A 144,179-nucleotide genomic window follows, 5' to 3' on the forward strand; every position below is an offset into this window, starting at 1 on the left:
GTCCCTGAATAATCCTGGTACAGTGGATGAATGGAATTAGCCTCGGTGGCAGTGACCTCGGTCACCGATGCCACCGTCGTGTGCGAGGGCCCGGCGGATGAGCTCCACTGATCTCCCTCCGACTTAACAGGAGGGTTGCCTCGGTAGGCCGGACTAGCGGGATTAGAGAAGCAGCGGTTTTCACCGTGCCCCACGCGTTTGCAGAAATCGCACCAGGGCCCTGCCCTGGTCTGCGGCTCGCGACCGCCACCAGTGGAGGGCATCGGAGAACCCCTCCCCTCGATCCAGCCGCCGGGCAGACGGGGGGCGGTCTTGATCGCAGACTCCTCCGTCTTACGACGCGACTGCGTGACTTGCAGCATTTTGCACGCCAAAACATGTTTATCAATAAGGTTGACGCAGTCTGCCAAGGAAGCAGTGTCTTTGTCGACAAGAAACAATGCTAAGTCAGGCGGAAGCTGTTGATCGATACGGTAACGCACCAGGAGTTCCGCCACCGCTTGAGGTAACTCAACCTTGCTCCCCTTGAACCATCTCTGCAGCTGTTCCAACAAGGCCCGCGAATGTTCCTCATAGGTTTGACTGGACTCACGAGTCCAGCTGAAAAAATTTCTCCTATAAATACATGCGGACACCGCATAGGCGTTCAAAATCTCGGCCTTCAATGCCCTGTATCTGTTTGCGTCCTCGGTTGCCATCCTCGCATATACCTCCCTCGCCTTCTCAGATAGATGGCTCACAAGATGGCCGACCCACAAGCTCTCATCAATGCCACCGGCAGCCAACAACTTCTCCGCCATCTCCAGATACGCTTCTGGCTTCGTGTCTCCCGTCCAGTCCGGCAAACGAACATGAACAGTTTCCGGGACTCTTGCAGCAGACCCCTCTGCCCGCAGTCGTTCAGTCAACATTCGCAACTCATGCTCTCTGACGCGTTCAGCTTCTGCTGCCGCATGCTCTCTCTCTGCTGCCGCCGCACGCTCTCTCTCTGCTGCCGCATGCTCTCTCGCTGCTGCCGCACGCTCTCCCTCTGCTGCTGCCGCACGCTCTCTCTCTGCTGCCGCATGCTCTCTCTCTGCTGCCGCACGCTCTCCCTCTGCTGCTGCACGCTCTCTCTCTGCTGCTGCACGCTCTCTCTCTGCTGCTGCCGCACGCTCTCTCTCTGCTGCTGTCTCTGCTGCCGCATGCTCTCTCTCTGCTGCTGCACGCTCTCTCTCTGCTGCTGCCGCACACTCTGCCTCTGCCCTGTCATTCTCCCTGTTATACATGTCAAGTTGTTGAACCGGAGTCAGCCCGGTCCAGAAGGGCGAACGCATGCATTTAGTCATGATGGGATCGCTTCCTAACATCTCGGGTTGAGTGACCGGGTCAAGGCTGCTTGCGTCGCTCACCTCGCCACCCACGTGACTGTCAACATGATCAGGTTGAACTCTCACTTCCCTGGTCGACATAGCTTGGCTACGAGTTATCATACGACCAGGCACAAAACACAACCTCAAACACAACGCTCAAACACAACGCTCTGTTGGGGAAATACGACACAACTACGCAATATCACCCGCACATCAAATTGCCAATGAGAAAAATACCACGTACAAATACTCACGTTTTTTTTTTTTTTTTTTTCGGTTGTTTGGAGGGATCCGAGGCTATTCGCTTATCCTTTGTCGGTTGTTTGGAGGGATCCGAGGCTATTCACTTCTCTGCCCAAGACAGCGTCCTACGGCGAGAAAGTTCCTCCGAGACGGCGTCCGCTGGTGAGAAGGCGATGAACAGATGCCAGAAGATGTCGTCCACTGCAGAATTCCCGTCTCAATCGAATGGCTCTTACTTGAATGATCCTAGGACGAGCAACCCATTTGTCGCGATCCCGTCTGTGGAATGTATCCCAGCACGGAATACGGACGTGAATGTCCGGGCTTCAAGTAATCCACGTAGTGAACCAAAAGAGACGCAATAAACACAATTGTGTTTTAATCGGCCTTCTAGGGGTAAGGCACGATTATTTATTGGCTCGATCACAAAACCCATGAAAGGTAACAAAAGGGAATATGCTGCACAAGCCTGCAGGAACTGTCGGCAACAGACGCTCCAACAGGACGCAGGTAAGATCACTCGCGGCTCCAATCGACGGGCTCCGGGACTCGGAGGGTACCAGGATGGAATACCGCACAAGGCCGCCAGGAACGGTCGGCCAGTAGCTCCAACACGAAGCCGGGAATCACTCGTTCTCTTCTGGAGTTCCTCGCTCGTAAAATACAGAACGGTATTCGACCAGCCCAACTCGGCTGTCCGGAGGCTTCAAGGAAAACCCTTATGATATTTCCCACTCGGAGCCTTCGAGCCGTGTGCGTCGCATAAGATGGCGACCGCGCTCTCTGACCCCTCCACCAATCACGTGCCGAATTCCCCCCCGATCGCGTGAGGCTCCAAGGATGCCACGTCACGCGGTGGGCGGGGCACCAAATCGGTCGTGAGAACAGGTGGTTTCACCGGTGGTTTCTCACAATATATATATAAATATATATATATATATATAAAGCGCGGCGTTACGCGCGCTGCTTGCGAGCAAGGAGGAAGCGGACAAGCGGTAACTTATAAGCGTCTTTATTTCAGGAGCTCACTGTAACACTGGCGCGCTCCGGGCTGCGCGCCCGGTGTATATCATGAGGCCACGCCTACCCCTCGGGCGTGGCCACCGCCCACTTGGTGCGCGGAATGATGTCACCACGCCAGTGGGCTTTTGTGTCCGCCACATATATATATATATACATATATATATATATATATATATATATAACTGTGAGAAATAGTAGAAACTCCACAGTACGAGCAGGGCGTCTCATTTGCATTGAATAAATAATCGGGAGATTGAATAAGACGCGGACGTAGCTTCAGGGCTTCGATCTTTAATTCGACAAGCTTTCGACCAACAAAGGTCTTTCGGGTGAGTCTACAAAAACAGCAGGCATGTATATCAGTCAAGTATGTGCCGTGATATGTGTGTAAGATGTGTGATATGTGTAGAAAATGCATACAGAAGGAAGAGCCACGCCAAAGCTCACTCACCGGCCCCAAGTTCAACGGAAGTGAAGCGCAGCTTATAGTTACGGTTTGCGTTACATTTCCGGTGCACGTGCATATACAAATATAGGGATACATACATACATAAACATAAAAGCATATATTCATATGCCATTTATATTCATATAATATATTTATATATTTATATAAATGACATACAAAGGTAGAATGAATGAATGAATGAATGAATGAATGAATGAATGAATGAATGGGTTACGGTTAACAATTTGATTGGGTTGATGTAGGAACATGCTTTAATCATCAAAATTTATGCCATGAGGGATTTTTGTCCGAAGTTTATGTATCCAAAAGGACTCACGTTTCAGAATCGTGGTGTGTGATCGATTTGTGATTGATTCAATGGCAGAGATCTGAATGTCATTTATAGAGTGATCCGGTTGATTGAAGTGTATCGTGTAAGGTAGAGATTTGCCCTGACTGGTGTGGAAGTTATTGATTTCTGACCGGGTGTTATTAAATCGTGTGTAGAGTGTATTCTCAGTTTTTCCAACATATTGTTTGTTGCACTTTTGGCAAGTGATTAGGTATATGACCCATGTAGATTTGCAGTTCATATAGGAGGTGTTGTGTTGGGCTAGCGGTTAGGGTGCCGGCTTAGGATCCTAGGATCCTGGGTTCGAATCCCGGTCAATCGCTGAATTAACGCCAGGGGGGTTGACTCAGCCTGTCATCCTTCCGAGGTCGGCAAATTTGAGTACCAGTTCACTGGTAATTCCCTGTTTGTCGTTAAAGGCGGCAAAAAGGGTTGGCGTCAGGAAGGGCATCCGGCCGTAAAACATTGCTTCAAAAAGGGGACCGAAAAACAACAACAACCACAGTTCCCGAAAAAGGCCAAACCCCGCTTGCGGGGAAAAATGGCCTCTAAAGGTGGTTTTTTTTATTTTTATAGGAGGTGATGGGGAATTTTTGTCCAGTGCTAGAACTACAAAATTTGTTTCCTTCTAGTAAATGCTTGTGAATAATGCATTTGTTTGCTGTGCATTTATAGAAGCCAGGGATCCTAGTTTGTTGTGGGGCTGTGGGTGCTTTGCTTTTACCAAGAGGTCCCTGAGTGTCCGACCACGTCGAAATGATGTCAGTGGAGGTTGAGGAAATGTGGTGCCGAGTGTTTCTGATTAATGGAGGAGAGGAAGGGCCTTATTCAGAATACTTGGCAATTGGGATGAGGTAGCAGCGTAGGTGGTTACCAGTGGGACACGGTTAGTTGCAGGTTTGGGTTTGTAAGTAGATTAGATATCGTATATGTCCCAGGGTTACGTCATGATAGGCTATGCTTTATTTATTTGAGGAGTAGATTCTGTGAGAGCTTTATATTCAAGAACACTAGGTTATAATGATATGCAAGCTAAAAGACAAACTAAAAATGATGCATATTTAAAATTAACCTAATCGCATTATGACCAAAATTGACTAGTCATGCCATTCAAAATGCAATATTGTACAGTATAAGTACCTGTGCTATCGAAGGTGACAGAGGTTATGTGTTTCACCCTTGCATGTCTGTTTGTCTGTCTGTCTGTTTGTCTGTCTGTGAACAGGACATCCAAAAAGGTTGTGGACGGATTCGGATGAAATTTGGTGGACTGGTTTTGGTGTGTGACACAGACAAATGAATTAGATTTTGGTGAAGATCCGGATATGGACAAGATATTTTTTAATTTTTTTAAGTGATTCTTCACCATTGAGAGATGGGACCAAAAACGGGAATAAGCCAGAATTTTCAGCCAAGATGGCTATAATTGAGACCCAGAAGGCTGAAGTGAAGGCTGACAGAGCTATAAAGTAATGTGGGCCAAGCAGGGCTGAAGGCTCGTGCTGACAGGCTGGAGTGCAAAATGGATGCGGTCCATACGGAGCTAACGGCAAGAATGGAAACCATGACGGTCAGTCAGGGTAGGGTGATAGCAGGGATAAGGGCCACTCGCAGGATAGCGAGGGGAGTAATAAAAGAGTGGTTCATTAGGAGAGAAGGCATAAGAAGGACAGCGCCAATACAGGAGTCTGGTGAAGATAAAACAAAATGGTCACTGATATATTTTTGTGTACATCGTCAAGACTCATGGAAGAGCTATTACACTGAATGGAACAGGACGTAACAGGGCAAAAAGGAACCTTAGGAAGGGGGAAACCAACAGCAGAGTTGAAGGTTAAGATAGAGGGAGACTTGGGCAAACAATTCGTGTGGGGACAAATGGATAGGGGTCAGGAGAAGATATATTGGGTGGTCAAGATGGAAACATAGGGAAACTCCAAGTAAGGAACACCTGTACTTGCTTGAGTCTTGAAAAGTCAGGTGAAAAACAAAATGTTTTTAGCCGCGTCGCAGACGCTGCTCATAGAGTGCCCTCTGCTGTTGTTGTTGTTGTTCTTCTTGTTCTTCTTCTTCTTCTTGTTCTTGCAGAGAAGACAAAACCTCAAAGCTCCACCCATTCTGGGAACCATAGCTCCACCCATTCTGGGCGAGCCTTCATATAAACAAATATCCACCATTTTATTAACTCGCATAGCTTTGAGGCCTGTTTTGTAGGCCCGTGGTGTCTTCCTCTCTCACACAGTTTTATTTCAAATCAAATTCGATATATCATTTCATTTTTCACAGTCGCTAACATAGTTTTAGACTCGGTTGAAAAAAAACGGGAAGAAAATCCGATGAAAGTTGCCCTTTATAGAACTAAATGAATTCTCAAAGGCCTGTAACTTCAAGTCCATTGAGATATATTTTTTAAAAATCGCGGCATGGTCATACACCGCCCGAAATAATAGACGGGAAAATGCCGAGATATATATATTTTGTTTAAATCATGGCATGGTCAGTCATACACCGCCCAAAATAACAGACGGGAAAATGCCGAGATATATTGAAAATTCGTCCATTTGATGACAATCGTCACGATGAAATATTTAATTTATACGTCGTCACAATAATGTGGAGAGAGGAGCATAGCTTCGTTCACGTGTCGCCACACACGGGAAATTGCCGAGATATATTTTTTTTAAATCGCAGCATGGTCAGTCATACACCGCCTGAAATAACAGACGGGAAAATGCCGAGATATATTAAAAATTCGTCGCCACACACAGGAAATTGCCGAGATATATTTTCACTTTGCACAAAAATAACATCAAGTAATCGAATCAATAGGAATGTCCTGTGCCTATAACATCGACGTTATAGGCACAGCTGCATCTAGGCATTGTGTAACATCGACGCGGCTTTTGTTTTAATTAAAACTTTTTAGCCGCGTCGCAGACGCTGCTCATAGAGTGCCCTCTGCTGTTGTTGTTGTTCTTCTTCTGCTTCTTGTTCTTCTTCTTCTTGTTGTTCTTGCAGAGAAGACAAAACCTCGAAGCTCCACCCATTCTGGGAACCATAGCTCCACCCATTTTGGGAGAGGCTTCATATAAACAAATATCCACCATTTTATTAACTCGCATAGCTTTGAGGCCTGTTTTGTAGGCCCGTGGTGTCTTCCTCTCTCACACAGTTTTATTTCAAATCAAATTCGATATATCGTTTCATTCTTCACAGTCGCTAACATAGTTTTAGACTCGGTTGAAAAAAAACGGGAAGAAAATCCGATGAAAGTTGCCCTTTATAGAACGAAATGAATTCTCAAAGGCCTGTAACTTCAAGTCCATTGAGATTTTTTTTTTTTAAATCGCGGCATGGTCTGTCATACACCGCCCGAAATAAGAGACGGGAAAATGCCGAGATATATATATTTTGTTTAAATCGCGGCATGGTCAGTCATACACCGCCCGAAATAACAGACGGGAAAATGCCGAGATATATTAAAAATTCGTCCATTTGATGACAATCGTCACGATGAAATATTTAATTTATACGTCGTCACAATAATGTGCAGAGAGGAGCATAGCTTCGTTCACGTGTCGCCACACACGGGAAATTGCCGAGATATATATATTTTAAATCGCGGCATGGTCAGTCATACACCGCCTGAAATAACAGATGGGAAAATGCCGAGATATATTAAAAATTCGTCGCCACACATGGGAAATTGCCGAGATATATTTTCACTTTGCAGAAAAATAACATCAAGTAATCGAATCAATAGGAATGTCCTGTGCCTATAACATCGACGTTATAGGCACAGCTGCATCTAGGCATTGTGTAACATCGACGCGGCTTTTGTTTTAATTAAAACTTTTTGTACTTGTTGTACTTGTTTTTATATTAAAGACCACTATTTTCTTTCCTCTGCATTATGAGACTGTACCTTCATTGGGCAGTGTATGTTAGACCGCTGCCGTGATTGCTGCGAACAAAACATCCATTGAATCATTTCCTCTGCATGAGCTGTAATAAAAATGTACCTTTGTTTCCTCAAAACGTTACCTTAATTTAATGATAGAAGACGCATTGTTCAGTCTACAAATGTACAGCAGGGCCTGTGCGGCCTCTTCCAAGTCAAGGCATAAACAAAATGGCGGCTTCTGCGATGTGAAAGTGGGCAGACCAAGATGGTGAGCCACCATCTTGGTAAGATTCGTTTTTGTTTTTTGTTGTAATGAGCACCCCCATAGTTATCTTCAAAAGGGGTGCGTAAATGTACCCAAATACCCAGATTTCATTCATGCACCCCCTTGGAGTTGCTTCGTATGCATGCAACGTTTCAGGCCGCTAGGTTTCATCATTTTGGAGTTATGGAGGAGCCACATACACATACATACACTGACATTGTTATAAACAGGGGTAGTCTTACCTATGGGGCAGCTTGGGCAATTGTCCAGTGCCCCCACGCTGGAGAGGCCCCAACGGCCAGTGGGAGTGATATACTATATGACCGACTGAAGAATCCATCAATTACATAACCTAGGGTGAACCACCTTTAGAGGCCGTTTTTTGCCGCAGAACAGGGGTTGGCCTTTTTCGGGCACCGTGGTCCCCTTTTTTGAAGCAATGTTTTATGGCCGGATGCCCTTCCTGCCGCCAAACCAGGTTAGTCACCTCTTGCGACACACAGGAAATTACCAGTGAACTGGTACTCATTTTGCCGACCTCGGAAGGATGACAGGCTCAGTCAACCCACCTGGTATTAATTCAGCGATTGACCGAGATTCAAACCCAGGATCCCAAGCCAGTACCCTAACCGCTAGGCCAACACCAGGCCTATTGAATGAAAAATATGACAGTGGTTTAATCTACTGTATTTCCAACACCAACTAGTTCCAGATGTTTACCTTCCCTTCTCAAATGAACTATTCCACTCGCATTTGTAGGTTGTATTTTTTTATTGACGCCCACACATCGACACGTGATCGATCTAGTTCGTGCTATTCTTCGGTCGTAAAAAAAAAAATCAAAAATAATGCACACATGTCGTCAATCGAGCTGACATAATTTTATGGCCTACCTCGGTAAAGTTAACCAAAAGCAATGAAACTAAATTATTGAAGAGGGGCAGAAAAACGAAAAAAAAATAAAGCAGAGAAGAAATTGCAGAAAAGTTTACAAAAAGTTTACTAATTTCTTCAAAAGCAAAACCGAGAATGAAGCAGCAGCACCAGCAGCAGCAGCGGTAACGTTAGAGCTAACAGGTAAAACATTTCAACCTTACTAACCTCATTTCTCCTAGTTATAGCGAGAGTATGTTGTTTTTTTGAGCCCAATACAATGCACTCACACTGAGATGTCAAATGAAGTCATTACAGTCCTTTAACAAGAAAAAGAACAATCAGAGATTGCAAACCCTCGCCAGGATGTATTTTCAGTTGTTTTTAAGGCTTTAGTGTTAAAACAAATATGGCGGCCGAACCACGTGACCGATGACGTTGTAGCGGTTACCGCTGGATGCACACAATCGCCTTGCACCGGCCAGAACACGGCCAGACGCGCCTCTCCCGGGCATGCCCGGACTCACTGTTCCCGGGCACGCCCGAACCTCCCGGGCACGCCCGGTCTCGTCTTTCCCGGGCATGCCCGCTCTCGCCTTTCCAGGGCTCGCCCAGAGCGTCCGGGCATGCCCGCTATCGCCTTTCCAGGGCTCGCCCAGAGCGTCCGGGCATGCCCGCTATCGCCTTTCCAGGGCTCGCCCAGAGCGTCCGGGCATGCCCGCTATCGCCTTTCCAGGGCTCGCCCAGAGCGTCCGGGCATGCCCGCTATCGCCTTTCCAGGGCTCGCCCAGAGCGTCCGGGCATGCCCGCTCTCGCCTTTCCAGTGCTCGTCCAGAGCGCCCGGGCACGCCCAGCCTCGACTTGCCAGGCCGCAGCCAAACACGCCCGGGCAGGTCCAGACTCGCCTTTCCAAGGCTCGCCCTTGACACCCGGGCATGCCCGGTATAGCTTTTGCCGGGCAAACTTCCCGACATAAATGTGTATATATATTGCTGCTCGATAAACGGGCTGGTGTCAGAATACCTGAGCTGTTTTGTTTCAATAAAGCAACTCGGACGAATTCCGTCTTTGGTCGCGTCAATTCTTTCGACTAGCGTTGGAGCGCAGCTCCTTCAACGTCATCATTAATTTTTTTCTAAAGTTATTTATTCCTAGATTATGCTCAAGAAATTTCATCTTGATCGGATAAAGTTTTGTACTTGTCAAATTATGACGTCATAATGGAGGCACCTATGACATCATCATTAACATATTTTATTCCCCATGGAGAGTTCTCTACAATGAGCCATGTCTCAATTTTTTCTATGCAGCGCTTTCGGATATATCGAGGTGCAACGTTTTTCGGTTTTTCCAAGATGGCAGCCGAACCACGTGACCTATGACGTCATCAATAATTTTTTCCTCCGCCAATTTATGCCTACAGGATGCTCAATTAGTTTCATCTTGATCGGATGAAGTTTTGTACTTGTCGAATTATGACGTCATAATGGAGGTACCTATTAAAACATTCTACATGTGGAGTTGACCGATGGTGAAAATTTCCTGTCGATCGGACCAACGGTTGCAGAGAAAATCATATTTATTCTGTGCGGACAAACAGACAAACAGCCAAATAGACAAACAAACAAACAGACTCACATGCAATACCCTCTCCTCTGGCGAGGGTAATAATATAAATTTTATTTTTTATGGCAATAGCTCTACGTTTTCTATATTGTTTTTATGAATATTGGAGAAAAGAGTGAAGTCAAATCACAAACTGTGGTACATTATTGAAGGGACATGCATCTACTATAAATAGACAGTTGTGTGTGTGTGTGTGTGTGTGTGTGTGTGTGTGTGTGTGTGTGTGATGCATGTTTTTTGTGGAGTTCTACTTGGGTTTTCTGATGTGGAATGTGATACATAGAGGATGATGAAGATTACCTCAAAAAGGTCATGTTCACAGACGAAGCTTGATTTCATGTAACGGGGAAGGTCAACCGGCAAAATGTGAGGATCTGGGGCTCTGAAAACCCCCACGTGGTCATTGAACACATATACGACAGTGCAAAGGTCAATGTGTAGTGTGGCCCTCTCCATGACCACTTGATGAGCCCGTTTTTTGTGGAGGACACAGCAGTGACCTCAACAATTAACATGAACATGTTGGAAGGATTCAGCTATCCACAGATTGAAGACCTGCAACCCGATATCATTTTTCAACAGGATCGCGCTCCCCCTCATTGGACCATATTCGTTCGAGCCATCCAGAATGAAACAATTCCAAGTTGCTGGTTTGGCTAAAACGGATTAACCGACTGGCCCTTGATTTTTTTGTAGGGGTTTGTCAAAGATTTTCTCCATAACACCAAGGTGGCAAACCAGCAGAATCTTCATTCTCGGATCACAGATGCATGTGCATTACGGATCACAGATGCATGTGCATTACGGATCACAGATGCATGTGCATTATAGACGCAAACATACTGAGCAGAACATGGCAAAAAATTGTGCACTGCCTTGATTGCCTGTGCGCGACAAACAGAGCTCACATTGAAGTGAATTATTGGTATGCACAAAACTTTTGTCCGGATCTTTTTGGAACACCCTGAATGTATATATATATATATATATAGTTTTTCTAGTTTTTCTGTCTTTGTGGGTTTCTGGCAGGATAGCCTAGAGGTTTGTGCACTTGCTCTGGAACTGTCTAGACTGGGTTAAAATCTTGGCCCAGCTATAAACCGTCACCCTGGTGAGGCATCGATGTGTGTGCTATCCATCAGAAGGATATTAAAGCGGAGGACCTGTCCGCAGGCACGTTGTTGGACTTGAAAGATCCCAAAATCTTCCAAATGCAAGGATTCTGGAATTTTTCCAGAGAACATCTGGGGGCCTGGAGAGAGTGGTTGGGGTTGGTTTGGTAATGTTGCAATTTCATCAAAAGTGTGGGAAGGTGTAGTTTTGTAGTTTTAATTTTAAAAGTGCATAGTACATGCTTATTGAGCCAGAGTGTGTGCACTAATGTATTATACATTCAGTTAAGGCCCATCCATCTTTAATCATCAATTTGATGATGATGCAGATGGCGAATGGGGCTCTTGTACTTTCCCTCCGTTTCACAGGGAATGATAGTTTCCATGAACTTATGGTAATCGTCATGAAAAAAATGTATCTGATTAATGAAGTTGCACTGGGCAGCAGTGCAAAAGGCCTTTCCTTTTAGAGGAATTACCTCTTAGGAGACAACTGATAAGTATGTTAAGGCTTAAATAAATTACTGTTGTATAATGTTTGCAGTGGAAGAACCAATCACAGCTGCATCGTTAAGGGAAAATCTAATGGAGTGCAATGCCTGATCCCAAAAGTATTGCTCTTTTCGATTTCAACCACAGAATCCTTTGATAAATTTGGTAATCAGAATGGCATTTCATTAATTGGTTCACAATGTGCAAGGTAAGTACACCGCTCAACATAATCCATAATATCAAAAAGGCTTAACAAATAAACTATTCATGGAGTGATGCGCATGGATCATTTTTGGATGTGGTTTCTAACCCTAGTAAGTCCAAATCGATGGAAGTCTGGCACAGGCACTCAAGCAGCTGCTCGAGATACATAGTTAATCCAAACCACAATTAGCTTTTCATGAATATGGATCGAGCTAATACTGACAGAATTCTGATGGGAAATGAAATTTTTGTATTTTTGGGGGGGGGGGGGGGGGGGGGGGGGGGAATTTAGGAAGATTGAGAAGATTGAAGAGAATTAGGGGAATTGTAAAGTATCTGAGGCTGAGTTCATGTTCATCTATTGATTAGGAGCTAACATGTCCTTAGTGTAATCAAAATACCCATTAGATTCTGGATTAGTAAGAAAGAGCACAATTATTCGGACAAATAAAAGTTGTATTAATTAAAACCTGATTTTTTTATGGATCCCTTTGAAGCTGAATCCCTCCAACTTTTTCTTTTTATGGTGTAGCCCATATGGCAATGGTCTGGAACAGCGTTTATCTGTCCGTTTGTATGTCCCCACAAACGTACACCAATCAGAGTTGAGGATGTGGTCACATCTTACATGACAGGGGGGGAGAGCATTTAGTAACCAATACAGTTGCATATTTTACTAAAAGGAAATATAATACTTCTGTGGAATAACCTTCTGTGGAATGTTCTGGGGTCCCAGTGGGTGTTGTAAGGTAGGTAGGAGGTTTCGGAAATTCCTCAATACAATTATTATTTTGAAATGCGATCGACACGGATCTTGCTCCTGAATCCGGAAGTGAACAGATGGCGTCGGTTCGCTGGTTTGATAATATCTCAATACAACCATGATTTAACATTATATTTTGATATATTAATACTATTATATTAATTTGTGATTGAAATGATGAATGGTGCTGTTTGGAATGAAAATATAAAGATATTGAGTTTAAAGTAGAATGAGGAAATGACGTAAGGGTTTCCATCCGTGATGTTCGCAGATTCCTTATTTGCAATTTCGCCATTGACTGGATATAGCAACATTCAGACTGTGTACGTTTTTTGTCCAAGTCCTTCACGAACCTGCTGTCAATGCCTGATGTTCGACTGATGGTGGCACAGGAATGTGGAATTTATTGGTTCATCGTTTGCCATTCGCCATTTCTTTACCCAAGTCATTCACGAACCGGCTGTCCATACCTGAAGTCAAAAAAATTCAATAACTATGTTATTTGCTGCCAGGTAACTGGTATCCCCACCAAGGTCATACTATCCTCTTCAACTGAAGTATCAAACAAGGCCAGCTACATTAGACTATTGGTCTTGTTTAATTGAGATCATTATCCATTTTGAAGTTTGTTTCAGGTTGAAAAGTTATTTACATCCTCCAAAATTTATTGGGAACAGAATTGGAGCTTCGAGGTTATAAATAAAGACTTTTCATATAATACTGCTCGTATCATAGGCTTTCAAATAGAGGTGATTGAGGTTTTGTAATATCACTTAGAGAATAATCATAAAAAACTACAGAGAGATGTATTGAAGGTGATGGCTGAAATGAAGGGTGGCGAGAGGTTGCTAAGCAGGAGGAAGACATTAATGTGATAGGGAGGAAGGGCGAGACATCGTTGTAAAGGTAATACGTGTTCTCAAAAGTAAAATGAAATTTCTTAACGTGAAGTGTGACTGACATTTCAATTCACTGCTGCAATACTGCATTTCCTTACCATCCTGCAGAAAGGATGAGTCTGTTAGCCGTTCTAGGGGTTCCCTCTCGTGGAAGAACAAGGATAATAAAAGCATCTATAACACAGCAAATAAAGAATGATCTTTCTCTTGTCTCAAATCTTGCGGCTTGCTTTTTCTTGCTGAGGCTGCAAGCTCGACAAAATAATGAAGATAGTTGTACAAAATCATAATTGGAACAAACATGGTAGAAGGAGGCAATCACATATTGCATACGCACATTGAAGAGGATGGAAAGGACAAAACTATAGATGTAAAGATATTGCAAATGCTGTGCGTTCACGGAACGAACAGGGCAAATATTATGCAATTTTTTGTATAGCACCTAAATCCACTCCTGCCACTAGTTGTTTGTCTGTCCAAAAGACTTCTCACATAGATCCACAGGATGTAACAGAAGAGTGAAGTTTAAGGAAAACAAACATGAACCACTGGAAATTCAATGTCACAGTTCATTATCTGAATTATTCCACAGGAACTGCTCTCTCTCATGCACAGATTAATCACATCTGGTCTTCAATGATCCTCCCCTTCTTCCCGCCCATGGTACGCTGATGAATCCTGTGGTGAGGCAGTTGCTCTGAAACAACTTTCCTTCTCTTCCTGGAAGGCTAATCTGACCGAAGGCAATTCCAGTGCATTCCAAAAAGTCTGCAACAAGTGTGTGTCCATTCTTAGTGGAAACAGCATCTGTCCAACCTCAAGAATGAACTTTCAAACTTGTCGCCCAACTCTAAAACCTGGTGGTGCTTTGTTGAGTCTGTCTCTGGTGTATGCTCCCTTTCAATTGTTTCCCTCTCTTAAAATGGCACCACAGCCGACTCCGACAAATCAACAAATCTTGTGTCCCCAACCACTCTCTCTCTCGGCAACCATCCTTCCCTGTCGTGCTCAACTGCTTCTGGGATCTGTGTCTTTTGCACCTGAGAAGGTAGATAAGGTTTGACTTTCAAGCGTTGACTCTGACTCTGCAACTAGACAGGACGGCATCAGCTCACGTGTCCTAAACATCTGCCCTGCTGCTCTTGCACATCCTTTCTTTGCCTTTTTCACACTATCATTTACCCTAGGCCATCTTCCATCTGCTTGGAAATCCACCAATATCACTGTGTTACATAAAAATGTGTGCAAAAACTGATCCCGTATGGCATTTGAGGTCAGCTGTCATTTGGCATGTTTTTCAGAAAGTTTCAGAAAACCTGTCGCTATCGTGAAATTCTGTGAAATATTTTTTTATGAGAAAACTTCAATATGATAATTCAAACATTATTCCAATTGAAAAATGATTTGTGATGTGAAAGAAATCAACACTCTAAGGGGTTATATTCCATAACATGCATTTTATGAACAAAACCAATGATGACAACCATTATGGTAAAGTGCATTAATTTAAAAAAGGCTGAAATGCATTAATCAAGCCTCTTAATCAAAACTAAATAATATCAGTCACCTTCCTATGCAGGGAAGAACATTACAGATGGGCAACAATAATTTGCTTTTGCCATTGTGTTATGTAATGTGTTATTAAAATCGGTTGTATAAGATAACAAGTTGGTGATGTTGCTGCAGGTCAGGTATTGTTCCCTAGGATGCAATGTGTATATACGGGTAATATACTAGCTGAAGTATCAGGTGTTGCCCTGGGAATTGCAATGAAATATGTATTTAAATTAAATATTTCCTGCAAATTGGGGAATGTTGACATAATGGTTTTGTATGAATTACTGATATTGGGCGTTGCAAAATGCGCTTGGACTTGTATCGAAATGCTTCACCTTCTAAGGGTGCCCAACATACTGCCCTGGAGGCTGCTTACTCGAGCCGGTGTGTGCTCTGTAGTCTCAGCTGACCTGGAGGCTGCTTGTCTTGCACGGTGATCCTCAATCCGAGCTCGTGTCTGCTCTGTAGTCTCAGCTGACCTGGAGGCTGCTTGTCTTGCACGGTGATCCTCAATCCGAGCCCGTGTCTGCTCTGTAGTCTCAGCTGACCTGGAGGCTGCTTGTCTTGCATGTTCTCAGCCCGAGCCAGTGTCTGCTCTGTAGTCTCAGCTGACCTGGAGGCTGCTTGTCTTGCATGGTGATTGCCTTTCACTTACTCACCAGAGGCAGGTTGGTGGTCTTTCCGTCTTCTACCGACTCCTCTCCGGCCTTGCTCCCCCAGCTCTCTCTAGGCTCTGTCCCCCAAATATTCCTACAGGTCGCACAAGATCTGCCTGCAACCCTCTTATGGTTAAACTGCCAAAATCAAGACTCTCTGCTCACCTTCACTCCTTCATTCCTCTTTTCTCCCGCCTCTGGAACAAACTCCCTCACTCTCTTCAATCCCACTCCTCCCTCCAGGTCTTTAAAATGGCTGTTCACCACCATCTCTTATCTTCCCCAATCCAAAACCTTGATCTTTTCTACCCCCGCTAATTTCACCCCAAATCCACTTTTTAAGGTGTCGACTTCTTTCCTGGAAGTCCTTGGTGTCCTTGCGTTTTATACCTATCCTGCCCCCCCCCCCCCAGGCCCTCTCCCTCCCACACATCTCCCGATGTCCCTGCTCTCAAATGTTGTGTTTGTGTGCTTCCTCCCCTTTTCTCCCCATCTTGTCGACCACTCCCCTTTTTATATACTTTGTTTGCTTGTTTGTTTGATTTGTTTGTTTGATAAATGTTAGCTCTTTCACGAGCCTCGACTCTGTATACAAAAAAAAAAAAAAAAAAATCCTCAGCCCGAGCCAGTGTCTGCTCTGTAGTCTTAGCTGACGTGGAGGCTGCTTGTCTTGCACGGTGATCCTCAGCCCGAGCCAGTGTCTGCTCTGTAGTCTTAGCTGGCGTGGAGGCTGCTTGTCTTGCACGGTGATCCTCAGCCCGAGCCAGTGTCTTCTCTGTAGTCTCAGCTGACCTGGAGGCTGCTTGTCTTGCACGGTGATCCTCAGCCCGAGCCAGTGTCTGCTCTGTAGTCTTAGCTGACGTGGAGGCTGCTTGTTTTGCACGGTGATTCTCACCCGGGCCTGTGTGTGCTCTGTAGTCTCAGCTGACCTAGAGGCTGCTTGTCTTGCACGGTGATCCTCAGCCCAAGCCAGTGACTGCTATGTACTCTCAGCTGACCTGGAGGCTGCTTGTCTTGCACGCTGATCCTCAGACCGAGCCAGTGTCTGCTCTGTAGTCTTAGCTGACGTGGAGGCTGCTTGTCTTGCACGGTGATCCTCAGCCCGAGCCAGTGTCTGCTCTGTAGTCTTAGCTGACATAGAGGCTGCTTGTCTTGCACAGTGATCCTCAGCCCGAGCCAGTGTCTTCTCAGTAGCCTCAGCTGACCTGGAGGCTGCTTGTCTTGCATGGTGATGCTCAGCCCGAGCCCGTGTCTGCTCTGTAGTCTCAGCTGATGTGGAGGCTGCTTGTCTTGCACGGTGATCCTCACCTGAGCCAGTGACTGCTCTGTAGTCTCAGCTGACGTGGAGGCTGCTTGTCTTGCACGGTGATTCTCACCCGAGCCAGTGACTGCTCTATAGTCTCAGCTGACCTGGAGGCTGCTTGTCTTGCACGGTGATCCTCAACCCGAGCCAGTGTCTGCTCTGTAGTCTCAGCTAACCTGGAGGCTGCTTGTCTTGCACAGTGATCCTCAACCCGGGCCTGTGTCTGCTCTGTTGTCTCCGCTGATCTGGAGGCTGCTTGTCTTGCACGGTGATCCTCAACCCGGGCCTGTGTCTGCTCTTGCGTCTGAGGTGACCTGTAGTCTTGATTTGTATTTACCGATAGTCTTTGCATCTGATTTGGTTCTTCCCATCAGGGATATTTTTCTGGTGGCATTTGGAAGCATTTGTAATGCAACTATAGTAGGTTAAGATATTTCTTAACAGAGTGGTCCCTTGAGAGTTCCCTTAAAAGTTGACTCTAAGTTAGAATAATATTGGTAGCTCAAAGGCAGATCACTTGCACGCAAAGTTCGTTTTCATGACCTGGGAATGCAAAATAAAATAATAGAAATAAATAAAAATCGAGTAATTAACACCAGTGACTGAGCCGGTGTAATTTATACACAACAGACAGGGAGGATTGCAGGTAGAGGAGCATGTACACGGTGGTGGTGGTGTTATGATAAATCTGGAGACGCAATGCACCCAAATTGATCCTAGTCCATATCTATCTCTATTAGAGTGAGTGAAGCCACCAGTGCTCCGGCAGGCATCTTACCATGCTGAACTTCATGATGCGGAAGATTAAAGTTAAAAGAACAACAGGCAGATCGTACCGAGATGGGGAGAATTAGAGGTAGGGGAGAAACGTACCAAGGAACTACACAGTTTCCGTTATTAGGTTGCATACATATGACGTCAACATCTGATCTTCACAATACCGTACATATTACTCAATCACTCCTGGAAAAAATCCTGGTGGTGTGTAAGCAACATTCTCCTTCATGGCCTGAACATGGAAGTGTTACAATAAACATGTGTAAAGCAATCTTTTTAATAACAGGTGCACGTGTAAGCACAATAATAATATTAAACTTGAGTTGATGACAACAAATCGCTACAACCTCAACATCCGATCTTCACAATACATATTACTCGATCGCTCCTGGGGAAAAACCCAGCCAGTGTAGAAGCACAAGACCTGATCAAGGCCTGAAGTCCAATTGTGTGCTTTTATCTGGGGTAAATTTTTTATCCAAATATAGCCCTCGACCTTCCTCTGGATGAACGGTGGAGGCAATGCAAGGTTTGGTTGCATTGGTACCGACAGGGTTCGAATGTATAATCAAACAAACAAACAAACGTTCCTCTTTATATATTAGATAGGATTCTCACTTTTTCTTGGCCTTTGGATAAGGAGCTAAATGATAAAGTGCAGCAGGGGTGCAGGCTACCAAAAGTAGAGGTGTGGAGGTGGACATACAGAAGGATACAAGGATGAAAGGAGGAATAACATAAAAACAAGTAACAGGGTTTCTTGAGGAACGTGTGTGATCTGTGGTTGCTTGGCAAGGGTTGAGGTAGGAAAGGGCAAGGGTTGAGGAGGAGCGAGACCACATGTAATCATTATCATCATCATGTACCATGCTCTATATGGAGGTCAATTATGCAGAAGCCATTTCTATGGCTAGGGTTACAATCCCCTCTGACACAAGAAGTCAGGGCAGGCATTTGAAATTTGGCCAGTGTGCCGGCCAGTTTTGCCATCGCAAATAGTAGGCGGCAGCTCGCCTACTATTTGCGAAGGAAACTGTGGGATGTTGAACGTTCAACTAATGCTAGCAGAAAGGACACCCAGTTTAATGTCCATCCGAAAGATGGCACACACATTGATGAATCACCACCAAATGTAAGCTTGTATAAAATAGAGAACCCACCAATATAACACATGTGGGACAGCGACAGTTCCTGGGAATTGACCACCTCGAGATCAAGAACAAGATGGGAAGTGGAAGCACTAGGCCAGAGTGGGGAGCCAAACTCCATGGAGTTCCATATGAAAGCCTTGTACACCATCATAAGATTGGTACAACTTGGAATACCTCAGCTAGAGAGGACCATGACATTGGTTGACTGAACTAAAATTTTATTTTCCTCTCAAAAAGAGCAAGACTCTTGGAATAGGAAGATTAAATTGACAGTAGGGTACCGGGGCAACAATTGGGCACAACCAGCAAGAAAAATAAGGAGAGGACACACTGAAATTGGCAAGTAAGGTGATTGGACTCGGAAAGGTCAATGGGGGTAATAAAGATAATGGGTTAGGATTGGGATGACACAAGGTGGGAGTGCTCTGCCTGCTTGAAGCCCTGAAGGGAAGAGAGCGCAAGAATTGCCTCTGGCAGGCAGTTCCATAAACAATGGAAGTGAGGAACAAAGGAGTTGTGTGCAGTCAGAGGAAGCAATATCGGAGAAGAGGAGGTAGAAAACAAAGAGACTACCGAACTGTTTGCGATGTGAAAGCAACAAACCTTGTGCTTCTGCCTTGTCACGGGAGATTCCAATTACGTTAAGAGCTTTAGATTCCACGGAATTCGGGAGAAACAGATGGTATTCTGGGAAGCCAGCTCTTAGGGGAGAGCAGTACTCTAATGAGATATGGAGAAAGCTCTTTTAGACTGTGAGTAGCTCTGATTCACCAACAAAAGACATGAACGGATGGAGGATGCCTAGTCTGTGACTACTTTTGAAGGTGAGCTTTGCTAAGTGGTTGATCCAGGAGAGGTCATGGCTGATGGTGAGGCCTAGAAGATATCTTCCAGTGGCTGAAGATGGGAATTCACAGGTGGGTTAATTTGAAGATCCTTCCTGAACAACAAGGTGACACAGTTAGTTTTTCCAGGATTGAAGGACAATTTCCATTTATTAGCCCAGCATTTAATCAAACACAGATCAGCAGAAAGCGATACAGCTACAGTTTAATGATATGATCCTCCCACAAAAGGTTATGGCAGATAGTGAGATCCAGGAGTTCCATGGACTGCGCCTTTTCCACTGGAAGTGGATTGGATAGTTTCATTGCTGTTTCTTGTGGAGAGATGGTGTGAGAGTTTGTGACTTGCAGGTGTTGAACGTCGTGTTCCAGGTAGCTGACCAGCGGCTTATATCTTGTGAAGATGAAAAAAACAGATTTAGCAGTGTCTGACCTTTCACAAAAGTGATGTATCGTTCTAACACGGGGAGAAATCGTCGGCAAAATGGTAATATTGGTTTTCAAGAGAATCAATAGTGTTTTCCTCAGTAACATAATTTGAAACATTTGAAAGTTGGTCCAATTTTGAATCCAAAACTGGGACAAAATGATCCAGAAAAAGCCATTTGTGATAAATGATGGTCATTTCCATGATAGATGAAGTAGTTTAAGGGCCGTGGTACAAATTAATCACATGGACAACATTCTTCAGATTCTGATGCACCATATTCTGTCACAGAGTATCGGTGCTGCAGAATGAAGTTTCTTTGTAAGGTTTATACTGGGTGGTTTGCCATTGTCCTCCCAGCAGTAGTTGGGCAGGAATTTGGAATTTGGCCTTTCGCGAAGGATACCATGGGCATCTCGCCTACTCTTCGCGAAAGATACAATGGGCATCTCGCCTACTCTCCCTGAAGGATCCCATGGGCATCTCGCCTACTCTCTGTGAAGGATACCATGGGCATCTCGCCTACTAGCCATGAAGGATACCATGGGCATCTCGCCTGCTCTCCGCAAAGGATACCATGGGCATCTCGCCTACTAGCCATGAAGGATACCATGGGCATCTCGCATACTCTCCGTGAAGGGTACCATGGGCATCTAGCCTACTCTCCGTGAAGGATACCATGGGCATCTCGCCTACTCTCCGTGAAGGATACCATGGGCATCTCGCCTACTCTCCGCGAAGGATACCATGGGCATCTTGCCCACTCTCCGCGAAGGATACCATGGGCATCTTGCCTACTCCCCCTGAAGGATACCAGAGGCATCTCGCCTACTCTCCGTGAAGGATACCATGGGCATCTTGCCTACTCTCCACGACAGATACCATGGGCATCTCGCCTACTCTCCACGAAGGATACCATGGGCATTTCGCCTACTTTCCGCAAAGGATACCATGGGCATCTCGCCTACTCTCCGTGAAAGATACCATGGGCATCTCGCCTACTCTCCGCGAAGGATACCATGGGCATCTCGCCTACTCTCCGCGAAGGATACCATGGGCATCTCGCCTACTCTCCGCAAAGGATACCATGGGCATCTCACCTACTCTCCGCGAAGGATACCATGGGCATCTCGCCTGCTCTCCGCAAAGGATACCATGGGCATCTCGCCTACTCTCCGCAAAGGATACCGTGGACCACATTATACAACCAGTCAACCACTATTTACTTTGAACAACCAATTTTCTTTGAATGATTTCTGCTTTGAATAAGCAATGCCACCACAAGTCTAAAACTAGAATGGCACTCGGTAGAGCGCATACCCCCACCAGGCTGAACAGTTTATGTTTTGTATCACACTGATAGGCCGGATCTGGATTTGGACCTGAACCAACATCTGATCAGCTTGTTCTTGTCACCGAACGAACTCGTTCACCACCTGAAGGTGGAGGTACACCATCCTGGATGTGGGGGGTCGCTCCTGCGAGATTGACCGGCTGTCTCCGATACACAAAGAGCCACAGTCTGAGCATAAAGAAGTGGAGGGTTAGGTCTAAAGCATAAAGAAGTGGAGGGTTAGGCCTAAAGCATAAATAAGAGGAGGGTTAGGCCTAAAGCATAGAGACGTGGAGGGTTAGGTCTAAAGCATAAAGAAGTGGAGGGTTAGGCCTAAAGCATAAAGAAGAGAAGGGTTAGGCCGAAAGCATAAATAAGAGGAGGGTTAGGCCTAAAGCATAAAGAAGAGGAGGGTTAGGCCGAAAGCATAAATAAGAGGAGGGTTAGGCCTAAAGCATAAAGACGTGGAGGGATAGGCCAAAAGCATAAATAAGAGGAGGGTTAGGCCTAAAGCATAAATAAGAGAAGGGTTAGGCCTAAAGCATAAATAAGAGAAGGGTTAGGCCGAAAGCATAAATAAGAGGAGGGTTAGGCCTAAAGCATAAATAAGAAGAGGGTTAGGCCGAAAGCATAAATAAGAGGAGGGTTAGGTCTAAAGCATAAATAAGAGGAGGGTTAGGCCGAAAGCATAAATAAGAGGAGGGTTAGGCCTAAAGCATAAAGAAGAGGAGGGTTAGGCCTAAAGCATAAATAAGAAGAGGGTTAGGCCGAAAGCATAAATAAGAGGAGGGTTAGGTCTAAAGCATAAATAAGAGGAGGGTTAGGCCGAAAGCATAAATAAGAGGAGGGTTAGGCCTAAAGCATAAATAAGAGAAGGGTTAGGCCGAAAGCATAAATAAGAGGAGGGTTAGGCCTAAAGCATAAATAAGAAGAGGGTTAGGCCGAAAGCATAAATAAGAGGAGGGTTAGGTCTAAAGCATAAAGACGTGGAGGGATAGGCCAAAAGCATAAAGACGTGGAGGGTTAGGCCTAAAGCATAAAGACGTGGAGGGTTAGGTCTAAAGCATAAAGACGTGGAGGGTTAGGCCTAAAGCATAAATAAGAGGATGCTTAGGCCTAAAGCATAAAGACGAGGAGGGTTAGGCCTAAAGCATAAATAAGAGGAGGGTTAGCCCTAAAGCATAAATAAGAGGAGGGTTAGGCTGAAAGCATAAATAAGAGGAGGGTTAGGCCTAAAGCATAAAGACGTGGAGGGTTAGGTCTAAAGCATAAAGACGTGGAGGGTTAGGTCTAAAGCATAAAGACGTGGAGGGTTAGGCCAAAAGCATAAAGACGTGGAGGGTTAGGTCTAAAGCATAAAGACGTGGAGGGTTAGGCCTAATAAAAGCATAAAGACGTGGAGGGTTAGGTCTAAAGCATAAAGACGTGGAGGGTTAGGCCTAATAAAAGCATAAAGACGTGGAGGGTTAGGTCTAAAGCATAAAGACGTGGAGGGTTAGGCCTAATAAAAGCATAAAGACGTGGACGGTTAGGTCTAAAGCATAAAGACGTGGAGGGTTAGGCCAAAATCATAAAGAAGTGGAGGGATTCCTGCCCTAACCTTAGTCGAACGTCAGGCCTGGGAATTCGGTTGGTGAAAGATTTGGGCCAAGTTTCCCCCAACAAACCCCACAAGAAGAAGAAGACCACTCCTTTTTGCATCTTCAGACGTTTAGGACTGCCGAAGCAGTTTCCAAGGCTAGTGGGCATAATCCTGGACAGGTGGCCACTCCGACGCAGGATACGCGAATGACTCATTCATCCCAGTAAGCTGGTGTCGTCATTTTGCCAACCTGGAAAGGATGACAGACCGAGTCAACCCACCTGGTGTTAATTCAACGTCATGACAGGGGCTTGAACTCAGCCAAGCAGTGTGAGGGGTTTTTGGGGGACCTGGAGGGAAACCGCCAAACACCAAACACCAGGCTTCAAATTCAATCCACAAGAACGTGGGAATAATTGTGACTGTTGAAGAAGAATGAACCGCTGCTGCTGGTTGCATCATTTCCTGGAAGCGCGGCTGTGCCGCTGATGCAGTGCCTCCTGTTACCAGAAAAAACCTTACCTTTAGTCGAGTACTCTAGTCACTAGTGGGTAGAAGGGGGGTCTGTGCACCCCCCTGAAATCAACTTCTAATCAATGTCTCTATATCAGAAAAAATGCGTATAAAACGATTAGCTTTGTTAAAAATTCAAAAAGTGTCCCACGTATCATTTTTATGCAAATTTATGCAAATTAGTGTCGCCATTACAGAAAAATACAATTTTCACTATATCTCAACCAATACTGCAGATAACTGCACAAATAAGATATCTAGACCCATTTTGAGGGTCAAGGATAATTACAAAAAGCACTCAAAGATAAAGTAAATGTATACATGGTAACATGTTAACCTGCAAATTCTTAAGTGCCTGCAATACCAAGAATTTGAATTGTCACTATATCTAGGTCAACGTCACACATTAAGAGGGACTTTTGATGGCAATTTTACCATATTGGTGCTATATTTGTGACCAAATGACTTTTACCACATCCATCATTCATCATCCTCGCTTTCAATGAAATCATCAAAGGCAAACTCGTCCTCTTCTTTTTCCTCATCTTCGCTGTCCACCTCTTCATGATCTCCACAGTCCAGTAGATCAACCAGAGAAGCTGGTTGGACTCATTGAAAGCCTGTAGAATATTGCAACGAAGAAGGAGAGCGACGTCTTGGTACTTGTCCGTGCTTCCGAGAGTGTAAGCTCGTGCAATAGCGTCAGAAACAGTTATTTCCGAACTAGTGGTGTGGGGGGGGGGGGGGGGGGGCTATGTACTCAATTTCAAGTTCGTATGCAGTTCATGTTAATTTTGGGCAACCACTATAAATGTATTCTACTGGGTCCTACTAATCAGAAAAATGATGTCGCCATTTTTTTCTGTTGACCTTTAGTGACCTTGACTCAAGGTCAAAGTTCAAACGTCATTACAGTGACCATACTTCATCCAAAGTATACCGACCTTGGCACCAAAATGTGGCAAATTTCACAAGGAACATTGATTATGACACTTGTTTTGTCATTTGCCCTCTCAGATGTTTGCAATATGCAAATTAATAAGCAAATGACCTAATTAGAGAAAAAATATGCATAATTAACATATAGCCTTCACCACACACGTAAATCCCATCACTTCGCATTATTGGCGCTGAGGAAGCGCCTCTAGCGAATGACTTCCAGCCAGTGTAACGCTAATTCCTGTCACAGGAATTCTGAGATCATATAAGTGGGCGTGGCAGTTCCTGATTGGTTCGTGTTGGGGAACGCCTTCTCGCTGCCGACGTGACGTAAATTCGCGCACGCGCACTGGTGAAGCTTACTCGATCTTACTCGATCCCATATTACATGTACTTTCATTGCATACAAATTATACTTCCTCCTAGAAATTCCATGCCCGAACCTCAGCGCAATCCAAGAGGATTCACTTGTTATTGAATGCCAATCATTAGTTACCATCTCAAATGTGTTCTGCTGGATCCCAAACTGGAAAAATATGTTGCTTATTGTTTTCTGTTGACATGTTCTTGATATTAACTGACCTTTGATATGTACTTGACTAAATGAAATATTATTTTCAAATTGATGAATTAAAATATCATTTACATAGTACGTTCGATCCAAGTTATCATTTGAAAGTATTAAATAATTTGACTTACCAATGGGCACTAATAAAAATCAAGGTATGAATGAGGTTGGCTGAAGACCTACAGTCACGTGAAAAAGTAAGTACACCCCATGTAAAGCTTTGACTTTTTCAAAATATTTCAACATACAGCTATTTGATCTTCATTTCAACAATATTGACAGATAAAGGTGATATAATATAACAAATATCATGAAACATTTACATTTTGTAGTGGGTGTAAACCCATGGGTTTGGGACTTTATTTGTGCGTTATGTGGAATATTGGCCAAGATTTGGCAAAAAAATGATTTTCCGCTAATGGCGGCCCTAATTTGCATATTATGACGTCATGGAGATATCTGGTCACTTCAAGAATTGTTTAATCATGATCCTTGACCCTCAAAATTGGTCTAGATATCTTATTTGTGCAGTTATCTGCAGTATTGGTTGAGATATAGTGAAAATTGTATTTTTCTGTAATGGTGACACTAATTTGCATAAATTTGCATTAAATGATACGTGGGACACTTTTGAATTTTTTAACATAGCTAATCGTTTTCTACGCATTTAACATAGCTCTGATATAGAGACATTGATTAGAAGTTGATTTTAGGGGGGTGCACAGACCCCCCTTATACCCACTGAACTGAAAATATATAGAATGACCATTGCCATTCACACCAAACAGGTGGAGATGCAGCTACCGGGCGCCATCTTGGTTGGCACTCGATGCTGGGCGATGGTTTTTTTTTTGTTTGTTTTTTTTTTTTTGTATACTGAATCGAGGCTCGTGAAAGAGCTAACATTTACTTCACAAACAAATCAACCAGACAAACAAAATATATAAAAAGAGGGAGCGGAAGACAAGATGGGGAGAGAAGAAGAAGCACACAAACACAACATTTGAGAGCAGGGAGATGTGTGGAAGGGAGAGGGCTTGGGGGGAGGAGGCGTGGGAAGGGGGGGGGGGGAATTATAAAACACAAGGACACCAAGGACTTCCAGGACAGAAGTTGGTATTTCAAAAAAGTGGAATTGGGGTGAAATTAGCGGGGGTAGAAAAGATCAAGGTTTTGGATGGGGGAAGATAAGAGATGGTGGTGAACAGCTGTTTTAAAGCCCTGGAGGGTGGAGTGGGATTGAAGAGAGTGAGGGAGTTTGTTCCAGAGGCAGGAGAAAAGAGGAATGAAGGCGTGAAGGTGAGCAGAGCGTCTTGATTTTGGCAGTTTGACCATAAGAGGGTTGCAGGCAGATCTTGTGCGACCTGTAGGAATATTTGCGGGACAGAGCCCAGAGAGAGCTGGGGGGGCAAGGCCAGAGAGGAGTCGGTAGAAGACGGAAAGACCACCAACCTGCCTGCGGTGAGTGAGTGAGAGGCCCTTGGAGTTAGCTTCATCGCGGGAGATTCCAATGATTCTGAATGCTTTGGTTTCAACAGCGTGAAGACGAGCTAGGTGTGAGGCAGGAGCACCAGCCCAGAGGGGAGAGCAGTATTCCATAGAGCTGCGGATGAAAGCCTTGTATGTGGTGAGGAGCTCAGGTGTGCCAAGGAAGGACTTCGCACGACGGAGGATGCCCAGTCGGCGACTGGCTTTGGAGGCCAGCTTGGAAATGTGGTTTTCCCAAGAAAGATCATGGCAGATAGTGAGACCCAAAAGCTTGAGCGACAGAACTTCTTGGAGAGGATTGTTGAGAAAGTAGATGGGAGGGTTGTCCAGTCGGTCCTTTCGGAGAGACATTGTAAGAGTGTGAGATTTGTCAGGATTGAAAGACATGTTCCACTTGTTTGCCCAGTCTGTGATTTTGTCCTGGTCTGCAGAGAGTGAGGAGGCTGCAGACTGCCGATCTGAGGGATGAAGAATGGAGCGACAGAGAGTAGAGTCATCAGCAAAGAGATACAGAGGATTTTCAAGAGAGTCAGAGAGATCATTGATGAAGACCAGAAAAAGCACAGGGCCCAGAACACTGCATTGTGGAACTCCAGCCTGAACAGGAAGAGGAGATGAGAGAAACCCATTCAGGGCCACACGTTGACTACGACTAGAGAGGAAGTCCGCCAGCCATGCGTGGAGATTTCCATGGATACCAAAAGAGGAGAGTTTGGTGAGCAGAGCAGGGTGCCAGACCGTATCGAAGGCACGTGATATGTCAAGGGAGACTGCTCTAATTTCCTGTTTGGCATTGAGGACCTCCATCCATTGTTGAGAAAGCAGAAGCAGCATGTCCAGACTAGAGTGTCCAGGTCTGAAACCAAATTAATGATCAGAGATCAAGCCATTGGAGAAGAGGAAAGATTTCATATCTGAAGCAATGATGGATTCCATGACTTTGCTGATAATTGGGAGAAGGCTGATTGGTCTGTAGTTGCTGGGATCTGTTTTTGCACCTTTTTTGTGCAGAGCGGTGATGTTGGCAGATTTCCAAGCAGATGGAAGATGACCTTGAGCAAAAGAGAGGGTGAAGAGAACAGAAAGAGGGAGTGAAAGAGCGGAAGAACAGGATTTTAGGACCCGTGGGCTGATGCCGTCAGGTCCAGTTGCAGAATCCGAGTCGAGGGTTGACAGAAACTTTTCCACCTTGTCAGGAGGAAAGGACACAGAGTCCAGGAGCAGCTGGGTACGACTGGGTACGGTGGGTACAGAGAGGGATGGGTTTGGGACACAAGATTTAGAGGCAAACACAGAGTTGAGGCATTCAGCTTTTTCACGTGCGGAGTCAGCCGTGTTGCCATTTGAGGTGAGGGAGGGGATGGAGGGGGAACAAACACCAGAAACAGATTTGACCAGACGCCACCAGGATTTGGAAGAGGGAGACAGATAAGAGAGTTCGGTCCTGAGAACGGAGAGATATTGTTTCCTGGCTCTCCTGAGGGTGGACACACACTTGTTTCGGGCTTTGTGAAAGGAAATGAGATTTCCTTCCGTTGGATTTGCTTTCCAGGAGATGAAAGCAAGTTGTTTCTGGGCAATAGCCTCACCACAAGATTCCGTGTACCATGGACGGGAGGAAGGGTATGACAACTGAAGACGAGATGGGATAAATCTGTGCATGAGAGAGAGCAATTTACTTTGGAAGAATTCCCAGGATGAGTTGATGTCAGAGGCGGTAGAGATGGGAGACCAGTCCAGATGATTGATGGCTGCTTGAAGACCGTGCCAGTTGGCCTGAGTGAAATGCCAGACTCGTCGACGCTGAGGAGGCTTTCTGAGAATGGTCAGAGAGATGTCCACTTTAACAAGCACATGATCAGAAGAGCCGATTGGAGCAGAAGAAGAGCAGCAGACATTTTCAGGGAAGTTAGTCATAACCAACATGGTGATTTCCGTCATGTGTTTGCACGTAATTCAGAGCGAAAAGCGATTGCGTTTTTTCACCTTTTGTGCGATCGTTTTTCAATAGGAAACCTGTCACAGTTACTGCAACACTTTCCTTTATCCTTCCTTTTCACAAAAAAAAATTCGAGAACAAATATTGTTAATTTGGGAGCGTGAAGAACTCGGGACATTTTCATGAAACTTGCGAAGAGTCTGTCCGAATTATTTCACAATGATTTGTTTTTGGTCAAAATTGAAAACATGAATTTAGCTGTCATTTTATTACGTATCAAAATAATGCCATGATGGAACGACTTTATGTACTTCCATAGCTTAGCACTATGGACGATGAATTAAACGTCTTTGGAACAGCTGTGAAACGTCTTTCCACAACCCTTCCGTAACCGATTGGAGCAGTTTAATATTGCCGCACAAAATGGCATTTTAACAGTTGTCTGGCTTTTAAAATCTGGGACACGTTCAAAACAAACGAGATCCGCGAAGCGAATCGGTCGAGTCGTGCTGACCAAGATGGCGACACGGCGGCTACACTTTTCACGGAGAATGAGCGTTCTATATTTTATTTTCAATTCAGTGGTTCTACCCACTGGACTCCCGTGTCCCCCTAGTGGGGAAAACCCGAACCCCTTCCATCATCACTTCCTCCCTCCCTCCCCGGCCCCCACCCCGCCATTTCCGCGATCTGCAGTGTGTTTATTCCTTCTCCTCACTGAAGCGAAGACTCCCACTCGATCACGTTGTCATTTATCATCTTCGTTTCCCGCTTCTTCCTCTTCCCTCTCCCAACCGGTTCCCTCACCCTCGACCTGACATGGCTTCTTCCTCCTATAACCGCCATGAGAAGAGCCTCGGCCTACTCACCACACGGTTCGTGTCTCTCCTACAAAGCGCCAAGGACGGCGTCCTCAACCTCAAGCAGGTGCCGTACCTCACGTGCTCTGCCGCTGGCGACACGTTGTTTTGTTGTTGTTTCACGATTTGCGTCCAGCAGCGCCATGACGTTTTGTTTGTTTGGGCTCAGTTACCATGCGGTGGTCGCCCGGGACCTTTTCTTTTTGTCTTTTTAATTTTTATCGCCGCTTGTCGTATATCGTAAGATTTTTATTTACCGAACTATAAATATAATTTAATTTTAAATCTAATACTTTATAGCAATAATCGCGTGGTATTGACAACACAAAAGAATTATCCTGGTTTTAAAAATTAAGGATCATTAAACCGGTTTCCGTAACATTTACCTAAACAGTAAACGCTCGTTGCCTGTAAATTTCATGCAGAACGTTTCCACTTTCAGTGAGAGCAGAATAATGAAAACAACCTCGGTTTATGTAGCCCACGTGGGTTAGAGTTAAAGGGCTCGTGTTGTGCCGGTGATGGCGTTTAAATACGTTCGCTTCTACCGGTAGTGACGTCACTGCATTCAACAGGCAACAGACTCATCCATGCTGTAACTACTCACCCATGCTGTAACTACTCACCCATGCTGTAACTACTCACCCATGCTGTAACTACTCACCCATGCTGTAACTACTCACCCATGCTGTAACTACTCACCCATGCTGTAACTACTCACCCATGCTGTAACTACTCACCCATGCTGTAACTACTCACCCATGCTGTAACTACTCACCCATGCTGTAACTACTCACCCATGCTGTAACTACTCACCCATGCTGTAACTACTCACCCATGCTGTAACTACTCATCCATGCTGTAACTACTCATCCATGCTGTAACTACTCATCCATGCTGTAACTACTCATCCATGCTGTAACTACTCATCCATGCTGTAACTACTCACCCATGCTGTAACTACTCACCCATGCTGTAACTACTCATCCGACATCTATGCTGTAACTACTCATCCATGCTGTAACTACTCATCCATGCTGTAACTACTCATCCATGCTGTAACTACTCATCCATGCTGTAACTACTCACCCATGCTGTAACTACTCACCCATGCTGTAACTACTCACCCATGCTGTAACTACTCACCCATGCTGTAACTACTCATCCATGCTGTAACTACTCATCCATGCTGTAACTACTCATCCATGCTGTAACTACTCATCCATGCTGTAACTACTCATCCATGCTGTAACTACTCATCCATGCTGTAACTACTCATCCATGCTGTAACTACTCATCCATGCTGTAACTACTCATCCATGCTGTAACTACTCATCCATGCTGTAACTACTCACCCATGCTGTAACTACTCACCCATGCTGTAACTACTCACCCATGCTGTAACTACTCACCCATGCTGTAACTACTCACCCATGCTGTAACTACTCACCCATGCTGTAACTACTCACCCATGCTGTAACTACTCATCCATGCTGTAACTACTCATCCATGCTGTAACTACTCATCCATGCTGTAACTACTCACCCATGCTGTAACTACTCATCCATGCTGTAACTACTCATCCATGCTGTAACTACTCACCCATGCTGTAACTACTCACCCATGCTGTAACTACTCACCCATGCTGTAACTACTCATCCATGCTGTAACTACTCATCCATGCTGTAACTACTCATCCATGCTGTAACTACTCATCCATGCTGTAACTACTCATCCATGCTGTAACTACTCATCCATGCTGTAACTACTCATCCATGCTGTAACTACTCATCCATGCTGTAACTACTCACCCATGCTGTAACTACTCACCCATGCTGTAACTACTCACCCATGCTGTAACTACTCACCCATGCTGTAACTACTCACCCATGCTGTAACTACTCACCCATGCTGTAACTACTCACCCATGCTGTAACTACTCACCCATGCTGTAACTACTCACCCATGCTGTAACTACTCATCCATGCTGTAACTACTCATCCATGCTGTAACTACTCATCCATGCTGTAACTACTCATCCATGCTGTAACTACTCATCCATGCTGTAACTACTCATCCATGCTGTAACTACTCACCCATGCTGTAACTACTCACCCATGCTGTAACTACTCACCCATGCTGTAACTACTCACCCATGCTGTAACTACTCACCCATGCTGTAACTACTCACCCATGCTGTAACTACTCATCCATGCTGTAACTACTCATCCATGCTGTAACTACTCATCCATGCTGTAACTACTCATCCATGCTGTAACTACTCATCCATGCTGTAACTACTCATCTGACATCCATGCTGTAACTACTCATCCATGCTGTAACTACTCATCCATGCTGTAACTACTCATCCATGCTGTAACTACTCATCCATGCTGTAACTACTCATCCATGCTGTAACTACTCATCCATGCTGTAACTACTCATCCATGCTGTAACTACTCATCCATGCTAGTTTAAATAGTATTCTTAATATCCGAAATCTCAACCAATTATTCCAACATTTCAGAGTGCAAAAATAAATAAATATAGTACAATATTATTTTGTACACATATGGTAAATTGGTTGGTATGTTACAATTGTTGTTTTTTTTAATCTAGCACTGGTACTAAAAAGGCTTTTTGTATCCCATAATTTGAAACTAGTGAAAAGAGCATAATATGCCACAGATGCAATCTACCTGAACAAGAATAACACACACAAACACGCACACACACACCGTTCCACCTTCTGAAAACCCACATATGCACATAACAACCAACGACACGCGTGCACACACATACACTCACACTCACACCGTTCCACCTTCTGAAAACCCACATATGCACATAACAACCAACAACGACACGCACATGCATACAGACACAAGACACACACCAATGTGCCAGTACATTATCACCAGCACTTTTTAAACTTGTGTTTGCAAGTTCATTTTTTATTTGAGACGTGGTATGACTTCGTGGTATGTCTTCGTGGTATGTCTTCGTGGTATGTCTTCGTGGTATGTCTTCGTGGTATGTCTTCGTTCCATCTGAAACTCAGCCACGTGTGGGGATAGCATCCAACAACAGAAGCTTTCACACACACACGTATGTACAGTGCCTTTAGAAAGTATTCACACCCCTTGACGGTTTTCATGTTTTGTTGTGTTACAGCCTGAATTAAAAATGGATTAAATTGAGATTTTTGTTTTGAAAGAAATTTTTTGAAAATAATTAATGAAAAACTGAAATGTCTTGTGTCAATAAACATTCAACACCTTAGCTATGACATTCCAAATTGAGCTCAAGTACATACAATTTCCTTTGATCATCCTTGATATGTCTCTACAACTTGATTGGAGTCCACCTGTGGCCAATTCAATTGATTGGACATGATTTAAAAGAAACACACCTTTCCATATAAGGTCCCGCAGTTGAGTGCATGTCAGAGCAGAAGCTTTACCATGAATCCCAAGGAACTGGCCGTAGAACTCCGAGATAGAATTGTGAGGAAGTATAGAATTGGCGAAATATATAAAACGATTTCTGGAGTGTTGCAAGTTCACAAGAGCACAATGAGCTCCATCATTAGGAAATGGAAAGAATATGGAATTACCCAGACTCTTCCTAGAGGTGGCCGTCCCACCAAATTGAGCAATCGGGCAAGATGGACTTTGGTCACAGAGGTGATCAAGAACCCAATGACCACTCTGACAGAGTTATAGAGAGTTCTTTGGCTGAGATGGGAGAACCTACCCCCCCCCCCCCCCCCCCCCCACTCCTCCAGGAATTTGGAATTTGGCGAGAGTGCCAGAGATAGCCCATGCTACTCTTCGCGATTGACACTGTAGGGTCTTTGACGTCCATCATATAATGCTGGCCGATGGGACACAGTTGAAGTTCCATCGGAGGGATGGCAAACCTAGTGATGACTCACACTTGTCCAACCAAGATATTCTATTTTTGTATTTACAATTCGTTTTCTGAAATTTGTAGAATTTCTTTTTCACTTGGAAGTTGTGGGTTACGATGTGTAAATCAAGGTGGAAAAAGTCTGATTTCATGCAATTTAATTCCAGGCCATAAGGCAACAAAAGGTGAATTTTTTAAAAACGGTTGTAGACTTTCTATAGGCACTGCATATCTGGGTTATGGTGTTGAACTGCCATCAGGAAAATGACAGGACGGGTTGAGTGCTGCATGCTGGGATGACGTGATGACCATAGCGGCCTAGTCTGACACTAGATGTAACTCCCTGATGACGCGTCCCAGCGAAAAGAGTGTGATTGGCAGAGGAATGGACGGACAAAGAAATGCTGTTACTTAAAAAAAAAAAAAAAAAAAAAAAAAAATATATATATATATATTGTCGCGATCCCGCCTGGTAAATGTTCCCAGCACGGAATACGGACGTGAATGTCCGGGCTTCAAGTAATCCACGGAGTGGACAAAAGAGACGTAATCAACACAATTGTGTTTTAATCGGCCTTCTAGGGGTAAGGCACGATGCTTTATTGGCTCGATCACAAAAACCATGAAAGGTAACAAATGGAATAGGCTGCACAAGCCTGCAGGAACGGTCGGCCACAGACGCTCCAACCAGACGCAGGTAAGATCCTCGCGGCTCCAATCGACGAGCTCCGGGACTCGAAGGATACCAGGATGGAATACCACACAAGGCCGCCAGGAACGGTCGGCCAGGAGCTCCAACACGAAGCAGGCAATATAGGACTCACAGTTCCAATCTACGATCTCCGGGAATCACTCGTTCTCTTCCGGAATCACTCACTCGTACAATCCATAACTATAAACGATCAGCAAAACTCGCTGTCGTGAGGCGTAACGAAAGTTCCCTCGCCTCGAGGCCTCGAACCTCCGAGCTGCGTCCGTATCATGAGATGGCGGCCGCGCTCTCTGACCCTCCACCAATCACGTCCCGACTCGCCTCCCAATCGCGTGAGGCTCCAAGGAGGTTACGTCAGTGGTGGGCGGGGCACTCATTTGGGTGAGAACAAAGGTGGTTTCACCGGGGGTTTCTCACAGTCCTCCCCCCCTAAGTAAAAACCCCGTCGAATAGACGGCGTTTTTAAAACCAGTATTTGTAGTAGGTGCAAATCACATGGCAAGATGATGGCGGGAATTGCTAACAGGCAATTAACGCAATTAACAATTACTAACACTTGTTAACAACAATAACGAAACAACGCAACAATACAACGCAACGCAATGGCGCAACACAATAACGCAACAATAACGCACTTATTAACGCAACAGGCAATTAACAGGCGTTAACAGGGTAAACAATGAACCAGTTTTTTTTTTTTTTTCACACACAATATTAAACACCCTACACCCCATTAACATCTACCCCACAAGAGTTACACTTCACCCAAAGCACAATAGAGAAACAAGGGAGCCAAACTCAAGGTGGGGAAACATTTACAGGAGGGAAACGGACCGAGACCTAGAGCGGCGGGTTCTCCTCCGGTGTCGAGAACGACAGTCATATGCGTAATGACCCCTTTCACCGCACTGGTAACATCGATCTTTCGGGTCGAACGGCCTGCGGACCAAAGAGCGTCTGAAACGAGGCCGCCGCGACATGCCATTCGACATCTCGACGCACACACGCGATCCGCAAATTAACCTTCCATCAAGGGCTCTGACCGAATCTTCAGCATCTCGTGGCTCTTCAAACTCAACAACTGCAAATCCAGGTGGGTTTCGAGCAACCCATACGTTGCGGAGTGGTCCGTAATGTTCGAAGACCCTCCCTAGCTCGGCTTTCGCTGCTCCATTGCCCAGGTTTCCCACATATACCTTAGCATTAGCGTTCCTGCTGAATCGCGACATGGCGGGAGCAGTCCCTGAGGAGCACGGCACCTGAGGTTGGCTTGACGGGAGGCTCGGGTGGACTTCAGCTGACGCAACGTCACCGTCGGAAACTGGAGTCGAGGCGCTAGGCTCCTCGGGCCAGAGTGAAGATATGTCTGACTCCGCCACTCTCTCCGCCTGTTTACTCTGGGCTCTAGGGACCCCCCCACAGGTCAGAGTCAATGACTCCTCCCTGGCTATGGCATCATTGCCAATCAGCAAGGAGACCCCGGGTATAGGGTAGTAGGGTACTACCACACAGGTCACTGGACCCTTAAAAATGTCACTCCGGACCTCGAGGAGGGCAAGGGGGTACCGGCCAAGAACCCGGTCAATGCCCCGAAGGAGGGTATACTCGCCGGTATAACGCATCTGAGAGGCCGGAACTACCCCCACCCGGAGAACACACCGTGTCGCCCCAGTATCCCGAAGGTATTTGGTCTCAAACTTCAGCATCGAATCGGGGCCACCCACTAAGGCTGTCCCTGAATACTCCTGATGCAGTGGATGAATGGAATTAGCCCCGGTGGCAGTGACCTCGGTCACCGATGCCACCGTCGTGTGCGAGGGCCCGGCGGATGAGTTCCACTGATCTCCCTCCGACTTAACAGGAGGGTTGCCTCGGTAGGCCGGACTGGCGGGATTAGAGAAACAGCGGTTTTCACCGTGCCCCACGCGTTTGCAGAAATCGCACCAGGGCCCTGCCCTGGTCTGCGGCTCGCGAGCGCCCCCAGTGGAGGTCATCGGAGAACCCTTCCCCTCGATCCAGCCGCCGGGCAGACGGGGGGCGGTCTTGATCGCAGACTCCTCCGTCTTACGAAGCGACTGCGTGACTTGCAGCATTTTGCACGCCAAAACATGTTTATCAATAAGGTTGACGCAGTCTGCCAAGGAAACAGTGTCCTTGTCGACAAGAAACAATGCTAAGTCAGGCGGAAGCTGTTGATCGATACGGTAACGCACCAGGAGTTCCGCAACCGCTTGAGGTAACTCCACCTTGCTCCCCTTGAACCATCTCTGCAGCTGTTCCAACAAGGCCCGCGAATGTTCCTCATAGGTTTGACTGGACTCACGAGTCCAGCTGAAAAAATTTCTCCTATAAATACATGCGGACACCGCATAGGCATTCAAAATCTCGGCCTTCAATGCCCTGTATTTGTTTGCGTCCTCGGTTGCCATCCTCGCATATACCTCCCTCGCCTTCTCAGATAGATGGCTCACAAGATGGCCGACCCACAAGCTCTCATCAATGCCACCGGCAGCCAACAACTTCTCCGCCATCTCCAGATACGCTTCTGGCTTCGTGTCTCCCGTCCAGTCCGGCAAACGAACATGAACAGTTTCCGGGACTCTTGCAGCAGACCCCTCTGCCCGCAGTCGTTCAGTCAACATTCGCAACTCATGCTCTCTGACGCGTTCAGCTTCTGCTGCCGCATGCTCTCTCTCTGCTGCCGCCGCACGCTCTCTCTCTGCTGCCGCATGCTCTCTCTCTGCTGCCGCACGCTCTCTCTCTGCTGCTGTCTCTGCTGCCGCATGCTCTCTCTCTGCTGCTGCACGCTCTCTCTCTGCTGCTGCCGCACGCTCTGCCTCTGCCCTGTCATTCTCCCTGTTATACATGTCAAGTTGTTGAACCGGAGTCAGCCCGGTCCAGAAGGGCGAACGCATGCATTTAGTCATGATGGGATCGCTTCCTAACATCTCGGGTTGAGTGACCGGGTCAAGGCTGCTTGCGTCGCTCACCTCGCCACCCACGTGACTGTCAACATGATCAGGTTGAACTCTCACTTCCCTGGTCGACATAGCTTGGCTACGAGTTATCATACGACCAGGCACAAAACACAACCTCAAACACACGCTCAAACACAACGCTCTGTTGGGGAAATACGACACAACTACGCAATATCACCCGCACATCAAATTGCCAATGAGAAAAATACCACGTACAAATACTCACGTTTTTTTTTTTTTTTTTTTTCGGTTGTTTGGAGGGATCCGAGGCTATTCGCTTATTCTTTGTCGGTTGTTTGGAGGGATCCGAGGCTATTCACTTCTCTGCCCAAGACAGCGTCCTACGGCGAGAAAGTTCCTCCAAGACGGCGTCCGCTGGTGAGAAGGCGATGAACAGATGCCAGAAGATGTCGTCCACTGCAGAATTCCCGTCTCAATCGAATGGCTCTTACTTGAATGATCCCGGACGGGCCCCCATTTGTCGCGATCCCGCCTGGTAAATGTTCCCAGCACGGAATACGGACGTGAATGTCCGGGCTTCAAGTAATCCACGGAGTGGACAAAAGAGACGTAATCAACACAATTGTGTTTTAATCGGCCTTCTAGGGGTAAGGCACGATGCTTTATTGGCTCGATCACAAAAACCATGAAAGGTAACAAATGGAATAGGCTGCACAAGCCTGCAGGAACGGTCGGCCACAGACGCTCCAACCAGACGCAGGTAAGATCCTCGCGGCTCCAATCGACGAGCTCCGGGACTCGAAGGATACCAGGATGGAATACCACACAAGGCCGCCAGGAACGGTCGGCCAGGAGCTCCAACACGAAGCAGGCAATATAGGACTCACAGTTCCAATCTACGATCTCCGGGAATCACTCGTTCTCTTCCGGAATCACTCACTCGTACAATCCATAACTATAAACGATCAGCAAAACTCGCTGTCGTGAGGCGTAACGAAAGTTCCCTCGCCTCGAGGCCTCGAACCTCCGAGCTGCGTCCGTATCATGAGATGGCGGCCGCGCTCTCTGACCCTCCACCAATCACGTCCCGACTCGCCTCCCAATCGCGTGAGGCTCCAAGGAGGTTACGTCAGTGGTGGGCGGGGCACTCATTTGGGTGAGAACAAAGGTGGTTTCACCGGGGGTTTCTCACAATATATATATGAGTATTATCTATTTGTACATTTTTTATTTATTTCCTCACCATTCAAACCTCTTTTGGGGGAAGACCTATGTGGTTGTGATTTTTCTTCTAGTTATAGGTTCTAACAGCTGGTTGTTCTTTAATGAACTTTACTAAAAATAAAAATGATTTCACATACCAGGATGTTTAGTCCTGGTTTGTTTAGTCCCTGGTGTTGGGCTAACGGCTAGGGTGCCAGCTTAGGATAACCAAGGATCCTGGGTTCGAATCCCGGTCGATCGCCGAATTATACGCCAGGGGGGCTGACTCAGCCTGTCATCCTTCCGAGGTCGGCTAATTGAGTACCAGTTCATTGGTAATTCCCTGTGTGTCGTAAAAAGGCGACAAACAGGGTTGGCGGCAGGAAGGGCATCCGGCCGTAAAACATTGCTTCAAAAAGGGGACCAAAAAACAACAACAACCACGGTCCCCGAAAAGGCCAACCCCCGCTTTGTGGGGGAAAATGGCCTCTAAACGGTGGTTTTATACCAGGATGTTTACTCACCTGTGATGTATTTGAGAATTCAGTTACCTGTGGGGCTTTGAAAAGGGTTTAACATTTGCAATATGCAGAGAATAAATAATACATGGCTGGCTCGGTGTTTTAGTCTAAAAACAATCTTTTTACACTGTACACCATATTTATCATCACGGTGCTGCATATTTAATTTATTTGTGAATAACCGCAAAACCCATCATGTGCTTCATCTATTTGCAGGCGGCAGATACCCTTGCTGTGAGACAGAAGCGTAGGATATATGACATTACCAATGTTTTGGAGGGCATCGGCCTAATTGAGAAGAAATCCAAGAACAGCATTCAGTGGAAGTAGGTCCACAGACACAAAGTTGGCAAGTAATGTTAAAATAAGTTGTATTTGTCAACTTTGCTTATTAGCCTTGACTTCTTATCTACATATGCGGGTTTCAGAAGGTGGGAATGGAGTCCTCTTAGGGCTCGAAATATCCACCTCCGTCCTTTTTTTTTTTTTGTATACTTAGTCAAGGCTCATGGAAGAACTAGAAGGGATCACAATTTGGGTAAGGGATCACGATTCATGGGCAAAGCTGTGAAGTTTATTTTGTTTTTTTTTGTTACCTCTGCCACCGAAGGTGGGCGGAAGTTATGTTTTCACCCCTGTCTGTCTGTCTGTTTGTTACTTGGCCAAAAAAATATTTTTTGGACAAGTATGTTGATCCACTCCGGTGGATCCGGAGTGGATCAACATACTTTCCTCACCAACGACACGCGCGTACATGTGTGTTTGTCTGTCCACTCACGTATTCTTGCCTACAGGTCACAATTTTAAACCGATCTTCACGAAACTTCACCAAATGGTAGAGTTGGTGGTCCAACAAAATTTTATTTACTTTTGAAGTCAATCGACCACTTTTTTCAAATTTCTCAAGTTTCTCAATTTTCATCTAATTGACTTGAAATTTGAATATCATTTACATATCAGCTAACTGAATTCAACAACCAACTATTTTGGAGATCAGCATAGGCCACAGATCAACAACCTTTTCAAATTTCTAAAATCCTTAATTTTCATCTGATTGACTTGAAATTTGAATAGGATTTTCATATCGGCTTACTGAAATCAACCACCAACTATTTTTGAGGTCAACATAGGCCAAAAGGTCAACATAGGCCAAATTTCTAAAATTGTCAATTTTCATCTGATTAACTTAAAAATTGGAGACAATTTGCATATCAGGTCACTGAATTCAACCACCAATTATTTTTGAGGTTAAAAGGATGCTCTACTGAGTGCCATTCTACTTTGTTCTCTTTTACCAGTTGATTTCTACATTGTTTAGGCTAAAATTGCTGGGTACTGACACCTTAATTAGCAATGCGGTCTCTTCTTTTTTTGTACCGAATATTCCTGGTCGGTCGCATTGCTTTGTTTACTATGTTCACGATCGATGGGATCATCAGGTCTTTCATGGGCATTACTTCCTTGTTTTCAATGATCGCTTTTGGTTCTTGTTTCCATTAGTTTTCTGAAACTGAGATATTGAAATTTTTGCAGGTGTGCCAGTGGATTATTCTACCGTCTGCATACTTTGATGTGTGTGTGTGTATGTATGTGTGTCAGTTTTATCTCCATACTAGCGAGGTACGCATGCTATTCGCGGGTTGGGGTTGGGAGGCCAGAAGCAAACAGACATGTGGAAACGGATAATGAATGCTAAACCATGAACCAATAAATTCCACATTCCTGTGCCACCTTCAGTCAAATGTCAGGCATTGACAGCAGGTTCATGAAGGACTTGGCAAAAAATGTACCAAGTCTGACTGTTTCAATACCCAGTCAATGGCAAATCTGCATATGGCGAATCCATGAATGGTAGAAAGTAGAAACTATCACATCATTTCCTCATTCATTTAAACTCAATATCTCTATTTTCATTCCAAACAGCATCATTCCATTCAGAAGTTAATACTATAGAACCACCTTTAGAGGCAATTTTTCCCCGCACAGCGGGGGTTGGCCTTTTTTGGGGCACCGTGGTACCCTTTTCGAAGCAATGTTTTACGGCCGGATGCCCTTCCTGCCGCCAACCCTGTTGGTCACCTCTTGCGACACACAGGGAATTACCAGTAAACTGGTACTCAATTTGCCGACCTCAGAAGGATGACAGGCTGAGTCAACCCCCCTGGCGTTAATTCGGCGATCAACCGGGATTTTAACCCAGGATCCTAGGATCCCAAGCCGGCACCCTAACCGCTAAGCCAACACCACGCTTAGAAGTTAATACTATAGCAATTAACATATCAAAATGTAATGTTAAATCACGATTGTATTGAGATACTGCATTATCAAACCAACGAACCTTCTCATCTGTTCACTTCCGGATTTGGGAGCAAGATCCGTGTAATTGCATTTCAAAATCCTAATTTTATTGAGGAATTTCTGAAACCTCCTACCTACCTTACGACATCCACTGGGACCCCAAAACGTTCCACAGAAGGTTTGGTGGGGCAAGCCCCAAAACTGAGAGAGTAGTTTCGTGACGGACAGACGGATGGGCATCCTGTTTTATGATGTGAATAAAACCGAAAAACACTGAAGCCGCAAGGCGGTGAAGCCGTGTGACTATATATTTATTAATTATGTACTGTTTGAACGTTGTTGCTTCCTGTCTATTAATTACATGTGTCTATTAATTACGTACTGTTGAAATATACCTTTCGACCCTTTATACTGCTGAAACTCCTTAGAACTTTGAAGACTCTTTAAGTCCCCCAAGACCCTTAAGACCAAAAAGACCCCTAAATACCCTGAAGACCCCAAAGACCCAAAATAACCAAAAGAGCCTTAAAGAGCCAAAAGACCCTGAATACCCTAAAATATCCCGAAGACCCAAAATACTCCTAAGACCCAAAAGATTCAAAAGACCTTGAAGATCCCAAAGACCCTGAAGACTCTTAAAGACCCTGAATACCCAAAATATCTCGAGGACCCAAAATACCCCAAAGACACCAAATACTCAAAAGACACTTAAAGACCCAAAATATCCAAAAGACCCCAAATATCCCAAAGACCTTTAAGACCCCAAAGACCCAATAGACCAGCTAGGACCCTTGACCATTTAAAGCTTTAGACCACTTGGGCCTTCATAGATTACAAGTAAATCTATATAAGAGAGATGTCTGTCTGTCTGTCTGTTGCCATTTTTCTCAGAGATGGCTGAACGGATCTTTGTCAAACTTTCAGAGGTTCATCAGTGAGTGCCTGGGAGTGTTTTAGGCCAAAAAAAAAAAGAATTATGAAAAAGGAAGATCGTTTTTTTTGTTTGTTTTTTTTTAATCGCTCCATAGTGCCTAAGCCTTTTTAAATTAATGACAGTTGTATACAAGCACACATTCACAAAAATAAATACAAAACGATCACCAGACATTTGAATACAAATAAATCAAACAATTCTGGAAGTGCACAAAGTTGGTAGTACGGCTTCTTCTTCTTCCTGATCGCATCACCCACCATCATATATATGAACCCCCTTCCTCTCCTGCTTCCCCCCCCCCCATCCCCTCCTCTTCCCCCCACTCCCCCCCCAACCCTTCCCCCCACGCCCCCCTACCCCTTCCCCCCACACCCCCCTAGCCCTTCCCCCCCTTCCCCCCTTCCCCCCCCTATCCCCCCTCCACCCCCTCCCCCGCCCGGCAACGCCGGGTACTTATGCTAGTTACAAATAAATAATATCACCAATATTACAAATAAATTTGAACAAAAAATGTTTGTATTATGATTGGTGTAAATCATGTCAGCGGAGCAACTTAAGTTCAAGCAGGTCATTACCCTCAGTTAAAACAAGCCCGTGCCTCTGTAGCAGCGACATGTGGTGAGGTGAGTGTAGCGAGCTGATACACGCTAATATGACAATAAATATAACTTTTTTTAAACATCATGTTAAGAGCCAAACTTAATTTTTACATCCTTGCACCTTATACTCTTCGTTTGTTTTCTGATATTCATACCATTATTGATTTTCCTGGGCATTATTTCTTTTTTTTAATTGCTCACTAAGTTTTTAACTAGAGTGGTGTGTGTGTGTGTTGAGCAGGGGTTTGGGTCCTGGCTCAAACAGCCATGAGGTGTCAGAGCGGCTTGCAGCTTTGCAGGCTGAAATTCAGGATCTGGAGAGACAAGAGGGGAAGTTGGAGCAACAGCGTGGCTGGTTGCAGCAGAGCTTGAAAAATGTGAGCGAAGATCAAGACAACGTAGAATATCCTTTATGTTTTGTATATAATGACAAAGAGAAAGTAGGAGAGGGAAAGTGGCATGTCTGAATTGATGATAATGATCTGACCACTCGGGATCTCTTGTTTAATACTCACCATTGGTGGAGCTGCTGCTTTTATCCTTACTCTCACATCTTTTACCTACAGTGCATTCAGAAAGTATTCAGACCCCTTCACTTTTTCACATTTTGTTATGTTGCAGCTTTATGCTGAAATCGTTTAAATTCATTTTTCCCCTCATCAATCTATACCCAATACCCCATAATGACAAAGAGAAAACAGGATTTTAGAAAGTTTTGCAAATTTATTAAAAATATAAAACTGAAATATCACATTTACATAAGTATTCAAATCCAAAAGTGACATATAGCATGATATTTCCAAAAGTTTTTTTTTTTTTTTTTTTGTATACAAGATCGAGGCTCGTGAAGGAGCTAACATTAATCACACAAAAAGTCAAACCGACACAGAAAACACAAAATAAGGGGAGCGGTAGACAAGATGGGGAGAGAGGGGGAAGGACACAAACACAACATTTGAGAGCAGGGACATCGAGAGAACTGTGGGAGGGAGAGGGCTTGGGGGGAGGTGGGAGAGGTATAAAACATATCGACACTGCACAGACTTCCAGGAAAGAAGTTGGAATTTCCAAAAAGTGGATCTGGGGTGAATTAGCGGGGGTAGAAAAGATCAAGGTTTTGGATGGGGGAAGATAAGAGATGGTGGTGATCAGCTGTTTTAAAGACCTGGAGGGAGGAGTGGGATTGAAGGGAGTGGGGGAGTTTGTTCCAGAGGCGGGAGAAAAGGGGAATGAAAGAGTGAAGGTGAGCAGAGAGCCTAGATTTTGGCAGTTTAACCATAAAAGGGTTGCTGGCAGATCTTGTGCGACCTGTAGGAATATTTGGGGGACAGAGCACAGAGAGAGCTGGGGGTGCAAGGCCGGAGAGGAGTCGGTAGAAGACAGAAAGACCACCAACCAGCCTGCAGTGAGTGAGCAAAAGGCCCTCGGAGTTAGCTTCATCGCAGGAGATTTCAATGATTCTGAAAGCTTTGGTTTCAACAGCGTGAAGAGGAGCCAGGTGTGAGGCAGGAGCACCAGCCCAGAGGGGAGAACAGTATTCCATTGAGCTGCGATGAAAGCCTTGTATGTGGTGAGGAGCTCAGGTGTGCCAAGGAAGGACTTCGCATGACGGAGGATGCCCAGTTGGCGACTGGCTTTGGAGGGCAGCTTGGAAATGTGGTTTTCCCAAAAAAGATCATGGCAGATAGTGAGACCCAAAAGCTTGAGCGACAGAACTTCTTGGAGAGGATTGTTGAGAAAGTAGATGGGAGGGTTTTCCAGTCGGTCTTTTCGGAGAGACATAGTAAGAGTGTGAGATTTGTCATGATTGAAAGACATGTTCCACTTGTTTGCCCAGTCTGTGATTTTGTCCAGGTGTGCAGAGAGTGAGGAGGCTGCAGACTGCCGATCTGAGGGATGGGAAATGTGGCGGTAGAGAGTGGAGTCATCAGCAAAGATATAAAGAGGATTTTCCAGAGAGTCGGAGAGATCACTGATGAAGATCAGAAAAAGCACAGGGCCCAGAACACTGCCTTGGGAACTCCAGCCTGAACAGGAAGGGGAGATGAGAGAAATCCATTCAGGGCCACATGTTGGTGGTTGAGTTAGGTAGGTGACAACTTGGTGGTTGAGTTAGGTAGGTGACAACTTGGTGGTTGAGTTAGGTAGGTGACAAGAACAAGCCGACTACATTTTGGTTCAGAGCCTGATCAAAGTCTGACCTATCAATTGGATACAACACGTAAACTATTCAGCCTGGCGGAGGTGTGCTCCCTCCCGAGTGCCTTTTTAGTTAAGTATGTGCTCAGATGAAAATGCCAAACATCCAAACCCATAATGTTTGTTGAACTACAGTGTCAACAATAATTTAAAAATTTAAATACAAAAGGATGTAGGGATGGCAATGCCAAATAGTATGCAATCAAGGTAGAGATGGTCACATGAGAAAATGCAAGGACCATCCTTACATGTTTGTTTTTTAAATGTTGTGTCTTAAACAATCTCATTAATTTACAGGAGTCATAAGTACTTGTTATACACATGATAAAACCGATCAGGTTCATCCTAAAGTCCACAATCATGGAAACTCATTGATACAAACGATCATTAGCAGAGAAAGAGGTTAGCAATAGCAGGAAGATAGCAGCAATTATTTCGATTGTGTCTATAAAGACAATATTTATGAATAGAAGATGTATATGCAGCCTATTCTCCTTAACATTTTTTTCAACGCTTGCGTATGTCACATATGAAGACCTTTGTAGTTCATTTCGAGGTAAGTACCATTTTTCCTCCTGAGCCATCATTCATCTAATAATTTCAATTCAGTCTCTTGTGGTCCGTCATTTGATATCCTCATGCTCTAAAGTGTGTTTTGTGTATCAAGTGCCTTTTGAATGTCTGACACTTGCAGGTAACACTCTACTGGCTGTTTGTGGACCAGAGGGTACGCAGCTTGAGGTGCCATACCCAGAAATGGTGAGGACAGTATTAGACAGTATCTTTTGTGCTTTAAATTTACAAGTGTTCAGACTGAAACTAACAACATATTAGCATCCATCTTCGCTTCTGAGTTTGACATCAGTAAGCATATATAATACGGGACTTTCAAAATGACGTATGAATGCTGACGAGGTCCTTGTGCATGCATTGTGTGTGCATTTTTAGTGTCTCGGTTCTGCTCGATGGGCACTTTTAATCCGCCATTGCTAGCATGAAATGTGTTATTCAAATTGTCTTTTAACCATAATTTTCAGCATTTAGACGACAGAGTGGAAATTTGAAAATGGTTAACCATAATTGCTCTATTCTTGAATGCAAATCGGACTCACAGAAATATAGGAAATACGGGAATTATCCATGGATGAGAGGTGTCGTGTACTACTTCCTGTTAGTACAAGTGAATAGCGGAAGTGGATAACACACACATACACACAAACCGCACACAAACCACACACAAACACACACACACACACACACACTGATGGATGCTTTGCCTTTTACCAATAGATGCAAAAATCTCGTCCAATTTATATTGTGGCCCCATAACCAAACAACAAATACCTATACACCTATATACAGTAAAACCCCGACATTCACAGGGGATACATTCCTGGAAAATGCCACAAACGTTGAATCTGCAAATGTCGGGGCATTGATTCAATGGAAAAAAGGGGGATCGGTTCCCAGCGGTTCGTGATTCATAGGGGAAAATTTAATAAAAAGTTTAAGAACATGAATGCACATAATTATAGTTTTATTAAAAACTAGCAGAAGTACCCGGCATTGCCAGGCGGGGGAGGGGAGGGGGAAGGGAAGGGGAGGGGAGGGGAACGGGGGGGGAGGGGAGGAGAGGGGGGGAGGGGAGAAGAGGGGGGAGGGGAGGGGGGAAGAGGGTGAGGGGAGGGGGGAAGGGGGAGGGTAAGGGTGGAAGGGGGAGGGTAAGGGTGGAAGGGGGAGGGTAAGGGGGGAAGGGGAGGGGGTAGGGTGTAGGGGGAGGGGGAAGGGGAGGATGGAGGGGGGAGGGGAGGGATAGGGGGGAGGGGAAGTGGAGGATGGAGGGGGGAGGGGAGGACGGAGGCAGGAGAGGGGGGTGGGGAAGGAAGAGGGGAGGGGGGTGGGGAGGGAAGAGGGGAGAGGGGAGGGAGAGGGGTGGGGGGGAAGGGGAGGGGGGGAGGGGGGAGGAGGAGAGAGAGGGGATGGGAGAGGAGGGGGAGGGGAGTAAGGGGGAGGAGAGGGAGGTGGGGGAGGGAGGAGGGGAAAGGGGGGGTAGGGTGGAGGGGGAAGGGAGGGGGTAGGGTGGAGGGGGAAGGGGAAGGGGAGGATGAAGGGGGGAGGGGAAGGGGAGGATGGAGGGGAGAGGGGAGGTAACATTACATTACACACACACAAACTGTGTTTTATGTTCAATGGTCTGGCGGCGGGGATGGAACATCACGTGATCGCTCTGAGCGAATCAGCGCGCTGCTCTGCCACTGGCTCAGATTCCGTGTATAATATTCCTCGCTGAAAAAAAATCTATGTGAAATCATGCTAAATCATGCTAAATGCTAATCATGCTAAAATCTATGCTACTTGCTGTGAGTTTATGGCGGCAAGGAACATCACGTGATCGCTCTGAGCGAATCAGCGCGCTGCTCTGCCACCGCCTCAGATTCCGTGTATAATATTCCTCGCTGAAAAAAAATATGGATCTAAAGATGAAAGAAAAAAAAACCTATGTGGTGTGAATGGCAATGTTCCTCGCTGAAATGTGAAAAAACGCAATCGCTTTTCGCTCTGAATTACGTGCGAACGCGTAACTGTGAGTTTATGGCGGCAAGGAACATCACGTGATCGCTCTGAGTGAATCAGCGCGCTGCTCTGCCACCGCCTCAGATTCCGTGCATAAATTCCTCGCTGAAATGCGCTGAGGTAAAAATATGGTAAAAAAATATTATGAAATAATTTTTTTTAGGTCGGCCATGTTCTTCCCAGGCTCAATGGCCATGTCTGTGCCAAATATCAAGCACGTGAGCCTCTCCGTTTAGGAGTCTATCTGTAACATTACACACACACACACACACACACACACACACACACACACACACACACATCTCGTTTTTTCATTTCTGTTCCTTACAATTCTATCCCTCTTACACACACACACACACACACACACTCACTCAATTAATTGTACAGTATCGGTTGTTCCTAAACTTAAACAATTTAAAGGATTGTTGTCAATGTTGTTAATTTTACAACATCCCATTCCAACTTTATTTAAATTGTAAACCTCAAACATAGTTTCTCCACCTAAAGCAAGAACTTTAACCCGTAAGCAACTGACTAGTTTCCCGACTGCATGGATCATCAGCTGGGCACCGTTCTTCCTCGAGGTTTCAATCCTTTCAGCCCAGGACCTCTCCAAACGGCGGATCCACAACCTCGATCATGGATCCACATCATTTGATGGTAAATCAGTGGATCCACAACCTCAGTTGCGTCCAGGCAGTCAGTCAACCCATCAATGCAACATCACTTATCCCAACTTTACTTGCAATAGGATTTAATGTGTTATCATATATTTATAACTTTCCTTACACACTCTATAATATGATAATATCATTAAATCATTCACATCTTACCCTTGAACACATCAATCGACCAAACAGCATGACCACACCACCTACCTCTCGATCAAACTCTATTTCGAATGTTCAAACTGTCAATTATAACGATTTTTGGCATGCTGCCGTATCCTAGCAACCACTGATTCCTAGCAACATTAATTTGTAGTATATTTAATTCTTATATTGTGCTGTATTTACATAAAGATCTCATGAATAATATTATATTGTACTGTACTTGTATTATATTGTACTGTAATATAATATTATATTGTACACTTAGAATGTTCAAATTGTCATTTATAACGGTTTTTGGCATGCTGCCGTATCCTAGCAACCACTGATTCCTAGCAACATTGATTTGTAGTATATTATTATTATATTGCACTGTATTTACATAAAGATCTCATGAATAATATTTTTACTATTCGTATTGTATTTCACTAATTCGATTTGGTGTCGTTTTGTGATTTTAAAGAAAACTTGTTTTAATCGACCGACTGTAGCTCCCTGCGCTAACATACGTCTGACTAGTTGTTGTAATTTATTGACCAGTTCAGAGCTGTGTGTGGTTGCTCTCACAGTCCTAATTATTTCACCTGCAACCGTACCATAAAATAGCTTTTTGGGAATGTTGCTGTCTAAGAAAGGCATTCGGACAATGTGGAATGGAAATGCATCTCGTTTATCAAATAATTTGGTGTGAAATTTATTATTATGGATATCAATTTGTAATTCTAAAAAGGAAACTGAAGTGGAAGTTTGGTTTTCCTTTTAAAATTCAAGTTCTTTTGGATATATATCATCATGAAGCTGTTCAAATATAAATCCATCATTAATTGCCAACAAATCATCAATTAATCTGAAGATGTTTCCGCATCTTCGTGCAGTTGTTAATTTATTCCTGCACATGTTCTGGACCCAATCAAACTCGTACATGTGCAGAAACAAATTTGCAAAGAAAGGGGCTGGATCTGAACCCATGGGTATGCCCACTGTCTGCTGGAGTATCTTGTTGCCAAATGTAAAGAAACTGTTGTTTAGCAGAAATCGAATACTTTCTTTGAGTTTACTTTTTGAAAAACTACATGAATATTGATTATCCTTTACAGACCAGTGTGCTCTGTTTTGATATACATTAATGTATACTCTACTACCTCCTGCAAATGCTTTATCTATTGCTCTGTCCAATGCAGTTACCAGCTTGTCATGTGGAATGTTTGTGTACAATGTGGAAAAATCAAAGGTTGAAAGACATTTTGCTTTACCCTTGTTATTAATGTTGTGGACACTGTCGATTACCGGTTTGGAATTGTCAATGATCCAGAATTTCTTAATATCAGAATAAAACTTCACTTTTTCATGGTAGTTTTTTAAGCATTTATAGATTAGTTTCATTGCCGCTGTAATACTGCCCGACAAAGGTTTCAAACTGCATTCTCTACTTGCGATGATGAACCTAATCTTACAAGGGTGTTTGTGCATTTTTGGGATCCAGTAAATGAATGGTAATTTATGGTGTTTATCCGGAACTAGCAGTCTTCTCACCGTTGAGTGATTTGTACGGTGTTGTATCGAGTCTGTTTTGTTCTCGTTACTTATTTTGTAGGTCTTTGAAATTCCCGTGTCTAAGCCCAATTCTTCCAAAAGTGTTTGAATGTAGAATGTTTTACATACAAATACAATATTATTATTTGCTTTGTCAATTGGAACAATAACATATTGTGTTTGAAGCTGCCTTAAGCAATCACGTGTCTCTGGATTGTTGAAAATTGCCTTCGGATTATTGATTCGAACTTTTCTTTTCAAATCAACAACTCTCCTTTTCACATGTTTCTCTACCTCCTCCAACCATAAAGCCATTTGTGTGTTTGGTACTTTATGTTTAATAATTTGTTCTTTCATCCATTCGCCCAGTCCCATCATTGTAAGTTCCATTGCTTTATTCCAGTTTATTCTTTTATTTTCTCTATAATTTGGTCCCTTTGTAAGTAATGCATGTAATCTTTTATCTTTCACTATTCTGAGATCACCTGTGATGACGTGTTTATGATGTGGATCTTTGAATGTGGAATATTCACAATTACAATGATGTGTGTTATTTAACCATTCCTCTACATCTATAGATTGTACAGTGTCCTTGTAGTTTAAGATCTTTCCCCGAATTGAATTTCCCAAAGTGTACACAACTCTTGGTCGCTCTCTCTGTTGTATTGTTTCTGGAAGTTCACTCCACACTTCCTTATGTTGAAGTATTTTCTCGATATTTATCATTTCCACCCCTTTGTTATCAAACATAATTTTGATGATATCATTGTCTTTTCTACGATTCACTTTTTTAGGTTTCTCTTTGTACATTTTATGATCAATCATGTCCAGAATTGCTTCCATATGTTGGATTGGGAGTTCCTCTTGATCGTCCTCTTCCATTAATCTGTTCACGATTTGCCAAACTTCTTTCAGTTGTTTTTTTTTTTAAGGTATTGATCTTAATTCTGCTGCCGTTAAGTAATGTGCAGATATTGGATTTGTTAAGATCGAACCATTCATTTACAATTTGTGGTGGTGTGTCTATAATTGGACATTTACGTCCATAGTTATGTACTCTGTGTCTCTGAGAGTCTCGTGGTAAGGTGTTAAAAACAGAAGCGATGATGTTTTGTCCATTTTGCTGTGTATATGTGTCATTCATTCTTTCATTTAATCCATAAGGGGAAGCAGTTCTTAATTCTTTAATCCAGAAAAGTTCTCTACGCTTACGTAATTGTGTGATTGTTTTATCTTCCATCCCATTCTTTTTACGGCCATTTCCGCTTATCTTTTCTCTAACCTGAACACTGAAGCTCGCATTTTCACAATATCCAGAAGTAAAATGATGGGTAAGTAGTGGACAACCAGTAGTCTTATCTGGGTTTTTCATGCTGCTCCTATGTGCATTCATTCTCACATTACATCTCTGCATTGTTTCACCAACATATTGCATCGCACATTTGCTACAGGTCAATAGGTAAACTATATTTGAGGTTTTACATGTAATTAATTCTTTAGTTTCTTTTAACTTGTAACATCTAGCCGTTACTGTACAATTAATTATATTGTTTGTGGTAAATATAAGACAAGTTTTGCAATTGCAAATCCCACATTTACGCACTTTGACTTCGGACAAGTGTTCCCCATTGGCTAACCCAGAATGGCCACCTCCTACAGCCTGGATATCTGAGTTAACTACAGCATTACCTTGTCGAGGAACACAAATTCTCTGAGGAGGGTTAGTCCCCAGGGAGGCTAGTTCAGCTGGGGGCTGCCCTGCTTTACCTTTCATTTTGTATAATTTCATCATTTTCATGTTTTGAAATGTCGTTGAACAAACATAAAATATCATATAAATGTAGTTTAACAAACACATTAAAATCACATCAACATAGAAGAAACATATAAACATATGAGAAACAGTATAGTGGATTTTCCACCAAAAGATAATGACAAATCAGCGGGAGAAGCCTCACCAAAAGAAATGTCAATCATCACACACATCTCGTTTTTTCATTTCTGTTCCCCTACAATTCTATCCCTCTCTTTCACTCACACACACACACACACACACACACACACACACACACACACACACACACACACACACACACACACACACACACACACACACACACACACACACACACACACTTAATTAATTGTACAGTATCGGTTGTTCCTAAACTTAAATAATTTAAAGGATTGTTGTCAATTTGTTTTTTTTGTCAATTTGTCAATTTGTTGTCAAACGGTTTTTTGTCAATGATGTTAATTTTACAACATCCCATATTCAACTTTATTTAAATTGTAAACCTCAAACATAGTTTCTCCACCTAAAGCAAGAACTTTAACCCGTAAGCAACTGACTAGTTTCCCGACTGCATGGATCATCAGCTGGGCACCGTTCTTCCTCGAGGTTTCAATCCTTTCAGCCCAGGACCTCTACACACACACACACACACACACACACACACACACACACACACACACACACACACACACACACACACACACACACACACACAAACTGTGTTTTATATATATAGATGCTTGCACATAAAAACAGTAATGCATGCAATTCCAAAAGGTTAGCTCACTCCTTTGTTGCAATTGTCATGTCACTTTATTGAAAACGAACCATTTGTTTTGCTTCGATCTTGCATGATCCCCAAAGTGCATCTGAAAACCGAAAATAGTTGCCATTTTAAAACTTTAAGTTTAAGCTTGAAGGAAGATATGGCATTCTATATTATCGACATTGAGTTTAAATTGCATAATTTTAAGCGTTCTGGCATCACAGTCCTTCTGTGCAAATTATGTTTTATATTAGATCCAAAATAAACCTTCATTTTTACTTAATGTACCATGAACCTGCCTCGCTGATCAGCGCAAGATTTACACCCAAAATGTAATTTTCACCTCATGGTGAATATTGGCTGCTTGGGTTTTTATGACCATAGACCCAGCTTCATTGTGGACCCTCTAGCGATGAAGCTGAGTCGATGGGCCTATCACTTCCCATTGTAGACAAGTCGGTGGTTTATATCTCCTACCACCTCCTTTCTGGTCTTGCACCCTCTGCTCTTTTCGTATGCTCCCCCTCTCCCCTTTCACAGGTTTCTGCAGGGCGCACGCAGTCCACCATCGACCCCCTTCTGGTGAAACTACCAAAATCCAGGATCACTGCTCACCTCCACTCATTTGTTCCTCTTTTTTTCCCACTTGTGGAACTAACTTTCACATTCTCTTCAATCTCATTCTTCCATCCAGGTCTTCGAGACAGCTGTTCACCAACATCTCAAATCATCCCCAATCCAAAGCATGACTTTTTCTACCCTCGTTAACCCTCCACCCTCAAGGCCTCTCCTTTCAAAATTTCCAGTTTTTCCTTCCAGAGAATTTTGGTGTGTATCCATCTTGTCCAACCCATGCGTCCTCCTCTACCCCTCATTCCTCCTCACACCAATCATTTGTCCAAGTCTCCCTCTATTTTGTCCTTCAACCCTGCTGATGGTCTTTCCCCACTCTCTCTGTTGCTTTTGTTCTGTTGCATCCTGATCCAGTCAGTGTTCTAGCTCTTCTAAAAGCCTTGACTCTCTATGCAAATAAATATTTTAAAAAATAAAAGTTTGGGGAGGAGGGGTCCGATTTATCAACTATCTCTGTTTTTTCCGAAGGGTATGTTCTTAATCACTCATCATCGGTGTATTTTGCACACTGCTAGGGTGACTGGATTTATAATGCTAGACAGTGTTTTTTCTTTTCCCAGTTCATCCTCTTCCTCTTCTTAAACATGTAAAGTTGAAACTATGTGGAAAATGCTCACTGCACAGCTTATGCTGGAGTTCTGGCCTTGTACTTAATATCCCTGCTGCCTTTGTTGTCCCAGGGAAACATGAAGAAAAAGATCTACCAGATGCATCTCGTCAGTGTGTCTGGTCCCATCTCTGTCTTTTTGGTGAACAAGGACACTGGGGAGTCGAGTCCTGTCATAGTTCCAGTGCCACTTACGTCAGATGCTGCACCACAGGCAGAGTCCAATCGGCCTTCACCACTCACTGATAGCGTTAAGTGTGAAGGCAACCTTCGCCTCTCTCCAGTGCGGGCAAAGGATGGTACCAGTGAAAATGAGACAGCGGCAGAATGCAAACTCGAAGAATATTCTGAAGGAGGTACCTCTTGGCGAAGGGTTTCCCCTCGGACATCATCATCAACAAGATCACAACAGCAGCTGCCTTCAGCTGGATTTAGGCCATCAGAAATTGGAAAGGAAACGACAGAGGAGCTGTGCAAACGGTTGGAAAAAGGTGGGTTTCTCTCAGACATGAGAAATTTCTGTGAATTCCTCATTTCCGGAATGTATGAAACATTTCTCAGATCATCATCAATGACTTTTTTTTCTTTTCTTTTTTTGTATACAAGATCGAGGCTCATGTAAGAGATAACATCAATCACAAAAAAAAAAACCGACACACAAAACATACAATAAAGGGAGCGGGAGACAATATGGGGAGAGAGAGAGAGAGGCACACAAGTACAACAGCAGAGAACAGGGACATCGGAAGATCTGTGGGAGGGAGAGGGCTTGGGGGGAGGAGGCATGGGAAGGCAGGGGGAGGGGGTGGGTGGGAGAGGTGTAAAACACATGGACTCTGCCAGAACTTCCAGGAAAGAAGTTGGTATTTCAAAAAATTGGATCTGGGGGTTAATTAACGGGAGTAGAAAAGATCAAGGTTTTGGATGGGGGAAGATAAGAGATGGTGGTGAACAGCTGTTTTAAAGACCTGGAGGGAGGAGTGGGATTGAAGAGAGTGAGGGAGTTTGTTCCAGAGGTGGGAGAAAAGAGAAATGAAGGAGTGAAGGTGAGCCAGAGAGTCTTGATTTTGGCAACTGATAATACAATACAAATTGTGATACGCCCTTTTGTATATAACATTGATTACCTTTGATTTGTGAAACTTCAATTTGGCGACATGAAAGTTGAGTTTTATACAATCACACATATGTATGCTGGCGAACATTTTCTTTCCCCAACCCCCTCCCCTCATCTTATGAGTGGCAACTGCAAGATGTGATTGTAATTGGCATGTTTGGCACGTTGTCTGCATGAGTGTTGACATGCATCAGCAAGGTCTAAACGGCCTTCAATTACATAGTTGAGCAACTTGCCAATCGATGTTGCACTGAGCAGGGGCTGAAGTGTTCTTTTATTGCCATTGCCACAGTTAGCAAAAAAAATTAAATAATCTTTCGTTGTCGCACATCATAATAATACTTTGCTTTCATTTACAGCCCCTTGATAATGACAAATGAAATTGAGGTGGATCCAGAGTTAATGGATGTCTAAGATTTTTGTATGGATAGCATTATGCAACTATGTAAACTATTGTTTGACATTTCAGGCTTAACATCACAATACCTATTATGTCATCAAGATATGGATCATTTCACTACACAGGTGTCTCAGCTGACAATGGAAATATTGACAGGTCACTGTTCATTACCTCGCACACGCGAAGTGGAAAGCGAGGTTAAGCAATTGGTTCATGTACTTCCGTCCATCTGTCTTATCAATTTAGGATCATCAGTTTATAACCGAAGAACAATTTATTTATATTGAAAATTTTGAACACAAATTGGATCATGGATAGAAAGACAAGTTTGCCATTTTACAGTACTTTGGCTCTGAATTTGGCCTGATTGCACATGCACAGAGAGGAGTGAGATAATTTTTACCTGCAACAAGAGCTTTGTATTGCAGTTGTTTGTGTTGGGGTTGATTTTTGAAATGTGCACCCATTGGTTGGACAGCTGTCCACAACCACATGTGTCGCTTGACTCCACCCACCATACCACCGAGACAAAATGATATGGCCACCATCTTGGTTTTGTGGTGGGCCAAACACATTAGGCCTATAGGCCTCTGCTGATTATGCACTGCCTGTGTTTATTCCATTGGCTTTGTTTGCGTCAAGTGTTATTCATGATGAGGCACCCAAAAAATCGAATCGTATGTTGAATAATAGTAAGGTTTAATCAAGCCCCTCAGAGCACACGATAATCAAGCGTTACGTGATGAAAATTACTAAAACCATTGGCTTTCTTTGGGTCGAGTCTTCACGATGAGGGACACCGAAAAATCTAATCATATGTCAAATAATAGTAAGGTTTAATCAATCTGGTCAGAACGCATGGTACATCAGAACTACATCAGAACGCATGGTAATCAAGTGTTACATTATCCAAATTACTAAGAAAAATAGCATATGTAATTTTTGAACAGCCCCATGTTGGGGTTAAGCAATCTGTGTCTGTGTGACAAATCAGCTTGCTCTGATATAACCGTGGGATAAGGAGTGGATAAGTGTGGATAAGGACTAAGGAGTGTCAAATTAATTTATTAAATAGTGCATTAAATGTGTGTTTCGCAATCACGCTGTTCATCTTTTTTGAGTGATTTAAATGCGCGTTTCCAAATCAGCCCGTTACTGGATTTAGTTGCAGTTTGTGACCACAGTGTGGTCATTCTTGTTTTAATCTATCTGCCTGCCTGACAGTGAAACAAAATTGAAAATCATTCAAAACAGGACATTTACTGTTTTTAATGACATCATAATGGACACATACAATAGACACAAATAACTAATGTAAGGTGTTAGATCGGGTGATGTAGTAGATACTCCGTAAAACTGTGGTAAAATCCGAAATTAATAAATTTATACGACTTTTACGATCTTTAGTTTAATTAAATTGAATTATAAACATGAACACTGTATAACACAAATCGCCTTCATCATGCTTCCTAGAACCTCGAGTTTAGCAGTACTTGGACATGTTCTATAGGGTGGTGTATAATGTGGTGTATAACTCATTGACACTGCTTCAATCGCGCTAAACTTCCAGATCATCAGATCCAATCTGCCCCTTTAAATGATCTTTTAAAATCATTTTATTAAAATTGAAGTGTATACTTGAACACTGCACGGGGTATCGTGTTCTAGGAGCTCTCTAGTTTATGATGAGCTTCCCTTAGAAAAAATTTAACCTGCACACGCTCGTCCATTTAGATTCGATCCGTATGGTTTCATGGTTGGTCACTGATAAAATCGTAGTGGGGGAGTTCTCCTAGTTCTTGAAATGAATTTTTACGTACAGCATGTTTTCGGTAAGAAAGTTTGCAGTCACCGCATGTTCGGCGTGTAAGATTAAACCGAAGGAACACTAAGATGATGGATTTTCTCCTGATCAATCCCATAATTTACCTTGTAAGCACCACATAATGTCATTGAAGGTTAAGGCTGTTACAACTCCACTGCTATTTGGTGACATTCAAGTTGAGGAGCAATAGAGTACATAATCTAGTATTGGCTCACTTTAAAGGCCAAGCTTCAGGCGATTGTTGCGTACTCTGCACAAGAGTTGTAATTGTCCAATTGCATTAAAGTTGTAATATTGTGAATTTGTGATTGTTTAGTAGCATAGCATTTAATTGTTTAATACCAGAAATGTGTAGAGTAAACATTTTATGCTGTACCGAAGGCTTTAAATATAATGTAAATGGTGTGATTTTGACTTTGTAGGAATGTTATGTGCACATTATTTGTTGCCAAACTTAGAAATGGTGAGAGTGATGCATAGAGACACATACTGTGTTCTACATGCAGACCATCTCATTCCATACAGAAACAGCAAAGAACAGGCAAGGGAAAGATGCTGACCCTGAACCTTCAGAGCAAACAACCAAAAGCAGCATCATCTCTCCCATGAACGCCAGCACCACTTTCCAGCCTATCAGTAACAACAATACTGAAGGTATCTCAATCCGCTTTCTCATTACTCTTCTTCCTCCTGTCCTCTGCTTTCAATAATAAATGGGTCCATCAAACATTGTCCTTTTGATGCTCTGTGACACTTTTGCTCTCTCGCTCATTCATTCACTCCTGTTTGCTCTCTGTCATGCTCATGATGTCTGTCATGTATGAAGCTGCAAATATTCACCGTTGTATCCCTACTAAAACCATTGTAGGGATACCGCGGGTTTATTTCGGTTTTTCCGGAAGTTACGGCCCAGCTCGGATGGCGCTGCAGTGAATTGGGCCTGTATCGGGAGAGTCGATAAACGTGTGCTACAATCGATCGTAGTCAGTTTTCGACCCTCATGAGGGAGATTTTGACACGTATTCTGAGCGGTTGTCTTTTTACTTCGAGGTGAACGGCATCGCGACCGAAGCCTGGATGAAGGCCGTCTTCCTGTCCGTTTGCGGGGGTGAGACGTTCACACTCGTTAAAAACCTGATTCGGCCTCAGACAATCCAGGAGCTCACGTATGCACAGCTCAAGGCCGCTTTGAAGGAACATTGTAATCCATCTCCTTCGGTCATCCTGAGTCGGTTTAATTTTTACATGTGCAGACAGCATCAAGGTCAGTCGATGGCAGACTTAATTGCACACCTCAAAAAACTGTCACATCTGTGTGAGTTTGGGGACACGATTGATGACATGCTCCGTGATTTGCTGGTGGTTGGCATGTCCGATGACCGCACTCGTAGACGCCTGCTTGCTGAGAGAAGACTGACGTTCCAAAATGCCAGAGACACCACCATTTCCATGGAAAGTGCTGAACGCAATGCGACAAGCATTGGTGCCACTCGCTCGTCTGGTACCAGCCCTGCTGTGAATCGGTTGGATCATGATCAGCCAAAACGTTGGAACAAGTCTCCTCGTCAGAAGACAGTGCGGTCTCAAACACACAACAAATGTTTTTGGTGCAATGGAAAGCACCCTCCGGAGACGTGTCGGTTCAAAGATGCAACCTGCCATTTCTGTTTGAAAACTGGCCATATTGCTCCAGCTTGCATCACTCGCAAATCGGGAAAAGAGAAAGCTGCTGACAAGAAGATTCATCAGTTTACCGGTTCGGAGGAACCTGAGCTTGACCAGGTGAGCTCTGTTTCCGACAACTCAGAATCGTGTGACCTGTTTCATATTGATTCTCACCATAAGCGGGACCCTCTTCTTGCCACTGTTGTCGTCAACAATCGACCATTGCAAATGGAGGTCGACACTGGTGCGGCCGTCTCGCTCATCAGCCATGCTGTTTTCACAAACCTGTGGAGTGATGCTGACCGACCCCATCTGAAACCTACTACCTATGGACTCTCCACCTATACAGGTGAGAAGATTGTTCCCTGCGGTACATGTGACATCATGGTGGGCTACGATAACCATGAGTTTCACCTACCCCATATCGTCATTCCTGGAAAGGGCCCTTCCTTACTCGGCAGGAACTGGTTGAGCATAATTCAATTTAAGTGTAAAAGCATTCATCAACTACGGGCAGCCAACGTTTCTCCTACCGCAGCATACACACTCAAAAATGTGCTGGATACGTACCCGGATGTCTTCAAGGATGAGCTTGGAACCTTGAAAGGACATACGGCTAAACTCAGTGTTGACCGGGATGCCAATCCTATATTTTGCAGAGCTCGCCCAGTCCCTTTCGCCCTGCGGGAGCGGATTGACAAGGAACTGGATCATCTTAAAAATCTGGGCATCATCGAGCAAATCCAGTATGCCGAATGGGCGGCGCCCATCATTCCGGTCATAAAATCGGACCAGTCCATCCGCATATGTGGAGATTATAAAATGACCGTGAACAAGTGTTCTTCATTGGATAAATATCCAATCCCGAGGATTGAAGACCTCTAAGCTCGTCTCACCGGAGGCAAGACTTTTACGAAACTCGATCTCAAATCCGCCTATCTACAGCTCCGCTTGGACGAGAATTCGAAACAGTATCTTACCATCAACACACACCATGGGTTGTACAGGTACCACCGACTCAGTTTTGGAGTGAAATCTGCACCTGGAATTTATCAGCGTGTCATGGACAGTTTGTTTGCCGCCGAACGCAACGTCGTTTGTTACCAGGATGATATTCTGGTTACTGGTCGTACGGACGCGGAAGATCTCCAAAACCTGGATAGAGTTCTAAAGAAGATTTCGGACTCCGGCCTACGTTTGCGTCGAGACAAGTGCAAGTTTATGGTGCCATCAGTCACGTACCTGGGTCATACGATTGATGCCGAGGGTCTACACCCGACAGATGAGAAAGTCCGAGCTATCAAGGATGCTCCTGCTCCACGAGACGTGACCGAATTGAAGTCATACCTCGGTTTGCTTCAGTTCTATGGTCATTACATCCCGAATGTGACCGACGTTTTGGGCCCCCTTTATCGGCTTTTGGCGGAAAGGAGTCTCCTGGAGCTGGGGATCCACTGAACAATCAGCATTCCAGACCTCGAAGGATCTGCTCAAATCGTCCAATGTTCTCGTTCATTTTGATCCAGAGAAGGATCTTGTGCTGACATGCATGCCTGTCGGTATGGAGTCGGGAGTGTATTATCACACGTGATGCCTGATGGTACGGAAAGACCTGTTGCATTTGCATCCAGAACATTGTCCCCGGCAGAGAAGAACTATTCCCAACTTGACAAGGAAGGATTGGGAATCGTTTTTGGCATCAGCAAATTTCGCCAGTACCTTCTTGGACATCATTTCACGATTCGAACTGATCACAAGCCGCTGATCAGTCTGTTTGGTCCAACTAAGGCGACATCTGACACACTACCGCCCAGGATCATCCGCTGGTCCCTGTTTCTCGCTGCTTATGACTACACCATATGTTATAAACCCGGTTCGTCTATCACAAATGCAGATGCCATGAGTCGGTTACCCCTTCCAGAATCCGTTGATGATTCGCCTACACCAGGATCCATTTTATCGCACTGATGGATCATCTGGAAGATTGTGCTGTCGATTCCGGCCAGATCCGCACTCATACTCGACCAGACCCCGTTCTGTCCAGAACTGTCCAGGCTGTACAGCTTGGATGGCATTTGCTACCTGAGGGTGACCCAGCTTTTGCGGCTTTTAAAGCACGTAAAAACGAACTCAGCGTGGAAAATGGTTGCCTACTCTGGGGATGTCGTGTCATGATCCCGGAAAATCTGCGTTCCAGGGTCATGGATGAAATCCATGACTGTCACCCTGGGATTGTGAAGATGAAGTCACTCGCCAGAAACTATGTGTGGTGGCCGAATCTTGATGCTGATATCGAACATCATGTTCGACATTGTTACCCCTGCCAGAGCACCCGGAATACACCTGCGAAAGCGCCACTGTATCCCTGAGAATGGCCCAGCGAACCGTGGCATCACCTCCATCTCGATTATGCCGGGCCTGTTAACAGCAGCATGATTCTAATCATTACGGACGTGCACACAAAATGGATTGATGCCTATGTGACGCGTGGTACTACGTCAGCCATTGTCATCGAAAGACTCAGATGCTGTTTCACCACTCATGGTCTGCCCAGGATGACCGTGAGTGATAACGGTTCGTGGTTTTCCAGTTCTGAGTTTTTCCGAGTTTGCCGAGCTCACACGTCGGAACGGCATCAAACATAAGTTTGTCAGCCCACATCACCGGGCTTCAAATGGCTTGGCCGAACGATCCGTGGAAATCATCAAATCCGGATTGCAGAAACTTCAGGAGGGAACCCTGGAAACAAAGCTTTCTCGTCTCCTGTTCAAATACCGCATCACGCCACAATCAACAACCGGTGCAGCTCCGTCTGAGTTATTGATGAAACGACACTTGAGATCGACACTTGACAATCTCAAACCAGACATATCATCAAATGTTTATCAGAGCCAGCTTAATCAAAAGTTGGTGCACGATAAGTCGTCCAACAGTCGCTGTATCAACATTGGAGATCCAGTGTTTGCCCGAAATTTTGGTGCAGGTGCGACGTGGCTACCGGGGGACATCATCGAGAAGCCAGGTCCACTGTCCTGCGTCATTCGCCTGCAGGACGGCCGTGAAATTCGTCGACATCAGGACCACATAACCTACCGTCACTGTCAGTTGATAGATCCTGCAGCATCATCACAGTCGGAACAACAGTTCGACCCGCCACTGCCGGAGATCGTCGTGGCCGCTCCAGCCGGCTCGGATGCCCCGAAAACCTCTGCGAACGCTACACCCTTCGTGGAGACCAAAGGAATCACCTCGGACTCTGTATCCACTGGTACACCGCGACGCTCAATGTGTGAGAGAAAAGCACCCGACCGGTTGAATCTTTGAACATGTTCTATTTTCACGTTGACATATGTTCTATTTTCACGTTGACACATGTTCTATTTTCACGTTGACACATGTTCTATTTTCACGTTGACACATGTTCTATTTTCACGTTGACACATGTTCTATTTTCACGATGACACATGTTCTATTTTCACGTTTTTTCATTATTCTCATAATCGTTTGCACACATATTTTCACATGTTTTGGAAATGTTGCTTTTCAAATGTCAATTTTGGAAGTCTAGCACGTATTGCTCTTGGTAATTTTGGACTTAAAGGGGAGGATGGCATGTATGAAGCTGCAAAAATTCACCGTTGTATCCCTACACCGTGACCGCGGGTTTATTTCGGTTTTTCCGGAAGTTACGGCCCAGCTCGGATGGCGGTGCAGTGAATCGGGCCTGTATCGGGAGAGTCAATAAACGTGTGCTACAATCGATCGTAGTCTGTCGAGATACTTTACAATGTCTAATTTGGCCTTCCACACAAGTACTTGATATACTCAATCATTAACGATGTTCCATTTTACTTACTGGTGATAGTTCTTCTTATTCGTACATTTTAACCTTTTCTGTTATACTTTAATTGTGTTTTTTCTTTACTTTCATTCTAATTTCCTGTTTATGGTTTTGTTTCTACTTATTGAATAAAACCTACATATTATACAGTCACATGAAAAAGTAAGTACACCCCATGTAAAGTTTTGACTTTTTCAACATATTTCAACATACAGCTATTTGATCTTCATTTCAACAATATTGGTAGATAAAGGTGATATAATATAACAAATATCATGAAACATTTACATTTTGTAGTCCATTGTATAATTTAAATAAACATAAATGCAAATTTCACATGTGGAAAAAGTAAGTACACCCCTACATTTTTCACTACTTCAAATACCTAAAATTAGAATCAGGTGCGCCAGCTCAGGTGCAAATGATTAGAACATCGTTAGAGAGGATCTTGGAGGAACCTGTCTTATTTAAACCTCAGACATTTAGTTTGGTTTGCTCTTTGTTGTTCAAGTGTGCGGCGTCACCATGCCTATATCAAAAGAGCTCTCTGAAGCCTTCAAAAAGAAGGTTATAGATGCCTACGTGTCTGGGAAGGGATTTAAAAAGATCTCCAAACAATTTGAAATCAATCATTCGACTGTCCGGAAGATCATCTACATGTGGAGAAGATTCCAAACAACTGCCAACTTGTTCAGGCCAGGCCGCCCCAGCAAGTTCAGCCCGAGAGCAGACCGCAAGATGCTGAAAGAAGTCTCGAAGAACCCCAGAATGTCATCATGGGACCTACAGGTAGCTCTTGCCACTGTTGATGTCAAAGTGCACGAGTCTACCATTACAAAGAGGCTGCACAAATTTGATCTACATGGGAGGTGTGCCAGGAGGAAACCTTTGCTGTCCAGAAAGAACATCATGGCAAGACTAAAGTTTGCCTATGAATACCTAGGCAAAGACCAGCACTTCTGGAACTATGTGCTCTGGACAGATGAGTCAAAGGTAGAGCTATTTGGCCACAGTACCAAAAGACATGTTTGGTGAAAACCAAAGACAGCATTTGACCACAAGAACCGGTTAACCAACTGTAAAGCATGGTGGTGGAAATATTATGGTTTGGAGCAGCTTTGCTGCATCAGGGCCTGGGCAGCTCACCATCATGGAATCCACTATGAATTCTTGATTGTACCAGAGGATGCTTGAGGATAATGTGAGGCCATCTGTCGGAAAGTTGAAGCTCAACCAAAGGTGGACCTTGCAACATGACAATGACCCTAAACATACCAGAAAATCCACCAAGGAATGGCTGAAAATAAAGAAATGGAGGGTCCTGGAATGGCCAAGTCAAAGCCCGGATCTAAATCCCATCGAGATGTTGTGGGGGATTTGAAACGAGCTGTGGATGCAAGAAACCCCTCAAACATCGCACAGCTGAAAGAATTCTGCATGGAGGAGTGGGCAAAAATTTCTCCCCGTCGTTGTCAGAGACTGGTAGACAGTTATAAGAAACGCCTACGTGAGGTTGTTTCTGCCACAGGGGGCAATACCACCGATTAGAGCCAAGGGTGTACTTACTTTTTCCACATGCGAAATTTGCATTTATGTTTATTTAAATGATACAATGGACTACAAAATGTAAATGTTTCATGATATTTGTTATATTATATCACCTTTATCTATCAATATTGTTGAAATGAAGATCAAATAGCTGTATGTTGAAATATGTTGAAAAAGTGAAAACTTTACATGGGGTGTAATTACCCTTTTCACCTGACTGTACGTATCCTGATAATGTGTTCATATACAGCTTTAAATTCATGGCCTCCTTGATCTATCAACTCAGTAAATCTATAATAATGTTTTATATTATTTTGTTTTGTGGAATAACATTGTAGAACTCGACGGCCACTTATAACGGGCCACTTAATAACTGTGGGCAGTTATGATCGGGATCCAATCTGCCCCTCTTTGATACAAACCCGCTTTGATACAACCACACTTTCATCGGACACATGACCCATGACGTCCCCTTGACTCTACACAAAGAAATATTAAAAAGATAAAAGAGAGATAAAGAAAAAAAGAAAAAAAGATAAAAAGATAAAAGAAGAAGATAAAAGAGAGAGGGGTCAAATAATATACAGGGTGTTTCAAAAAGAGTGATACAACTTGAAACGTTTATTTAAAAAGAAACAGAAACCTCTGGAATGTGAACCAAACATTTATTGAAAGCTTCTGGCATGGTATTTTCTATCACTGATTGCTGTTGCAGTAAGTCAATGCTAGAGTTAGTGAGAGGCGAAGGTCTGAAATTGGCATTTACGCAAAATCCTTGTAATTGACGTTCTCTATGTGTGCCCCTCCGCGTTTCAGACAGGCATTGATCCTGACTCCAAAGTTCTGTCCAACTTCCCTGTAGGTCTCATGTTGCACTGCCTGGAGGTAGTCTGACACCTCCTGCTTCAGATCATCCAGTGTGGCAGGATGGTTGACGTAGACAGAACCCTTGGCAGCTCCCCAGAACCAGTAGTCCAGAGGGTTCAAGTCTGGGCTATTGGGTGCCCAGTTATGAGCGGGACTCAGGGCAACGAGGTGGTTTCTGCAGAGCTTCTGCAGGAAAGTGATGGTGTCACCAGCTGTATCCAGGGGGGGGGGGGGGGGTGCACCATCTTGCATAAACCAGGCCATGCTGAGCTGGTTTGGGGTGACCTTTGGGCTAGATCATTATGGAACTTCTGGAGCACGACCCGATAGCGCTCACCGTTGATCGTCACCGTCCTGCTGTTGTCATTCTCAAACCAGTAAGACCCTAGCATTCCACCATCTGTCATTGAAGGCGCAGAGGCATGTGACCTTAGGCCCTTTCAGGTACCTCTCAGTGATCTCCTCAGGCGGTTCTGCCCCCCAGAAAATGTTGTTGTGGTTGTTGATAGCACCGTTCAAGTGGAAATGGGCTTCATCACTGAACCACATCAGGTTGATCCAGTTTGGATACCGCTCCATCCTGTCACTGAGCCAATTCCACATACCAAGTCTCCTCCTCGTCATCTTGACTCAGTTTATGCCTAATAGAGATGATGTATGGGAAAAGCTTCAGTTCCTTAGTGAGAATACGCCAGACTGATGTTGGTTTGATGCCCAGCTCCTGGGTGCGCCAGCGGTAGGACTTCTTGGGACTCCACTGCAGAATTCCGCATGGCGTCGATGTTGGCTTGGCTCTTGGTTACTGATGCTGGCCACTGCTGCCCTTGCTCTCGTTGTGCACTCTACCTTTGTGCTCAAAATGTTTCACAATACGTTGAATGGTACAATTTGTGGGTCCATCACGTGTTTTGAGGTCGTATTCCCGTTAGAACCTCAGGCGGGTGTCTAAATATGATTTGGTCTCATACCACAGAGCCACCACTTTTGTCTTCTGCTCCACTGTCAATTGCACAGTTGAGCTATGGATCGAGAAATCCCAGGGAACAAATATCACGATAACACCACCAAACCCTGAAAAGGAAAACGGTATCGGTCAAAAAAACAAAAGAAATGGCAGGAAGTCAAAGTTGTATCAATCTTTTTGTATGTACATGTGGAGGCAGCACCCAGCACGCCTCCCCCCCCCCCCCCCCCCCCACCCCGTTTCCCCCATTTCCCCAGGAAGAAATCCAGGAGGAACTGGAACTGTTGTACAAGAGGTTTATTATAGAATTACTAATAACGTGCATGGAATATTTCAGTCGATGGGCCAAGTAGACAGTCCCCCTCTCACAAGAGACTGCCTCGATGCCATACCCCGAAATCTTAAAGTTCTCACCGTCAAGCCGGTCATATACATAGTCCACTCAATTCCCCCTACCCCCCCTCCCCTCATCCCATACTGAGAAATCAAAGAGGTGGTCTAAACGGTAAGGAGGGAGGGACAAGGACATTGGGAGGAAGGGAAGAATGAACAACTCATTCCAGGGAGAAATGCTTACAATATACTGACCTTGACAGCGATAGTGGTTGGCTGGGAAGTGGAATGACAACATACAAACACGTCTGCTTCCCGCCCCGCCCGGACCTCCCAAGGGGAGATCGTCTGGCAGGGAATGGAAATGTCATTTATGGTCTTAAACTGCCCTCCAGAGGATTGGGAGGGTAAAGCGGGGGGAAATACTCATTATTCTGGTATACTTGTGATGGGAGTATTTGAGTACCCCCAATCACTGCCACCACATATACATATATACAGTCACGTGAAAAAGTAAGTACACCCCGTGTAAAGTTTTGACTTTTTCAACATATTTCAACATACAGATATTTGATCTTCATTTCAACAATATTGATAGATAAAGGTGATATAATATAACAAATATCATGAAACATTTACATTTTGTAGTCCTAATTTACATTTTGGCTAACATTTAATAATACATTTAATTTACATTTACATTTTGGCTAACCCCCGCTCTAGCGGGGAAAATGGCCTTAAAACTATCATTCATTCATTCATTCATTCATTCAGTCCATTGTATAATTTAAATAAACAAACGCAAATTTCGCATGTGGAAAAAGTAAGTACACCCCTACATTTATCACGACTTCAAATACCTAAAATTAGAATCAGGTGCACCAGCTCAGGTGCAAATGATAAGAACATCGTTAGAGAGGATCTTGGAGGAACCTGTCTTATTTAAACCTCAGACGTTTAGTTTGGTTTGCTCTTTGTTGTTGAAGTGTGCGGCGTCACCATGCCTAGATCAAAAGAGCTCTCTGAGGCCTTCACAAAGAAGGTTATAGATGCCTACGAGTCTGGGAAGGGATTTAAAAAGATCTCCAAACAATTTGAAATCAATCATTCGACTGTCCGGAAGATCATCTCCAAGTGGAGAAGATTCCAAACAACTGCCAACTTGTTCAGGCCAGGCCGCCCCAGCAAGTTCAGCCCGAGAGCAGACCGCAAGATGCTAAAAGAAGTCTGTAAGAACCCCAGAATGTCATCACCGGACCTACAGGTAGCTCTTGCCACTGTTGATGTCAAAGTGCACGAGTCTACCATTAGAAAGAGGCTGCACAAATTCCGATCTACGTGGGAGGTGTGCCAGGAGGAAACCTTTGCTGTCCAGAAAGGACATCTGGGCAAGACTAAAGTTTGCCAATGAACACCTACAGGCAAAGACCAGCACTCCTGGAACAATGTGCTCTGCACAGATGAGTCAAAGGTAGAGCTATTTGGCCACAGTACCAGAAGACATGTTTGGCAAAAACCAAAGAGAGCATTTGACCAGAAGAACCTGATACCAACTGTAAAGCATGGTGGTGGAAATATTATGGTTTGGGGCAGGTTTGCTGCATCAGGGCCTGGGCAGCTCACCATCATAGAATCCACGATTAATTCTTCATTGTACCAGAGGGTGCTTGAGGATAATGTGAGGCCATCTGTCAGAAAGTTGAAGCTCAACCGAAGGTGGACCTTGCAACATGACAATGACCCTAAACATACCAGTAAATCCACCAAGGAATGGCTGAAAAGAAAAATGGAGGGTTGTGGAATGGCCAAGTCAAAGCCCGGATCTAAATCCCATCGAGATGTTGTGGGGGGATTTGAAACGACCTGTGCATGCAAGAAACCCCTCAAACATCGCACAGCTGAAAGAATTCTGCATGGAGGAGTGGGCAAAAATTTCTCCCAGTCGATGTCAGAGACTGGTAGACAGTTATAAGAAACGCCTACTTGAGGTTGTTTCTGCCAAAGGGGGCAATACCACCTATAAGAGCCAAGGGTGTACTTACTTTTTCCACATGCGAAATTTGCATTTATGTTTTTAAAATTATACAATGGACGACAAAATGTAAATGTTTTATGATATTTGTTCTATTATATCACCTTTATCTTTCAATATTGTTAAAATGAAGATCAAATAGCTGTATGTTGAAATATGTTGAAAAAGTCAAAACTTTACATGGGGTGTACTTACTTTTTCACGTGACTGTATATATATATACAGACTTGGCATTTAATATGGAATTTTTTTTCTTTCTTGACTTGGGTTTACTTTCTTAACTCAGTACGTAGTGTGTTCAAAAAGTATCCGACCTTTATTTTTCGTGCGTAAAAAAAAAGAAGCTAGGGAGGCGTTGATTGGTGCACATATGTAGGCGATCCTAATGCATACGCGTGAATTTTTTCCCACCTGCAGAAGCTGTCATTCGACGGCAGACCGCCGATGAGTGAGGACATGTAAGTGAGCGCCGTCGGATTTTCGTTTTTGACAAAATGACGGAAAAACTTGAACAACGCCACTGCATCAAATTTTGTGTTTTTTGGCCTCGGGGATGTTGGATGCTTCCATTGTGATGACTGCAACTTGGTTTCTGGGTCGTACCCATAAACCCAGGACTCATCGCCAGTGATCACTGTGTTGAGGAAGCTGGGATCGCTGTTCACAGTCTCCAGCATGTCCTGTGCGATCTCCCAACGGAGTTGCTTCTGCTCAATCGTTAGCAGCTTTGGTACGAACTTCGCTGAGATTCTCCTGAAGCCCAAATCCTCCTTCATAATGGAATGAACGGTGTTGAATCTTGCGGATCGTTTCCACTTGGGAATCGCCAAGCTTTACACAAAATTTGATGCAGTAGCGTTGTTCAAGTTTTTCCGTCATTTTGTCAAAAACGAAAATCCGACGGCGCTCACTTACATGTCCTCAATCATCGGCGGTCTGCCGTCGAATGACAGCTTCTGCAGGTGGGAAAAAATTCACGCGTGTGCATTAGGATCGCCTACATACGTGCACCAATCAACGCCTCCCTAGCTTCTTTTTTTTGACGCACGAAAAATAAAGGTCGGATACTTTTTGAACACAGTAGTATATCAATCTGGTGAGTTTCTTTTGCACTTTGGTGATTTATTTGTTAAAAGAACCATGTCACTGATTGTCTGTCGCAGCAAGAAGTCAACAGCAGGATTATATCTCAGGTGGCTTGGCAAAATGTACGGACAGGTGCATTTGATGATTGGCTTCACAGTCGGGTATACAAGGGTTGTTGCGTTCTGTATTAGTGGAAAACAACTGCTGCACGTCTCCCAAAGTTATTGCCGCTTCCTCTGGAGATGGTCCGTCAACTCGACAATGCTGTTTGTCATGGAGTGGTGGCTTTACGAAATTACGGCATGAAACGGCGTGCTATTGCTCGGCAGTATGGCATCACTCAAGGTCAGGTGTCAAAGATCCTGAAACGAAATGCTCAGAGGGGTGTCCCTACTCAAATACCGAGGCCAGGACGTCCCCGCAGAACCACAAGGAGGGATGATCGCCAGCTGCACCGGTTAGTCCGCAATGGCCGTACCAAGTCAGCTAATCGGCTTAGGGCTGAGTGGCAGCAACTGACAAATGTGCCTGTATCCAGAAGGCTAGTCAACCAACGACTGGTTCAAGCAGGCTATCGTGCCAGGCGTCCCCTGAGAAAGCCACGCCTGACCAGACAACACCGCCAGCGCCGATTTCAGTAGGCCAGAGAGCACCGTCAATGGCAGCCAGGACACTGGAATCACGTGATCTTCAGTGACGAGTCTAGATTTCTGGTCTATCGTTAAGACGGCCACGTCCGAGTGCGCATACAAGTGCATGAAGCCTACAACAAAGATTGTATAGTGCCAAGAGTCCAAGCTGGAGGTGGTGGGGTGACCGTTTGGGCCGCTTTTCATGCAGAGGGCAAAACTGACCTGGTTGTTCTGAATGGAAACCTGAACCAGTTCAAGTACAGGGCCATTCTGGAAGAAACATTGCTTCAATTTGCTGGTGCAGCCTTTCGATGAAACTTTGTCTTCCAAGATGGCAATGCACGGCCTCATCGTGCTCGCATGATCCAACACTTTCTTGCTGACCGTGGTGTAGAGCATATGGAGTGGCCTGCCATGTCCCCGGATATGAATCCGATAGAGAACTTGTGGGCAGAATTAATGCGTCAAATCGACCACTTGGACCACAGCCAACCTCTGTGTGTGAATTGCAGCAGGCTATTGTCACTGCATGGCAAGCGATTCCTGTCCAAACCTTGGCAAATCTCGTGAACAGCATGCCTCAACGTGTATGTGCTCTCCAGAATGCTCGTGGGGGTTACACGAAGTACTGAACTGTCATTTTACTGTCCGTAATCCCAGTCATAATTTAGCTTTTGTTTTTGTTGAAAAAAAATTTGGCTGATGTGCAAAATAAAGAGATACTTCTGGAAAACGTACCTAAGCTTAGCACAGTATTGTCCATGAATTGAGTTCGATATCGGTTTACATCACTTTCAAGGATCAATTTATTTGTTTAAAAATGTCAAATGTGGTTTTTGTTTCTTTTAAAGGTCACATTAACAAAATCTAGAATCATTTCAACATAATTCCAATGAACTTTTGGTTCTAAGACATCTTGAAAAGTAAGTTCACCCCCACAAAAAAAAATATTCCATATTGAAGGCCAAGTCTGTATATATGTATATTTGTATATATATATATATCTATATTATAATAGCCGTAGATGATTCTGTCTGTCTGTCTGTCTATCTGTTGGGTGTCTGTCCGGGGTGTGGCTTACTCGGTTTGCAGAGTAGCTCCACCCATAGCTCCACCCATTCTGGGAGTGGCTATAAACAAATATCCACCATTTTATTAACTCGCATAGCTTTGAGTCCTGTTTTGTAGGCCCGTGGTGTCTTGCTCTCCCCCAGTTTTATTTCAAATCAAATTCGATAAATCATTTCATTTTTCACAGTCGCTAACATAGTTTTAGACTCGGTTGAAAAAAAACGGGAAGAAAATCCGATGAAAGTTGCCGTTTATAGAACGAAATGAATTCTCAAAGGCCTGTAACTTCAAGGCCATTGAGTCTCTCTCACGCCTTTATCTCCAATCTAACTCACCATATGATTTCATTTTTATCGATGGTTTTACTTTTAGACTCGGTGTCAGCAATAATTGAGAACAATCCACACACGCGGGAAAATGCAGAGATATATTTTTTAAAATCGCGTCATGGTGTATCATACACCGCCCAACATGACACCGCCGGCAATGTGTCGATATATATTAAAAATTCGCTTTTGCTTTTCCGTTATGATATATTACTATTTCGTTTGATGATAGTCGTCACAAAAACGTCAACAATGATGCCGACATATATTTCTTCGTTTTTATTTCATTCAACATATTAGCCGGAAGTAAAATATGTTTCAGGAAATTACCGAGAGATATTTCTTCGTTTTTTTTATTAGTTATGTGCGCATACACTTTAAATAGGTTTATTTGAAATCTTTAATTTTCCACAAACATTCCACACACGCGGGAAAATGCAGAGATATATTTTTTAAAATCGCGTCATGGTGTATCATACACCGCCCAACATGACACCGACGGCAATGTGTCGATATCTATTTTAAATTCGATATATCATTTCATTTTTCACAGTCGCTAACATAGTTTTAGACTCGGTTGAAAAAAAACGAGAAGAAAATCCGATGAAAGTTGCCGTTTATAGAACGAAATGAATTCTCAAATGCCTGTAACTTCAAGGCCATTGAGTCTCTCTCACGCCTTTATCTCCAATCTAACTCACCATATGATTTCATTTTTATCGATGGTTTTAGAGTCGGTGTCAGCAATAATTGAGAACATTCCACACACGCGGGAAAATGCAGAGATATATTTTTAAAAATCGCGTCATGGTGTATCATACACCGCCCAACATGACACCGACGGCAACGTGTCGATATATATTAAAAATTCGCTTTTGCTTTTCCGTTAAGATATATTACTTTTTCGTTTGATGACAGTCGTCACAAAAACGTCAACAATGATGCCGACATATATTTCTTCGTTTTTATTTAATTCAACATTATTAGCCGGAAGTAAAATATGTTTCAGGAAATTACCGAGAGATATTTCTTCGTTTTTTAAAATTAGTTATGTGCGAATACACTTTAAATAGGTTTATTTGAAATCTTTAATTTTCCACAATATAATTTACTTGCCATTTATCATTTGATGATTACGAGACAAATTCCTCTTGAGGATCGTGACAATTCATGCGCTGCGTGGAAACTTCTATTTCCAAAATGAATGAGACGATCGATGAAGAACGCAGACTTGAACAGGATGCAGCAAGAAAACGAATGAGACGGGCGAACGAGTCCATCGACGAACGTCAATGCAAACTTGCGGGGTCACCCGTGGGAATCCCACGGGCATGGATGTGTGTGACATTTCGACATATTGAGTTAGATGCTGCACATTCATTTTTACAAAATGGTTACTGGCAAGTCATCAGATCCAGAAATGGTGTAAAAACCACCGTTTAGAGGCCATTTTCCCCCGCAAAGCGGGGGTTGGCCTTTTCGGGGACCGTGGTAGTTGTTGTTTGTTTGTCCCCTTTTTGAAGCAATGTTTTACGGCCGGATGCCCTTCCTGACGCCAACCCTTTTTGCCGCCTTCAACGACAAACAGGGAATTACCAGTGAACTGGTACTCAATTAGCCGACCTCGGAAGGTATGACAGGCTGAGTCAACCCCCCTGGCATTAATTCGGCGATCGACCGAGATTCGAACCCAGGATCCTAAGCCGGCACCCTAGCCGCTAGCCCAACACCAGAAATGGTGTCATGAACACAATTTATTTAGCTAACATAGTTTTAGACTCGGTTGAAAAAAAACGGGAAGAAAATCCGATGAAAGTTGCCGTTTATAGAACGAAATGAATTCTCAAAGGCCTGTAACTTCAAGGCCATTGAGTCTCTCTCACGCCTTTATCTCCAATCTAACTCACCATATGATTTCATTTTTATCGATGGTTTTACTTTTAGACTCGGTGTCAGCAATAATTGAGAACAATCCACACACGCGGGAAAATGCAGAGATATATTTTTTAAAATCGCGTCATGGTGTATCATACACCGCCCAACATGACACCGCCGGCAATGTGTCGATATATATTAAAAATTCGCTTTTGCTTTTCCGTTATGATATATTACTATTTCGTTTGATGATAGTCGTCACAAAAACGTCAACAATGATGCCGACATATATTTCTTCGTTTTTATTTCATTCAACATATTAGCCGGAAGTAAAATATGTTTCAGGAAATTACCGAGAGATATTTCTTCGTTTTTTTTATTAGTTATGTGCGCATACACTTTAAATAGGTTTATTTGAAATCTTTAATTTTCCACAAACATTCCACACACGCGGGAAAATGCAGAGATATATTTTTTAAAATCGCGTCATGGTGTATCATACACCGCCCAACATGACACCGACGGCAATGTGTCGATATCTATTTTAAATTCGATATATCATTTCATTTTTCACAGTCGCTAACATATTTTTAGACTCGGTTGAAAAAAAACGAGAAGAAAATCCGATGAAAGTTGCCGTTTATAGAACGAAATGAATTCTCAAATGCCTGTAACTTCAAGGCCATTGAGTCTCTCTCACGCCTTTATCTCCAATCTAACTCACCATATGATTTCATTTTTATCGATGGTTTTAGAGTCGGTGTCAGCAATAATTGTGAACATTCCACACACGCGGGAAAATGCAGATATATTTTTTAAAATCGCGTCATGGTGTATCATACACCGCCTAACATGACACCGACGGCAACGTGTCGATACATATTAAAAATTCGATATATCATTTCATTTTTCACAGTCGCTAACATAGTTTTCGACTCGGTTGAAAAAAAACGGGAAGGAAATCCAATGAAAGTTGCCGTTTATAGAACGAAATGAATTCTCAAAGGCCTGTAACTTCAAGGCCATTGAGTCTCTCTCACGCCTTTATCTCCAATCTAACTCACCATATGATTTCATTTTTATCGATGGTTTTGGACTCGGTGTCAGCAATAATTGAGAACATTCCACACACGCGGGAAAATGCAGAGATATATTTTTAAAAATCGCGACATGGTGTATCATACACCGCCCAACATGACACCGACGGCAACGTGTCGATATATATTAAAAATTCGCTTTTGCTTTTCCGTTAAGATATATTACTTTTTCGTTTGATGACAGTCGTCACAAAAACGTCAACAATGATGCCGACATATATTTCTTCGTTTTTATTTAATTCAACATTATTAGCCGGAAGTAAAATATGTTTCAGGAAATTACCGAGAGATATTTCTTCGTTTTTTAAAATTAGTTATGTGCGAATACACTTTAAATAGGTTTATTTGAAATCTTTAATTTTCCACAATATAATTTACTTGCCATTTATCATTTGATGATTACGAGACAAATTCCTCTTGAGGATCGTGACAATTCATGCGCTGCGTGGAAACTTCTATTTCCAAAATGAATGAGACGATCGATGAAGAACGCAGACTTGAACAGGATGCAGCAAGAAAACGAATGAGACGGGCGAACGAGTCCATCGACGAACGTCAATGCAAACTTGCGGGGTCACCCGTGGGAATCCCACGGGCATGGATGTGTGTGACATTTCGACATATTGAGTTAGATGCTGCACATTCATTTTTACAAAATGGTTACTGGCAAGTCATCAGATCCAGAAATGGTGTAAAAACCACCGTTTAGAGGCCATTTTTCCCCGCAAAGCGGGGGTTGGCCTTTTCGGGGACCTTGGTAGTTGTTGTTTTTTTGTCCCCTTTTTGAAGCAATGTTTTACGGCCGGATGCCCTTCCTGACGCCAACCCTTTTTGCCGCCTTCAACGACAAACTGGGAATTACCAGTGAACTGGTACTCAATTAGCCGACCTCGGAAGGATGACAGGCTGAGTCAACCCCCCTGGCATTAATTCGGCGATCGACCGAGATTCGAACCCAGGATCCTAAGCCGGCACCCTAGCCGCTAGCCCAACACCAGAAATGGTGTCATGAACACAATTTATTTACGCACAAGCACAAAAGCAAGACGGGCCGATTTCCGATTCCGACGGGCCGACGGGCGAGACGGGCCGATTTCCGATTCCGACGGGCCGATTTGGAGCAAGAAAAAGAACGAGACGGGAGAAAAAGGAGAGAAACGAGACGGGGAAAGCCGATTGGAGAGGCGAGTGAGGCGCGATTGGAGAGGAGTGTGAGGCGCGATTGGAGAGGAGTGTGAGGCACGATTGGAGAGGAGTGTGAGGCGTGATTGGAGAGGAGTGTGAGGCACGATTGGAGAGGAGTGATTGGAGGGGAGTGTGAGGCACGATTGGAGAGGAGTGTGAGGCACGATTGGAGAGGAGTGTGAGGCGCGATTGGAGAGGAGTGTGAGGCGCGATTGGAGAGGAGTGTGAGGCGCGATTGGAGAGGTGTGTGAAGGATTGGAGAGGAGAGGAGTGTGAGGGATTGGAGAGGTGAGGGATTGGAAAGGAGAGGGATGTGAGGGTTTGGAGAGGAGAGGAGTGCTAGGTGGAGAGAGGAGAGTGTCAGGTGGAGACAGGAGAGTGTCAGGTGGAGACAGGAGAGTGTCAGGTGGAGAGGAGTGAGGGGTCACATATTATGTGAAATAACTAAATTCACACCATTTCTGGATCTGATGACTTGCCAGTAACCATTTTGTAAAAATGAATGTGCAGCATATAACTCAATATGTCGAAATGTCACACACATCCATGCCCGTGGGATTCCCACGGGTGACCCCGCTAGTATATATATATTGTTACGGAAACGGGGGACGGCTCTCCCGTTAGCAAGGGGTGATTAGCCCCTTGTCCTGTTAAGCTGGCCGTCTCCCCGGTCCTGGAACTATCCCGCTTCTTCGTGGGGTGAGATCGGCCGAGGTGATTGGTCAAGGGAGTCCCGTACACCTCCGCCGACCTCTCCAGGAAGCCGGTGGATAGCCCCGTTCGAAACCGCGGACAAGATGTTATTTGCCGAGCGGGTTAGCAGCCCGCGGCTCGAACCATTAGCAAGTACTAAACCCCATTCCAATGTGTTGGCCAAAATCGCACCACAGGTACTCAATGATGGAAACCTCTAAAACGAAACAGATGAGAAGGAGGAACAGGTATTTATTATGAATTATGTACAAAACCAAAGAAACCAAGGAAGAAGGAAAGATACGAAAATAATTACAGAAGAAGAAGAAGACAGTGCAATACTAGCTTATACAAGCTTAACTTATTCCCAGGGACAACACAGACAAACAGATGACAGTCAGACTTACACGAATGGGAATGAAGCAGGAATGGCAGGGGTGGATGGCTGGACGGATGAGAAGGTGGGACCACGGGGCTGGAAGGATGCGGGTCCGGTTCGTGTAAACGGCAAGGCTCGAGGTGAGCGGCCGCCGACCCTCCTCAATCCGGTTCGCACGGCGGCGTTTCTTCGTAGCAGCGGGTCGAAACTGCCGTCAAAGCTCAACTCCTTCTCAAACTCAACTCAACTGCGGTGGACTCAGCTGCGGTGGACTCAGCTGCGGTGGACTCCTCACTCATCTGCCTAAGCAGTCCCTCCCAACCTCCTTTTATGAGGCGCGTGGCGATCAAGCCGCCGGCCTTTTGGAAACGCCCATCGGTGAGCTCGCCTCGGCCTTGATTGGTCGCGAGGGCTCACCGATCCCGCCCCTTGATGAGGCGTTGGCAAAGCCACGCCTTGTTCCTGGCGCTTGGCTGACTCCTCCCACCTTCTTCTCCAAGATGACCTCGCCGTAATGGCGGCAAATGCAGTTGGCAATGAAAGGGGATCTATCTTATTCGATTCGGTGCAATGCAGTGTCAATTAATGGGCAACAGAGCCTTAAACTGGAACACATAATAAAGAAATAACTATTTAGAAGGGTATATGATTTTCTACGTGCATGCGTGGGACTAACTCAGGGGACGACCTTTGACCTTTACAATTAACGGAGGTATTTACAAGGAATCGTTACATTTACACAGGGTGATATTTACAAACACAGGATTCTCAAATCCACAACAATATATATATATATTATATATATATATATATATATATATATATATATATATATATATATATATATATATTTTTTTTGTCTTCGGCGTCCTCGGGGTATTTTAGGTCCTCTGGGTCTTTTGGGTCCTCGGCATCCTTTGGGTCGTAAGGTGTGTTCGTGGTTTGGCGTAGTGTAAAGGTTCTTCAAAAGTCTAAGGGGCCGACATTCAAGCAGTATGTATTTAATAGACAAACAGTCACATGTCTAAATGGACGGACAGTTTCACGGACGGCTTCACGGACAGATGGATTCCTTCACCAACTGTATTTTTCAGTTTTATATTGTTACGGTTTTTAGAACCTTCACTAGTAAATTTTAGTAAATGTTTCCCTTATAATGTTCCCCTGTAAATATCCCCGTCAATTGGTTTGTTAAAGATCGCACCCTAGTTAGTCCATGTACAACACGTAGCGAACCATAGGACCTCTCCGTAGTTATCTCATTATTATATGTTTCAGTTAAGGATCTGTTCCCAGTCGTTGAATCTACGTTGCATTAATGAAATATGAGTAGGCCCCAAAGTTCCCTTCAAAAGCGGTGCGAGTGGTTTTCTATCTCCCCACAAGACGCCATTGCCCATGTGCTTCATCTCGGAGAAGAAGGGGGAGTAGTCCTCAGAGCTCCAGGAATAAGGCGTGGCCCCATCAACGCACCATCAAGGGGCGGAGCCGGTGAGCCCTCGCGACCAATCAGGGCCGAGGCGAGCTCACCGTTGGGTGTATCCTAAAAGCCGCACCTTGATACGCAAAAACCCAAAATAAGCGCTGCGCGCAGACTACTTGAAGAGGAGTGGTTGGGGAAGCAAAGAGAGTGGTGAGGAGAGAGTCGTGCGTGGGTCGTGAGTGAAGAAGGCAGAGAGAGACGTGATCCGGCAGTTGGATGAGAAGGTACGAGTTGAGTGAGAGGGTTCAAGAGAAGGCGGAGAGAGACACGTGAGAAGACGGAGCATCCCAATCCCATCGCTATATGCAACGTCCGCTCGCGGTGAACGATACGCGCTCGCTACCTGCCAGGGTTTTCCCGCCACGACGCGAGTTGACTCCTGGAGCCGGACCTCGACGCCTACCGTCTGCCTGGGCCTTCTCATCCCTTCTTCCAGTCATTCCTGCCTGCTATTCCCCTTTCGTGTAAGTCTGTTTGTCTGTCCTGTTTGTTGGCCTGGGGAATAATATAAGATTGTTTTAAGGTTTGCCCTGTGTCTTCTTCTTCTTCTGTATATTGCTTTCGTTTCTTCTTTGGTTTCTTTGGTTTTGTACATAATTAATAAATGTCTGGTATTCCTTACTTTGGTTTCTTCTTTTTCCCCGATCGCTTTAGTCCCTTCTTTCGATTGAGTACCTGTGGCACGATTCGGCCAACCGCAATAGTCGGGTTTAGTCCTTTGTTAATGGCTCGGGCTGCGGATTGCAAAACCGCTCGGCAAATACCATCTTGTCCGTGGTTCGAGCGGTACTTGTCTCCCTGTTTTGCGGAGGGATTGGTAAAGGTATTCGGGAGAACACCTTGACCAATAACCCTGACCAATTTCACCCTGCAGAAGAGCGTTACAAGTACTAGGACCAGAGACGGCCAGCTTAACAGGCCAAGGGGATTAACCCGCCCCCCCCCCCCCCCCTTGCTAAGGGGAGTGCTGTCTCTGAGATCCGTAACAATATATTTAGATGGATAGATAGCACAGATTAACTGAATTTCTTTTTGACTTCCTGTATATGTGCAAACCAACAACTGAGCATATACACCACGTCCGCAAGAAAAATGAATATAACTCGAGATTGCATAAATAACAATATAATTTTAAACCTCGCATGCACTGTCTGAATCCAAGAGGTCTTAACCTTAACTGCACTGGAGTAGAGGGCCTAGGAGCACTGGGTATTTCATTTTTCTTGACATTTTTCTGAACTGCTGAGGATTTTGAATTATCCTCTCATGACTTTTTTACCGAGCGTCTTGCACACATTTTGATACCACATTCATTCAAATCGGACTCGCCGTTCAGGTGTCACATGACAATTAGTCGTCACATATCCAAAGAAAACTGCAATTGTTGCATATGCTTATGTACAACAAACACATGTGAATAAGGGTTACATGCATTAAGATACAGATGGTGTAAATTTATTAGTCTCTAATTTCTTCTGAGTGTTTTAGCACATTGTCTAAGATATCATCATCATCATCATCGGGTCGATGTCGATCGGACAAAGATTACTATGGTCGTCTGAGATATACTGAGTAATTATAGAACAATATAATACATAAGATACGAGAACAGCACTCGGTTCAAATTGTTCACGCTTTTTAATCTGCCGAATTATATGGTAACTACACTCTTCAATGAGCTTATATACCGTACACAAAAAACAACACATTTTAAAATGTCTTGACTTATTCATTGTATTCACATTGTATCCAAAATTTGTTGTTCAGTTACAACCCACCATGTGTTTATGTTGGCTCCTTTTGGTGTTGACACATTGTGAAAGTAAGATATGTTGTTCAATACATGCCAATGAAGGTGATTACTACGAACCAAGTTACAGCAAATATTAGCAAACACTGTAACAGCAAATACTGCAACAAGGTTACAGCAAATACTGTAACCCAGTAAAAGATTGAAAGTCTGGTGTTACTCATTTTTCTTCTTTCCTATTTTTCAGACATCATTGACTCAGACTTTTTTGAAGACCTTATGTCATCAACAGGTGAGCTTAATTAATATCATGCATCTCGAACAATGATTGTTATGCAAATTATTTATACAGGGTGACCCAAAAAAACCTCCTACATTTCGAAAGGCTGTAGCACTGGCAGTAGTGAGGCGGGAGGGGTGGGGCTAGGGTCTGTTGGTAGCCCAACCCCAACTGTCCTCAGTCACCAACATGGCGTGGTCGGGAGCACACCGTGCGTTCGCTGTCGAAGCGTTCTTCACAAACAACCGTTCCGTGATCGCCGTGCACAGGGCCTTTCAAAGACGTTTCAGTATACCACGGAACCAAAACGTTCCAGATCGGAAAACCATCTTGCAGTGGGTTGAGAATTTCAGGGCAACAGGCTCAGCTTTAAAAAGAAAATCACCTGGTCGACCTAGGAGCACTCGTACGCCTGAGAATATTGAAGCATTGAGGCGATCTGTTGTGCAGTCTCCGAGACGTTCTACATGGAAGCATGCTTTAGCTGAAGGGATATCCCGGGAAACTGCAAGGAGAATCTTACACAAAGACCTCCACTTCCATCCATACAAAATGACGGTTGTGCAAGAACTCAATGCGAGAGACTGGATAAGCCGCAGGGAGTTATGCGAGAACATTCTGCAACGTGTTCCGGAAGATGCTGTTCTCTTGTGCAGTGACGAAGCTCATTTTCATTTGAGTGGCTCTGTAAACAAACAAAATTTTCGCTATTGGTCTGAAGACAACCCTCGCATGCTACACGAAAGACCATTGCACTCCGATCGAGTGACTGTGTGGTGCGCTGTTGCCGATGTTGGCATCGTGGGTCCTTATTTCTTTGAAGAGGGTGGTGTAACTGTTACCGTAACTTCTGACCGTTACATTGATATGCTCGAAAACTTTAAGGCCACAACTCGAACACCTTGAGCTTGAAGAACTCGATGTGTGGTTTCAGCAAGATGGAGCTACGGCACACACAGCTCGAAGATCATTTCAAGTGCTGAGGGAAATGTTTCCGGATCGGGTGATCTCGTTGCGTGGCGATGTCGGGTGGCCGGCCCGTTCCCCTGACCTTGCCCCTTGTGATTTTTTTCTGTGGGGCTACCTTAAATCACGAGTGTATACTCATCGACCCCAAACTCTTGAAGCCCTTAAGGTTGCTATTCAGCAGGAGATAGCCGCTGTTCCACCCGACATGACCCGTCGAGCCATGGCAGCCTTCAGAAATCGCCTCCAAGCGTGTATAGACAATGACGGCCACCATTTGGAGGATGTCATCTTTAAAACATGATGAATAAAAACTGTATTGAATGAAGTTTCATGTGTGCAAATAATATCTTGATTATCTTTAACCATTTTTTTTCATTTACCTTTGAAATGTGGGAGGTTTTTTTGGGGTCACCCTGTATATCTAATAGGCTAATGCCATCAGTCTGTCCCACCCTGAAACATGGAAATGCTCCTCGGAGAGAAACTATGATTTAAGTAAAAGTTGCTTCAAATTTATCCACAGCTACGGAAAAAATAATATTCAAAACCATGTTGTGCACAAGAGATTGCATCTTTACGCATATAGAATGCAGATAGTGCAACATTTCGAACCAAGATTTAAATCAAATGTTATGAATAAATCAATAAGTTGTTAAAACCCCTTTTACTCTCTTCTTTTCTTTAAGTGCCTGGTGCATACAATTATAACTTAAGACATTCCTTATTGAAGCGACCATATTTGAGCTCTTTCAACCAGCACAAGACTAACAGGATTCCTTTTTTTTTTTCCTATCATGTTATCCTTGGCACGAGCTTCCACTTGTATTGCAATAAATATCCAACTTTGGCATACCATTCAAGTTTGTCAAGCTCCAAAAACCTTCAGTGACTTTTGAGTCGAGCAATCCCATCCCATACCTCCCGCATGTTCATAGCATCTCTACTCACCAGTCTTGTAGGAAGTGGGTAGGGGCTATAATAGTCAATTCACGAGCCTCGATCTTGTATACAAAAAAACAAAAAAACAAAAAAAAGCCGAAAACCTATCAGTTGAGAAGATTAAAGTTTGAGCTCCATAATAAACGGCACCATGACAATTCAACATTTTCGTATTGCATTTGTTTCATATCATCTACCTATTTGCCAAAACAGATCAACACGAAGTTCTTTACTGAAACCTTAAAATAAGACTTCCCCCCCCCCCCCCGCCCACCCCCCGAGCCCTCCTCCTAGGTGAGGTATGAGCATTGCACAGTGTTCGTCAGTCAACAGAATTCAAAATAAGCGGGGGGCCGGTTGCCAAATGCCACCAAAAACTCTGTCGGGTCACCGAAACCTTGGTTCCAGGTGGCCCGTGTGGCCATTTGTGTCAAAATCTTCTATATATGTCTTCTTTGTTGATGTATTCAGTCGTTACTTATCATTATGCAATGTCAACCAACTAAACTTGCCAAGGGGACTACGGGTCATACGGCAAAGGTTGTAGCGACTTCATTTGGCACCCTCACCTGGAGTCGGAAGGTGGGATGACGCAAAATATCTTCATACATATGTACCGTGTAGCAACGCTGCTGGTTGTGGTGGGAGAGGGTATTATGAATGATGCTTCAGAACCCTCAATTGTATCATGAGTAAGAGGACTCCATATTATATTCACACACGCTTAGCCTATGTTGCTTTACACTTCACTTGTCTGCAAAAATATCTGGAGCAATTTTCATGTTTTATTGCCTTTTTTCACCTTGGGAAGGTGTATGATATATAGCAGCTTGAGCACCGTTCCACCTTATCGTGGCATTTTTCCCAGGCCGCTTCAAATGGAAAAAATAATAACAAGAATAATTATAACAGCATAATCATAATATTAACATTACAGTACCGTATTGCAAAATAATTATATTAACAATAATAATAGTACAATAATTGGCAGTAATAAATAGAAGAACGCAAATAATGTATGGTTGAGCCACCAAAAATTCTGGTGGGCGACAAAAAAAATCTGTTTAGGTGGCCCAGCAGACCAACAAACAACAACATGCATTTTAAGGCCATTTCCCTGCTAGAGCGGGGGTTAGCCATGACAATCTTCTCCATTTTGCCCTATTTTCTGCATCTCTCCTTGTTAACCCCCTTGCCCGCATTTCTTCTTCCACCATCTTTAGCCAAGTCTTTCTCGGTCTTCCCTGTCCTCTACTTCCTTCTACATTCATTTCCATCACTCTTCTCAACCAGTCACTTTCATCCTTCCTCAACACATGACCAAACCATCTCAACCTGTTCCTCTTCACAGCATCAATCACAGGCTCTATTCCCATCATCTTTCGCAATTCATCATTTGTCTTCCTCTCTCTTAACGATACTCCGCACATCCACTGAACCATTCGCATTTCCACCCTTTCCAGCCTTCGTTGCTGCTCTATATTCATTAATCATTACCCATGTCTCGCTCCCATAAATCATAACACTTCTCACACATGCAGCATACACCTTTCCCTTCAGCTTCAACGACACTCCCCTCCTCATCAGCACGCCACTCAGTTCCCGAAACTTCTTCCATGCACATCTCACTCCAGCAACCGTTGCCGAGTCTGATCCACCTTCTCCATTCAGCACGTCTCCGAGGTAACAAAATGTTTTCACACCTTCCAGCTTCACGCCTTCTCCAAGATCCAACTCAACATTTCCTCCATCTGCAGCTCCCTCTGCGCACACCTTACATTTGAATGTGGCTGCCACACTGGTTAATGACCCTCTCAGACCACTGCATTTTTGATGAACCCACTCAGCGCACATTGTACATTGAATGGAGTTCACTCCGACACCCTTCCTGCACACAGCACATGGCCACTTCCCAGTTCTTTCCACCTCACCACATGCTTTACCACTTGCCATCACCTTCGTCTTTCCGATATTCACCTTCAGACCTTTTGTCTCCATACATTCCTTCCACTTGTTCATCTTTTCCTTCAGTCCATCCATACTTTCCGCAATCAACACCAGATCATCTGCATACAACAACTCCCACGGTAAATCCTCCTTTACGTTCTGAGCCAGCACCTCCATCACAGCTACAAATAGTAGTGGACTTAGTACCGACCCCTGATGCACTCCCACCTTCACCTCAAACTCACCACTGTTCCCGTCCTTCGTCCTTACAGCTGTGCGCGCTCTTTTGTACATTGCCAACACTACTCTGATCAACCATTCCTCCACTCCTAACTTCCTCAATGCCCATGTCAATACTTTGCGTGGAACCCGATCGAATGCTTTCTCCAGATCAAGAAACCCAAGAAACAACTTCTTCCTCTTCTCCATGTACTTCTCCTGCAACTGCCTCACAATAAAGAGCGCGTCTGTCGTTCCTCTTCCTGGCATAAATCCAAACTGCATTTCGTCGATCTTCACCTTCTTCCTTATCCTCCTCTCCAACACCCTTTCCAATACCTTCATTCCATGCTCCAATAACTTTATCGCTCGGTACGAGCCACACTCCAGAGGGTCACCTTTCCCCTTGTATAGAGGGACGAGGGTACTCAGTTCCCAATCCACTGGAATGCGTCCTTCTTTCACCACCGGAAGAGGGTCAGAAAGCAGTATTCAGGATTGCAAAGCAGATAGCGAAAGAGAGGTGTGATGTGATGGGGGTGAGTTGCTTGAAGGATGAAGTGGGACAAATCGTTGTCGACCCAGATGGAATTAAAGGAAGATGGAAAAGATATATGGAAATGCTGTTGAATACAGAGAATGAATGGGATGGCAACATCGAGAGTAACCCAGTTTTAGGACCGGCAGAGAAGATGACTGAGAAGGAAGTTGAGGAAGCGATAAAAGCAATGAAGGGTAGAAAAGCGGGAGGGCCGACTGGAGTTGTGGAAGATATGTTGAAGGCAGCAGGAAGTTGGGGTGTGAAGAGAATGACAGAGATCTGTAATCTGGTGGTGAAAGAAGGCCGCATTCCAGTGGATTGGGAACTGAGTACCCTCGTCCCTCTATACAAGGGGAAAGGTGACCCTCTGGAGTGTGGCTCGTACCGAGCGATAAAGTTATTGGAGCATGGAATGAAGGTATTGGAAAGGGTGTTGGAGAGGAGGATAAGGAAGAAAGTGAAGATCGATGAAATGCAGTTTGGATTCATGCCAGGAAGAGGAACGACAGACGCGCTTTTCATTGTGAGGCAGTTGCAGGAGAAGTACATGGAGAAGAGGAAGAAGTTGTTTCTTGGGTTTGTTGATCTGGAGAAAGCATTCGATCGGGTTCCACGCAAAGTATTGACATGGGCATTGAGGAAGTTAGGAGTGGAGGAATGGTTGATCAGAGTAGTGATGGCAATGTACAAAAGAGCGCGCACAGCTGTAAGGACGAAGGACGGGAACAGTGGTGAGTTTGAGGTGAAGGTGGGAGTGCATCAGGGGTCGGTACTAAGTCCACTACTATTTGTAGCTGTGATGGAGGTGCTGGCTCAGAACGTAAAGGAGGGTTTACCGTGGGAGTTGTTGTATGCAGATGATCTGGTGTTGATTGCGGAAAGTATGGATGGACTGAAGGAAAAGATGAACGCGTGGAAGGAATGTATGGAGACAAAAGGTCTGAAGGTGAATATCGGAAAGACGAAGGTGATGGCAAGTGGTAAAGCATGTGGTGAGGTGGAAAGAACTGGGAAGTGGCCCTGTGCTGTGTAGGAAGGGTGTCGGAGTGAACTCCATTCAGTGTACAATGTGCGCTGAGTGGGTTCATCAAAAATGTAGTGGTCTGAGAGAGTCATTTAACCAGTGTGGCAGCTACATTCAAATGTAAGGTGTGCACAGAGGGAGCTGCAGATGGAGGAAATGTTGAGTTGGATCTTGGAGACGGCGTGAAGCTGGAAGGTGTGAAAACATTTTGCTACCTCGGAGACATGCTGAATGGAGAAGGTGGATCAGACTCGGCAACGGTTGCTCGAGTGAGATGTGCATGGAAGAAGTTTCGGGAATTGAGTGGCATGCTGATGATGAGGGGAGTGTCGTTGAAGCTGAAGGGAAAGGTGTATGCTGCATGTGTGAGAAGTGTTATGATTTATGGGAGCGAGACATGGGTAATGAATGTAGAGCAGCAACGAAGTTTGGAAAGGGTGGAAATGCGAATGGTTCGACGGATGTGCGGAGTATCGTTGAGAGAGAGGAAGACAAATGATGAATTGCGAAAGATGATGGGAATAGAGCCTGTGATTGATGCTGTGAAGAGGAACAGGTTGAGATGGTTTGGTCATGTGTTGAGGAAGGATGAAAGTGACTGGTTGAGAAGAGTGATGGAAATGAATGTAGAAGGAAGTAGAAGACGGGGAAGACCGAGGAAGACTTGGCTAAAGATGGTGGAAGAAGAAATGCGGGCAAGGGGGTTAACAAGGAGAGATGCAGAAAATAGGGCAAAATGGAGAAGATTGTCATGGGGACCGCAAGGCTAACCCCTGCTCTCGCAGGGAAAATGGCCTTAAAATGCATGTTGTGTTGTTGTTGTTTCACCACCAGATTGCAGATCTCTGTCATTCTCTTCACACCCCAACTTCCTGCTGCCTTCAACATATCTCCCACAACTCCCGTCGGCCCTCCCGCTTTTCTACTCTTCATTGATTTTATCGCTTCCTCAACTTCCTTCTCAGTTATCTTCTCTGCCGGTCCTAAAACTGGGTTACTCTCTACGTTGCTATCCCATTCATTCTCTGTATTCAACAGCATTTCCATATATCTTTTCCATCTTCCTTTAATTCCATCTGGGACCACAATGATTTGTCCCACTTCGTCGTTCAAGCAACTCACCCCCATCACATCACATCTCTCTTTCGCTATCTGCTTCGCAATCCTGAATACCGCTCTCTGACCCTCTCCCGAATCCTAGCGTTCTCCGAACATTTTCCTATATGCCTCCTGCGCCTTTGCTACCTCTTTCTTTGCAGCCTTCTTGGCTGCCTTATAACTTTCATGCTCTGCTTTTTCTGCTCCCGTACCCTTCACCTTCTGCCACTCCTTGAACTTCTTCCTCTTCTCGTCAATCCTCTTTCCCACTTCATCATCCCACCACCATGTTTCCGAGTGCCTCGGTGGCCCTTTTGTCCATCCACATACCTGACCAACGGCTCCCAACAGACTATCTTTCATTGACATACAACCACTTTCAAGCTCAACCACATCATCCTCTACCCTACTCAGCCTCTCTTTTAATGCCTCCCTCACTGTCACCTCTTTCAACCTCCACACCTTCATTCTCGGTTGGTACTTCACCCGCCGAGCTCTCCTCGCACCTTTCACCCTTATGTCACAGACAACCAAGTGGTGCTGTGAAACAGCCTCCTCACCCGGGATCACCTTTGTGTCCCAGAGGTGCCCCCTATCTCGCCTATGCATCATCAGGTAGTCAACGGTTGTCGTCGACCCACCTGACGTGTATGTAACAAGCTTATTATCCTCTTTCTGGAACTGAGTATTACAAATCAACAAATCAGCTCCATCAGCAAACTCCAAAATCCTTTCACCTTCTCCATTTCTCACACCATATCCGTAACCCCCATGAACTCCCTCCAAACCGTCCATACTCCTCCGCACATGTCCATTTAGGTCTCCTCCTACCACAACAACTTCCTCATCTTTCACGTTTTCCATCAGCTTCTCTATCGCACACCAGAACTTGTCCTTCTCTTCATCGCTCCGACCAACCTGCGGAGCATATCCCGAGATGACGTTCACCAAGAGCTTTCCAATCATCATTTTCACCATCATCAACCTATCACTCACTCTAGTCACACTCACCACACTGTCTACAAACTCCTCAGAAAACAGGACACCAACACCATTCACGCCCTCCGGGCACCCTTGCCACATAAACTTGTATTTCTGTCCCTGCCTACCTTTCACCATTCTCACACCACTTCCCTTCCATCTTGTCTCTTGCACACAACATATGTCCACTCTTCTTCTGATCAATACTTTCCACCACTTCTCCTGATCTCCCTGTCATTGTCCCTACATTCCATGTCCCAAACCTCAGAAACCGATCTCCACTTCGGGCTGTACACTGCCCATATGTAGTTGTAATTGTCATGGTCCTCTTTTTGAGGCAATGTTTTTATGGCCGAATGCCCTTCCTGACGCCAACCCTCTTAGTCGCCTCTTACGACACGCAGGGATACGGTGTACTTATTCTAAACCAGCGTACACACCGGGATGGCCCAGCAGACCACAAAAAAATAATTAAGCATGACCCCTGGTCAGTCATTCAGTCAGTATGTAAACATTCGAATCTTCTTCTCTGAAATGACACATTATTGAGATGAAACTTGACCAAAACCTTCATCACCCATGAAAGCCACAGCTACATTTCCTGGGAAGGTTACATTTCCAAGCTGGCCTCCAAAGCCAGTTGCCAACTGGGCATCCTCCATCATGCAAAGTTCTTCCTTGGCACGACTAAGCCCCTCACTGCATACAAAGCTTTCATCCACAGTTTGATGGAGTACTGCTCTTCTCTCTGGACTGGTGCTTCTGCCTCACACCTATCTCGGCTTCACGCTGTAGAAACCAAGGCTTTTAGAATCATTGGTATCTCCCGCAATGAAGCTGATTCTGAGGGCCTCTCTCTCTCTCTCTCTCTCTCTCTCTCTCTCTCTCTCTCTCTCTCACCGCAGGCAGGTTGGCGGTCTTTGTCTTCTACCGACTCCTCTCTGGCCTTGCACCACATGCTCTGTCTGTGCTCTGTCCCCCAAATATTCCTGCAGGATGTACAAGGTCTGCCAGCAAACCTCTTCTGGCAAAACTGCAAAAATCAAGACTCTCTGCTCACCTTCACTCTTTCATTCCTCTTTTTCCCCACCTCTGGAACAAATTTCCACTCTCTTCAATTCCACTCCTCCCTCCAAGTCTTTAAAACAGCTGTTCATCACTATCTCTTATTTTCCCAATCCAAAACCTCGATCTTTTCTACCCCCGTTAATCCACCCCAAATCCATCTCCTGCAAATTACGTTTTATTTCCTGCAAGTCACTGTAGTATCCATTTTGTTTATCCTGTGTACCCCACCCAGATCTCCTGATCTCCTCTCTTCCACAGATCTCCTGATGTCCTTGTTCCCTGCTGTTTTTGTGCTTCTCTCTTTTTCCCCCTCTTGTCTCCCACTTCCTTTATTTAATGTTCTATGTGTTAGCTCTTACACGAGCCTCGACTAAGTATACAAAAATAAATTGAATATGATAACGCAAAACAAGAACTGAAATTTGCTTGTGATTAGTGCCAAGTAAAGTATATTAGAGGCAAAACCATCAAAATTGCATCCGTGGCAGTTCATTTTATCAGTCACGACTAGCGTGGTGTATGGTAAGAAAAATAACGGGAAGAAAAAACAGCAACCAGGGGAAACTTAAAGCTTGCAATCCAGCCAAAAGGATTGTAAAATGGAAGGACTACTTTGCAAACCTTCTCGGACAGCCCCCACCTATGATCATAGTCCCGACTCATCCTGTTGTAAATGAGATACTGGCAATTGACACAAGAAACTACGCAATGAAAGAACTAATAACAGTAATAAAATCAATGGCTAACAACAAAGCATCGGGGATTGATGGCATTCCACTGGAGGTTTGGAAAAGTAGTGCACTCGACGAGCTGCTACTCAAAATCTGAAACAGAGCCCTGTCTGGGGATATAGCAATTCATTGGTCAAAGAGGGAAATTGTACCATTCCCAAAGAAAGGGGATCTAGGCGTTGCAAAGAACGATCACGGAATCAGCCTAACTTGTATCTCGGCGAAGATCTACAACAAATTGCTTTTATACAAGATAAGACCTCACATCGAGCCAATACTGCGTAACAATCAAAACGGGTTTCACCCAAACCAATACAACAGTACACATCCTTACACTCTGAAGAATCATTGAAAGGATAAAAGTGAAGAATCTACCTGTGATACTGACTTTTATCAATTTTTGCAAGGCATTTGATTGTATACACTGCAAATAAATGCTTGAGATCCTCATTGCATATGGCTTTCCACAAACAATCATGAATGCCATAGGTATTATGTATCAGGATACAACAGCTCGAGTGCGCTCAACCAACGGTGAAACAGCCGTCTTCCAGATACTGGTCAGAGTCTTGCAAGGTGGCACTTTCCTCTTCATCATCACTCTCGAATTTGCTCTACTATCACCAATCAACGGGTATGAGCAGCTGGGATTTACCCTAAATAAGAGGCGCAGCAGTTGTTACCCAGCTACTACCATCACAGACACCAATATTGCTGACGATATCAGCCTTCTCTCTGACATGCTAGCTGAAGCGCAACAACATCTACAAAGGGTTGAGTGTGCAGCTGCAAAAGTCGGCCTCATCATTTGGAGCAGTCGTTTGAAAACGTTGATGATCTCATCTCTCTCAGTGGTACCAAATTGAAGTGTGTCCCAGATTTCCAATATCTGGGGTCATACTTTGTCAACACTGTGAAGGACATGGAAGCCTGGCTTGCAAAAGCCTGGGCAGCATCAGCAAAGATGAATGTTGTTTGGAGGAGTGACCTATGCAGAGAACCGAAGGAACACTTCTTCCACGCTACAGTCGAGAGTTTTCTCGTGTACGGAGCAGAAAATTGGACGATGATCAACACTCTGTCCAAACGGCTCGATGGTGTATACACCAGACTACTGAGGGCATCACTCCACGTTTCATGGAGAGCACACTGGACTGATGACCAGCTGTATGGAAAGAGCCCGAGAGTATCTGAGTCACTACTCCAAAAACGTCTCAGGTTTAGTGAGCACTGCTGGAGATGCAATCGTGAGATGGCCAAGATGGTACTCTTCTGGGAACCTTGAGCGGGTCACCGCTCAAGAGGACATTGCGCTACAACCGACATCCATACACTGGTTCGCGACACCAAAATCAACAGGCGTAACGTCCCTGAAGCAATGGTGAGAGGAGAACAATGGAGGAAGATTGTCTGTCATGACTGATCAAGATCAACCCAATGATGATGAAAAAATCAGGGGCTAAGAGGGTATTTACTTTCTCACTGAAACTACAGACACGATTTTGATGAAACCTGACCAATCCTTCATAACCCATGAAGCTAAAACTAATAGTCCTATTTTCACCAAACTGTGTAGAACTTCTAACCACCAAGGTCTCCTGATGCCGTGCAAATTCCATCAAAAATTGCATATTAAATAGGTCAATTTAAAGGGCAACGGTCATTACGATTCTGGGATCACTACTTTTGACTTCTCAAAAAGTACTCGTACTCATGTAACTTGGTAGGAATCATCTATGCATGGTGCTTTCACTAGTTTGTTCAAACCATCAGCTAATTTACATTATTTTTCGATCATCCATGCTTACCAGTGGTTCGCTGGTTCTGCCAATTGTGACCAGGGGCATTGCCCCTATTTTTTTTTATTTATAAATACTTGCATTTACACAAAATTGGATTTATATGACAATTCACACTGACTTTCATTTTCTGCTTTTCCTTTCCCAACAGCATTTGCACCTTTGCTTCGTCTCTCCCCACCTCCTGGGAACCACGATTACCACTTCAGCTTGGATGTCAGTGAAGGCCTTTGTGACCTTTTTGATGTCCCACCACTTGACCTTTGAACCTCAATCACACCTTGCATCACTTTGAACATGCCTTTCTGATGGTGCATTCAACTCGGCCTTGTGGGTCTGGACAGACATACCATGTACATTACACAAACTGTCTACAGGATGCTGCCTTCTAAGTGTTCTCTTCTTTGAGCTACTTCGTGATGACAAATATTTCATGATGAAAGCACTTTTTTCCCCTTGATCTTCTTTTTGTGCTTGTGAATCCTTTTGTTTTCTTCTTTTTTTTGTTTTTATTTTTATCTTTTCCAGCCAACCTTTTTGTTTATCTTCTCTTCCGTAATCCTTTTCCTCTATGTTTTGCCTTTGCTGTCTCTTTCTCCTTCTCTATCTCTTTCTCTCTCTCCCTTTCTTGTTTGTGAATACGACTTCATAAAACTTTACTGCCTTTCTGATTTTCTTCTAGATATTCAACTCATTTCATTGCCTTTTCCTTTGCTCACTGCCTTCTTCAATTTTCATATACAGATGTCCAAATGCTGAACAATGGAAGAATATGCGGAGTTCATTCTGACAATCATAACATGGAATCAAATAACTAAACAGCAGATAGAATATCAGAGTTGGACAAAGGGTTTCCCCTATGGTGGTGGAATGTCACCATAAAGGACTGAAGAAGAATAACTGGACGGCTGTTGTGTGGATAGGAAGAATCAGAGAAAATGGATAAATGTGATTGTACATTCTAAATTTAAGAAATCATGTACAGGAAATGGGTTGGTTGAAGAATGTATACGATCCAGTGGGTGTGGAGAGAAGGATATGAGAATAAAAACAAAATTATTATGTGAAATTAGACGGATTAAAATGGAAAACGGGCCCGAAAGCTGAACTTCTCACAGGCAAAAATTGCCTTTGTCTATATCTCCATGGAGTACTCTTAAAAATCTGCATGCAGTGGGAGAACAAACAGTACATCGTGTGCTTCAGCTTCTTGTTGTCGGATATGATGTACAAAAGGGAACCTTACCTCAGAAATGCTAACATTCGAGGCCATCTACTGAGTATGTATAAAGGGATATGGAAAGGGGAAAGGGAGGGTTTGACAGTTTCACGTAATTGTGGGAAAAATCTGAATAATGGAAGGGATATATTTATATATGTTGTACACACAATATAGGATCATGAAAAGGCTAGAAGACTGGGTAAAATGACAAGGTACTGACAGTATGGCCGCATTTGGACACAACAGGCAAGGGAAAGAACGAACAGGAAAGAAGGAGACAGATGAGGGGAGAAAACAGTAATTTGCAAGTAAGAGGGTTGGGTTTGGTATGGTTAATGGGAATACAAAAGATGGAGGGGTTGGGATGAGGGATGACATGAGATAGGGTGCACCTCTTCCTTGAAACCCTGGATGGAACAGTCAAATTAACATTCTCTGGAAGGAACTTAAACAAATTGAAGGTAAAATAAATAGAAGAGTTGAGATGGGTGGAAAGCCTGGATTTTGAGAGTTTAACCAGGGGGGGGGGGGGGGGGGGGGAGGAGTAGGGGGATAACTGGAAGAATGGGGAAAGGTTTGACTGACAGAGAGCAGAGGAAGTTGCACCGGAGGAGAGGTGGTAAAAAGAGGCTATGACTTCTCTTCTTCTTGACTATGACTCGTGAGAGTAATTGGCCTTGTGCTTTGGCCTTGCTGTGGGAAATGCCATTTTGAATGAAAATAAAGGAATGGGGAGTTTAACTGGTGGGGGAGAGGGAGGAGAAGAAAAAGAAAGAAAGAGAAGGAAGGGAAACATGAGATGTATGGTAGTCAGGAAGGGTTGCCATTGGCATGGGTGTTCAAAAGCTCCTCCAATTAGTGGATCTAAATATTTTGATGGATTCCAATGCCCTTTGCATAAATGCATCTTCTTAAGTTTTGCCTCTTTTAGAGAAGTAGAGATTTCTTTCAATGACACAACTTGCTCTGTTTCTTCTCTTTACATCTTTCACTTATTGTGTTTTTGATAATTCAGCACATTCTTCTTTGTGGAAGCTTGGCCAACAGAGTTGATGATCTTCCTAATTCGATGAAGCAAATATTTGCTGATTATTCACATCAACAAAAGGAAACGAAATCCAGGAACATATGAGAACAAAGGATTTTGATTATGATTATGAGGGATATGAACAAATGAACCCCTCATACTTTGTTCATTATCATCATCATCACCATTACTCTTTACTGAGTGTTGCTGCCGAAGCAGGCTCTTCACAAGGGTTATGCTTTGCGGCTCTGCCGTTGCCTTCTCAACAGTCAGGGCAAGAATGTGAAATTCATTCAAGGGGACTTGTTACTCTTCGCAAAACAGATACCAAGGAATCTAAATATTTAATGTCCACCAACCAGAGTGCAGACAGACTAGTCTTCCAGCTTAATACTCTGTATACGAAACACCACAGTGACCGTTTGTAGTTGGGCCGAGATTCAAACCAAGGTGAGACAGCTCAAGGTAAAATGATGAACTCATCTTAATCATGAAGGCTAATCTTGTGCTCCGTTGGTGAACAAGTACAACAATGGATGAAATCACCAGGATGTTGAGCAAAGTATACTCACTGCCAGTGGAAGTAAGAAGAAGCTGACGTTTCGGGAATTAGCCATTTGTCAGAGCAAAAAAGAAAAAAAAAAAGAGGACCTTTCTGCACCGATGAAGGGCTAACACTCAAAATCACATTCTCCTTCCCACGGCAGTTATCACATCTCGTTCTACGTTCATTTGATTCCATGCATTAATCTAGACACTCAAAGGTGAATGTGCATACCTCTGTCTAAACTATCCTCCAGCCGCAGCGTTTTGCTCAATGACTGCCGATTTCGTTTTTACTGTGAAATGTTCAGCTTCTTTGGCTTGTGTTCAAACTTTGACAGCAAAAAGGGCAAAATAATAATGATTTTATATGGCTTTCCATACCCAAAGAATATTTCATCCCACCAGTGAAAGTCTACACATCACTGTGGTTTGAAACAACAAGTTCAAGCATGAAAACAACTGGTTGTAATCAATTTGAGATATTTTAGATGTTCAAATATCTCAAGCTAATTACATTGAGATTAGACTTTCAGTTGATAATCATTTCAGGTTAGCAGTAAGCTACCTGTTTCCCTCTTGAATAATGCCCTAGCAGGAAATTGTGTGTTGTGCAGAAGCAGTCTCATGATAATGAAAATAATGGATAGTTTCCCATTTTCCAGGCTGCAGGCAAACTATGGCCTACTCTTTCCAAAAAGCACTATGGAGCATCCATATGGGAGTGATAGATAGCTTATCCAGTTGAACACGCTTCCAAAATGGCAGTGTTGTCTATGGTGCGGTGCCCGGCCTTCTAAGCACCAGAATAATAGCTGGTAGTTGAATCCGACTCCATCCGGTTATGCTATCCACAAATCAAGGGTGAGTACACCTGTAGGATGGAGTATTTAATTTGATCACTGTCCCTTCACAAATTCAGGTAACTGGAAAGTGAAAATTGTTGAAAGTTAGAATGTGAAACTTTTAAACAAGTCAGTTTATATAATTGTTGGCATCGCCATCCATGCAGCTATTGTTGTTGTTGTTGTTTTTTTTCTTCTAATAAATGTCTTACTTTCCTAAAGCATTGGAAGTGTGAAGGTCAGCCAGCCAAAACAAGTTAGATGTTATATTTGTACAGTTCTCTTATTTTATCCCTTAAATTGCTGTGATTTCTCTGTTCGTGTACGTGTATGAAAACTAAATATATTATGACCAAGATGACAGTTTTACACACACTTTCAATTTTTTAATATTCTGTGTGATGTATTCCTGAATTATTACTACTGCCAGCATCATTGCCATTGCTTTATGCAATGCTTTTTCTGACATACTTTGATATTTGCACAAATGTTTTGCCTTTCTAGCTGTAAATAATTTTACTTGAGGCACTATGTTGTCTTTAAGTGTGTTTTTCACATTGTTTAATAAACAGAAAGCTGACGTAGCATTGGCTGCTGTTTGATTTCGTCTCGTCTTCAAATATCTGCTGTATAAACAGATATTTTTGCCAGCATTTTTGGTGGCCTGTATATTATTTGATGGTGAATCTGAGTGATTTATAATTATTATTAAACAGGAACAAGAAAAAACAATACAGGGAAATACATGGAAGAATAAAAAGGCATTTCTTTTTTTTACTATGCAGTAGTCTGTGACCACCAATGTCAAAGTGGTATCCAGTCAGTGGTATTTGTAAGTGCAAGCTAACATGGCAATCCGTTATACATAATTCACAATTAATTTTATTACTCCAATATTAAAAATATTAACAATATTCTCATGTGAACATTAACTCCAATTCTCATGAGTTTTCTCAAGCCCCCCAGGACACTCACTGCTTCCCCCAAATACAAAGATACAAACTGATAAAGTTTACAATCCTCAAACCAGAGATTTGGCACCATGAAAACACAACAAAAAGTCCATGTGGGTAAAGTCAAAGACACACTTTATGTGGAAGTTATGAGTAAAACGTCATTGTACAGTCAAAGTCTCTCTGACTCACTTGAAAATCCTCTTTATCTCTTTGCTGATGACTCCACTCTCTGCCGCTCCATTCCTCATCCCTCAGATCGGCAGTCTGCAGCCTCCTCACTCTCTGCAGACCTGGACAAAATCACAGACTGGTCAAACAAGTACAACATGTCCTTCAATCCTGACAAATCTCACACTCTTACGATGTCTCTCCGAAAAGACCGACTGGACAACCCTCCCATCCACTTTCTGAATAATCCTCTCCAAGAAGATCTGTCACTCAAGCTTTTGGGTCTCACTATCTGCCATGATCTTTCCTGGGAAAACCACATTTCAAATCTCGCCTCCAAAGCCAGTCGCCGACTGGGCATCCTTCGTCATGCGAAGTCCTTCCATGGCACACCTGAGCTCCTCACCACATACAAGGCTTTCATCCACAGCTCAATGGAATACTGCTCTCCCCACTGGGCTGGTGCTCCTGCCTCACACCTAGCTCGTCTTCACGCTGTTGAAACCAAAGCTTTCAGAATCATTGGAATCTCCCGCGATGAAGCTAACTCCGAGGGCCTTTCACTTACTCACCGCAGGCAGGTTGGTGGCCTTTGTCTTCCACCGACTCCTCTCCGGCCTTGCTCCCCCAGCTCTCTCTGGGCTCTGTCCCCCAAATATTCCGACAGGTCGCACAAGATCTGCCTGCAACCCTCTTATAGTTAAACTGGCAAAATCAAGACTCTCTGCTCGCCTTCACTCCTTCATTCCTCTTTTCTCCCGCCTCTGGAACAAACTCCCCTCACTCTCTTCAATCCCACTCCTCCCTCCAGGTCTTTAAAACAGCTGTTCACCACCATCTCTTATCTTCCCCCATCCAAAACCTTGATCTTTTCTACCCCTGCTAATTTCACCCCAGATCCACTTTTCTGAAATACCAACTTCTTTCCTGGAAGTCCTTTATACTTCTCCCACCCCCACCCCCTTCCCACGCCTCCTCTCCCCAAGCCCTCTCCCTCCCACAGATCTTGCGATGTCCCTGCCCTCAAATGTTGTGTTTGTGTGCTTCCCCTTCTCTCCCCATCTTGGCTACCGCTCCCCTTATTATATACTTTGTGTGTCTGTTTGATTTATTTGTGTGATATATGTTAGCTCTTTCACGAGCCTCGATTCTGTATCCAAAAAAAAGAAGAAACTGTCATTGTAATATATTGTTGCGGTTTTGAGAACCCACACTTGTAAATAAATATAACATCATTAAAAGGTTAAAGGTAGCACCCCATAGATAGGCCATAAGCAACACGTAGGTCACCATAGGACATCAGTTATTCCTTTGTATGTGTATAGATAAGGACATTTTTCCAATAGTTGAATCTGCGTTGTGTCAATCAAATAAGAATAGGCCCCCCTTTCATTCATTCCGTCCATTTTGGCAGCCTCCCTCCAAGCGACGCCATTACGCGCCCTCCTGTCTGTGCACCAAACTGCCCCATGGTCCTCCCAATTTGTTAGGCGCCTTGCCAGCAGTGTTCGCAACCTCGCTGGGCTTCCGCCCAACCGCCACCATAAGCCATGAGGTGAGGCCCGGAAAAAGGGGGCGGAGCGCCAGGGAGAAGGTGTGCCCATGATAACCAGCCAACCAGGGCTGGAGTGACATCGCCTGATAGGCGTGGCTTTTGGGCTTGCGGAGCGATCGCTGGCTGGATTATAAAAGCACGAGCGCAAAGCCCTTTTACAGGACTTATTGGGAGAGCGCACATTTGCGAGGACTTACTCACTGGCGCTGATTAAAAGAGGACTGCCAAGGACTGTCGTGATTACGAAGAACTCGAGAGTATATGCGCTTGATCAAAGAGGGCTCGCTGGCATTGGGAGTTCAAAGCAGGACACTGGAGTGGGGGCGTTTGGCGCGGGTCGTGCGCCTATTACGTACGCTAGTACCAGCCTTCCCCCCATCATTATAACTGTCCGTTCGCGTCACGCTACACGCAGAGCTGCCTGCTGGGTTTTGTCCGCTGGACCGGAGCCGGCCTGGAGCCTGGACACACTGGTGACCATCAACCTGTTCCTCTACAATCCCCGTGTGAGTGTCTGTATGTGAGACAGGCCCGTTTGTCCAGGGAATAAGTTAAGCCTGTAATTAAGACTGCCCTGTGTGCTTCTTCTTCCTCTTTCTTTCATGTACATTCCTTTCGTTTCCACTTCTTCTTTTACATTTGTAATAAACCCATCTGTTCTTCCTATTCTCCTGATTTCCTCTTATCCGATCGCATCAGTCTTTTCTCTAATTGGGTAAGCGTGGCACGATCGCAACCGCTATAATTGGGTCTAGTTATTTGTTAACAGCTCGGATCGCGGATTGCTATCCGCTCGGCATTTTCCATCCATATCCGTGGTTCGAGTGGGAGTTATTCCCTTGCTTTACAGTCGGTGGTAGTAATTAGGTAATATGACTAAAAATCGACCAACAACCCTATTTACCACCGACCGGAAGGAACGTTATAACTTCCAGGACTCGCGTCGGCCAGATAAAAAGACAAGGGGATTGACCCCCCTTGATAAGGGGAGAGCCGACGTCGGAGATCCGCAACAATTGGTGTCGGGGAGTGAGATTTGGACCCGAACCAAATTTTTTATCTTGTGAACACATTTGGTCAAAATTTCGAGCGGCCGAAATTTTAATAGAAAACCAAATTAAATCGTGCCATGGATAGCCAAGGCGATCGGATGCCGGTGGGGGTAGATGAGGAAGGGTTAGAGTCGACCCAGGACCCCCGGGAAGAGGTGAGGCAATTGGGAGGAATGGAGGAGGGAATTGAAGAGAGTGCGGCAGTGGGGGTTGCAGGCGAACAAAATGGCGGCGCCTCGCACGTGGCGGCGAGTGCCGAGCCCACGGGGCCAGGGGAATTCCAATTATTTATGGCGCAAATGATGGGGTATATGGAAAAGATGGCTGACAAATCCAGCAGGGAAATGAATAAATTTGGGAACCAAATGGGGGGATTGAAAGACGGGTAAAAAATTTTGAAAAATGATATGGGAGACCAAATTGGGGGATTGAGAGATGGGTTAAGTAATTTGGAAAATAGAATGGGGGAGCAATTGGGAAGTCAAATTGGGGGGTTAGAAAGCAAATTGGGGGGATTAGAAAGCAAATTAGGGGGCCAATTTGAGGACGTGGGTCGCCAAATGAAGGAAATGAAGGATGGGTTAACGGGGTTGGAAAATAGAATGGCCACCCAGGAGAACCAAATGGAAGGAGTGAAGGATGGGTTGTTGGGGTTAGAAGACAAGATGGGGGACCAATTGAGGGAAATGGGGGATAAATTCACCCGGGAAATAAAACAAATGGGGGGATCAGATGGAGGAGGTAAAGAACGGGCTGGAAGGCAAAATGGACGCCCAAAAGAATGAGTTGGAACAAATGAGGGCGGCATCTAAGAAGGAAATGGGAGAGATGGGGGAGGATATAAGGCGCGGGGTGAGCGAAGAGGTCGCGGGGGTACGCGATGAGGTAAAGTGGGGTGAGGAGCGTGTGGAGAAGGAGGTGAGAAAGAGTACGGCTAGGTTACAGGGGGGTATAGAGGAGTTGAAGCGGGAAGTAGAGAAGCTGATGGTGGGACAAAAGGAGTTAGGGGAGCAAGTAGGTAAGAACACAGACGTGATAGGGGGGCTGAAAGCAGCACAAAGGGAAATAAAGAAGGAATTAATAGCGACAAAGAAGGAATGTCACATGGTACACGAGGGGCTGACAAAGAGGTTGGATGATGTGGTAGAGACGTTGGGGGCGAGAGAACGAGAAGTTAGGAAGCACATAGAGACGACCAAGGTGGCCTTAGAAGAAGAAATTGAGGGGGCGCACCGGGAAATCGAAGGGGTGAAACAAAAGTTGGAGGAGGTAGAAGAGGGGGTGAGTGAAATTAAAAAGAGACGAAGGGAAACTAAGAATGAAATAAAGGAGGAGGTGAGGGAATTGGTACAAGGTCTGTGCTCACATCGTGATGATGTACTTGCTAACCAAATAAAGAGTTTGCACGTGGCGGAGGAGGAACGAAGAGGAAGAGGCGCCGAGGTGAGTGGCGATATGGTCGGTAATGTATATGGTGTGAGGGGAGGTTCAGCGAGCTTGGGGGTTGGTATAGACCCGGGCGTTCGCGAGAGGCCAATGGTAAGGTGTGCAACTGGTCCGGAGTGTGTGGAAAGAGAGTGCGCAGGGATGTCCGACCATGGGGAGTGTGAGAGGTGTTGCTGAGCCGGGGTGTGCGAGAATGGAGTGGGTAGCGGGTTGCGGCGAGGCGACCCAAGCATCGACACCGACAGGGGTAGTCTTTAGATGGACGGGGGATGCACGCGAGCCCCCCGGAAATAGTGTACTGTGCAAGAACCCCGCGTTAATTCCACAGGGAGCGACACACGGGGTCCGGCCTTCGGGCGGCCAGAAGGTTCCACTCGCGCCGTATGACGGCAAGAGTGATTTGAGGGCGTACCTGGCGCAGTTCGAAGGTGTATCGGGGAAACGGTTGGAATCCGGACTAAGGTGGAGTGCACCTCGTGGGGGCACTGCGCGGTGCGGCGGCGGAGGTTCTGACAGCCTTACCACCGGGTGCTATCACCCTGCCAGAACTCCGCGCGGCCTTAATTAATCGTTTCGGCGTTGAACAGCAGAGCGAGCTTGTTAAAGCTCAGCTCGCGGTGTGAAAGCGAAAGCCCCAGGAGACCATCAGGGAGCTTGTATACGACGTTCGCCGCGCAGTCGGGATTGCACACGCGGACATGGCGGCGGCCTCCCAGGAAAGCCTGGCGCTGGACCATTTCATCCAGGCCTTCCCGGACCCGGAGCTTCGGCAACAACTCGCCATGTGGCGCCCGCAGACTTTGAGCCAGGCGGCTGACGCTGCGGCCCGTTGGGAAGCAGCGAGGCCCCTGTCCCGAGGAAGCGAGCGTCACGCAGTGGCGGTGCGCCAGGTAGGGCCCGTGACGGGTGTCGGCCCCCTGAGGGGGCCCGCCCCCGAAATGGGCCCTGACCTGGAGAGCATGGTCTGAAGGCTGGTGGACCAGCGCCTGGCGGGACCCGGACCATGGCAGGCGGCCCCGGAGGTGGCCCCCGGTAGGCCACGGACAAGTGCCCCAATTCGGACTTTTAGGGGGGGAAATTTGGAATTTCAGAGGCAAGCACCTTACCAGGTGAGGTGCTATAATTGGAGTCGGCTGGGTCACCGTGCACAAGAGTGTCGAGCTCCGCCGGGACGGACTCAAGCAGCCAGAACCATCAACTCCGCCTCGTACGGGTCGGATTAGCCGACCCCAGACACCCCCCCCCCCCCCCCCCCCCCCGCCAGGGCCCGGGAAACTAGAAGGTGCCGAACATACATGGCCGTGTTCGGTAGTAGGGGAATGGTGAAGCGCCCTCATTGACACGACAGGTCATTCATTGTGGCCAACTTGGTACAGGTAGTTTGAAAATTCGGTGCAAAATTGCCGGCGTGGGGGTAGATGCCGTAGTGTAGACAGGAGCTAGCGCCACGACCATCAGCCCTGTGATCCTCAATTCGAGTGCAGATGGCTGGGATAAAATCCAGCGTCTTGAAAATCATAGTTTGCAGCTGGCAACCGGGGTAACGGCCCCCATCATAGGACGTGGTTTTGTAACCCTCAAGTTGGGGTCGGTAAAGAGGGAAATAGAAGTTTGGGTGCAGGAGGTGTGCGAACCATGCTTAATAGGGTTGGATTTGGTGACTGCCAGCGGTTGTAAAGTCGATTTGTGCCGGGGGACCCTGCAAGTGGGAGTAGAAGAGCTACCATTGGAGGGTGTGAGCACGGCCGAGAGGACGGAGCTGGAGGCTTCTGAGGCCGTGACCATCCCTCCAAGGGCCGAGGCCATAGTGCCGGCCCGATGGTTAGCTCGCCCAACATGGCAGGAGTCCTGCGGCCTGGTCGAACCGGAGGCAGCGCAGTCCATCCCGGGGTTAATCGTGGGTCGCACCCTCGTAAAAACGGACGGGCCGGTGGTGGCCGTCCAAGTGATTAATATGAGTACAGAACCACGCACTATTGTAAGGTGCACGAAGATAGCCGGCTGCACCCCAGTTAACGAAGTCGCGCCAGTGAGGGACGAGAACGTCCAGCCGAGCCGGCCCCAGAGGGAGTCTTCAAAAAGTACTAGGAATTGGCCCGATCCCATTTGTGAGATGGTAAATCGTAGTAGTGTAGAGTTGGGAGGTACCCAGAGGGAGGCCTTATATAAATTAATTGAATCCCATTTGGATATCTTCTCTTTGTCCTCCGAGGATATTGGACGTATGGGCCTGGTGAAACATCAGATCCACACCGGTGAGGCCCGGCTTATTCGTCAGCCCGCCCGACGGCTCCCTTGGAGCAAGAGGGAGGATCTAGAGGATCTAGAGGGAGGATCTAGAAAAGATGCTCGATGCAGGTATCATCGAGCCCTCAGGAAGTCCTTGGATGTCACCTGTTGTGCTGGTCAAAAAGAAAGATGAAACCACGCGGTTTTGCGTAGACTATCGCCAACTAAACAACGTGACATTCAAAGACTCGTATCCCCGCCTAGAATTGATGATACCCTCGATGCCGTTGCGGGCTCAAATTGGTTCTCAACTTTGGACCTCAAGAGTGGGTATTGGCAGGTGGAGATGGATAGGGCAGGGAAGGAGAAAACGGCATTTTCCACAGGTAAGGGGCTGTATCAGTTCACTGTGATGCCGTTTGGTTTGTGTAACGCCCCCGCCACCTTTGAATGATTGATGGAGCATGTACTGGGCAGCATGCCATGGCAGTCATGCCTGGTGTACCTGGATGACGTCCTGGTACATGCTAAAACATTCCCCCAGGCCATAGCTAATTTGGACCAGGTGTTTGGGTGCCTTGGACAGGCAGGGTTGAAGCTGAGTCCAAGCAAATGCACTTTGTTTGCTGGAGAAGTGGCCTATCTAGGTCACGTTATCGGTCGCGAGGGGGTAAAAACAGACCCAGGCAAAATTACAGCGGTAGAGGAGTGGCCCACACCACGTACCAACGTACCATCAAGGAGGTGCGGGGATTTTTGGGACTCTGCTCCTACTACCGGCGTTTTGTGGCAAAATTTGCAGAGATGGCCCAGCCCCATTCACCGGCTTACGGAGAAGGGGACGAGATTTAATTGGACAAGGGAGTGCCAAGAGGCCTTCCTAGCATTGAAGGGGTGTTTGACATCCGCACCCGTTCTAGCTTACCCCACTAGTGACGGGACATTTACCCTGGGCAAGGATGCAAGCCAGGAAGGATTGGGCACGGTTTTGTCCCAGACACAGGGGGGCGTGGAGAGAGTGATCGCGTATTATAGTCGGGCCATGAGTAGGCCCGAGCGAAATTATTGCGTCACTCGCAAAGAGTTATTGGCTATGCTGGCTGCCATGAGCCATTTCCACCCGTACTTGTACGGGCGGAAATTTCTGGTTCGAACTGACCATTCCTCCTTGCAATGGCTCCTCCGGTTCAAGGAACCGGAGGGCCAAATTGCAAGGTGGTTGGAAAAGTTGCAGCAGTACGATTTCAGTGTTACCCATAGGGCCGGGAAGGCCCATGGGAATGCCGATGCACTCTCTCGGCGTCCTTGTTTGGGGGAAAACTGTAAATTTTGTGCGAGACATGAGGAGAGGGAACAATTGGCAGATTCCACCCCTACCCTCGTAGTCCGTGCAACCCGGGTGAGAGGGCCAATTTTGCCACTAACCGCAGATGAAGAATTTGGAACTTTGGCTTGGAGCACGGCCCAGCGGGAGGACCCCGTCCTGGGACCGGTGTATGAATGGGTTCAATTGGGACAAAGACCTAATGGGGAAGAGGTCACCCCCCTCGGGGCACCAACAAAGGCATATTGGGCTCAGTGGCAAACCCTGGAATTGAAAGATAACATCTTGTACCGCAAGTGGGTGGAGGTTCCCTCTGAGAGAACTTTCTGGCTGGTGATAGTCCCTGAGAAATTTAAGGACATCATATTACAGCAGGTGCATGGTACCCGCTCCGGCGGCAATTTGGGCAGGACAAAGACAACATCTCGGGTCTGCCGGAGGTTCTATTGGGTGAATATGGGGCGCGACATACAGGACTGGTGTCGGAGATGCGACGCCTGTACTGCCAAAAAGGGACCAGCACGGAGGATGAGGGCCCCCCTTCAATTACACCAGGTGGGGGCCCCCCTTGAGCGGGTGGCTATGGATATTCTAGGACCACTACCCCGCACCCGCCAAGGCAACAAGTACATCCTCGTTGTAATGGACTATTTTACCAAGTGGCCGGAGGCCTATGCCCTCCCCAACCAAGAAGCCGGGGTGGTGGCACAGGCCTTCGTGGAAGGATTTGTATGTCGGCATGGGATTCCAGAGGAGCTGCACACCGACCAGGGCCGAAATTTTGAGAGTCAATTGTTAAAAGATGTGTGTAGACTCCTGTCAATTCGAAAAACCAGAACAACGCCCTTAAGACCACAATCTGACGGGATGGTGGAACGGTTCAACCGAACCTTGATCCAACAATTGGCATTGTTCACCACCACCTGTCAGGATGACTGGGACGAACATCTCCCGTACTTGTTAATGGCCTACCGAACCAGCCAGCACGGAGCCACCGCATGCAGTCCGGCGCTGCTTATGTATGGGCGGGAGTTGCGGGCTCCCGCCGACTTGCTATGCGGTCCTGTGCCAGACACCACTGATTTTCCGCCGAGGGAGGGCTATGCACGTCACCTGCAGGAAGGCATGGAGAGGGTCCATGCCTTCACCCGCCGCCAGCTCCAGCTGGCAGGGGCCAAGATGAAGCGCAGGTACAACCACCAGAGCCAGGGGAGTCAGTACGCTCCGGGGATGAAGATTTGGTTCTTCAATCCCCGGAGGCGGAAGGGTAGGTGCCCCAAACTCACCTCTCCCTGGCAAGGTCTGGGGGTCGTCCTGTCGCAAGTCTGTGACGTGGTCGTTAAGATCAAAATGGGACCACGAGCCCCTCCTCGGATCGTTCACGCCGACCAGCTAAGACCTTACACCGGCGAGCAGGCGCCCTCATGGATCGTCTCGGCTTTAGATGCCGAGGCAGGACCCAGTACCTCACATGATGGGGGCTCATAGTGCAAGAGGACTGGGGGTGATAGTGGGAGATGCCCGATGTAGGGGGTGGTAGCTCTACCATCCCTCACATCCCTTGGGGCAGAGGAGCTATAGACTTATGGGGTTTGGCGGTGCGAACTAGCCAGGGAGGGTTAGTATAATGTTAGGAATTTAGAAAGATGACCATAGGTGACTTGAGATTTAAGTAGTGACATTGTACAAGTAGTGGGGACGTAGAGAGATTAGATGGTTGATAATGATGAGGGAGTGCTTAGTATAAGGGATGACAGGGAAAGCACGAGTTTTAGAGGGAAATAGTTAAGATTAAATGATGCTGTGTGTATGAGCTTGAGGTTTAGGCGGAAATGAGGAATTGAAAGGCAATGCTCGTGAATGAAATTGTGTGTGTGGAGGCATTGTGAATGAGATTCTTGGTAGTGCTAGTGAGCAAATGAGGAATTGAGAGGCAATGCTCGTGAAGGATGTGTGTGTGTAATTGTGGGAACCACCATGTGCATGAGAATCTTGGTAGTGCTGGTGAGCAAATGAGGAATTGAGAGGCAATGCTCGTGAAAGGTGTGTGTGTGTGTGTGTGTGTGTGTGTGTGTGTGTGTGTGTGTGTGTGTGTGTGTGTGTGTGTGTGTGTGTGTGTGTGTGTGTGTGTGTGTGTGTGTGTGTGAGTGAAAGTGTATGAGTAGAGTATTGAGGATGTGTGTAATTGGGTTGAGTGCATTGGCTTGCATGGTGTGCAAGTGGAGAATGGTTCTGTGGAATAAATGGTGTGGAGTGAGTAGAGGGGAATGAGTCGTGTGGAGTGCACGGTGCGAAGGAGTGAATGGGGGAAGGATGGACCCCTTCACGAATACCCAGGGAGGGTAGTTTAAAAGTAGGTGGAGGGAGTAGGTAAATTTTGGTTGGATATTGGCATCTGTGGTGCGAGGAGTAGCAAAGTATTGCTTGGATGGGTGCATAAGTGAAGTGGATTGGCTGGGCGTGTGAGCCTGTTAGTACGTATGGTTAAATCAGCACTCCGCCACTGGTAGTCTGTCGGCGAGGTGAGGCCGCAGGTAGGCTCTGGGAGCCAGGTAGTGTTGTGTAGAGTTCAGCGGGGCCCGAGGATCCCAGGAGAGGACCCGGGTAGCCCAATGCCAGAGAGGGCATCGAGGGGGTAAGCGCCAGGGAGGGCCTTCCCCAGGTAGGTTAGTGTAGTGTGAGGAGCTAGGCAAGCTCGGGTGGCGACGTTCAGTGGCGGCGGTGCGCAGGTAAGTAGACCTGCTGGGAGAGCCACACGACCCAGCCCCGAAATTGTGCGAGGGCACAGAGAGAAAAATGGGGGGAGTGAGACCCCAAATTGGTAGAGCACCACAGTATGGGCAATGGGAATTGGTTTTTAGAACCACATCGAGTAAAGATGGCCAATGGATTGGCAGGGCGAGACACCGGGTAGTTTAACGGTGTTAATGTCATTTAGAAGATTAAAAACCACCGTTTAGAGGCCATTTTTCCCTGCAAAGCGGGGGTTGGCCTTTTCGGGGACCGTGGTTGTTGTTGGTTTTTTTGGTCCCCTTTTTGAAGCAATGTTTTACGGCCGGATGCCCTTCCTGCCGCCAACCCTGTTTGTCGCCTTTTTACGATAAACAGGGAATTACCAGTGTACTGGTACTCAATTTGCCAACCTCGGAAGGATGACAGGCTGAGTCAACCCCCCTGGCGTTAATTCAGCGATCGACCGGGATTCGAACCCAGGATCCTGGGATCCTAAGCTGGCACCATAGCCACTAGCCCAACACCAGGGACTTAGGAAGCAACACCATTTAGAAGATAGTTAGGAGAAAATCTCTTCGCACCATCCGCATCCACTCACTGAGGTGATAGGACTCCACACCAGGTTTTTGCAAGTATTTGGAGAATGTAAGATGCATCTTGACGTGGGTGAGACATTGTATGTGATTCCATCCCTTCCTTCTTGGGAGGGATTGGGGACGAATTCGGAATTAAGGGGAGATATGGGGGACGAGACAGTAGAGGCGAATTGGTAAAGGTGTAAATTGTGTAAATACGGGGAAGGGCAAGGGTAGTGTAGATGGACATGGGGGGTGACGTACGGCTCGGGACGAGCTTTCTCAGCTTGCTCTCCCGCGCCCCTCATATTGCATTACCTTGCATTGATGTGTACCCTTGCGCCCTTTCCCCTCGCTAAACTCCGCTTTGTCTTCCTTCTCCACTCATGGACCATGGTCTTTTGTCTGAGGGGAGTGTGCAGGTGTCCTGAATCTTGCTGCCTGCACCCTTGCTGCCTGCTTGCCTGCACCGGTACACCCTATGGACCACACGTTCTGTGGCCTGGCACCTATGGACCACACGTTCTGTGGCCTGGCACCTATGGACCACATGTTCTGTGGCCTGGCACCGTTGCTGGGACAGACCATTGTTGCCAGTATTATCTGGCTTGCGGACCACTGTTTTAAGTGGCATCAATGCCCAGCAGTCGGACCACCTGAGTTGGCCCTGCTGGCCATAAATAAAAAAACGGACGCGGTTTGTGCCCTTTTTATTAAAGAACATCAAGCAAGAAGACAGCCAAGATACATCGGCCCAGCATAGAAGCACAGGAAGACATCATTTATTATTTTAAAATGTTTGTTTTGTGCATTTTTTGGTGCTGGTGCTTTTCATGCATTTTTTTATGATGGTGCATTTATTGGTACATATGGGTATGGTGTATCGGTGCAGTGCATTGCAAATTGGCATTTCCTCTTTTCAAAAATTCCTTCTCTTTTCCCCCCAAAAGACAGGTCCTGGGTTGCAGTGTAAATAATTAATAGTGTCTTGTAAATAATGCTATCCCACCGGCTTAAATGTATAGTTTGAAAACCATTCCGTAATTCGGTTAATTGTGGGTGTGAGTCAGTTAGGTAGGACACAACGCAGCAGGGGGGACATATCTAGTGTTAAAACTGTCGCACTCAGGGTAGTAGGTTAAAAGTAGAGGGTAACCACACCTAAGTGTCACACAAATTGTTAAAAGATAGCCAAGTTGCAGTCATCACAATGGAAGCATCCAACATCCCCGAGGCCAAAAAACACAAAATTTGATGCAGTGGCGTTGTTCAAGTTTTTCCGTCATTTTGTCAAAAACGAAAATCCGACGGCGCTCACTTACATGTCCTCAATCATCGGCGGTCTGCCGTCGAATGACAGCTTCTGCAGGTGGGAAAAAATTCACGCGTGTGCATTAGGATCGCCTACATACGTGCACCAATCAACGCCTCCCTAGCTTCTTTTTTTTTACGCATGAAAAATAAAGGTCGGATACTTTTTGAACACACTATGTAGATAAGGCCATTTTTCCAATAGTTGAATCTGCGTTGTGTCAATCAAATAAGAATACGCCCCCCTTTCGTTCATTCCGCCCATTTTGTCAGCCTCCCTCCAAGCGATGCCATTACACACCCTCCTGTCTGTGCCCCATGGCCCTCCCAATTTGTTACGCGTTTTGCCAGCAGCGTTCGCAACCTCGCTGGGCCTCTGCCCAAACGCTGCCATAAGCCACGAGATGAGGCCCGGAATAAGGGGGCGGAGTGCCAGGGAGAAGGTGTGGCCACGATAACCAGCCAACCAGGGCTGGAGTGACATCGCCTGATAGGCGTGGCTTTTGGGCTTGCGGAGCGATCGCTGGCTGGATTATAAAAGCATGAGCGCAAAGCCCTTTTACAGGACTTATTGGGAGAGCGCACATTTGAGAGGACTTACTTGCTGGTGCTGATTAAAAGAGGACTGCCAAGGACTGTCGTGATGACTAAGAACTCGAGAGTATATGCGCTTGATCAAAGAGGGTTCGCTGGCATTTTGGAGTTCAAAGCAGGACACTGGAGAGGGGGCGTTTGGCGCGGGTCGTGCGCCTATTACGTACGCTAGTACCAGCCTTCCCCCCATCATTATAACTGTCCGTTCGCGTCACGCTACACGCAAAGCTGCCTGCCGGGTTTCGTCCGCTGGACCGGAGCCGGACTGGAGCCTGGACACGCCGGTGACCATCAACCTGTTCCTCTACAATCCCCGTGTGAGTGTCTGTATGTGACACGGGCCCGTTTGTCCAGGGAATAGGTTACTCACACTCTTACTATGTCTCTCCGAAAAGATCGACTGGACAACCCTCCCATCTACTTTCTCAACAATCCTCTCCAAGAAGTTCTGTCGCTCAAGCTTTTGGGTCTCACTATCTGCCATGATCTTTCTTGGGAAAACCACATTTCCAAGCTGGCCTCCAAAGCCAGTCGCCGACTGGGCATCCTCCGTCGTGCGAAGTCCTTCCTCGGCACACCTGAGCTCCTCACCACATACAAGGCTTTCATCCGCAGCTCAATGGAATACTGTTCTCCCCTATGGGCCGGTGCTCCTGCCTCACACCTAGCTCGGCTTCACGCTGTTGAAACCAAAGCTTTCAGAATTATTGGAATCTCCCGCGATGAAGCTATCTCTGAGGGCCTTTCACTCACTCACCGCAGGCAGGTAGGTGGTCTTTCTGTCTTCTACCGACTCCTCTCCGGCCTTGCACCCCCAGCTCTCTCTGTGCTGTCCCCCAAATATTCCTACAGGTCGCACAAGATCTGCCAGCAATCCTCTGATGGTTAAACTGCCGAAATCTCGGCTCTCTGCTCACCTTCACTCTTTCATTCCTCTTTTCTCCCGCCTCTGGAACAAACTCCCTCACTCCCTTCAATCCCACCCTCCCTCCAGGTCTTTAAAACAGCTGTTCACCACCATCTCTTATCTTCACCCATCCAAAACCTTGATCTTTTCTACCCCCGCTAATTCACCCCAGATCCACCTTGTTTGAAATTCCAACTTCTTTCCTGGAAGTCCTGGCAGTGTCCATATGTTTTATACCTCTCCCACCGCCCCCTTCCCATGCCCCCCCCCCCCCAAAGCCCTCGCCCTCTCTCAGATCTCTCGATGTCTCCATGTCTCTCGGTCCCTGCTCTCAAATGTTGTGTTTGTGTCCTTCCCCCTCTCTCCCCATCTTGTCTACCGCTCCCGATGTTATATGTTTTATGTGTCGGTTTGTCTTTCTGTGTGATTAATGTTCGCTCTTTCACGAGCCTCGATCTTGTATACAAAAAAACAAACAAAAAAAAAACAAAAAAAAAAAGCCTGTAATTAAGACTGCCCTGTGTGCTTCTCCTTCCTCTTTCTTTTTTTTTTTTCTTTTTTTTTTTTTTGTATACAAGATCGAGGCTCGTGAAGGAGCGAACATTTATCACACAGAAAGACAAACCGACAAACCGACACATAACCGACAAACCGACACATAAAACAAAAAGCATCGGGAGCGGTAGACAAGATGGGGAGAGAGGGGGAAGGACACAAACACAACATTTGAGAGCAGGAGCCGAGAGACATGGAGACATCGAGAGAACTGTGGGAGGGAGAGGGCTTTGGGGGGGAGGCATGGGAAAGGGGGTGGGAGAGGCATAAAACATGGACACTGCCAGGACTACCAGGAAAGAAGTTGGAATTACAAACAAGGTGGATCTTCAAACGCCTCCCTAGCTTCTTTTTTTTTACGCACAAAAAATAAAGGTCGGATACTTTTTGAACACACTATGTAGATAAGGCCATTTTTCCAATAGTTGAATCTGCGTTGTGTCAATCAAATAAGAATACGCCCCCCTTTCGTTCATTCCGCCCATTTTGTCAGCCTCCCTCCAACTTTTCCAATAGTTGAATCTGCGTTGTGTCAATCAAATAAGAATACGCCCCCCTTTCGTTCATTCCGCCCATTTTGTCAGCCTCCTTCAGCCTTCACGAGCCATTTGATCTTCATAGTGTGTTCAAAAAGTATCCGACCTTTATTTTTCGTGCGTAAAAAAAAAGAAGCTAGGGAGGCGTTGATTGGTGCACGTATGTAGGCGATCTTAATGCACACGCGTGAATTTTTTCCCACCTGCAGAAGCTGTCATTCGACGGCAGACCGCCGATGATTGAGGACATGTAAGTGAGCGCCGTCGGATTTTCGTTTTTGACAAAATGACGGAAAAACTTGAACAACGCTACTGCATCAAATTTTGTGTTTTTTGGTCTCGGGGATGATCCACCTTGTTTGTACAAACAACAAACACCTTGTTCAAAACAAGGTACAAACAAGGATTTGACTTTCATGTACATTCCTTTCGTTTCCTCTTCTTCTTGTACATTTGTAATAAACCCATCTGTTCTTCCTATTCTCCTGATTTCCTCTTATCCAATCGCATCAGTCTTTTCTCTAATTGGGTAAGCGTGGCACGATCGCAACCACTATAATCGGGTCTAGTCATTTCTTAACAGCTCGGATCGTGGATTGCTATCCGCTCGGCATTTTCCATCCATATCCGTGGTTCGAGCGGGAGTTATTCCCTTGCTTTACGGTCGGTGGTAGTAATTAGGTAATAGGTCTAAAAATCGACCAACAACCCTATTTACCACCGACCGGAAGGAATGTTAAAACTTCCAGGACTCGCGTCGGCCAGATAAAAAGACAAGGGGATTGACCCCCCCCCCCCCTTTATAAGGGGAGAGCCGACGTCGGAGATCCGCAACAATATATATATATATATATATATATATATATATATATATATATATATATACATATATATATATATATATACATATATATATATACATATATATATATATATATACATATATATATATATATGTACATATATATGTGCATAGTCACGTGAAAAAGTAAGTACACCCCATGTAAAGTTTTGACTTTTTCAACATATTTCCACATACAGCTATTTGATCTTCATTTCAACAATATTGATAGATAAAGGTGATATATTATAACAAATATCATGAAACATTTACATTTTGTAGTCCATTGTATAGTTTAAATAAACATAAATGCAAATTTTGCATGTGGAAAAAGTAAGTACACCCTCGGCTCTTATAGGTGGTATTGCCCCCTTTAGCAGAAACGACCTCAAAGAGGCATTTCTTATAACTGTCTACCAGTCTCTGACATCGACGGGGAGAAATTTTTGCCCACTCCTCCATGCAGAATTATTTCAGCTGTGCGATGTTTGAGGGGTTTCTTGCATGCACAGCTCGTTTCAAATCCCCCCACAACATCTCGATGGGATTTAGATCCGGGCTTTGACTTGGCCATTCCAGAACCCTCCATTTCTTTCTTTTCAGCCATTCCTTGGTGGATTTACTGGTATGTTTAGGGTCATTGTCATGTTGCAATGTCCACCTTCGGTTGAGCTTCAACTCTCCGACAGATGGCCTCACATTATCCACAAGCACCCTCTGGTACAATGAAAAATTCAGAGTGGATTCTATGATGGTGAGCTGCACAGGCCCTGATGCAGCAAAGCTGCCCCAAACCATAATATTTCCACCGCCACCGCCATGCTTTGCAGTTGGTATCAGTTTCTTGTGGTCAAATGCTGTCTTTGGTTTTCGCCAAACATGTCTTGTGGTACTGTGGCCAAATAGCTCTACCTTTCACTCATCTGTCCAGAGCACATTGTTCCAGAAGTGTTGGTCTTTGCCGAGGTGTTCATTGGCAAACTTTCGTCTTGCCCTGATGTTCTTTCTGGACAGCAAAGGATTCCTCCTGGCACACGTCCCATGTAGATCAAATTTGTGCAGCCTCTTTCTAATGGTAGACTCGTGCACTTTGACATCAACAGTGGCAAGAGCTACCTGTAGGTCCCGTGATGACATTCTGGGGTTCTTAGAGACTTCTTTCAGCATCTTGCGGTCTGCTCTCGGGCTGAACTTGCTGGGGCGGCCTGGCCTGAACAAGTTGGCAGATGTTTGGAATCTTCTCCACTTGTAGATGATCTTCCGGACAGTCGAATGATTGATTTCAAATTGTTTGGAGATCTTTTCAAATCCCTTCCCAGACTCGTAGGCATCTATAACCTGCTTTCTGAAGGACTCAGAGAGCTCTTTTGTTCTAGGCATGGTGACGCCGCACACTTCAACAACAAAGAGCAAACCAAACTAAATGTCTGAGGTTTAAATAAGACAGGTTCCTCCAAGATCCTCTCCAATGATGTTCTAATCATTTGCACCTGAGCTGGTGCACCTGATTCTAATTTTAGGTATTTGAAGTAGTGATAAATGTAGTGGTGTACTTACTTTTTCCACGTGCAAAATTTGCATTTATGTTTATTTAAATTATACAATGAACTACAAAATGTAAATGTTTCATGATATTTGTTATATTATATCACCTTTATCTGTCAATATTGTTGAAATGAAGATCAAATAGCTGTATGTTGAAATATGTTGAAAAAGTCAAAACTTTACAAGAGGTGTACTTACTTTTTCACGTGAATGTATATTACATATATATATATATATATATATATATATATATATATATATATATATATATATATATATATATATATATATATATATATATATATATATATATACGTATATATATATATATACATATATATATATATATATATATATATATATAATATTGTTACGGTTCTCCCACCGCCCTTCATATCCTTACCAAGGGGGGATTAAGCCCCTTGTTCTTTTTGCGCCGGCGGAACTGAGAGACTTGAAACGCCCCTCCGGGCAAACACAAGGTAGGGTTTCGGGACCAAGTCTCGCTCGTACATAAATACCTGCGCCGCCGCGGAAGCGGGGAAGCAAGCCTCACACGAGCCACGTGTAATTTGGGTACACCGAGCGGATTGAGTACCACGTAGTCCGTGCAGTTATCTTGATATTGGAACCCGATTAGAGCGGTTCTATTCGTACCACGCTTAGTTAATGTTGGAAAGGACGAGACGGTCGAATAAAGAAATAACACAGGTTTAATTATTATTCCCACAAGTATGTACAAGTCGGTAGAAAGCAGATACAGAGCAGAAATTTAGCAGTCTTATATTAATCCCAGACTCGGGCCTGTCACACTCACAAAAGAGGAAAGGCAGGCAGGTTGATGTTCAGGCCAAACGCGCCGACTTGGTCATCCAGGAACGGCCCCGTCCGGCTCCCCTCGGTCACAGCACGTCCCGCGATGATGGCAATAAGGTGGTGGAAGGATCCTCGAAGCGAGTCTCTCGAACAATGGGAGCAGGCAGACAGGTGGGAGGGAATGTACTCGTCTCTCACGGCTGTTCACAGCGCGTCGAGTCACCAGCGCGCTATCACTCACGTAACTCAATGCAGTAGCGGCTCGGCCTTAAGCTCAACCAAGCGTCACATTAATACGAGCGCTTTATACTTGGTTCATGCGTGTCTTTCTCTGATCTCGCTCTGACCGAACTCTCAACTCTTCTGGTAACTCTCAAGCACCTCTCCCATACTGCGTGCTTATGGGCTGATAACTTGTTCAAGCGCCTCTCCCCTCAAAACTGAGGTGGGGGGCTTCGCGCAATTGGTTTTATTGCCAATCCTCTTAGCCCGATCGAATGTTCCAACCACGCCCTGTGACGCAGTGCCGCAGCCACACCCTTCGAGCCCCGATTGGCGGCTCGCTCTTACCGTTGGCTTCTCTTCCGCCCTGCTCCACCTTCCTTCGGCCTGGATCGACTTGCCAGGCCCGACCTCGTGGTAATTTGCGCCAAAAGCAGCATAAGGCGGCATAAGGCAATGAAAGGACCTAACTCTCATTATTCTACTCAACACAAGACTAACACAGGAAAAGGACTATTCTCACACATACTAAGAAATAACTGCACTACAAATGAGGCTACATGTTGCTGTGTGACTAACTATGAGGGGGAAATTTAATCTTTATTGTACAAAACTGAAAACCGCAACACTACCCTTCTCCCTCGTCAGACTCGTTCCCGAGTCGAACCCAACAAAAATGGAACGACCGGTTTTGAGAATGATCTGGAAAATTAACTTTTACTTTTACATGTGACATATAGATGTGGTTCCCTCTCACATTTATTCTAACCCGTGTGTGCGACAGTTTGAAAACACTAAATATGTCCCCCCCCTATTGCGTTGAGTAGCTAATCTAACAGAATCACGCCCACAATTAACCGAATCCAGAATTTGTCAAACTAAACACATAGCCGGTGGGCAGCATCTTATATTTACAAGCACAGAAAAACTTACTTATTTACAGTTTTACGGCCCAGGACCTGTCCTTTTTGGAAAGAAGATTGGAGACGAGAGAAAGCACAACAAAAACCAAAAACACACAAAAAGTTCACAACACTTGCTGCTTGCTTCTTGCATCTTGCTTCTTGCATCTTCTGTGTGCATAAACTTACAACTCTTCTCGGCCCTAGCACACCATAATAAAAATGTACAACAAATGTGTCTATTGTTTGTCTTTGCCAGGCAGGGCCAACCTTATGTGGTCCGATTGCGTGACCTTGATGCCACTCAAAACAAGTGGTCCGAAGATGCAAGGTGATGCTGCAGCAAGGTGTTGCACAGCAGAAGTGTAAGGCCACAAGACTTGTGGTCCATAAGTGTCATATGTGCAGCAAAGTGTTTGTGGAAGCAAAGTGCTGCACAGGTGCAGCAAAGTTATAACAAAGGATATGGCAGCAAATACTGCGCCGTTCGGCTGCGCAGATGTAGGAAAGTGCAGCAGAAGGATACAGCAGCAAAGTGCTGTGCAATTCAGCTGCACAGATGCTGCACAGGTCGATGGTGCTGCACAGTTCCACCTCCAAAATTGGTCCTGGGGTGGGCGGAGAGACAAGCATGACCAGCAAAGCGGAAAGGACGCAAAGGTACACAAAAACACCAGGTGATGCAACGCGAGGGGCGCGGAGGAGCGAGCAGAGCAGACTCGTCCCTAGCCGTCCGTACCCCCCAACGTCTGCTTACACTACCTGGCCCTTCCTATATTTACAAATTCGTCACTACGTCCTGTCTCCCATATCCCCCTCTAATTCCAAATTTGTCTCCCATATCCCCCTCTAATTCCAAATTCGTCTCCAAATCCCTCCCAAGAAGGAAGGGATGGAACAAACACAGTCTCCTTACGTCGTGATGCATCTTACACTTACTCAAACGTTCACAGGGCCTTGGTGTGGAGCTTCATCTCCTTGGTGAATGGCTGTGGCTGATGCGAAGGGATTTCTCTTCCTAACTACACTAATGATATTTAATCATTTAAACTACCCGAGGTCGTACCCTGCCAATCGGCCATCTTTAAACTATGTGGTTCTAAAAACCCGAATTCCCATTGTCCACTCTGTGGTTCCCTCGAATTTGGGTCTCACTCCCACTGAATTTTCATACTGTGCCCTTGCACAATTTCGGGGCTGGGTCGTGTGGCTCCACTTGCAGGTCTACCTACCTGCACACCTCCGCCACTGAAGTCGCCACCCGAGCTGACTTTCTCCTGCGACTACCTAAACTGGGTAAGGCCCCTCCTGGCTCTTTACCCCCTGATGCCCACCTTGGCATTGGGCAACCCGGGTCCTCTCCTGGGATCCTCGGGCCCCACTCAACACTACTCACAACTACCCTAACTGGCTCCCAGAGCCTACCTGGAGCCTCACCTGGCCGACAAACTACCAGTGGCGGAGTGCCCCAATAACCATACGCACCAATTAATCCACACGCCCAGCCATTTCACTGACTCATGCACCCTCCAAAGCACTACTTGCCACTATCCACACCACAGGTGTCAATATCCAAACAATTTACCTAAGCCCACTACCTGACTTTACACTACCCACCCCGGGCTTTTGTGAATAGGTCCATCTCCCCCCATTCACTCCTTCGCACCATGCATACCACACCTTTTATTCCACACCAAGCATTCCACACCACTTATCTCACACACCACTAAGTTCTCACACCACTACTTTCACACACCAAATATCTGGCACACCTCTTGTGCTCACACAACTTTTTCCATACACCTCAAACACAATTCCTTTTGTCTCACTACAATTCCTCACACACACAGCATCATCTATCTAGCTGCTTTTCCCCTAAAACTCGTGCTTCCCCATCATCCCTTTACACTAAGCACTCCCTTCGTCATTATCATCCATCTAACCTCTCTACGTCCCCACTAGAGTACAATGTCACTACTTAAACTCATGTCCTCTACAGTCTGCTACATCCCTACCATTATCCTAGCCCTCCCTCGGCTAGCTTCGGTGCTTCATGGAGGTAACCATCGCTGGCACACCCATGTTCCTGTCACTGCCATCCCCCTAATCTAATGCTCATGGGCCCTGGGTTGAGGAATGGTGGCAGCACCATTCCTCCACGTAGGGTACCATTCCCCAACACAATTCTCATGCGTCCACTACACTCTACGAGCCTCTTCATGTGGTTATGCATTGTTGTCACGGCTCGGCCTCAGCGGGCCGAGCGATCCATGCGGTTGGTTGGTCGCCTGTTTGGGCTGTCCATCCGGCATTTTCGATCCAAGGGAGGAGGCATGGACAGGCCGAGGTTCAGAGGTCCATCCCTGCGCAGGGCCTCACGGTCCCACGCACGATGACCCAACTGACCACGGTCGGAGCACCGCACCCGACAGGGTGCATGGCTCCGAAATCTCCTACCTCCCCTTGAACCTTGCCGATTGCCTTTGCCGCCATGGCACGGCACCAACCATACAGTGCGGGGGCCAGCACGAATCGTGCTCGCCGGTCCTTGTGGGACCGACGCAGCACGGATTCCGTCTGGCCCCTGCAGCACACAACTCACCGGGGGCTCACGTACGCTACCCGTCCCACTACGCGCTAACCCCCCGGTCTGTGTCGATGCCCGAGCCGCGTCCTCACTACCCGCGACGTGCTCCGCACTCGCACACCCAGGCGTCCCCGCGCCTCCCATACATTATTTTACACACTCTCCGTCCACATCCCCTGGTGTGCATTCTCCCTCGCACACCGTACTCGCACCTGCACACCTAGGCGCACTCATACCTTCCACACACTTCGTTATACACTCTTCCCGCGCATAGTCTGTAACACCCACGGGTGTGCACTCTCCTGTTGCACACCCAATCATCGCACACTTTTCTCTCTCACACCCACGCTCCGGTGCACACTTTTCTCACACGCGCACCAGTAGCCCTTGTACACTGCACAATGGACCTTTCACGACAGCACGGTTTTCTTTTCTTTCCCAAGCGCACCAAAAACCCTTTCGCGCCAAACACATTCGCGCCTTTATTTCTCACCTCGGGGTCCTTCTCCGGTTGCACCTGCAAACTTTCAATTTGGTTAGCAAACCCGACATCACGATGCAAATCCAGACTTTGTACATATCCCATCTCCTTCTCCCGTGATTTATTTACTTCCTCTCCCATCTCTTCAATTTCAATTATAATCATTTCTTCGACGACCGTCGGCGCGCATAAAATTTCTTTTTCCAATTTGACGATCGTCGGTTTTTCTACACCCCGCGTCGCGATATCTATATCCATGGTCAACTTAGTTGCGCTCTGTTCTACTTCGCTCTCCACGCGCTCCTCACGCCGCGTCACCTCGTCGTGTCCCAGTGCGACCTCCTCGCTCAACCCGTGCCTAATGGCCTCGCCCGCTTTTTTCATATCCCTTCTGGATTCCTCCCTCATCTTTTTCATGTCACTCCTCCATTCTTTCATGTCTTCATCCCTCTTGACCATATCTGCCCTGTATTGTGTTATGCACGCCCTGATTTGTACCATAAGAAGGTCCATATCCATTGGCGCTGCGGGCTCGGCCCTCGACGCCACGTGCGAGGCGCCGCCATTGTCTTTACCAGCTGCCGCACCCTTTTCAGCTTCCACTACCAGCTGTCTCTGCAGGTCCTGAGTTATCAATTCTACCTCTACATCTACCCCCTCCGGCATTCAACCGCCTTGGCTAGCCATGGTACGAATACAATTTTGATCTTAAAAACTAAATTTCGGTCGCTCGTAATTTTCGAGTGCAAGAAGCGCACTCCAGGTCCAATCTCACTCCCCGCCACCAAATGTTACGGCCAATTTGTAAATTTGGTGTCCAAAAATTTTCTCCAGGGTTCCAAGTCCCCACTCCTGACTACCAAATGTTACGGTTCTCCCGCCGCCCTTCCTACCCTTACCAAGGGGGGATTAAGCCCCTTGTTCTTTCTGGGACGGCGGAACCGAGAGACTTGAAACACCCCTTCCGGGCCAATGCAAGGTAGGGTTTCGGGACCAAGTCTCGCTCGTACCTAAATACCTGCGCCGCCACGGAAGCGGGGAAGCAAGCTTAACACGAGCCACGTGTAATTTGGGTACACCGAGCGGATTGAGTACCACGTGGTCCGTGCAGTTATCTTGATATTGGAACCCGATTAGAGCGGTTCTATTCGTACCACGCTTAGTCAATGGTGGAAAGGACGAGATGGTCGAATAAAGAAATAACACAGGTTTAATTATTATTCCCACAAGTATGTACAAGTCGGTAGAAAGCAGACACAGAGCAGAACTTAAGCAGTCTTATATTAATCCCAGACTCGGGCCCGTCACACTCACAAAAAGGGAAATGCAGGCAGGTTGATGTTCAGGCCAAACGCGCCAACTTGGTCATCCAGGAACGGCCCCGTCCGGCTCTCCTCGGTCACAGCACGTCCCGCAATGATGGCAAGCAGGCGGTGGAAGGATCCTCGAAGAGCGTCTCTCGAACAATGGGAGCAGGCAAACAGGTGGGAGGGAATGTACTCGTCTCTCACGGCTGTTCACAGCACGTCGAGTCACCAGCGCGCTATCACTCACGTAACTCAATGCAATAGCGGCTCCGCCTTAAGCTCAACCGCGCGTCACGTTAATACGAGCGCTTTATAATTGGTTCATGCGCATCTTTCTCCGATCTCGCTCTGACCGAACTCTCAACTCTTCTGGTAACTCTCAAGCGCCTCTCCCATACTGCGCGCTTATGGGCTGATAACTTGTTCAAGCGCCTCTCCCCTCAAAACTGAGGTGGGGGGCTTCGCGCAATCGGTTTTATTGCCAACCCTCTTAGCCCGATTGAATGTTCCAACCACGCCCTGTGACGCAGTGCCGCAGCCACACCCTTCGAGCCCAGATTAACGGCTTGCTCTTACCGTTGGCTTCTCTTCCGCCCTGCTCCACCTTCCTTCGGCCTGGATTGACTTGCCAGGCCCGACCTCATGGTAATTTGCGCCAAAAGCGGCATAAGGCGGCATAAGGCAATGAAAGGACCGAACTCTCATTATTCTACTCAACGCAAGACTAACACAGGAAAAGGACTATTCTCACACATACTAAGAAATAACTGCACAACAAATGAGGCTACATGTTGCTGTGTGACTAACTATGAGGGGGAAATTTAATCTTTATTGTACAAAACTCAAAACCGCAACAATATATTATATATACTGTATACATATTGTTACGTTTGTGGGGGTAGGTAATGAAATACCTTGGTGAAGTCAGGAAAGCATAGTTTCGCATGGACTGTGTGAGGCGAAGAAGAAGCTCCCCTCCATGTAACTAAGTAGGGAATCTGTGTAGAATAAGATCGTATATGTGTCTTGTCATGGAATTAAAATAATTAAAATAATTGAATGTTAAAAATCCAATGTCTCCACCAATCAGAAGATTTATAAAGAGTTTAATACCCGGAGGATTTCACCTGGTACAGCAGAGATATACATCAAAGAAAACGTCAGAAAGACACACCAAATACACCAGCATACACAGTATCAGTATCAGCATACAGTATCGACAGCCAAGCAAAATCCTAAATCCTGAACTCAAGGCAGGTTCCTTTATACTGGCTGGAAACAAAAGAATGAAGTTGGGAGGGGCAAGTAGTGGGAGGAGCAAAGATGGGATTGGTCGAGTGAAGTAAGGAGGGGGGAAGAGCAGTGGGATTGGTCGAGAATGGAGTGAGGTAGGAGGAGAGAGCAGTGAGATTGGTCGAGTGAAGTATGCGGGTGGGAAGAGGAAAGCAGTGTGATTGGTTAAGTGGAGTATGGGGGTGGGAAGGGGAGAGCAGTGTGATTGGTCGAGTGTGGAGTGAGGTGGGAGGAGAGGAGAGAGACCAGGGGCCAAGAGAAAAAGATAACATCTGCGTATGTGTTTTTTTTCATGAGGGACATCTGTTTTTCTCATTGTCCACCTCAGACTGTGTGGAGCTGTTACTCTTTAATTATGCTTTGAAGACTTCAGGGACATAGGAAGGTCATTCACTTACTATCTCAATGTAAAGCCTTTTCTAACTTTATTTGTACACCTCACAAGTAATAGTAGCTTACAGTCACGTGAAGAAGTAAGTACACCCCATGTAATGTTTGTGAAATAAATGTTAGCTCTTTCACGAGCCTCGATTCAGTATACAAAAAAAAGAAAAAAAAAAGTAAAGTTTTGACTTTTTCAACATATTTCAACATACAGCTATTTGATCTTCATTTCAACAATATTGATAGATAAAGGTGATATATTATAACAAATATCATGAAACATTTACATTTTGTAGTCCATTGTATAATTTAAATAAACATAAATGCAAATTTCGCATGTGGAAAAAGTAAGTACACCACTACATTTATCACTACTTCAAATACCTAAAATTAGAATCAGGTGCACCAGCTCAGGTGCAAATGATTAGAACATCGTTCGAGAGGATCTTGGAGGAACCTGTCTTATTTAAACCTCAGATATTTCGTTTGGTTTGCTCTTTGTTGTTGATGTGTGCAGCATCACCATGCCTAGATCAAAAGAGCTCTCTGACGCCTTCAGAAAGAAGATTATAGATGCCTACGAGTCTGGGAAGGGATTTAAAAAGATCTTCAAACAATTTGAAATCAATCATTCGACTGTCCGGAAGTTCATCTACAAGTGGAGAACATTCCAAACAACTGTCAACTTGTTCAGGCCAGGCCACCCCAGAAAGTTCAGCCCGAGAGCAGACCGCAAGATGCTGAAAGAGATCTCCAAGAACCCCAGAATGTCATCACGGGACCTACAGGTAGTTCTTGCCATTGTTGATGTCAAAGTGCACGAGTCTACCATTAGAAAGAGGCTGCACAAATTTGATCTACATGGGAGGTGTGCCAGGAGGAAACCTTTGCTGTCCAGAAAGAACATCAGGGCAAGACTAAAGTTTGCCAATGAACACCGAGGCAAAGACCAGCACTCCTGGAACAATGTGCTCTGGACAGATGAGTGAAAGGTAGAGCTATTTGGCCACAGTACCAGAAGACATGTTTGGCAAAAACCAAAGACAGCATTTGACCAGAAGAACCTGATACCTGATGAACCTGTGGTAAAGCATGGTGGTGGAAATATGGTTTGGGGCAGCTTTGCTGCATCAGGGCCTGGGCAGCTCACCATCATAGAATCCACTATGAATTCTTCATTGTACCAGAGGGTGCTTGAGGATAATGTGAGGCCATCTGTCGGAAAGTTGAAGCTCAACCAAAGGTGGACCTTGCAACATGACAATGACCCTAAACATACCAGTAAATCCACCAAGGAATGGCTGAAAAGAAAGAAATGGAGGGTTCTGGAATGGCCAAGTCAAAGCCCGGATCTAAATCCCATCGAGATGTTGTGGGGGGATTTGAAACGAGCTGTGCATGCAAGAAACCCCTCAAACATCGCACAGCTGAAAGAATTCTGCGAGGAGGAGTGGGCAAAAATTTCTCCCAGTCGATGTCAAAGACTGGTAGACAGTTATAAGAAACGCCTACTTGAGGTTGTTTCTGCCAAAGGGGGCAATACCACCTATTAGAGCCAAAGATGTACTTACTTTTTCCACATGCAAAATTTGCATTTATGTTTATTTAAATTATACAATGGACGACAAAATGTAAATGTTTCATGATATTTGTTATATTATATCACCTTTATCTATCAATATTGTTGAAATGAAGATCAAATAGCTGTATGTTGAAATATGTTGAAAGAGTCAAAACTTTACATGGGGTGTACCTACTTTTTCACGTGACTGTATCTTTACTCATTATTTGCTTATTACTTTAGAAATACCTGTATGAGTTTTGCAAGCACATGTCTGTAATTCATTCATCTTTAAACATTATTGTTCACATGATTTGAGCATTTTGCTCGTTGACCAGCAAGGGTTATCATATTACATTGCAAACTCACACACAGAGTAACATGAGAACTTAATAAGTAGTGATACAACTTGCAATCAACCAAGATTCATGTTAAAACTTCAAACTTCCATGCCACTAAATACGAAAGTCCTATTTAATTTATTACTGCATCAATTACAGGTATTTATTTCCCAATTGTCATATGAGAGTTGTCTATACTCTATATGATATATGGTTTAGTAAATCACCCAAATCAACTGCATCGCGATTTGTATGATGGGTTTTGTGTTGATAACTCAATGTGATACCTATCTTGGAGACTCAAAAGGAATGTGGTTATACCTTGGAGACTTGAAAAGTTTGTTTTATTTTGGAGACTCGAAAAGCAGTTTCTACCAAGACTATTTGAATTGTAAACCTATCGATGTTGTTCTTCATTGGATGGTGCTCGATGAGAGGTAAGTTCATTTGATTAAAAAATTAATGAAATAATATATTATTTAATTCAATGTTGGAGAAGTAATGTATTTATTTGGTATTTTTCAGCAATAATGAGAAAGTTTGAGGAAGAAAGTGTTGGAAAGTTCTTCTCCCCCTTTCTACTTCTTCAAATTTGAAAGGACTGAAATTTCACTCTCAAGACAGAATTGGAGGAAAAGAAAAGCAGGCTTATTAATTTTCTCTTACTATTATTGAATGATTAAAAGAAATATATATATATATATTGGGTTAGGGATTAGATGGAATGGGTTGGGATTTTAAATGTGAGGGTTCGGGTTGGGTTAGGGATTCGTTAGGGATGGCTGAGGGATGGGATAGGTTGGGGTTTTAAATGTGGGGTTGGGGTTTTAAATGTGGGGTTGGGTTGGGTTAGGGTTGGCTTATGGATGGGATGCGTTGCATGACAGCAGCTAGGAGTATACCACTGTGTGGATTTCCCAGGTTTTGGGGAACGATGACGGATGACCATGGGTTGAATACAGAAGCTTTGGAAGCTGTATTCATCAGAGCAGACAAGAAACAGGTCGTTTGTTCCTTTATCACCACCGCACATGTTTGCAAAGCTCCTAAGGCCCAGAATACTTTGTTGCAGCTCCATTAATGCTCCATTCATGAAAGCTCCGTGAAACTAGAATATAAAATGAATAACAATGTATCAGAGGTATCATGAAGCTGGGCATCATGAAAGATCTTTCTCAGCTCTAATTCAGAAAGGAATTCTTCAACTCTACAGGGCCATTGCGATGCTTAAACTACCATACTGCAACACTGTATGGTACCCTACGTACAAGAAAGCCAAGGACCTGATGGAGAAAGCACAGAAAGAGCTACTACACTAATACCTGATTTACGACACCAAGAATACCCAGACCGACTGATAGCCCTGAAATTACCAACACTATATTATAGAAGACAAAGGGCAGAACTCATCCAGGTCTTCAAAATTGTCAAGAAATTTGATAACCTACAGGCCATGAAATTCTTCGAGATGGATGAGGGGTCGAGAACCAAAGGTCACAAACTGAAAATTAAGAAAGAGCACTGTAGAACCTGACTGAGGTAGAATGCATTCCCAGTCAACATCAACCAGTCAAGCATCAACAACTAGAACTCGCTACCTGAAAGAGCAGTCAACGCAAAAACAGTCAACCAGTTCAAGTTAGCACTAGAAGTACACTGGGCAAATCATCCATTGAAGTACCAACTCTACCAGAGGAACACAATGCATCAGTGCATTAACAAGGGGAAAACTAGAAAGAGCAATCAGAGATTGCAGACCCTCGCCAGGAAGTGTTTTCAGTGATTTTTTGAGGCTTTTGTGTTAAAACAAAAATGGCGGCCGAACCACATGATTGATGACGTCATCTTTTTTTTCCTCCACCAATTTATCCCGAGATGATGCTCAAGAAATTTCATCTTGGTCGATGAGGTTTTGTACTTGTCAAATTATGACGTCATAATGGAGGCATCTATGACATCATCATTAACATATTTTATTTCCCATGGCGATGTAGTGGTTACCGCTGGATGCACACAATCGCCTTGCATTGCTGGATGCTGGATGCACACAATCGCCAGAACACGGCCAGACGCGCCTCTCCCGGGCATGCCCGGACTCACTGTTCCCGGGCACGCCCGGTCTCGTCTTTCCCGGGCATGCCCGCTCTCGCCTTTCCAGGGCTCGCCCAGAGCGTCCGGGCATGCCCGCTATCGCCTTTTCAGGGCTCGCCCAGAGCGTCTGGGCATGCCCGCTATCGCCTTTCCAGGGCTCGCCCAGAGCGTCCGGGCATGCCCGCTATCGCCTTTCCAGGGCTCGCCCAGAGCGCCCGGGCACGCCCAGCCTCGACTTGCCAGGCCGCAGCCAAACACGCCCGGGCAGGTCCAGACTCGCCTTTCCAAGGCTCGCCCTTGACACCCGGGCATGCCCGGTATAGCTTTTGCCGGGCAAACTTCCCGACATAAATGTGTATATATATATTGCTGCCCGATAAACGGGCTTGTCAGAATACCTGAGCTGTTTTGTTTCAATAAAGCAACTCGGACGAATTCCGTCTTTGGTCGCGTCAATTCTTTCGACTCGCGTTGGAGCGCAGTTCCTTCATTGGTGACCTACCGACATGGATACGGCAGTGACGCTTAAACTGCCTACCTTCTGGGAGGCTCACATGGCTGTTTGGTTCGCTCAGGCAGACTCTCAGTTCGCCCTGCGAGGCATCACCGCGGACGACACCCGCTTCCACCATGTTGTGGCGGCGCTCGGTTCCGCCACCGCGGCCCGTGCCTTGAGCCTCCTCGAGCACCCGCCGGCTGCTGACAAATACGACGCGCTGAAGACACTCCTCCTCGACGCTTTCGCCCTCTCACCGGCAGCACGCGCACGGCACCTGCTCGCTCTGCCCGAGCTCAGCGACACGCGCCCGTCAGAGCGCATGGACTATATGCTCTCATTGCTCGGTGAGCACTCTCCGGATTTTCTGTTCCACGAGCTGTTCCTTCGCCAGCTGCCTCACCCGGTACGCCTCGCCCTGGCTGGCACGTTGATCACGGATTCCCGCGCCCTCGCCAGGGAAGCCGATAAGATCTCCTCGGCGGGCCAGCACATCGGCGCGGTTACCTGGAGCCCGCCGCCATCCGAGGCGACGCCCGAGCGCCCTGCGCGGTTGGAGGCCGAACTGCCGGTGCAACTGGCGGCCGCCACGCCGCACTGCCCGCTTCCGACATGACGGCCGGGGCCTCCACCTGACCGTGCGTGGTGTTATTACCACGCCAGGTTCGGACACAAGGTTCGGACGTGCCGGCCCCCGTGCACTTTCGGCAGGTCGGGAAACGGCCGGGCCGGCGTTCATTCCCAGCCATGAGCGCCGGCCACTCGGGCAACTTGCTGTTTATTCGGGACAAAGCGTCTGGGCGGCGTTTCCTGTGTGCAACCAGCGCCCAACTGAGCGTCATACCCGCCTCCGAGCAGGACAGGCGGGACGCCGTTTGCGGCCCCTCTTTGGTCGCTGCTAATGGCTCGGCCATACGCACTTTCGGCCCACGCGTCGTCACCCTCTGCTTCGGCAGCCAGCGTTTTCAATGGACTTTTGTGACCGCCTGCGTCCCCATGGCTTTGCTGGGCGCCGACTTCCTCTGCACACACGGGCTGCTGGTCGACGTCAAACGTCGTCGCCTTGTCAATGCCGAGACCTTCAGCTCCCTGGCGTGCACGATGAGCAGCTCCGCGCCGACCGAACTGGCGTGCGCCCTCCCGGCAGCGAACGAGTTCGCTCGCCTGCTCGCGGAATTCCCGGCCCTCACGCGGCCGACGTTTTCGGCCGTCGCGGTGCGGCACGGGATCGAGCACCACATACCCACTACGGGCCCGCCGGTCTACGCCAGGGCCCGCCGCCTCGACCCGGCCAAGCTCACCGTGGCGAAGGCCGAGTTCGACGCGTTGGAGCACCTCGGCATCGTGCGGCGCTCCGATAGCGCGTGGGCCTCGCCACTGCACATCGTGCCAAAGCCGGGGGGTGGATGGCGCCCGTGTGGCGACTACCGCCGTCTCAACGACGCTACCACCACCGACAGGTACCCGATCCCGCATATTCAGGACTTTTCCGCCCGTTTGGCGGGACGGGTCATCTTTTCGAAAATTGACCTGATACGGGGCTACCACCAGGTACCTGTCCGGGCGGCCGACATCCCGAAGACGGCCGTCATCACGCCGTTCGGCCTGTTCGAATTTTTGCGGATGCAGTTTGGCCTCAAGAACGCGGCCCAGGCGTTCCAGCGCTTGATGGACGGCGTGCTGCGCGACCTGCCGTTTCTTTTCGTCTATCTGGACGATATCCTCGTCGCCAGCACGTCCCGCGCCGAGCACCTCCTCCACCTCCGAACACTGTTCGGTCACCTCAGCGAGCACGGCTTAATTGTCAACCCGGTCAAATGCCACTTCGGCGCGACGACCGTTGACTTTTTGGGCCACCGCATCACCAAGACCGGGGCCGTGCCGCTGCCGACCAAGGTCGAGGCCAGCACCACATTCCCGCGTCCCCGTTCCATCAAGGCCCTCCAAGAGTTCCTCGGCATGGTGAATTTTTATCACCGATTCGTGCCCCGCGCTGCTCAGCTCATGCGGCCCCTTTACGAGGCCCTCCGGGGCAAGCCGGCCAAGCATGACATCGTTTGGTCCACGGCCATAGACGCGGCCTTCGCCAGCACCAAACGGGCCCTCGCCGACGCAACGCTGCTGGCTCACCCGGTGCTCAACGCGCCCATGGCCCTCACTACGGACGCCTCCAACTACGCGGTGGGCGCCGTCCATGAGCAATGGGTGGACGGGGTTTGGCAGCCACTCGCTTTTTTCAGCCGGCAACTCCGGCCGAACGAGTTAAACTACAGCACGTTCGACCGCGAGCTGCTCGGGCTATTCCTGGCTGTTCGCCATTTCCGACACCTCCTGGAGGGCCGCCCGTTCACGGCTTTCGTCGACCACAAGCCGTTGGTCTACGCAATGGCTAAGGTCATGGAGCCGTGGTCGGCCCGCCAGCAGCGCCACCTCTCCGCCGTGTCGGAGTTCACCACGGACATCCGGCACGTCGCCGGCAAAGACAACGCCGTGGCCGACTGTCTTTCTCGGGCCAGCGCGAACGCGGTCCACCTCGGCGTGGACTTCGCTCTCATGTCGGCCGACCAGACCACCGACGCCTCGATGCAGGCACTCCGTGCGGCGGACACGGGCCTTCGCCTGGCCGACATTCCCTTCGCGGGCACCGTCCTGCTCTGCGACGTCTCCCAGGGCCAGCCTCGCCCCATCGTGCCCGTTTCCTGGCAGCGCTTTATCTTCGCCTCCATCCACGGCCTTTCTCACCCGGGCCGGAAAGCTTCTCAGAAGCTGGTGTCGGCGCGTTTCGTCTGGCACGGCCTTCGACGAAACATCCGCGACTGGGCCAACGCCTGCACGGCCTGCCAGCGGGTCAAGGTCCACCGCCACACCCAGGCCCCGCTGGCACCTTTCGCCGTGCCTGAACGGCGTTTCGACCACGTCCACGTGGACCTGGTGGGTCCCCTGCCCCCCTCGCGGGGGTTCACCCACCTGCTCACCATGGTGGACAGGACCACCAGGTGGCCGGAGGCTGTGCCCCTCGCCTCCACCACCACCGCCGACGTGGCGCAGGCGTTCATCGCCACCTGGGTCGCGCGCTTCGGCGCACCAGCGGACATCTCGTCCGACCGCGGCCCACAGTTCACGTCTGAGCTTTGGGGCGCGGTCGCCCTTTCGTTGGGGGTCACGCTGCACCGCACCACCGCCTACCACCCCCAAGCCAACGGGTTGTGCGAGCAGTTTCACCGCTCCATGAAGGCCGCACTCATGGCCGGCCTTCAGGACGACGGTTGGGCCGACCGGCTGCCGTGGGTCCTTTTGGGCCTTCGCACGGCCCCCAAGGAAGACCTCCAGGCGTCCGCCGCCGAGCTCGTCTACGGCCAGCCGCTCCGCGTCCCGGGCGAATTCGTGCCCGACGCTACCAGTCCCTGGTCCGCCGCTCGCCAGCGCTCGGACCTCCAGGAGGCCGCCCGACGATTTGCCCCCGTGCCGACGTCCCGCCACGGTGGCCCCCAGTCCTACGTCCCCCCGGCGCTTCGCACAGCGGAGTACGTCTTTGTGCGTCATGACGCGCACCGGGGGCCACTCCGGCCGCCGTATGACGGGCCCTTCCGGGTCCTGCGACGGGGCGACAAGTCTTTCATCGTCGACTTCGGCGGCCGGCCGGACCGGATTTCTGTGGACCGCCTCAAACCGGCGCACATGGACGTCGACCGACCACCACGGTTGGCCCTTCCTCCGTGGCGAGGCCGCCCCCCGTCCACAGTTCACGCCGCTCGACCACCCACCACCACGTCGGTCCCCTCCCCACGACCCTCCAGGGGTCGCTTCGGCCGGGTCATCCGGACCCCCCTTAAATTGGCCCTGCCGGTGCAGGTCGATTCTGGAGGGGCGTGTGTAGCGGTTACCGCTGGATGCACACAATCGCCTTGCACCGGCCAGAACACGGCCAGACGCGCCTCTCCCGGGCATGCCCGGACTCACTGTTCCCGGGCACGCCCGAACCTCCCGGGCACGCCCGGTCTCGTCTTTCCCGGGCATGCCCGCTCTCGCCTTTCCAGGGCTCGCCCAGAGCGTCCGGGCATGCCCGCTATCGCCTTTTCAGGGCTCGCCCAGAGCGTCCGGGCATGCCCGCTATCGCCTTTCCAGGGCTCGCCCAGAGCGTCCGGGCATGCCCGCTATCGCCTTTCCAGGGCTCGCCCAGAGCGCCCGGGCACGCCCAGCCTCGACTTGCCAGGCCGCAGCCAAACACGCCCGAGCAGGTCCAGACTCGCCTTTCCAAGGCTCGCCCTTGACACCCGGGCATGCCCGGTATAGCTTTTGCCGGGCAAACTTCCCGACATAAATGTGTATATATATTGCTGCCCGAAAACGGGCTTGTCAGAATACCTGAGCTGTTTTGTTTCAATAAAGCAACTCGGACGAATTCCGTCTTTGGTCGCGTCAATTCTTTCGACTCGCGTTGGAGCGCAGTTCCTTCAGCGAGTTCTTTAAAATGAGCCATGTGTCAATTTTTCTATGCAGCAATTTCGGAGATATGGAGGTGCAAAGCTTTTCGGTTTTTCCAAGATGGCGGCTGAACTACGTGACCTATGACGTCATAATTATCATTAAAAAAATTGAAAGGTGGAGTTGCACCTATGGTGAAAATTTCCTTTCAATCAGACCAACGGTTGCAGAGAAAATCAAATTTATTCTGTGTGGACAAACAAACAGACAAACACACAAATGAAAAATCACTCATAGAGCGACAGCGACACTTGGCAAAAACAGAACAAAGTCGAATGGCATTCAGTTGAGCATCCTTTTGGCCTCAAAAATAATTTGTGGTTAACTTCAGTGACCTGATATGCAAATCGTCTTCAGATTTTATGTTAATCAGATGAGAATTCACGATTTTAGAATTTTGGTCTATGTTGACCTTCTGACCTATATTGATCTCAAAAATAGTTGGTGGTTGAATTCAGTTAGCTGACATGAAAATCCAAATCAAATTTCAAGTCAATTGGATGAAAATTGAGGATCTTAGGAATTTGAAATAAAAGTGGTTAACCTTTGGCTTTTGTTGACCTTGTGACATATGTTGGTCTAAAAAATAGTTGGTGGTTGAATTCATTTCGCTGATATGAAAATCCCATTCAAATTTCAAGTCGATCGGATGAAAATTGAGGATTTTAGAAATTTGAAGGTAGTCTTTTTGGTTGGTGGTCTTTTTGTCTTCTACCGACACCTCTCCAGCCCAGCTCCCCCAGCTCTGTCTGTGCTCTGTCCCCCAAATATTCCTACAGGTCGCACAATATCTGCCTGCAACCCGCTTCTGGTGACACTGCCAAAATCAAGGCTCTCTGCTCACCTTCACTCTTTCATTCCCCTTTTCTCCCGCCTCTGGAACAAACTCCCCTCACTCTCTTCAATCGCATTCATCCCTCCAGGTCTTTAAAACAGCTGTTCAACACCATCTCTTGTCTTACCCATCCAAAACCTTGATCTTTTCTACCCCCGTTAATTCACCCCAGAGACACTTTTTTTAAATTCCGACTTCTTTCCTGGAAGTCCTACCAGTGTCCATGTGTTTTATACCTCTCCCATCCCCCCCCCCCCCCCCTTTCCCATGCCTCCTACCCCCAAGCCCTCTCCCCTCTCACCGATCTCCCAATGTCCCTGTTCTCTACTATTGTACTTGTGTGCTTCCCTCTCTCTCCCCATATTGTCTCCCACTCCATTTATTTTATGTTTTGTGTCCGTTTATGTTTTTTTTGTCTGTAATGTTAGCTCCAACACGAGCCTCGATCTTGAACACACCAAAAAAAAAAAATTGAAAATTTTAGAAATTTGAAAAGGTTGTTGATCTTTTGGACTATGTTGACCTTTTGGCTCATATTGATCTTTTGGCCCATGTTGACCTTTTGGCCTATGTTGATCTACAAAATAGTTGTTGGTTGGATTCAGTTCGCTGATATGTAAATGCTATTCAAATTTCAAGTCAATCGGATGAAAATGTATGATTTTAGAAATTCGAAAAAGTGCTTGACCTTTGGTCTATGACCTTATGACCTATTTTGACCTCAAAATAATTGGTGGTTGTATTCAGTTCGCTGATATGAAAATCTCATTCAAATTTCAAATCAATTGGATGAAAATTGAGGATTTTAGAGATTTGAAAATGTTGTTGACCTTTTGGCCTATGTTGATCTCAAAAATAGTTGGTGGTTGAATTCAGTTAGCTGATATGTAAATCCTATTCAAATTTCAAGTCAATCGGATGATAATTGAGGATTTTAGAGATTTGAAAATGTTGTTGATCTTTTGGCCTATGTTGATCTCAAAAATAGTTGGTGGTTGAATTCAGTTAGCTGATATGTAAATCCTATTCAAATTTCAAGTCAATCGGATGATAATTGAGGATTTTAGAAATTCGAAAAAAATTGGTTGACTTTTGGCCTATATTGACCTTTTGACCTTTTAACCTCAAAAATACATAGGGTTTTGTCAGACCACTAACTCTACCATTTGGTGAAGTTTCGTGAAGATCGGTTTAAAATTGTGACCTGTCGGCAATTATAAGTGAGAGGACAGACAAACAAACACACAAACACACACACCCAAACACAAAAACCGGAGTGATCAACATACAATACTTGTCTTAAAAAAAAAAATGTTTTGCCAAGTAACAAACAGACAAATGAAAAATCACTCATGGAGCGACACTTGGAAAAAGAGAATAAAGTAGAATGGCACTCAGTGGAGCATCCTTTTGATCTCAAAAATAATTGGTGGTTGAATCATGTGACGTGATGTGTAAATCATCTTCAAATTTTAAGTTAATCGGGTGAAAATTGACAATTCTAGAAATTCGGCCTATGTTGACCTGTTGTTCTATGTTGACCTCAAAAAGAGTTGGTGGTTGGTTTCAGTAAACTTTTATGCAAATCCTATTCAGATTTCAAGTAAATCAGATGAAAATTGAGGATTTTAGAAATTTGAAAAAAGTAGTTGACCTTCGGCCTATATTGACCTTTTGGCCTATGTTGATCTCAAAAATTGTTGGTGGTTGAATTCAGTTAGCCGATATGAAAATGCTATTCAAATTTCAAATCAGTCGGATGAAAATTGAGGATTTTATAAATTTGAAAAAGTGGTTGATCTTGTGACCTAGGTTGACTTCAAAAATATTTGTTCGTTGAATTCAGTTAAATGATATGAAAATCCTATTCAAATGTCAAGTCAATCAGATGAAAATTGAGGATTTTAGAGATTTCAATTCAATTCAATTCAATAAACTTTATTGTCATCCCAATGATCCCATCCATATAAAATACAGTATAAAATGGAACGAAATGACGTTCCTTCTGGACCTCGGTGCAATATAAACATTCAAGCAAGACTACACATCGTGCAATTGGACATGACAAGTGTAACGCAATACCATAAATACACAGAACAATACTATAAATACACAGGATAGCACACAGTAAATAGACAATGAATATCCATGGCAATACAAGTATATCCAAGACAACATAAAAATAAAATTTTAACAAAAATGTGTAGAGGCATGTGACGTGACCTGTCGGAGGGGGGGTTGGCCTTTAGACTGTTAGTTAAATTAAAGTGGGTGGTGGAAGGTAAAATGGTGTTGAGGAGCCTGACAGCCTGGGGGAAGAAGCTGTTGCAGAGTCTGGCAGATCTCGCCCGGATGCTGCGGTGCCTTTTCCCAGGTGGCAGGAGGGCAAAAAGTCCATAGACAACAACACACAACATGCATTTTAAGGCCATGTTCCCTGCTAGAGCGGGGGTTAGCCTAGGTTAGCAAAAGGTTAGCAAAAAGTCCATAGGGCGGGTGGAAACGGTCGTCAGCAATGCTGGCGGCCTTGCGTGTGCAGCGTTTGTAATAGATATCCTGCATGGAGGGGAGAGAGACGCCAATGATGTTTTCAGCTGTCTTCACTATCCGCTGCAGAGTCTGGCGGGTCCGAGACATTGCAATTAACGAACCAGACAGTGATACAGCTGGGCAGGACGCTCTCAATGGTTCCCCTGTAGAATAAGGTGAGGATGGAGGGGGAAGGCTTGCCTTCCTCATGCGTTCCAGGAAATGGAGACGCTGCTGTGCTCTCTTGGCTGGGGCAGTGGTGTTGAAGGACCATTTGAGGTCATTTGTGATGTGCACACCAAGAAACTTGGTGCTCCTAACTGTCTCCACGGTGGAATCGTTGATGTACAGTGGGGAGTGGTCTGCACGGGCCTTCCTGAAATCCACAGTCATCTCTTTTGTTTTATCCACATTCATCTCTTTTGTTTTATCCACATTAAGAGACATTGTTACGACACCAGACTGCTAGCCGCTCCACCTCCTCTCTGTATGCTGACTCATCATTGTTGCTGATGAGACCTACCACTGTCGTGTCGTCAGCAAACTTGATGATATGATTTGCACTGTCCTTGGTAGAACAGTCATGAGTCAGCAATGTGAACAGCAGTGGACTGAGCACACAGCCCTGGGGGGCACCGGTGCTCAGTGTGGTGATGCCTGAGATGTTATTTGCGATCCGGACTGTCTGAGATCTCTCAGTCAGGAGGTCCAGGATCCAATAACAGAGGGAGGTATTGAAGCCCAACAGGCCCAACTTACCTTTCAACTTCTGGGGGATGAATATGAATGAAGGAATGATCGTTTTAAGGCCATTTTCCTTCCCCGCGAGAGCGGGGGTTGGCCTTGCGGGCCCCATGACAATCATGGTTCCTTGTTTGAGGCAATGTTTTTATGGCCGGATGCCCTTCCTGACGCCAACCCTTGGTCACGCTCTTACGATGTGCAGGGACACGGTGTACCTATTCTAAACCGGGGTACACACCGGGATCATTCATCCCAGCAAGCTGGTACTCAATTTGCCGACATCGGAAGGATGACAGGCTGAGTCAACCCCCCTGGCGTTAATTCCGCGATCGACCGGGATTCGAACCCAGGATCTTAGGATCCCAAGCCGGCACCCTAACCGCTAAGCCAACACCAGGCTAATTGGGGGATAATTGGGCTAATTGGGGATAATTGGCTAAGGCTAATTGGGGGATAATTGGGGGACACCAGGCTAATTGGGGGATAATTGTATTAAATGCTGAACTGAAATCAATAAAGAGCATTCTTACATAAGTGTTTTTGTTTTCCAGGTGAGACTGGACCAGATGAAAGGCAGAGGATATGGCATCCTCAGTAGACTGGTTAGGACGATATGCAAACTGGAGGGGGGTCTCGTGAAGTGGGAGTCTGGTTTTCGTGTGCCCCATGACTAGCCTCTCGAGGCACTTTATAATAATTTATGTGAGTACCACAGGGCGATAGTCATTAAGGCAGGACACTGTTGACTTCTTTGGCACTGGTATGATGGTGGTGGCCTTAATGCATGCTGGGACAACCACCTGGCTAAGGGAGATGTTGAAGATGTCTGTGAGGACATCAGCTAGCTGGTCTGCACATTCGCTGAGCACACGACCAGGTATACTGTCAGGTCCAGCAGCCTTGCATGGGTTGACTCCAGATAGGGTTCTCCTAAAGTCAGCTGTGGACAGACAGAGTACCTGATGATTGGGAGGAGGGGTGCTCTTCCTTGCGAGCATGTCGTTCAGCGCATCAAACCGTGCATCGAAGTCAATCAGCACATCAGGGAGGGAGGTATCATTATCGCAGACATGTGGTGTGGTCTTGTAATCAGTAATGGCCTGAATGCCCAACCACATGCACCGCGTGCCTCTGATGTCTCGGAAATAGCCATGGATTTTCCATGCATAGGGTAGCGTGGGGAAAGACGCCCCCATTAAGCAAGATTGCTGATATCTGCTCCTGTTGCAGCTATAGAGAACTAAAAGTAAATGCAAACAATAAGGACACATTAGCGCTACATAATAGCACAAGCACACCAAGATAGAAAAAAACGAAAAAGAACAAGAAGTGAATTTTTTTTTTTGGCCTCTTTTCCCCATGCCGGAGGTAAAACGCCCACCAGGTTGGGGCAAAACGCTTACTGTGGGCGTGTTGCCCCTGAGAAGTGAGCGTTTTGCCCCTTACTTCCGAATTACATAAAAAGAAGATAATACTAACGTCTGACTAGAAAAACATAGTCTCCTACATAGAGGAAATTTCACTAAATACAAAATGTCATGAATTGTGACTTGGTCAAATTCAAACAGTCATGGGCACATGTCAGTCCGAGACATCCGACTCGCAGTTTGGGCACAGGAACTGGGCCAGTCCTGGCGTACATTGTTCATGTGCCCAATGAAGGCACAACTGGCACTGCACCCACACCTCTCTGGGTCTGGCATGGCTGTACTCCTCACAGCATATAAGACAAGGCCAGTCTTCCTCCTCACTCGAAGCCTGTCGAGCACCTTTTGTGGCCATGACTTTCCCGGGCTTTTGAACAGTTGTCAGCCCTGTCTCATCCATGTTCCACACTCTTGAAGGGGTGTAGTCTTCAGCTGTCAAACACTCCTTGAAGAGGTCAAAGAAACCCTGGACCCTGGGTTTATTGAAGCCCACAACACGCGCTATGCTGGTTGCTTGAGGCTGCCTGAGGGTGAGGTCGTGACGGGAGAGAAAGTTCTGGACCCATTCCTTTCCTGCCATCCGGGACTCTCTGTTGAAAGGGTGGCTAATTTGAGCCTTCTCAGCAACATCAAACGCTAGACGCTGCATGTCCCGCATCCTCAGACCGTACAGTCGCCTCTGCATCTCCGTTACATGTGCTTTCAGCTGCGCGTCGATCTCAGGAGGAAGGGCGTTCTTATATCTCCCAAAATTCAGCACACCAGGTGCTGCTACTTGCTGGTCTCTGTGCCTTCGTAGGGTAGGCCTACGTGCCGGAACACCAAAGTCCTTGCTGGCACGAATGAGTGGAAGTCCCTCGCTCACTGCTTTCAAGGCCGCAGACAAGTTGCTTTGGCCATAATTGCCCCTCTCTGTCTTCCTTTTGTATGTTCTCACCATCATGTATCTGTTGACAAGTGTTTAAAAATGATTCAGTCTCTAAATCATAATTTCTTTTATTCATAACTTAGCGGAATATATTCAAATGATAGTCACTTTTACTAGCATAGGAGAGAGAGACACAGAGAGACACAGAGAGACACAGAGAGACAGACAGAGAGAGAGACAGAGACAGAGAGAGAGAGAGAGAGAGAGAAAAAAAGAGAGAAAAAGAAAGACTTTTGACTTTTCTTCCCCTTTATTACAAGGAAAACAAGTTTTACATGGTGAAGGATGTTTGTACAGGCATCAAAAGAAATAACCAGGAAGGAAAGGGGTAACAAAGAAGCAATATTTTAGATTTATAAATTGATTGTTAGAACACCACCAACCATACCACATAAGGATTGTTTCACACACCACCGATTTTTAAATAAAGCAGGATCTTGAGTTTCAAACTCAAAAAGAACACGCGATGTAACCAATGCTTTAAAAACAGTTAAAACGTCATCAGCTAAAACGTCAGTGTTCTGCAGTTTTCGTTTCCTCGATAAATAAATGGCAAGTTTTGCCTCAGAACACAGAAAGTTTGCTAAAAGACATTCATTTTTACATTGATACAAAACATTAAAACCAAATATGAAAACACAATGTGTAAAAGTCAAACCGAGCCCCCGGATCACACGTGACAGGATTTTAAAAAACGAGGCCAACCTTGAACATTCAATGAAAATGTGAAAAATGGTCTCTGGGGTGTCGCAAAAGGGGCACAATTCCGAGTTTTCAGGACATATACGGTGGGACAGGATGTTGCAAGGCAGGATATTGTGCGCTAACCGCCATTGTAGATCACCCGAGCGCTTGACAGTAGGTTCTTTGTACATCACCTGCCAGTTTATTGTTGTGAAACGGTTAGCTTGAAGCAGCGCTCGCCAATGAGCTTGTGGCTCTGCAGGTTTGCCAGGAAAAAGAGTGAGAACACATAGATTGTACACTGAGGATTTCTCCATCTGGTTAAAGAGCCTAAAACTTTGAAATAAAATTAAAAGATTTGGGAAAGGACATTGGGATCGATGGAGGGCATCTTCTATGTCTGGGTCCCATTTTAACCCGGTTTGCTTAAAGGTCCGTAAAATCACAGAGAAAATTCTGCCAATGACTCTGATGGACCTCACACTGGTGGCCACGGCAATGTCAGCAGCTGGCTTCCATCTATGTACAAAGGGGTTCCTGAGGTGTTTTACTGAGAAAAAGAAAGAGAGAGAGAGAGAGAGAGAGAGAGAGAGAGAGAGAGACAGAGAGAGACAGAGACAGACAGACATGCAGTACTCTAGCATTTCAAGTCAAGTCGGTATTACATTCAGTGGAATGAGGGGCACATTAGGCATCTTGCCCCAACATCCCAGTGGGCGTTTGACCCCCAATCTGTTACAAATCTTATCTTTGGAAATCTGACTTAAAGCAAGGGAGGCAACTAGTTTAGTCTGGCATCAACAGATAGCTAACAGATCCCTATAACAAGAAAAAGTAGAGACGTTCTGTTTCTTCTGCTATTTAGATGATGGTACTGAACAAATGAAGTATGAAATTTACAACAAACAGGACGAAAACAAAGAAAAACATCTGAGAAACGTACCGCTTTCTCTGCCTGTGTCGCCGTCGTGGCGGGAAAGGATGTTTGCGGAAGGAAGCTCGCAAGGCATTATGGGGCTCGTTGCATCACGTGGTTTAGTATATATTGTGGGTAGGCGTTTGACCCCTACTGGGCCTCTTGCCCCACCCTACCCTACTGGCACGGGACATGTTGGCCCTCGCTGTTCTGAGGGCTGCCTTGTCACCTGATTTGAAGGCGGCAGCAGCGCACAGCGCCAATAATGCTCTCGGACTTTTCAGCAGCGCACGGACCTCTGCAATCATCCATGGCTTCTGGATGGCTCGTGTGATGATGGACTTGGAGACAGTGACGTCATCAATGCACTTGCTGATGTAACCAGTCACAGATGCCGCATACTCCTCCAAGTTAGTGAGATGACCATAGGTAGCAGCCTCCTTGAACATACTCCAATCTGTGTGGTCGAAACAGTCCTGTAATGCTGAAGTACCTCCTACTGGCCACACTCTAATCTGTTTCAGAAACGGCTTGGAACGTATAAGCAATGGTCTGTACGCTGGGATTAGCATAACAGAGATGTGGTCTGAGTAGCCAAGGTGGGGGCGGTACAGTCTTGTATGCATCGCGAATGTTTGTGTAAACTAGGTACAATGTGTTCACCCCTCTACTGTAGTTGCAAAATTAACATATTGATAGAATTTAGGGAGAACCGACTTGAGATTTGCGTGGCTAAAATTCCCAGCAGCAATAAAAAAGCCGTCGGGGTGTGCAGTCTGCAGTTCGCTAATGACTCCATGGAGTATACACAGTGCCTCCTTAGCGTTGGTGCTGGGAGGGATGTACACAGCCACGATAACAATGGTTGATAGTAGGGCCGACACTTCACCGTCAGGAACTCCACCAGCGATGAGCAGTAGCTCAAGGCTACCATAGCGTTTTCGCACAAATCTTTGTTAATATACACTACTCACAATAAGTTAGGGATATTGGCAGGTTCTTTGGTGTGGTGATTTTGTGTATTAATTATGTTGAAAAAAGTTGTTGGTCCTAATTCTATGGTTATTATTATTAATGAGTGTGAAAAAACACAGCATTCTTGATTTCAATATTTATTGGTTACAACAAATCATGTCATATGGGTGATACCCCCAAAACCACAAATTCTGGATTTCAGTAGCGTGTGTTCCCACCATTAGCAGCGATCACTGCTTGACACCGACTCCTCATACTCCTCACCAGCCTCATGATGTTGATCTGCGGAAGTGCATTCCACTCCTCCACCAGCGCCGCGCGGAGTTCAGCTATGTCACGTGGTGGCGCGGCACGTGCATCCAGGCGCTGCTTCAGTTGGACCCAGACATGTGTTACGGGTTCCTCTACTTTTTCCTGGTCTCGGTAAACCTCCGAACCCAGAGAGGAGCCCCGGCAGAAAAATATGTTATTCTGTGCTAGAAATCAATCGTGAAACCACACCAATGATGATAAATTAACAGATTTTGTATTAAAAATCACACACAAGAATAACGGTACAACAATTGGCAATTAAGAGTGCACTCTATATACCGTATCGCTTAGGATGTTACCATCACTAAAGTCAGGTAACTCACTGCGCTTCCAGCGAGTGAAAAGGACACTCCTCAATATCACTATGACCTTTTCCAAGGCGAAGGTGATTCGCTCCAGCGGTTGCTAGAACGATATCCAGTCAAAGCCCGAATCTCGCTCTCCAGTCGAGACCCGAATCGCGTACAATTGGCAATGGCGATCGCCCCGACGAAACTGTACAAAGGCGCCCTCCAGAGGAGCACCTTCACCGCTCACTCAGCAAACCGCCACGTATTTGGAGACGAAGCGGTCACACACACACATCCCCGACAGACGGTAGGATGTTGGGGTAAAGCTTACGCGAAGCAAAACCGTTGTAGGTGTCTGAAGCGCGAGGTGCAAAATGGCCGACGGCTCGTACTTGAGTCGATGCGACGAGGCGAGGATTCGTCGAAATCTCAGCGCCCAAACCTGGCTACGCAGATTCCACAATTCCAGCGATAATTCCTATCGCCGGACGTCCTTTCCAGGAACTTAAAATTCCTTCGCGACTTTCGGTAGAGCACACTCGCTACGGAGCCTCGACGTCACGCGTCTTCTCCCACTTTCCTCGCCACACCTCTTCTTCTCTCCCGTCGTCTTCTGGTTCAGTTTCCGGTATCATTTAAAGTTAGCCTTTTTAACTTTAGATAACTGTTCATGAATAATAAACCTTTTGAGAATAATAATAGTACATAATATCAGAAATATGTCAAGTGGGTGAAAACCACAACAACGGAAGTTACAAATCCATAACACATGCTCCATTGGGTTCAGGTCGGGTGACAAGGCCGGCCACTCCATGTGAGGAACCCCGACTTCCTGAAGACGAGCTGTGACGATTCTGGCTCGGTGAGGAGGCGCGTTGTCATCCATGAAGATGAAATCTGGGGTAAGTTGAGTGTACTGAGGGATGATAATGGGGTCTATGATGTCCCGCAGGTAAGAACGGCCAGTAACTGTCCCATCTACAAACACCAGTTCCGTTTTGCGCTGACTGGCAATGCCTGCCCAGACTGTTAGGCCACCTCCTCCAAAGCGGTGCCTCGGGACCATGTTGACTTCGGCGTACCGTTCACCTCGCCGTCTCCAGTGATGTCGGCGGCCATCTTTTCTGTGCAAGGTGATCCGGGATTCATCAGTGAACAGGATGGACGACCACTGCTGCATGGCCCAGGTGACGTGGTCTTGTGCCCATTGCAAACGGTTAACACGGTGTCTTTCCGTCAGTGGCGTCACCTGCAACGGACGTCTAGCATTCAACCCAAAGCGGTGGAGTCGGTTGCGGATGGTTTGTCTGGACACCCTGCTACCCCTGGCCTCTCGCAAACGTGATTGAAGTTGTGGAGCGCTCACATCTTAGTGCCGGAGAGCGTAGGTCCTCAGGTACTGGTCGTCGTTCCGATTGGGGACACGTGGAGATCCACTCCTGGGTCGATTCCGAACGCTGCCAGTGGCTGTATGCTTCGCAGCCAGCCTGCTGATGACACTCTGTGACACGCCAAATTAGACGGCATCAGACTGCCTACTGTCGACACGCAGGCGGGCTATGGCTAGGTGGCGCTCCTCGTCTGTTAAGCGACGTCGTGTACGCATTGTTGGTCGAATGGTGTACTGGGCAATATTCCTGAACAATACCTGCCTTTATACCCCCAGGAATGGACAAATGTGTGCTGTTTTGACCATGATTGTGAATTTGAGTTTTTGAGTATTGACCCCCCATAGGACAAACAAACAGTGTACAGTGAGCAGATTTCATACAGAACACAAAACAAGGTGATTCCATAACCCACATACAATGGTCTGCCTATCCCAAAAATCAGTGAAGTGAAACACACACCCTTATAAAAAAAATCAACTCACTCCCACAATATCCCTAACTTATTGTGAGTAGTGTAAACACACAAACCACCTCCACGGATCTTACCGGACATTGAAACTTCCCGATCCGCACGGAAGGAGGTTAGCCCGTTCAGTTGAATGGCCGTATCAGGAATGTTGTCATGGAGCCACGTTTCTGTAAAAATAAAAACGCAGCAATCCTTCATCTCATGCTGGGTAGTTCGTTGTAACCTGAGGTAGTCCAGTTCGTTATCCAAGGAACGAACATTGGAGAGTAGAATGGACAGGAGAGCCGGTCTGTTGGAGTTAGCCTTTAGCCTAGCATGGATTCCAGCCCGTTTGCCGCGCTTCCGTTTTCCCTCGCACCGCTTGCGACGCCTTCTCATTCGGGCAGCTGGAACAGGCGGCGCCGCGGTCTCGGGGCCTGGTTCACGTACAAAGCCCACAAGGCTACACAGCTCCTCCGTCGGAATAGTTAGCTGGTGAGATGAGCGTCGTTTTCCGATTTCCAACAAGATCTGGGGGTCATAGACACCTGCACGGGTGATCCTGATGCACTTATATCTCGAAACATTTGAACGAGAAACAACATTTAGCACATTTAGGATTTGAAAAGGTTGTTGACCTTTTGGCCTGTGTTAACCGTTTGGCATTTGTTGTCCTTTTGGCCTATTAACCTTTTGGCCTATGTTGATCCTTTGGCCTATTGTTACGTGTTCCTCCCTGACCTCCTGGTCTCGGTATACCTCTGAACCCCGGGAGGAATCACGGCAGAAAAATAATATATTACTCCGTGTCAAAATCAGGATCGAAACCACACCAATGGGTATCAACCAAAATAATGTATTAAAAATCACACGGGAATAATACAATACAATACCATAAATACAATACAATACAAGCAATATCTTAAGATGGTAACTTAACCCCAAACTCACGGCCCTCCCAGGAAATGGAACCGAGCCCTCCTCAATGTCTCTATAACCCTCCAAGGCGAAGTTGATGCGCTCCGGCGATCGCTGGAACAATGTCCGATCAAGAGCAACCGAGGCTTAGATGGTCGAAGCGACACAGAAGTCACGTGGTCCAAAACCCAGCAAACTTGCGGTAGAAAGGGAACTCCCAAAGACGCGATCCAGACGTGCACCTGCACCGTTCAATCAGCGAACCGCAGTGTAATCTTCAGACGCCGCTTTATTGCACAGCTGTCCCCGGCAAAACCACCGGAGGATAAGCCCAACCGACGCGACAAAAAACCTTTTCCGATGAAGGTAGCGCGCGGGGCGAAATGGCGGACAGCCCTCACTCGAGCCAGAGCTTCTAGGCAAAGATTCTCCGGAATCTCAATGCCGATACATGTCTACGCAGGCTCCACAATACTCCGGCGATATCACCTATCGCTCGAACTTCCTTTCAAGGACTCAAAGTCCACTCGCGACGTTAGCTCAACCACGCTCCGTACAGAGCTTCACGGCACGTCTTTTTTCTGTCCTGACATCTTCCTCTTCTTCGCTCTTTTTCTCTTCCGGATCACGATCCGATTTTCTGTCTCATTTTTACCATGAGCGCTTTTAACCTTTTAACCACAATAACCATTTCCCTTAAACAACAATACCCATAATACTTAGAACCCACAATAATAATAATAACAGCAATAATAATAATAATAAGTGCCAAATCCGTAACACTTCCCCCTCAAGAAAGAAAGTTTGAACATAGCGAAAACTTTCTTTGCCGGCAAACTCTTTAAACAAACAAAAAAATTAACTCACAACCCCAAATCACCAATTCCGGTGAGCAACAATTATCAACATCTCAAAAATAAAGCAACAAAATTTTACAACCCACAGAGATTTCCAAGGTTAATTGACTCTGGACAAAGCGTCAGCCACGACATTGTCCCTGCCCTTTACATGTTCAATTTCCCCGTTGGACTCCTGCAAAGCCAAACTCCATCTCATCACCCTCCGATTTTACTCTTCATTTCTTTTGAATGAAGGTTAAGGGGTAGTACTCAAAAACCCAAAGTCAAGCAAATCGACAGCACTTTTCCCGGGAGGCCGAGCTGAAAGCCAGGTTCCGTGGTGGTTGGGTGGTGAGGCCTGGAAGTATTCACTACATGGACGCCTTTAGGAACGTGGAGTTCACGGTTAGTCCGTGAAGGAAAGTTCACTACATGGATGCCTTTAGGATGTGGTGTTCACTATTAATCCATGTAGGGAAGTTCACGACATGGACGCCTTTCGGAACGTGGCGTTCACGGTTAATCCGTGAAGGAATCTTGGCTCGGCTGCCTTCAACTCTTCCTAACTTTCCTAACAATCACGGTTGGACCACTTGTCACGGTAGTCACATGAATAGCGGTCTCCTTCTCGGCCACTGCTCGGATAATCCTTCCTCTGGGGGCTGCCGTAACTCTGGGAGCCTCCATAATAATATCGAT

The 144,179-nt window shown here is 45.8% G+C and overlaps 1 protein-coding gene across 1 annotated transcript; it reads left to right on the plus strand.

Moving 5' to 3' along the window:
• The first annotated feature begins 29,302 nt into the window (after positions 1 to 29,302).
• Positions 29,303 to 95,535, plus strand: LOC137435184 (transcription factor E2F5). Its single transcript, XM_068128737.2, has 9 exons — positions 29,303 to 29,561; positions 38,998 to 39,107; positions 42,854 to 43,015; positions 45,324 to 45,367; positions 45,506 to 45,570; positions 53,623 to 54,040; positions 57,417 to 57,545; positions 79,966 to 80,010; positions 91,466 to 95,535. The coding sequence occupies exons 1-9, from the start codon at positions 29,454 to 29,456 to the stop codon at positions 91,579 to 91,581; spliced, it is 1,197 nt and encodes a 398-aa protein (XP_067984838.2). The 5' UTR covers positions 29,303 to 29,453; the 3' UTR covers positions 91,582 to 95,535.
• The last annotated feature ends 48,644 nt before the right edge of the window (positions 95,536 to 144,179 follow it).

The sequence above is a fragment of the Myxine glutinosa genome, chromosome 9 (assembly GCF_964187855.1).
Source record: "Myxine glutinosa chromosome 9, kmMyxGlut1.1, whole genome shotgun sequence".
NCBI classification, from domain to species: domain Eukaryota; kingdom Metazoa; phylum Chordata; class Myxini; order Myxiniformes; family Myxinidae; genus Myxine; species Myxine glutinosa.

What these genes read in the sequence shown, in the direction of transcription:
- LOC137435184 (XM_068128737.2), top strand. Translation starts at nt 29,454, where the DNA reads ATGGCTTCTTCCTCCTATAACCGCCATGAGAAGAGCCTCGGCCTACTC. An exon ending in AAGAACAGCATTCAGTGGAA is followed by an intron (nt 39,108 to 42,853) that starts GTAGGTCCACAG and finishes TGTGTTGAGCAG; the next exon opens with GGGTTTGGGTCCTGGCTCAA. An exon ending in CCTTTGTAGTTCATTTCGAG is followed by an intron (nt 45,368 to 45,505) that starts GTAAGTACCATT and finishes TGACACTTGCAG; the next exon opens with GTAACACTCTACTGGCTGTT.